Here is a 104207-nt window from a genome sequence, read left to right on the forward strand (position 1 = left end):
AACACGAAAAATAAAAAAATCGCTTAATTTCGCTTGTGCGGTCCCGAAATGCTATGAATGAGTCGTGGATCATATCAAGGCTACATGTACTAATCCCCCAGGTACTTACGGAGGGTCCATAAAGGTTTCGGAAGAAATTTCACCAAAATATTCATAGACTAACATACACGAAAAATTAGAAAATCACATAATTCTGCTTGTGCGGCCCCTAAATGTTATGAATGTGTTGTCGATCATGTCGAGACTATATGTACTGAACCCCCGGGTACTTACAGGGTCCCATAAAGGTTTTGAAAAAAAACTGACTGAAAGTCAGTTCACCAAAATATTTCATTGGCTATTTGGCTAACATACACGAAAAATAAGAAAATTGCATAATTTTGCTTTTGTGGTCAAACGTTATGAATGTGTTATGATTATGCTGAGACTACAAGTACCAGTCCCTACAGTACATACGGATGGTCCCATAAAATTTTCGAAAAAAATTGATCGGAAGTCAGTTCACCAAAATATTCATAGCTAACACGCATGAAAAATGAGAAAATCGCCTAATTCCGCTTGCGCGACCCCTAAATGCTATGAATGTGTCGTGGATTGTACCACAGATACACGTACTCATCCCCTGAGAACTTACGAAGGATTCCATAAAGGTTTTGAAAAAAATTGTCCTAAATCCAGTTCACAGAAGTATTCATGAATAACACACCCGAAAAAAGAGAAAATCGCATATTTTAGCTTTGCGGCCCTTGAATGCTATGAATATGCAATGGATAGTGCCGAAGCTACACGTACTGATCCCATGGTACTTATGGAGGGTCCCATAAAGATTTTAGAAAAAATTTGAACAAAAGCCAGTGCACCAAAATATTCATGGCCAACACACACGAAAAATTAGAAAATCATCTAATTCTGCATATGCAACCCCTAAAATCTATGAACATGCCGTGGATCGTGCAGAGGCAACACGTACTAATCCCCAGGATAACAAAGGGTCCCATAAAAGTTTCAAAAAAAATTGATCGAAAATCAATTCATCAAAATATTCATAGGCTAACATACACAAAAAATAAGAAAATCGCCTAATTCCGCTTGTGCGGCCCCTATATCTTGTAAATGTGTTGTGGATCATGTCGAAGCTACACGTACTGATCTCTTAGTTATGTACGGAGGGTCTAATAAAAGTTTTGAAAAAAATTGATCGAAAGGCAGTTCACCAAAATATTCATAAGGTAACATACATAAAATTAAAAAATCGTCTAATTTCGCTTTTGTGGCCCCTAAATACTATGAATGTGTCATGGATCATACCAAAGCTACACGTACTCATCCCCCGAATACTTATGGAGAGTTCCATAAAAGTTTTGAAAAAAATAGATCGGAAGCCAGCTCACCAAAATAATCATGAACTAACACACGCCGAAAAATTAGAAAATTGCTTAATTCCTCTTGTGAGCGGGCTAAATGTTAGGAATGTGTTGTGGATCGTGTTGAAACTACACGTACTGATCCACCGAGTAGTTACAAAGGGTCCCATTAAGGTTTAGAAAAAAAATTGAGCGGAAGCCAGTTCACAAAAATATTCATTGGATAAAACACACGAAAAAATTAGAAAATCGCCTAATTTTGCTTATGCGACCACTAAATGTTATGAATTGTCGTGAATCATGCCAAGCCTTCACGTTTCAATCTCTCGATTACTTACAGAGGGTATCATAAAGGTTTCGAAAAAAAATTAATCTAAAGCTAGTTCACCAAAATATTCGTGGGCTAACACAATAAAAAATGAGAAAATCACCTAATTTCGTTTGTGCGACCCCTAAATACTATGAATGTGTCATGAATCATATAGAGGCTACACGTACTCATTCCCGGGTACTTACGGAGGGTCCCATAAAAATTTTGAAACAAAATTAATTGAAAGCCAGTTCACCAAAATATTTATGGGCTAATACACACCAAAATGAGAAAATAGCTTAATTCTGCTTGTGCGACCTCTAAAGGCTATAAATGTGTCGTGAATCGTGTTGAGGCTACACGTACTGATCCCTCGGGTACTTACATAGGGTTCCTAAATGTTTCAAAAAAAAATAGACCAGAAGCATGTTCACTAAAATATTCATGGACTTATACACTAAAAATGAGAAAATCGACTTATTCCGCTTGTGCGGTTCTTCAAAGCTATGAATCGTGCCATGGATCATGCTGAGAGTACACGAGCTGATCCCCCGAGTACGGGTCCCATAAATATTTAGGAAAAAAATTGACCGAAAGTCAATTCACCAAAATATTTATGGGCTAAAGTCAAATCGCTTATTTTCACTTGTGTGACCCTTAAATGCTATGAATGTGCCGTGGATCGTACCGTGGCTACAATACTGATACCCTGGATACTTAAGGATATTCCCATAAAGGTTTCTAATAAAATTGAAACGAAATCCTGTTCACCAAAATATTCAAAGGTAATATACCCTAAAATGAGAAAATCGCCTAGTTCCACTTTGCGACCCTTAAATGTTATGAATGTGCCGAATCTACACGTATTGATCCTCCGAGTACTTACATTGGGTCTCATAAATATTTCAAAAGAAATTAACCGAAAGTCAATTCAGCAAAATATTCATGGGCTAACACATACGAAAAATGAGAAAATCACCTAATTTTGCTTGTGCATCCCCTAAATGCTATAAATGTGCCGTGAATTGTGATGAGGTTACACGTATTGATCTCCTGGGTATTTACGGAGCGTCCCATAGAGGTTTCAGCAAAATTAATCGAAAGTCAGCTCACAAAATATTCATAGGCTAATACATATGAAAATAATGAGAAAATTGCATAATTCCACTTATGTAGTCCCTAAATGCTATGAATGTGTCGTGGATTGTACCAAGGCTACACATACGGATCATCCCAGTACTTACGGAGGGTCCCATAAAGGTTTTCAGAAAAAATTGACCGAAAGTCGTTCACCAAAATATTAATGAACTAACAAACACGAAAAATGAGAAAATCGCCTAATTTCACTTGTGCATTCCTTAAATACTATAAATATTTCGTAGATCGTGTTGAGGCTACACATACTAATCGCTGGATATTTACGGAGTATCCCATAAAAAATTCAAAAAAAAATTGATCGAAAGCTAGTTTACCAAAATATTATAGGCTAACACACACGAAAAATGAGAAAATCGCTAATTCTACTTGTGCGGCCCTTAAATGCTATGAATGTGCCGTATATCATGCCAAAGCTACACGCACAGATCGCCAATTATTTACGAAGGGTCCGTTTCAAAAAAAATTGAATAAAAGCTAGTTCATCAAAATGTTCATGGGCTAACACACGAAAAATAAAAAAATCCTAACATCGCTTGTATGGACACTAAATGCTATAAATACGCGCTTGAATTATACCGAGGCGACATGTACTACTCCCCTCGATACATACTGAGGATCTTATAAAGGTTTTGGGAGAAAAATTGACTGACAGCTATATCACTAAAATATTCATGAGCATTAATACACCAAAAATAAAATAAATTGCCTAATTCCACTTTTTCGGCCAAATATGTCGTGGATCGTATTGAGACTACACGTACTGCTACCCGAGTACTTACAGAGGATCCCATAAAAGTTTCGAATAAAAATTAACCGAAAGACATATCATCAAAATATGCATAGGACACACACGAAAAAGAGAACATCGTCTAATTTCGCTTGTGCAGACCCTAAATGTTATGAATACGTCATAAATCATGCCGAACCTACACATACTGCTCCCCCGGATATTTATGACAGTTCCCATAAAAGTTTCGAAAACAGTTGACAGAAAGCTATTTCATCAAAATATTCAAGGGCTAATACACACGAAAATTAAGAAGATCACCTAATTTTGTTTGTTTGGCTCCTAAATACTATGTATACGTCGTGGATCGTATCAGACCTACACGTACTGCTCATTCGGATACTTACAGAGGGTCTCATAAAAATTTTGAAAAAAATTGACCAAAATATTCATGAGCTAAAGCACACACAAAAAATGAAAAAATCATCCAATTTCACTTACGCAGCCCCTAAATGATAACACACAGATTTTTGAGGGAATTTTTTTTATGAACGGATTGGTCACAAAATTAGCGCATTGATTAGCATTACTTACTCACAGATTTCATTGACAACTACAACTACGTCTCAATTTCAAACAAATTAGGATAGCTTTCATCAACAATCTTACGATTAAAAAAGTAAAAAAATAAGATTATCAACCTACGATCTAATGATATATATGCTAAGAGGTACTCGAACGTGACAATTGACAAACAAAAAGATCATCATATATTGGCTTATTTTACGCTGACAACAGAAGTAATTTAGCAGCATATGTATCTGAAGTTATATGGCAGATGCAAAGAGAAGAAAAAAACCTAACATATTAAGGAAGACACAAGAACTACTTGAATTGCTACCAAGTACCTAATACCATACTATCTTTCCATAATGTGGCACATCGACCTCACAACTATATAGCTCGGACTCTTCAAAAGACGTTGTCATTATGTCAGATCTTCCAAATACAGTGCATTTTTGAGGATCGGACATGAGTATCACAACAATTTTAAAAAGTTCGAACAACATAGCCTCACAACAGTAAGAATGCCACCACTATATTTCAATCACCTTATTCCCAGTGTAACACCAGCAGATGACTAATCTTCTAAGACATATATAAACAACATATCCTATGCAATTCCACAAGTTGAGTATGGAAAGGGTAGAATGTACGCAAACTTTACCCCTACTTTGTGGGGTAAAGAGGTTGTTTCCTATAAACTGATACTCGAAAAAAGGTGCCACGAATTGTTAACCAACACCAAGAAGACACGCCAGTAAGTCAATAACTTTTGTTTTAGCACCAAGACAGATCAGAAAGAAAACATAAACAGGAATCAGAGATACTGAACTGCCCAGAAAAACCAAAAAAATTGAACAAGCAAGGGACAGAATTATACCTAAATAGTCTATTATTACTAAATAAAGTCGAGTAAAAAAGTAATATACATGACATGGGGAAGCTACATGAAACCACCATAGTAGCTCTATCAAAATATGCTAGAATGTTAGTATAAATAACACACCAACAAATTCAGGGCAGTAAAAAATAGCCTGCTCTCTCTACTATAAAGCGAAAATGAGGAGCATTATGGTGCCATCTTAATATTATACTCGTTTTTTCTTTCAGTCGTTTCATCACTGCATAGGCATTGTTGCTCATCAGCTCATCTGTTACCGATCTTTTATTTGTAACTTCCCTCAAACTTTTGTTTCATTACTATTTTTCCACTCCTTTCCGATCAATAATTCAGTCAGTGCCTAAAGGCTGGTTTTCCATCTACTGTTCCTTTTTTTTTCTTTTTTTTTCTTTTTTTAAAATTTTTTGTTTTGCCTCATAGTACAGATAACAGCATTGTAACTTACGGTTAGAGCGAATCCTCAAATCTTAACCCATTAATCAACAGCTGTATCAAGCACGGAGTGGTTCTCTCACCACAGACCGAGGAGAATATCTAGTTTTCACCTCTGGCAGAAGAAACTGAAATCTGGATGATTGACCTGAAGCAGCGTTAGCCAGTTATCAGCAGCCTGTAAGAGCGAGCTCATTAACTGTTTTCCAGATCCGCCATTTGGAGTCCAAAGTGACGCTTTAAACTTGTATGAAGCAAGACCAAAAGCAGGTAATGGAATCTTAGGGGCCACATCCGTATCAGTTGGACATGCTACAACCGCAGCATGACCACTTTGACTTCCTGCAGAAAGTCCATGTAAAATTTCAACAACGCATTAGCAACAAAACAATTTAGTTAAATACTATAAGTAACCCAAGTTAGGCGATTGTAATATACACTCTTAATATATACCTCACCAGATTTGTTCACCGGGACATACATAACAAAACCAAAACTCAAGAAGAGATTGACTTCCAACCTATGTTGCTCGGACTCTTCAAAAATGTCAACGGGTGCGTGTCAGATTCTCCAAAAGTAGTGCATTTTTTAAGGATCCGACACAATTGTGGCAATATTTTTGGAGAGTCCGAGCAACATAGCTTCCAACATGCTAGCAAAGAGTTAATGAACGAAGAGTGAACATTTTTTTCACAACTAACTTTTTCTACCAGACTAATGCCCCAGTTATATCTGGGACAACATGCGAAAATCAACAGAACGCATAGTTGAAAATTTGGAGGAAAACAGATTTAAGGCTGCACAAGTCATTCAAGCCAAACAACACTGCCTCTGCCACATACGAAGCCTTGTGCTAACTTCACTTTTGATGATACCAAACTCCAATTTTTTGACATTCTATTCCTTCCAGATTATGAGCCCGTTTGGATGGGCTTAAAAAGAGCAACTTTTATGTATGAAATGCTTTTAGAACTTTGAAGTGCTGAAAGTTATTTTTATAAATAAGCAGTTGAGTGTTTGGATAAAAGTGCTTAAATGAGGAAAATGATGTGAATTTTAGGGTTAAAAGAATAAAAAGGGTAGTTTAGGAATTTAGTTAAAATATAAGGGATATAAAAGTAATTTCTATGGTCAAAGAAAATGACTTTAAGCATTTAGAAAAAAAAAGTTAGGAATCCTAACTTTTCATTTTTGACTGACTTTAAGAACTTTATGGCTTAAAATTAGCATTAGGCAAACACGTTCAAAAACTAAAAGGGGGCTTTAAGTTGGTTTTGACCAACTTAAAGCCCATCCAAACGAGCTCTATATCTTTCATGATAAACAACAAAGTGTTTAAAAGAACAAATTAGCTTCTTATTCCCACTGAGACAAGCCCCGAAGCTTAGTTCAAGTGGCAAAGGTTAGAGGGGCTTGTCATTTAGTCAGAAGTTCGAACCCTGCAACATGCAAACTAAGCTTGGTATTTAAGTGGAGAAGGCTAGAGGAGCAGGCCCATTATCCCCAATTTTTGAGGGCTGTGATTGGTCCTAAGAGTTACCCAGACGGATTTTTCTGTCAAAAAAAAATGGGGGGAAACTTCACTACACAACTTCCACATGGGTTATGTTTATGTTTCTGAGGCTTCTTAAATCCTTGTGGTCATGTCAAATGAGTTAAACATATTGATTTCAATGAATCTAAGAACTTGATGCTTAATCATTCTTTTTCTTCTTTTCTTTCTTTTTTTTCTCAAATAGATTTAGGAGAGTTGAGCAGGACCAAAATTGAATACTTGGAGTGCAAGCTCCACGACGTGTCTTATGAAGTGGACGTGGACATGAGGCTTGGCACATGGGTCATCCCTGAGAGGAAATTTCAAGTACCTAGGATCAGGGATCCAGGATAATAAAGAGATTGACAAGGATGTCACTCATCGTATTGGGGCGGGGTGAACGAAATGAAGGCTAGCATCCGGTGTTTTTGTAAGACAAGGTGGTCTACAAAGTGGTTGTTAGACCAACTATTCTATATGGGGGGCAAAGTGTTAGCCAATCAAGAACTTTCACGTCCAGAAGATGCGAGTAGCGGAGATGAGGATGCCGAGGTGGATATGTGGACATAATACAAGGAGAGATAAGATTAGGAATGGGGATACTCGAGAAAAGGTAGGAGTGGCTCATGTGGAAGATAAGATGTGGGAACTAAGGCTGAGATGGTTCGGACATGTGACGAGAAGAGGTGCAAATGTCATGGTTAGGAGGTGTGAGAGGTTGGTCGTAGAAGACTTGAGAAGGGGTAGAGGAAGGCCTAAGAAATATTGGGGTAAAAAGATTAGGAAGGATATAGCGCATTTTCAGCTCACTGAGGACATGGTCAAGGATTATGGTAGAAGGATAGTAGTTCTATATTCCGTTCCCTTTCCCACATTTTAGTATTATTCTTTTCTTTCCCTTATTTTTAGATTTCTATCACTACTTGTTGTTTCAATATGTTATTATCTTCTTGTTGTTTCTATTTGTTGCTATTGCCTCTTTTTCACTGTTTTCTCAGCCGAGGGTCTTTTGGAAATAGCTTCCATACCTTCTCAAAGGTAGGGGTAAGATCTCACTTGTGGGAATACACTGGGTTTTTTTGTTGTAGTAGATTTAGGAAATATATGACTACCAACATACTAATACAGATGAACATACATAAGAAAATATCAGAAAACACCACATCACATTATGAAAAGAATAAACATGGAAAATTGCAAACGGAAACAGAAGAAACAGTTTTAATTTTCACCAAAAAAACAAAAGCAATTTAGGGTAGAAAATGCCAGATACCTGGCATGGGTGTATGAAGAGAATGAAAGGTCAGAAAACAAGCGTCCAAAGCTTTTAAAGTAGGTCCCGTAGGTATCCGGTAAATTGGGTACCTGCAAGACAGAGATCAGAGCATTAAATTCAGGAAAAAGAAAGTATACATCCTGATATGAAATGTGCCAGAAAAGCAAAATACCAGGCTACAGAAATCCAACTGGAAGGAAGGAGATCACAACTTCTCATGGTTTTTAGTTCTGGGAAACGTTGAGCAAGATCAAATATCTACAGAACAAGAAACATAATGAGAATATGAGATAAACAGCAACTTATCCATTCTCCCTATCAATGAAAAAAACAAAAGATGACTACTTTGAGGGAGAGGGAGGAAAGAACCAACCTTATCTGCCAAAGGTTCACGACCATAAGGCTGATCGTGCGCAAAATACTCAAACAACAAGGCACCTTGAGAAGACCCAGATTCACCCTCATCGCTTGAAAATCCTTCTTGGAATGTAGCATTACTGTCTCTTAAAGATAACCCGTCGATACTAAGAGAGCTTTCACTTGTTTGGTTATGATACATCCGTTGCTCCCTTGAATAATTCAAGCAACGTCTCTCGTGTTCAGAGTCACTGCTTCCATCACTACTAGAATCCCGAAAATAGTCACTATCACTTTCCTCACCTGATCGCCTACTATGTATGACAAAATGCCAAGTCAGTATCATATGTTTCTTAAAACTACTCAATCAAAATCTAAACAGCATCAATTCAAGATTTCAGATTCTTTCAGAAAAGAGGAGGTGAAGGGTAGTATAGGACAATCTTTGAGACACAATCACGTGCATTTACAACATAAACACACTCATAAAGCATGAGATCTAGCTATACGACACATGTCCATCCATGTACTAGCTAAAGAAGTGCATTGAGATCAACAATATTTCAGGAAAGCCAGAATGATATAATTGATACATCAGAAAGAAAGATGGATGCACATGAGAGGATGGAAGAAGTTCCTTTCACTGTTTCACATTTCAATGAGATGGAATAGCTTTCAGTTCCGTTAATATAAACTAAGGTGACATTGGACATGTTTTGAACTCCTCAGTTAGTGAGGTGCAATGGGTTTTGCACCTATCCACAAAGACTAAGTGAGAAAGTAACCATTAGGTTTAAGAGATGCCCAAGCAAAGGCTAAGAAAGCTCTTACAGAAGCAGGCTGTAAGCAGCAGCCTCCTGGTCGACAAAGAAATGCACAATCATGATAAGAGGCCATCTAAAAAGAAGACTGAAGTACTTGGTTAAAGAGCAACGTCTCAGAATCAGGTACCAATTTGGATTCTAGCAATCACCCACACATCCACCCAAAAGCTCATTCCAGATTCAGTAAGTTTATGACATTATAAAAGCAGAATGAGGCAGGTAGACAATTTCTGGCCTCTATCCGTATGTCATGAGAAATCTTTGCTTTCCACTACTTAAATGAAAAGATGATGATAGATCTATCTTCTCTTATCAATATTATGTATAATTTTTCCACCAAGAACAAATGTTGCTCGGACTCTCCAAAAATAATGCCGCACCCGTATTGGATCCTTCAAAAATGCACTACTTTTGAAGGAACCGACACACACCATGTCAACATTTTTGAAGAGTCCGGGCAACATAGCCAAAAACATCATGAAGTAACAACAAAGAGGAAAAGGAAATACGCACAAATAGAATATCATGCAAAAACTTTCTCCTTGCTGAGTCTCTGATAATGTAACCGAGAGTATTATATAAAAATTTGAATTAATGCCACAACTATTCGTATCCGCACATCACGTCAAAGCAGATGATCATTACTTACAAAACCTAAATATACCCAATAACAATTATGGATCTGACATAAGCATCAAGGAGTATACAGAAAACCAAAGATAATACAAAAACAAGCACCTTAAGTGTGATATTGAGACTATCAATTCATAAGGCCAGAAAAATTGGCTGCACCATGAGTAACAAAAACTAAATTTAAACATGGAAGGAAAAAACATGCAAATATATACCTTGTTTTGACTGAAGCCTTTGAAGAATCACCATACAACTGAATACCTGACAAATAGGGCACATAGTACTGAACTGCACAATCACCTTCATTCAACACCAACGGAACTCCAGCTCCGTATGCACTCCATTCTTTAAAAGACTCCCATAAGTCGCCAAGCACATAGTAAGGCAGAAACTCCACATCACACGTCCTCCAACCCCTAATAGTTGTCTGTTACAAACACAACCATTATTCACTCAAAACCAATAATATTTACAACAAACAACAGCTAATTTTTCTTTAACAGTTAAATTTTCAACCACAGCCAATAGACTACAGTAAAATTATCAATCATTCCCAGTGAAAGATTAAATATTTATATCAATAAAACCATTTTTCAATCAAAACCTATAATCTTAACAATGAACTGCAGTTAAACTTCCATTCTAGCCAAACTCCAACAAAAGATTATTAATTTAAACCAACACAACCATTTTCAATCAAACCTATAATCTTAACAACAACAACAACATACCAAGCGTAATCCCACAAGTGGAGTCTTGGGAGGGTAGAGCGTATAGAGATAGAGAGGTGGTTTCCAATAGACCCTGAGTTTAAATATAGCATACCAAACAATTTGAAAAAAGGGGATACAGATATGACAGCATTAACAACATCGAAATAATGCAAAATGGAGAGCATCACACAACACAAACATGAGAAAGAACAGTAACGACAACGAAATAAAGTATTATACTCTTTGTACTAATCCAATCAATTGAACTCTTGAATAATTAACCACTAATACAAGCTCAAGTATTTTCAATCAAAACCCATAAAAAGAGTTTAAGAATCTAATTAAACAGCAAATAAAATAAAGTCATAATATTTTTTAAAACCTTAGATAGATATTGAGCAGGAACTGAAGGAGTAACAGATTTCAAAAACCGCTGAAGATTACAAAGCGGCAAAACTTCCGATGCCGGCACGGCGTCAGCGACCGGTAACTCCTTCGTCGATTCATCCGCGGCAGCAACCTTCATTTTCGTCTTCGTCGGAAAATTACTAACAGCAACATCACTCTTAGCTCTCCGTAAATTATCCTCACCATTAAAACTCCGATTAACATTCCGGCGAGCCTTCGCAGCACTATAAAACCGATCTTCACCATTAAAAGTCCGATTAAACTGTAACCCACTACCCATCATCTCTTTATATGAAAAGCCCCCAAAATCTCTATCAATTTTTCTCCTTTTTTCTCTCTATATATATCGATATATTGCAATTTTTATATCGATTTTCTCAGAAATTGTTCAAGAAAACGAAAAGGGGTTGATTAGGCTAATTGATTCTCGCAGAGATGAATCAAACGAGGACAAATTAGCCACAGCAACAAAAAAAAAGTTTTTTTTGTGGGAATTCGACGAATTTGAATAAACCCTAGCAAATATTGACTCCGATCAAAAAAATTCTAAACATATATATTAATGAAGACCATGTGGGTTTGTATAAAAAGAGAATTTTTTATTTTTTTTGCTTCAGAGAGAAATTGCAGTTGAAAATGGAAGAGAGAGAAAGAGGAGAGAGAGAAGCAGGTGACAGAATAATAAAATTGTATGGGCAGGGGGAAGTGGGAAGAAGAAAACAATGTTTATTTGAAAAAAGAAATAGTTTTATCCTTTATTTTGTTGTTTCTATTTATCACCCGGTGTCCGTTATCCATATTTTTTCTATTTAATATTTAATATATATATATATATATATATAATGATGATTCGTATATATTTAAATTCACGTCACAAAATTTATATCTATACATAAAATAAAATGCTTCATACATTATGAATCATATAAATTTGAGTTTGCGTCAAAAAATTATACTCTTCTCTTATCCTGTAAGATATATGTATGGCAGATAGTATAAATTTAAATTAAAATTAAAAAGTCACACACTGAAGATAAACTATTATCGAACAAAAATGAATGTTTCATATTTAAAATTCAAACTCAAAGGTTTCACTTAATTTCAATACTTGTTGATGCTCTTTTTGTTTTGTTCATTATTTGCTTCCTATATTACGAATAGTATAAATTTGAATTCACACTAAAAATATACATTGATGATAAAACACTCTTCTCGTATTTTGTATGCGAAATTTATATTGCGGATTATGTAAATTTAAATTTATGTTTAAACAATTACATGTTAAAAATAAAATATTCTTTAATAAAAATAAATGTTATATTTTAAGATTTGAATTCGAGATTTCACCATACCACAATACTTGATGATACTTTTTTATTTTGTTTATTATTTGCTTGTTTGTTATTTTTACAATTTATTTGAAGTAGTACTATGATTTGAGAAAAAAAATGAACTTATTAAATTGTGGTCCATATAATATTTCCTTTTGAATTTTTTTTTCTCATTTTATGTTTGGAGATTGGAATATACCTAGTTGTGATGGAAAGATATTCTAATATGTTCATCTCATTAAAGTTTAACTATTTGTCATAAACATTAAATAAAGCACAGTAATTAGTTTACTTGGTAAGAAATTAGAATTAATAATATTAATCTTATTTTTGTTGCAACTATTATCATGTAAAAATTGATATAGTTAATATAGAGATTAATGTTTTAAAGCTATTTCTACTGTCTCATTTTCAATTTTTAGTTTTTGGTAAATCCTTAAAAGTGTTAATGACTTTTCAAATACTTAACAACAAAATCATGGACCAGATTGGAAATATAGAAACTCTACCAAATCTAGTGAAAAAATTATGGCAAGTGAGTTAATAATTCAATTAACTTTTAAAGCCATCATGTTCTTTATAATAATTAATATATATTTGCAAACCACCGACGTTTATATCATATCAAGTACTTAATATAATTATATATTTGAGAATTGAGATAGTAGCACTTTTGGTCTATTATTTATTAGTGAACTTTAGTTTTAGTCTTTGTAATATTTGATTATATGCATTTTGATTCTTTCACTTATGAATATTCTTATTAATTTTTTTTGTTATTAACTATTTTATTATTTAACTATGTATGTGTTATATTAAAACTGCATTATTATTCAATATTTAAGATAATCTATTTTTAAAAATAGTCTAAATATATTATAGGAATCAAAAAAACATATAATTAATTAAAAGTTAAATATTATGAGTAACATATCATAAAAATTAAAATTCAATAATAATCGAGAAGAACATCATACGTCAGTCGAAACCTATTTTTAAAAAGACAATAGAGAATTACTATTGTTATTCAAAGGTCTTGTATTGAATATTGAATATCGTATATCAAATATCAAATATTGAATATCGAATATCGAATGCAAAATATTCGCTCGGTTGATCGATCAACAATTCACTTCTTTAGAATATAGAAATTATGTGAAAATATGAAGGGTTTTATAGGAATAAAATTTGGACAAGTGGAATATGAAACATTATCTATTCGGGTTAGGACAGGACAGCAAAAATGGCTAAGCCATAAAGTGATTGGCTAAAAGGGAAAATAATTGGATTTGTGAATGAGAATTGTAGTGCCACGTGTACGTAAGATGTCAAAATTGTGTCGTTTTCTGACCTTAATTATCATCTCAATTCCCAAGATCGTAAGTGTGAGGTGGCGATAACATCGTCATTGTGTGAATATGTTTTGATTGCTATCGTAAAATTATGTTATAGAAATATATAATATAATATGAGAATAAAAAAAAAATTGGCTATACAAATCTCAGTATTTGAACATAAAGTAAGTTCGACTTCTGTTATTATTTCTCTATTATTACTTTCTGTACTTTGATTATTTTATTTTATCTGTGTCGTTTTTATTATTTGTGTTATTCATTATTTACTTTCCCATATTGCTTTGAACTTTTTAGCTTTATCTGACTTCTTTTTATGCTTCTTTCGAGCCGAGAGTCTCTCGGAAACAGGCGTCCTACCTTGGTAGGAGTAAGGTTTGCGTATACTTTATCCTCTCCAGATCTCACATTGTGGAATTTCACTGAGTTGTTATTGAACATAAAGTAAGTATTACTATTGAAGTTTAATATTAATTTATAGTGAATAACGATGGAACGAATAGAATCTCTAATTCGATTTAAATTTATGCCATGTTAAAACACTAGCACCTTTGGTCCCCTTTACTATGTCTCAGAAAGTATGAATTCAGATTAGCCTGTACCTCAATATGACTATTGCTTAGGATGAGAAATAAAGTATGGCCAGACGGTTATGGAATATGTAAGCATATACTTATTTTCAATAGAGTGATTAATCATCATTGATGAATAACATGTACTTAATTTCAATATAACATTTGATGACGAGCGCACGAAAAATTCGATTAATGAATAGTATGTAGTCGTTTTTAAGATGATATTTGATGACGATTACATAAAAATCCTAATTAATTTGCGTGTACGTCTCAAAAAGTTCATTACAAAAAAAAACACTTCTTGTATAAAAAAGATAGATTTCAAGATTTGAATCCAATACAATTTATTATTAAAGATGAACAAATAATATTTTTCCACCTCAATGATGGTAATTAATTTGGATAAAAACATTACTATAATTTTCAACACATTGGATCTTCCAAAATATGTGTTGGACATCGGATTATTTTTTATAAAGAGCTCAACAACAACAACAACAAACCCAGTATAATCTCACTATGTGGAGTTTGGGAAGGATAGAGTGTACGCAGATCTAACCCCCACTTTAATTTTTATAAAGAGCTCGAACTCGATAATTTAATTAAGAGTAAAATGATCATTTTCATTCATTACAATATAATCCTCGGGTGACGAATAATGTGTACTATTTTCAACATAACATTTGAAAACTACTGCACGAAAAGCTTGATTAATTTGTGTGCATGCCTCGAAAAGTTTCATTACAAAGAAAAATACTTCTTCTAAATTTTTTTAGATTTCAAGATTTGAGTCTAAAATTTATTATTAAAGGTGAATGAATTATATTTATTTACCATAATAATGATAGGTAATTTGTACCCATTTAAAGAGTTTCCTACAAGTTGTTATTATAAAAATATTACTATAATTTTCAGCACACTGGATTTTCCAAATATTGCGTTGGACAGATGATTATTTATAATAAAAAGATTATTATATAATAAAAATATCAGTACTTTATTAGTTTATTTAATCACAAAAAGGTAGTGATGATTCTGCATGTGCATCATATTGGAACCCCACTTAGATATAAAAATGAAATAAAACAATCTTTAGGGATTCTATTCACATTTTGTAAAAGGATTTCATTAGTTACCGATAATTATTTAATGAAGAGGTAAGTTTATGTCACTATTATTATGTGCGTCGATACAATATATTTAACCCTTAGAAATATCATTATACACGCACAAATACACTTATAATCTGTACGAATATAATATATTTCGTTGCACACAAATATAATATTGTTACATGTTTCATAAATATACAAACCATCGTTATACTTCGTAATCAAAGACTAAACGATCGCTATATACACAATTTTCTCCTCCAAACAAGCTAAGGGACAAGATAAATGAGAAAATTAAAGATAAGATTTGACACTTATTAAAAGGTCATTATAATTAGATAATACTCCTATATTTTCTAATAACATGAAAAGGAAATATGTCATTATTAATGAAAACGTCCATCTTACCCATAGAATATTTGGTATCCACAATTTTCACCTAATTGTTAGGATTTGTAGACCCTATGGTCCATTAGATTTATACTTCCTCATTTAATTGGAAAATTGATGGCTAACAAAAATTAATTAATTTTATGGAGTAGATGGACAAAGTCAATATCTAGTGGCTAAGGTAGCTAAGAAAATAAGTTAAATGAAAGAAGTTCGATGTAATCTAAAGTTCATCTTGGCTAGTTAGCACTTTAGTTGTTTTTTTACCGCCGAGAATTGTGATGTGATGAATAAAATATTTACACGTTTAATTAGAAGTTTCGAATTCAAACAGAATGAAAAGAAGTTGCATATGCAACACTTTCATCTTCAAATAGATCTTATACAATGCAAATTTAAATTAATCGGGGCTCAAAAAGGGTTACCGAATTCCACAGGAGAATTCTTTTTTAAAAAAAAATAATCTGTTTTCTATGTTATCATTTTCTGGAAAAAATATTTTTATTTTGTTTTAGGTGATAATATTATCATGGGATCTCTTCATGACCCTTATTTAGAGGTCCCAAGGCCAAATCTTGATAATAAAAAGTGTTTCTTTTCTAGTGAATTTTACGCGACGAATATTAGGAATAATTGTGCTTGTGAAGTGTTAACTTCGAACATGGGCAAAATTAGAGGAACAAGGAGATTCGTTTGATCTCTTTTTATTTAGAAAATCACACACTATATATATATAAGATATTATTTAATATTTATATAGTAGATGATAAATCTTCTTGTTAGAGTTATGCTATCTTAATGCCTTTTCGTTATAAAATTACATTATAAATAAGAATATTTTTTTTTAAAAAAAAGTATGTATTAAATGAAGAACTACGGGGAAAAATTCAATCTTTGCCACTTTGACTGCAAGATAATTAAATAAATAAGAACTTAGAAATATTCTATTTAATATTCTTTTCTAAGTTAAAAGTTGGAGTACCTTTCAAAACCTTGAAACAAATAATAATTTTAAAATAGATGTTATATTCATGACCAAACATTTGGAGAAAAAACAAGACTTATAATAACCAACCAAAAGAAAACAAGAAAATTACTTTTAACACCTCGTGTTGTGACATGTTGACACTTCTTGTATTATTTTTTTTTGGAGTCGAGTGTCACGGACTTAGACTTCACGCTAAGACTTCCGTGTGGCACTTGACAACTTACTCACGAATCTTTCACGATCTTGCAAGCTCAAGTAAGCCTTTATGACTAGATCGCTAAGGGAACGCTAGATTATAGGAAGACAAGAGAGTTTTTATGAAGAAGGCTTTTATATTGCTTTGGAAGAATGTTTGTTTGCTTGATAGTTTTCTACAAATGAATGCCCCCTCTATTTATACTACTCCTAAGGGGCTCAAGTATAAATAAAAATTGTTATACAAGTCCCTCCATATTTACAAAGAAGTCCCTACTCTAGAACTCTCCACACACTCTAGAGAATTCCAAGTCTTTCAAGACTTCTCTACAAGATTCTACAAGAATCTAGAGTCTTCCACTAACCTCTCCAAGACTCTAGGTTCTTCTACCTTCTTCAAGAATTCTCTTGGACATTCTAGAGCCTTTTATTAACCTCTCCAAGACTCTAGATCTTTCCCTCGTCTTCATGATCAAGTGGCGGGTCATGACACGAGGCCCAAACCTTTCGATTGCCACACATATATATATTTGACCAAATACTAAAAATAAAGAATACCAACAAAGGGACTCACATGTATAAAAATATATATGAAGAAGTAAGAAAAAAAAAAGAGGAAAAGAATTAATAATAACTCAGGTAGATTGAGTTGGACGGAAAGAAAATTGGCTAATCGAGAAACGACTATATGATTGAGATAGAGAGGCTGATTCTAAAAGACCCCCGGCTCAAAAGTCAAAGTTTCAAGTAAGAGAGAAAAAAAAAATATATAGCATAATGGCAATAAAATGAAAAGTTGTGCAAATTTTACAAGACAAGAACAATAACGATATCAAAGTAAAATGATAAACAAAGGCGATAACAACACATCTATAAAGGCATGCTTAGACCTACGACTACCCTAGACCGACAGATAGCAAAACACCATTCTATTCCTACTAGTTTTCTACCCTAATCCGCGACCTCCACTCCTTTCTATCTAAGGTCATGTACTCTGAAGTATAGAGTAGCGTCATATCTTGTCTAATAACCTCTTTTCAATACTTTTTCGGTCTACTCTTACCCCTCTGCATAACCCCAAAATCTAACCGTGAATACCTCCTAAATGGGGCGTCGACACCCCTCCTCTACACATGTTCAAACCATCTCAGTCTCGCTTCTCTCATCTTATCTGCCACAGAGGACACTCCCACCTTCTCCCGAATAACTTCATTCCTAATCTTATCATTCCTAGTGTGTCCACACATCTGTCTCAGCATCCTCATCTCCGCAACATGTATTTTCTAAACATGAGAGTTCTTTACTGGCCAGCACTCCACTTCATACAACACCGCCGGTCTAACCATCATTATATAGAACTTACCTCTAAGTTTAGGTGGTACTTTCTTATCACACAAGACTCTAGAGGGAAACCTCCATTTCAACCACGCTGCCTCAATGCGATGTGTGACATCATCATCAATGTCCTCACTACTCTAGATGATGGAACCAAGATATTTAAAGCTTTCTATCTTGAGGATAGGTATTAGTGCCAACCTCACTTACATGTCCTCTTCATCTATCGCAACATTAAATTTGCATTCCAAGTATTCTGTTTTGGTCCTGCACAATCTGAACCCTTTGGACTCCAGAGTTTGTCTCCAAACTCCAACCTATCATTAACTCTGTCCCGAGTCTCATCAATCAAAACTATGTCGTCCACAAATATCATATACCATGGAACCTCCTCCTGAATAGATCGTGACAGCTCGTCCATCACCAAGGCAAAAAGAAAAGGGCTCAGCACAGATCCCTGCTATAGTCTTTCTCAATAGAAAAATGCTCTGAGTCACCTCTTACTGTCCTAATCCGAGTCTTGGCTTCAGCATAATGTCATTTATCGTCCTAATATACACCATTTGGACACCTTTAGTCTCCAGGAACTTCCAGAGAACATCCCTCATAACTTTGTCATAAGCATTTTCAAGGTCAATGAACACCATATGGAGATCCCCTTTTCTTTCTCTAAGTTTCTCCACTAATATCCGCATAAGATGAATTTCTTCTTAGTCGACCGCCACGGCATGAATCCGAACCGATTCTCTCAGATTGACACTCATCTTCTCACCCTCATCTCCACCACTCTCTTCCAAATCTTCATGGCGTGGCTTAGCAATTTGATACCCCTATAATTATTACAGTTTTGGATATCATCCTGTACTCCACCTCTATTCATTTGGCATCTTAAAAGTCTTCAAAATAACATTAAAGAAATTTAAAAGATCTAGCGGTCATTAATTATGTTTTTTCATATGAATTATTTGAAATGATGGAGGCTTAATTTTTAGTTTATTATAAATATTATTTGTATTATATTACTCTTTTCATATGAAATTATCAATCTAAAATTACACATGTAACGAAAAAAATGTTTATTGAATAGGAGACGATTTTTTACACATATTTTAATTAAACTTTTTTCCCTATAAATAAGCATCGACTAATAGGTTTTAGTTCTTTACTATTTGACCAATTTCCTAAAATATTTGTAAGTGATTTAGGTATTGATTGACATCTTTGAATTCTCACACCCTTTAAGTTTTGGTGAACCTAAACATTTAATGTTGTTAAAAAGATACATTGCTTTTTTAAAAGAAAATAAATTAAAATTTGTGCGATTAATTTGACTTTGAAATTCAAATTACATCTTAGTCAAGTGATGTTTTATACTTATCTCAAAAAAAAAGGAAAATGTTTTTTGTACAAGTTTTATAAAATGTTTTAGAGCTTTCAACATCTCAAATACGTTATGTTACAGAATTGTTTTTTCCCAACTAGTTTTGTTTATAAAGTCAACTATTAGTTTTAAACATCAAAATGTGTATTAAAACAAAAGTTATGACGGGAGTGAATATAATCCATTCATTTTTAATTAGGAATTTAGGCTCAAATCTTATGTATGAAAAAAAATCTTGATAGATACACTTAATTGTCTCTTTAATTAATGTTACACGGTGCGAATTCGAATTAGTTAAAGTTTATGAACGAAGAAGAAATCGACAATATTTGTTTACCATTTCTATTTATTTTGGCGCTTATGGTAGTAATCGAATTAATTGGTTTACATCTCAATTATTTTACCAAACTTTTTTTTTAAAAAAAAATTCACCGATATAAATATCAAACAATGATTAAAAAAAAGAAGCTAATAATTAAATAAAAAATTTAAGGCTTCATATTTTTTTTTCAATTGTACCCTACATGAGGGGGTTGTTTGTAGTTGGAGTTTATTTTAGGGGAATTTTTGCATATATATACCCACTCAAAAATATCTTAATTATGCTCCATAGCTATAGTTTGTTAATTACAATTTGTAGCTCTAGTTATAGCAGTGTTTGTATAATTCACGCATCATTTGTATACGTTTGTATAATTTGCTATACAATTCGCAATTTTTGTATACCGTTTGTATATTTCTCTATACAATTCATGTACAACATTTTTTATAATTAGCTATACAATTTGTAGTATTTGTATATTTCACTATACAATTCGATTCGCGTACGTATACATTGCTTGAATTATACAAAACTTAATTGTATAATCGCGCGAATTATACAAAACTCAAACTGTAATTACAATTAGCTGTTTGCCGTGAGTCATAATTAATTTAAATTATAACTATATTAACTAATTAATTAATATATATTTGTTTATCCTTTTAATTTTCTCTTTATTTTATGTGGAGGACAATATAAGAATTTAAGAAAATTACAAGTTAATCAAATAATATTGTGGGGGTCACATCCTCTGATTCGACGCGGCGAAGGAGATAGGAAATGTATATATTTGATGCGATTTTTTTTTGGCATCACGCAAATCGAGACAATTAAATATCGACAAATCTTTAAACTTATCACGTTTAAACTTTTGTTATTTTTGATAATTAAATAAATTGTAATATTTGTTAGAGTATCTCACGTGCATTAACAAAAATTGTAAAAAAGGCAGCCCGGCTATGTGCGGGGTCTGAAGAAGGGCCTGACCACGAGGGTCTATTATGCGCAGTTTTATTTTGCATTTCTATCAGAGACTGTTTTCAAGGTTTGAACCCGTGACCTCCTGATCACATGATAGCAACTTTGCCAGTTATATTAAGGTTTGATTAAATTTGAATTCGTAAATTACTTTTTGTGATGGTGTTTTGAATTAAAAAAAATTCATTTCAAGTGTGTCGACCTGAAAAGCTCTAATTAAGAGTAGGTGAATCTAAATTATCGGACAATAAATTGATATTAGACTATTGATCCATTCACTTTATTTTAGATATACACTTTGAAATAAAAATGGAACAATCAATATTTTTTTTCATTTTTTTAAATGTACACTTGTTGAACAAGTTGATTGTAGGAAATAGGAATATGGCATGTGCCTTTTGTGTATTAATTCGTCACCACATATTTTTAAGTGCAATTTGGAGATCCAATTTTTTTTTATAAAATAATTGTCACATTCAAGTATGATAATTATAGACGGAAATTAATTTTCCTTATATCTATTTTAGCTTTAACATCTTATCCTAGCTTTAAACAATACTTGAACATTATTAGTGGTATTATTGTTATTGCTTTTTCCTTCTTTCTTCATCTTATTATTATATCAATCTTAAATATTTATTCCATTCGTTAATATTATGATTAATTTTATTTTTTTCGAGGAAATTATTTTTTCATACACCAACAAAACATTCAAAAATATTTTTAAAAAACTGACTTATTTTCAAACGGCATTTTTTGAAAGATGGCTTAACTATAGCAAATACACCCTATGTAATGTATTTGATTCACATTCCATCGAAAGGATCGAGTTATATGAAAACATTAGAGCGGGTGAATTGTGAACTCTAAGATCTATCTAACTCAAAACGCGAACAATCCTTAGATACAAATAAAACAAAAAAAGAAGAAGAGAGAACCAGAGAATGGGCCAAAGCAGAAATTGGGCTTTTTCTAAATTTTGCTAAATTCAGTCCAAACTATTGCTCTTAAGAAGGAACAAAATCTTAGCATTTTTAGCCAATCGGTTAAAAGAAAGTTTACTCGCATAACCAAAGTAGTGGCGGAACTAAATAGTGTCAGGGGTTCAATCAAATTCCCTTTGTCGAAAATATATGGTAAAGGAGGTCAAAATTGCTTCTAAGTGATCATTTGTCACGACCCAAATTCGGGTGTGATGGCACTCATCTCAACCCACCGAGACAAGTCAGCCTAAAACTCAACGAAAAGTAAATGCGGAAGTAATTGAGATAAAATAAGGTTTAAATTAGTCAAAAACAAATAAATAATCTCCAAAATCCCCCAAGACTGGTTGTCACGTATACAAGCCACTAATAAATTACCGAAGTACGAAAGAAAATACAGTCACAATGTCTTTGTCACTAGAGTAGGACTAAAACATAATAAAAGAGTAAGAGGTGTCCGCTAGATGGATGTAACAGCTACCTCAACACTCGAAATGATAGCCTCAGATGTGGTGGAAACACTAGGAGATCAAACAAGTCCGGCCTCACAACCTACACAAGTGTGGAAGCAAGGGGTGAGTACCAAACAACACGGTACTCAGCAAGTGGATAACTAAAACTAAGCAAAGCTTAATAGATACAAGTACTCCTGTCCTCCCAACCGAACCTCCTTAACTACAACCTGCATAAAATCAGCCTAACTCTACACTTGTGCGATAACAACAGTAATACAGTCCACAAATTCTCATCAATGAATCATACCAAGTCAAGTTCAACATACACAGAGCAATATAGGGGTAAACACAAATTCACAAATGTCAGAAAGGTGCAATGCAATGCAATGAAATGATGCATGTCTGTCCTATCGGTACACATCCGCTGAATCACAGTCCGGAACCCATGGGGGACATTTCTGTCCATGTAACCTACCACGGAGCGTGTGGCCCGACCCCTTTGTTTCATAATACCTGCCACGGAGCGTGTGGCCCGACCCCTTTATTTCATAATACCTGCCACGGAGCGTGTGGCCCGACCCCTTTATTTTATAATACTTGCCACGGAGCGTGTGGCCCGACCCCTTTGTTTCATAATACCTGCCACGGAGCGTGTAGCCCGACCCCTTTGTTTCATAATACCTGCCACGGAGCGTGTGGCCCGACCCCTTTGTTTCATATCATTTTCAATCTCAACACAATATGTCAGAACCAATGCAATCAATTCATGTTCATATAATTCACGATAATAATATGACAACAACCATAATTTTTCCTATCTCACATCAACATAGTTATTTCACATGTCCAAAATAAATCCACAATCATAACATATCAATTCCACCAATACATGTCATTAGATCACCATTTTCTACCCCTCATCTCCATTTTTTAAAGGTCAATCATATAGTCAATAATCCAGTCTAATTCTCATTACTTCCTAATACACATAACACAGAAATACAAGCATCTATAAGCTTAAACTGAGGTTTAGAAATTCACTTGCCTTAAATAATCACGCAATTACTCCGAGACCCGAGCCTTCCCTTTTCGCTGGGTTTCCAAATAAGTATGATCTAAACAAATAATTAACCACAATAAGATTTCAAAACTAACAACACCCATGTCTAGCCTAGACCCCAAACTTACACAAGTTTATAATCAAGTTCCTAAATCTTGATGCCAATTAATAAGTCAAATATTATATTTTTTTTTAAATTTCAAGTCTAGAGTTATGGCTTAATTCCTCCAATTAACAATTAATAATATTCGTATAATTTTTACTCCTAATTAGTCACTAATGTAGCCAAATATTTAGTCATCCAATAATTCCAAAGAATTACACCCATGTTGCAGCAGCAACCAAGAACCCCAATATTATAAATTTAAGGTAATTCATAATATGTAATATACCTAATATTTAATTATCTATTTTAATATATCAAAATTCAGGAACTAGCTCATTCTATGTCATTGAAGTCAAATCTGAAATTTTCTTTCCGATTATGTTCACTCATGATAAAATAAACTCACATGTCAAATTTCAGCTAAAACGGATCGTTATTCGACCCCCAAATCAAGATTTTATATGAAGAATCCTAGGGTCATATTTTTTTATTTCAACATTATTTCTCCACCAATATACCCTAAAAATATGTTCATAATTGCATAAAAATTTAATGGAAAGGATGAGAATAATTACCTTGACGCTTTGGAATTAAAAATTCCTATTTTTTCTCTTCTCCTTTATTTTTATTTTCTCCTTTCTTTTCTTTCTTCCTCCGTATTTTTTTTCTCCGATTTTTTTTTTGTGTGTTCGTCGGCGGCGTGCTTTTCTTCCTTCTCGATAGATCTGATGGCATTAGGCCATCAGATTATATGTATATATATAATTCTTTTTTTTTCCTTTTTCAAATTAATTATGTATTAAAATTTACAATTTCTACTAACCTATTTTAATAAATATAAGAAAAGTGGTATAGGGTATTAAATAAATTAACACTTTAGTCCATTAATTAAATTAATTCTCTAAAATTATCCCTCAACTAATTAACCAAAGTTACCGAATAGTCCAAATAACCAATTAAAATTTTACGGGAAGGGTCTCGTTTGAAAGGAGGAGGACTCATTCTCAAAATGACCTAACGGGTCATTACATCATTTATACAAATAACAACCACGACATTCTAAAATTCTTTTTGAATTTTCTTGTGTAAATTACTGATATCCATCATTAATCACAATAGATTATAGCCGTTGTTAGAGTATATTCAATATACACATTGATTATACAACAATTATACTGACTATATTTATTATTTTTTAAAAATATTTAAAGTAATTTATGTGTCATAACAAGATACAAGAAAATTGTAAATACTTACTCTCATAATGTGTTTATACTAAAATAATAAAATTAATTTTGATAGTTAAAAAATAATGTAAAAAATACATGTCATATAATCAAAGTCCAATAATAAACATGTATATAAAAGATATATATCTTAACTTTATTAGTTTGACGTAGACAAATATTTTTTACCAAAATAAAACAATCCATTTATTTGTAAGATGTCTCTAGATAAAACTATAATGGATGTCATAATAATTCCCTAAATGGAGCAAGAAACTTTGGGTGGATATAGATATTTTTGAACCACTTCTTTCAAAAGGGAAAATAATAAATGAAACTTTGACAATAGAATCCAATTGAGTGGCCATAAATGCAAGATCCAATGACATATCTATCAAGATATGAAGATGATGTTGGCACCCACTAAGGGTGGACAGATTCAAATTTTAAATTTTTAAGTTTTATCGAATTAATAATTTTAGTTATAAATTTAATTTTGGTAATTAATAAAATGAATATAATTTTTGAGATTAAAATTTTAATTTTAATAAAGATTTATTATTTTTTTCCATCAATCTAAGTCTTGGTGTAGAATTATATGATACTTCTCTCACATTACATCCCCTTTGGCTCATCAATGTCTTCTTTTCCTATTTTGCATCACTTACTAATAGTGCTTCATTTCATTATTATTTAGAAAGAGAAGAATTGTGTGTGAAATCATTTTTTTCTTTTTATAAAAGTCAATTTCTAACACTTGTACTCTTCTTGGGGCATGTCCTTTTTGGTTATGATGTCTTTGGCTTAAACAAAATGATCTTTTGATTAAACTATAAGACTTACTTTAATTTATTTCTTTTTGTACATAATATAAGTACTCTTCCTAGAAAATAAATAAATATCACTCCTTTGATGTGCACAAATAGACATCCTTAGAATTAATTGTTGTTCATTCTATTGGAGGAAGACATTGCAAAAAAAAAAGTATATAATAATAAAGCAAGCAAAGGCGATTCGATATAGCAATTTAGGTTTATTTGAATTGCGTATTAGCTGTTAGATGTATAATTTAAAAGTGACTTTGATACGTCAATTCAATATTTGTGAGGAATAAAATTATATGACACACAACTTGCATTCTGATATTCGAAAATTGATAAAGAAATATTTTTTCAAAAAAGGACTTCCAAACATAAGCATAATTGCTTTATTTATAAAAGTTGAAAAGAATGCAAAGCGGAATGATTCATCACGTGCTAAGCACGTGATTGTCAAAGACAAAAAAACAAAAAACAAAAAAAAAACAAAGAAGGGACATATTCTATCTTGAATATAAACTTAAAAAGATGTAACAATGTAATATTCGTATGTTACAACTTACAAGAAATATCATAGGAATATTAATATGTGTACTTGTTGAACAATCCAAGCTTTAACTTCAATATTTTAGAGAAAGTATGACAGGTCAACCAAAAAGAAGAGAGAAGTCAACGTCTGTATCTGACCAAAAAAAATTCAACTAACCTGTTTGGATTGACTTATTTTTAAGAAGTTTATAAGTTGAAAACTGCTTATAAGTTAAAAAACAAAAGTAGGTGCAGACAATTTTTTTTTGACTTATAAGCTGTTTTCAATTTATAAATTGTTTAAAATAAGTTCATCCAAATAAACCCAACTATTTATTGAAACTTATTTTAAGCACAAAATGACTTTAAGTTGGGCAGCCAAACACTCAAAAAAAACTGAAACAGCTTATAAGTCAATCCAAACAGTCTCTTAGTAAAATATAACTCAAACCTTAATCATCCCACTGATGTTGCTTAAAGAGAATTTAATATCTTTGTTAAGGAGATTATTAATAGGGCATGTTTCCTTGCTTAATGAATCCGCTCGTACGTAACATAATTCTAGATTAGTAGTGCAAATGAATTTCTGATACTAAATGGATAAAAAGAGAAAAAGTCCAATTTTGCTCTAATACTATGTGGAATTGCTTAAACTTGAAATTGAAAAATTTAAACTTACTTGATTTTTGCTTTTTTGAATTTTACGAGTAAAAATGAAATTTCTCTCGAAGAACTAATATGAGTGTTTTTGAAAACTTAAAATCACATTTTCAAAATTTAATCAAATTTCAGGATCAAACATATATATTTGAAGATAATTATTTTAAATTTGATCCAAATCTACTAAAAATCCAGTCTTTCTTCTATAGGGTAGCTGCAAATTGCTGCAGACATATGAGCAAGAAACTCGTGTCCCTATTTTATTAATATATCCTCTGTGAATATGACTAATGTCTCTAAAGCAGACATTTTTATTGCTATTTCAAGCTAATTAATCATTAGTCAAAAGGTTTATGGTCAATAAATGCAACTTTTTTTTTTTTTTCAAAAATAATCTTGAAATTCAATCTTTTCTGATATATGAGGTAGATACATAGTCAACCCTTCTGTCAGAGCCAGTTGCAGAGAATATGTATATACCAAAATAATTCATCTTTTTGCTTAAAATTTCAATCTTTCTTCTAAAGAAAAAAATTCAAGAAACCCCTTTTCTCTCTTTAGTATATTTTTCATTATTTACTTGTCTTAGTTTGTATATTTTCAGCTGTTTCAAGATTACAGATGAACCAAGAAAAAAGGTATTTCTTGATAGTATCATTAAACCTTTGTGTTTTCTGCTACATTCAGCAAATAGATAAATGTTCTGCTGTTGATCCACAGTTTGTAGCATGTAATAATCCAGTAAATTGTAGATATGGTCCAAAAATAAGCTTTCCATTTTATATTCAAGAAGAGCATGAATCTTATTGTGGGTACCCTGGATTTGGGCTAAATTGTAGTGAACAGGGGTTTCCTGTTGTACATATTGCTGGAAATGAGTATATAGTTGAAGATATTAGATATCAAGATCATACTTTTCAGCTTAAAAATTCAATCTTCAACAGTAGTATAAGCAATGGTTGTGTTTCTGATATCAAGAATGTGTCACTTGATAATCGCCCTTTTAAGTTTGTTAACGAATCAAGAATTTACGTGTTGTCAAAGTGTAATGGATCGATATCCGAGCCTCTTTTGAAGTACAGGATTGGTTTTGGTTGTGGTGAAGAAAATGGAAATGATTGGAGTTTTGCTATGTTTGCTGAGGATGAACGTTTTGAGTCTGCATTACAAGTGTGTAAACATCATGTAATTGCACCAGTAGAAATGCTTGGAGATGAGGGAAGTAATCAAGATCTTAACTATCTGGCGCTTTTAAGAAGGGGGTTTAGATTGAGTTGGACAGCTAGTAATTGCAGTGAATGTGCAGAAAGCGGAGGACATTGCGGATTTGATGTTATCAATTATCAATTCAAATGTTTCTGCACTGACAGGCCTCATTCTTCGAGTTGCAAACCTTCCAGTAAGCTCCTATGATCTTATCTACCAGTTAATTTTCCAGTATAATTATGCAGCACCTTATGCTATGACTAGGCACCTTGCTTTAGGTTCTTTTTGTGTGATCACCAAGCACACAAAAGAGTATTGCTTGATTATCTAAGCATCACTATACAGCTGAATTGATCGATTGGATTAAGCTGTGGATGATTAATAATGTGTTTACTACACAGTGCAGCCAAGGAAATATCCTTACAGCTTCTGCGGATATGTTAAATTTCCAGTATGATTATGCTCCTTGCTTTAGGTTCTTTTCATGTGATTCTACACGCCCAAAAAAATATAACGTGATGATTTAGGCATCATGATACAGCTGAATTAATCATATGGATTAAGCTGTGGATGATTAATAATGTGTTTACTACAAAATTTGTGCAGCCAAGGAAATAACCTTATAGCTACTAATAATTTCTCTGATGAATGGTGTCTTGTTCCGGTTAGTCTATGTATTTTGGGATTTGGTATTTTTTTCTGTTAATCTTTTGGTTAATCCAATAGTGTTTTTTCAAGTATATGATGAGGGTGCTAATTGAATACTTCTTTAATTCTCTTCTCACTCTAATAAGCCACTTAATCTCCTTTTTCTTAACCAATTCAACTTTACATTTCGAGTACAAAATTATTGAATCAAGGTCCTTAAAGGAATACCGTTTGTGATCATCGCTTGGTTGAGCTTTATCTGTGATAATTCATGTTCCAAGATGTGATCTTTAATGATACTTATGACGGACTAGGTTAATAGTTTGTCATGATTAATTGGAGTACGCTAACATGAAGCCAGGAATCTTTTGAGTTTGTGATACTTTCTATATCAACGGACCACAGGTTCTCGTTTTAGCATAAAGGACAAGGTGCATATCAATTTGTGCTGAATTTATTGGTACTACCATTACATATTTCCTTTTGATCTTCTATAAAACAAAACACAGTTGTAATTAATGTGTATAAATTGGCTGCTCATATTGTGCTGTTTTCTTGTTTGACAGGATCAGAACTTACATTATTAGCTTTAATATAGGTAGGAAACTGCAACATGTAAAACCAAGTCAAACTTAAAATAAGAATAAGTAGAACATTTCCGAATTATGTAATCAGGAGCTGACTTTTATCTTACTTTTAATTTCAATAACTCCTTTCCCGCAAAGTACCTCCAAAAATCCAATTGCTTGTGCTTCCAATGGTGTGTTTCATCCCTATGCTGTTTTAGACGATGTGAAACATCAAGTTGATCGTAGTGCAATGCCTTGAGAGTCATATGTTGCTGCACCAGTTGAAATAGGAAAAAGAAGATCAATAAAAGATGCCAATAGATAGAATATTTAAGGTTGTCGGAAAATGAGTTAAATACTACAATGGTCATTGGTCTGAAATAAATTAGTGGCTGTGAAAGAAGCAGCTACCATTGTCGCTCTGAATACGGTGAACCTGTTTGTTATGGCTCTGATTAGTCTCGCCAGAATCATTGCTGTGATGGTAACTACTACTACCAGCTGCAACTTTAAGATCCTAGACATAAGATATTATGTGCCGAGTTATAAAAGCTAACAACGATCAACGAGGCTTTCATGTGTAAAACATCCAAAACTCTTCTCTTTTCTATTGTTCCCTCCGTTTCAGTTTAAATGTCTTAGTTTGACTTGCCATGGGTTCAAGAAATAAAGGGAGACCTTTGAATCTCATGATCTTAAATCAAAGATGTGTGTAGTCCTTTAAATCTTGTGATCTTAAACTTGCCAGGTAGAATGTTGGAATTGAAAAATTGATTAAATATATATAGATACTCTTTTTGGGACAGACCAAAAAAGAAAGTAACACACTTAAATTGGAACGGGGAAAAACTATAAACTGCATAATCTAATTTGGAGAGGATTGTATAGTTTGGCGATAGTGAGATTATAGGCGACTGTTCACTTATTCCACTGCCATAATTCATGGTCATAGAGTGCTAACTTGTCTAAGATTGACCTATGAATTTTTCTCATATGGGGATTTTCGACGCTGTTCTAAATGTGGCATTAAAGAAAACCAATGTCTTACCAACAATCGTTGGACATTTCGTTTTTCTAAAGATCATATAGCACATCTAGAAGCAATTGCCTACTGGTCCAAAACCAATAATTTTATAATGCATGTCCCTATGCATCCATTTCCATCTACTGAAACATTTTATAAGTTCTATTTTCTTCCTTATCAGATGCAGATCATTATTTTTCAATACTACCTCCTCCACGATTTGTCTGACGTTACTTCATTTTCAGGAAAAAATAATTTGGGATTGATTCTTGGCTTAGGTAAATCAGTACTATATTATTATTATTATCCCTGAATTTCACATTTCAACATAGTTCCACATTTTGTTAACTTCATTTTTGTCTTTTTTCAGTTTTTGGTGGAGCTGTGTTAATAATCCTCGTGGCTGCTTTCATTGTTTGTCGTTACAAGAAAGAACACAAAAGTTGTTTATACTTCACCTCGAGAAAAAAATCTTCTGATCGTTCCTTAACACATGATTTTGATGGAGGTAGTAATTACCATGGAGTCTCGGTCTTCTCCTATGTTGAACTTGAAGAAGCTACAAGTAACTTTGATTCCTCCAATGAACTTGGAGATGGAGGGTTTGGTGCTGTTTACTATGGTAAGAATCTTGAAAGCAAATCAGATGTTCGAATGACACGACTAGATAACTAAATTTGTACTACATTTCTTACTAGGTAAACTTAGGGATGGGAGAGAAGTTGCAGTGAAGCGACTTTACGAGCACAATTGCAAGAGAATGGAACAGTTTAAAAATGAAATTGAAATTCTCACTCGCCTAAGGCATCGAAATCTTGTTTCCCTTTATGGCTGCACATCAAAGCACAGCCGTGAACTACTCCTTGTTTATGAATACATTCCCAATGGGACAGTGGCGGATCACCTGAATGGGGATAGAGCAAAGGACGGATTCCTCCCATGGCCTATCCGCATGAATATTGCTGTAGAAATTGCTAGTGCATTGGCTTACCTCCATGCTTCTGACATAATACATCGTGATGTGAAGACTACCAACATACTCCTCGACAGCAATTGTTGTGTCAAAGTTGCAGATTTTGGGCTTTCGAGACTTTTTCCTAATGATGCTACTCATGTGTCAACAGCTCCTCAAGGGACAGCTGGATATGTTGATCCAGACTATCATGAATGTTACCAGCTCACTGATAAAAGTGATGTTTATAGTTTTGGTGTCGTCCTTGTTGAACTTATCTCATCAATGCCTGCTGTTGATATTACTAGGCGTCGACATGAGATCAATTTGGCCAACTTAGCGATAAACAGGATTCAGAGATGTGCATTTGATGAGCTAATTGATCCATCTCTGGGATTTAAATCAGATGCACAAGTTATGAGAATGACTACTTCAGTAGCAGAGCTAGCATTTCAATGCTTGCAGCTAGAGACGGACTTGAGACCAAAAATGGATGAAGTACTGGAGACACTTAAGCATATTCAAGGCACATATACGGTTCAAATCAAAGATGAGAAGACGAATGACTCAATTGTCGATAACACAGAATGTAATGGTGAAAAAGCTCCTACTTCTCCTACATCAGATAGTATAGTTTTGTTAAAGAAAATGCATTTGCCACCTTCACCTATTTCTGTAACTGAGAGATGGGTTAGTAGCTGTGGCAGTAGTAATGTTAGCGGGTGAAATTCTTACACTCTTTGCTTTCATTTCAACGTAAATTTAACAAATATGTACTCATTGATAATCTCTGTAAAGGAATAAGTTGCTGAGACCTTTCTTCTTATCTTTGTTAGTGTTTACTTTTGTTCTTTGTTCGACATTTTCTAAACACAGTGGAGTGTAACTATTGAGTATGGACATGGTTTCTGCACTAATGAGCATGCATATTTTTCACGATATCCTGGATTTGAGGTTACTTAAATGAATATCAGCCACTTTACCAGGACATTTGACAGATAGTATGTGCAGTTCTTACGACGAAATAATGCTGTGTGCATAATATTTCCTTTACAGAATTGGTGATGGAGGTTTTGGAACAGTTTATCATGGTAAGAAGCATATCAACTTGAGCTAATCAATGCATCAGTTAAAAATCCAGGAAATCAGCAGGTATTTGGCAGATTTTTCTTTAAGCTTCTGTGGTTTAGTAACTCAATATATATACAGCAGCTAACAGGGCCTCTATGGAGGAGATGTAGCAGTGAAACGCCTCTATGTACATAAAATGCATCTCACAGGACCAGTACATCATATCTTTTTACTCTCTATGGTTGCACATAGAGGCGCAACACTGAACTCCTCCTGATTTATGTATACATTTCAGTGTTTAAGTTAGTTGCTCATCACTTTCAGGATGAGAGAGCGAAGAATTACTTTAGTTTAGAAATGCAAAATTTTATGGGATTAAGTCCATACAAAATTTGGGACTAAGTTTTACAATGCCTCAGCTCCGGGAACAGGAAGGAACTAAGTGCCCCGAAAATGCTATCCAGTTTATGAAATCTGAATCTCCACCTTCACCAAATTCCACGGATGATCGGTGGTTTAGTGGCTCTACCACAACCAACATTAGACGTCCAGCTTCACCAATTCCCCTTTTGACATTTCGATGCATTACAAGTTTGTATATTTTATAGTCTATTTCTTCTCATTGTTTTGGTCTCTGATTGTATGTTGAGTACTGTAAATGGATCTTCCTTCCATCAATCAGTGTGATACACTTTGTGATTATTCTCTAATAAGAAAGAAATGCAGAAAGGACCAGAGCCCATGTTATATCAAGAAAGCTTCACTAGCTTTGATCATTTAGCTATTGGACCAAGTTCTTCAAACGGTTTCTGATACTGAGACTGGAATCTTTTTGATTGAGAACACGGAGTTGATTTCTTAATTGGCCTGATCATTCAACTATTGGAAATAAGTGATCAAAGTTACTTTTCTTTCTTGTATCAGAAAAGTCACTTATCTTTTGTTATTTCACTCAGACGGTCATTTTTCTTTCTTTTCGTATTAGAAAAGTCATCTATCTTTTACTATTTCACTCAAAGTTTTTTTTTTTAAATCAGAAAAGTCAATTACCTTTTGCTATTTCACTCGAAAGGTCTTTTTTTTATATATATATATCAGAAAAGTCACCTATCTTTTGCTATTTCACCCAGAAGGTTATTTTTTCTTTTATATCAGATAAGTAGAAAAATCACTTATCTGTTGCTACTTCACTAAAAAAATCCGTTAAGCCGGTATGTGGTATATCCAGTTACTTTTTAACTTCACCTATTTCCTAGAGAAAATGCCCCCTAACCAAAATACTGTTTTACCAACTTCCCTTTATCTCATGGAAATATGATGTGATCCAAAATACTTGCCTTCTGCTTAGGAAAGAAGGTACATACTTATTTAGACTATGCATGAGATTTTCTTTAAAACAGATAAAAAAGAGCAGAAATATCTTATCTCAAGAGTCAATGATTCAAGTCTTTACATAGTACTTAGTCAATGAGGATGGAGAGTGGAAAAGTCTTCCATGTTGGCTCTCACTTGAATCTTGTTTCCTTTTTTCCAAAGTCTTTGTAACAAAATTCCAATCCACATATAGAAAAATTAAACCAGATAACAAGGTTATAATTCCAATTTTCTTGCTGTGTGAGACACAGAGTACACAACATGGCTTCTACTTTCTTGTTTTTGTGTTGTTTAGTGATCCTTAAACTACCTCAAGTACAAGGTAACTCCAAATACAACTGCATCGATGAATTCGAGTGTGGAAGCCTTGGAGTTATGAAGTTTCCTTTCACAAATTCCAGCAACCCTGAGTGTGGATTATGCAAGTTTGATTGTCATACTAAACCATATCCAAAGATTGAATTTGGTAAACACAAATATGATGTTTTAGTGAAGAAAGGTGATTTTTTCCTTATTTCAGATCCTAAACTTCAAGATTACTTGCTTAAAAATAGTTGCAAGTCTTTTTACCAAAATTTCTTATTTCCAAAATCCCCTTTGATTTCTTTCCAAATTGTTCCTAACTTAACCTTGTACAGATGCAAACATAGTCATGATAACACCACCCAGAAGACAATTGATTCCCTTTTCAAAGATTTTGATAGATATACTAAGTGTGGAGATTTTAATGTTTACTATCCCAAGAAAACAATACTGGGAAATACTAGTGCTAAGATAAGCAAACTTCCAAAGCACTGTTCACTTGTACAGTTGCCAATTCCATTGCCTACACCATCAAAACCATATTCAAGTGACTTGTTTAAACTGTTGACTTCTAATGTTTTTCTAAACTGGGAGTTGTCCAAAGATTGTCATCTGTGTCTTGACAAAGGAGGGAAATGCCAGATGATCAACGAACACGAGTTTCATTGTTCCAAAGGTATATATAGTATTTTAAAGAAATAACCTTTGTTCTGCTTGTTTTCTATTGAGGTTTATCTAAAAATATTATCTTTCTTCCTTTACTGCAGAAAAAAAAGGACAGAGTAATTCGAGAATGATTATTCTGGCCTCAGGTAAATTCTCTGTCATTAGCAATATTTGTTGTCAATAACTATATGTTTATAGTAGTACACTTTTGAAGTGGAGCAACGGTAAAGTTGTCTCGGGTTTTGAGCAGTGGAATCAGCCAGTGATACTTCCCGTAGGCTGCCTACATGACACCCCTTGGTGTGCGGCCAATCCCCGGCTAAGCTTTTTTTTTTTGTAGTACACTTTCAAAGGATCAGAGTTTGATTACTGTATCTTATGTTTTCTAGTTTTAAGTGGAGTTGGTTTGATCCTACTATCTTCCGTTGTCGTCTTTTCTATCTGGCGTCGCAAGAGAGTGAAGAATGATTCTACACAATTACATCGGGGTCTCGAGGTAGAGAGCAAATATTTTGGATTTCAGGTTCCAGTTTTCACCTATGCTGAACTTAAGGAAGCCACCAACAATTTTGATCCCTCTAATGAACTAGGAGATGGAGGTTTTGGAACTGTATATTATGGTAAGTTTTCTTTGAACCTAAGAATTATGTTGAAAAGACAGCAATTTCCAAAAGGTGAAAGTTAGCTAGTGTTCATGCTTAGTGGAGAAACTAAGAATCTCGTTGAGGGTGTATAGACACTTTAACTTGGCCTCAACTGGAAATTAAATGCTCCAACTTTGAGTATAAACATCTAGACACCTCAACTTATTTCCACTGTGTCAGTTGAACACTCCAACTTACAAAATGATTATTTAGACACCTTCAAAATTTATATGCAATGTTAGGGTTGGGTGTCCACGATACACAGTAGGAATGAATTGGAGGGTTAAGTTGCCAGTTGACACCAAGTTGAGGTATCTAGATATGCACGCTCAAAGTTGGAGTGCTTACTTGCTGGCTAATGCCAAATTTGAGTGTCTGGTTATACATTATGCCTTTAATATTTATGTATAAAATGTATTTTTTGACAAAAGGTGTTCAATTGATCACTTTTCACTATTTGTTGGAAAACTCAGTATCTCATTGTTCATGCACATTATGAATTAGGAAAACTATATGATGGAAGAGAAGTTGCAGTAAAATGCCTCTATGAGCACAACTGCAAGAGAATGCAGCAGTTCACAAACGAAATCGAGATTCTTACTCGTTTGAGGCACCAAAATCTTGTGTCTCTTTATGGATGCACATCAAGACGCAGCCGTGAACTTCTCCTTGTTTACGAATACATTCCATACGGAACAGTTGCTGATCATCTCCATGGAGAAAGAGCAGCAGAGGGATCTCTCACGTGGCCCATCCGTATGAACATTGCAGTTGAAACAGCCAGTGCATTGGCTTACCTCCATGCTTCTGACGTGATACATCGTGATGTCAAGACTAACAACATCCTTCTCGACGACAACTTTCGTGTCAAAGTAGCAGATTTTGGACTCTCGAGACTTTTCCCTAACAATGTTTCTCACATATCAACAGCTCCTCAAGGAACGCTTGGATATGTTGATCCTGAGTATCACGAATGTTATCAGCTGACTGACAAAAGTGATGTTTACAGTTTCGGGGTTGTCCTTATCGAGATTGTGTCATCAATGCCAGCTGTTGACTTAAACAGGCATAAGAACGAGATCAATTTGGCTAACTTCGCAATAAACAAGATACAAAGAAGTGCATTTGATGAACTGATTGATCCATCACTTGGGTTTGCACCAGATACGCTTGTTAAGAAAATGACTATCTATGTTGCGAAGCTAGCTTTTCGATGCTTGCAACTCGATAAGGATATCAGGCCAACAATGGATGAAGTATTGAACATTTTAAGAAAGATTCAAGGTGGAGAGTTTCATCAAAATGAGAAGACATTTGACACTCGTGCTAGTTTTAATTTATTCAAGTCTAAGAGTGTTAATATCCCTCCATTTTCCCCTGAGTCAGATGAAGTTTCACTGTTAAAGAAAGTTAAGTTCCTAAGTCCATCAGATACTAATAGTGAGGTATGGATTAGTGGCTCCACCACAACAAGCACTAGTGAGTGAGTGACTATCTATGTTGCTCGAACACTCAAAAAATGTTACCGCACTTACGTCAGATCCTTAAAAATTGCGTGACTTTTGGAGGATCTGGCACACCCCGACAATATTTTTGAAGAGTCAGAGCACCATAGGTAAATATCTTAGGAAATGTGCAGAATAATGTATTTTCAGACTTCATAATCTACTAACTACATTTGATGAGCTCAAGGGAATGTACATATGATAAATTATGTTCTTGATGTTATGCTTCTTTTTTGCTTTTGAATTGTCAATGTTTTATGAAATTATCTCCTTTTTCTAGTTTTTCTAGTCCTAAGCTATGTTGCTTGGACCCTCAAAAAATGTTGCTCTGCACCAGTCTCGAATCCTTAAAAAATGCATAGCTTTTGAGGATCGATATTTTTGAAAAGTCCGAGCACCACAGGTCCCAAGTACAATGATGGTAAATCAGGATTGAATATTTGAAGGGTGGATGATATAATATACGGGTCCATCAGTGCATAAATCAAGAACGAAGAGGAGCCTCACGCTAATACCATATTGAATAAAATGGACATTGGAGCTAACTCAATCCCAATAACTAACTCTCGAGATGAGGACTACCCAAGATCATAAGACAACAGTCGATTCCACTAATCAATATGTGACACTTAACACAATCCATTTGTGAATTTAGCAGTTCATAAGTTTTCTGGATAGAAGAACTGATGCCACAGGTTCCACTTATCATTCAAGTCACTAGGAACTTGAAAGTGATAGGACATTCTTTAGGTATATTATGGTTCTATAAAAATCCACAGAAATATTTTTCTTTCAATTTATATGGCGTAATTAGACTCAAAACGAAATTTAAGAAAGAAAAAAACACTTTTAAAACTTGCAATCTAAAACATACCATAACATTTGTTTGGACTCTTGTTATAAGGCTTTAAAACTTGTGATCTTAAGCATGTTAGAACATTTATGTGGCTATAAAACTTTTTACTAAAAGTAAAATGAAACGTTTTAAGTTTAATCATTTTCAATATAAAATAATTCATTCTCTATGAAAAGGACTAATAAGAAAATAATGTCACATAAACTAAAATAGAAGTAACAAATTAATCCCAGTTTCTATAGAAAAAACTATGAAGCCATATCAATGAAGAGTTATCAGTTGAACATCCTTCATCAAAAAATTATGCTGCATATATATAAAAATTATTTTCAATATACAAATAAAAATTACTTTTTTTTAATTATATGTGTATTAAATATTAAACTTTAACGAAATTTCTGACTTCATCATGAAAAGCAATTATTGTAAAATTGTATCACTGCATATAATTTCCAAATAAAAACATAGAATGAACCAAATGGAAACCTCAATTCAAAGATAAAAATAGACAGGTTTTGTTCACATGAGTAAAAACAATGAGAATTATTATGCACTTGTTAAAAATTAACTAACTTGACAATTTTATAAAGGAAGAAGAGCAAGAGAATATATATATATATAAGTATTAATATATAGAGAGTAGTAATATAGAGAGAGTAATAGTAATTCTCTTCTTTTATGTGTTTTGTGTATTTTTACATTGAAGTTTAAGGCTATATTTATAGCCATATTTACAAGTGGAGGAAAATATTAGTGGGCAATTTACCCACTTAAAAAGTAAATGGACTATTCACCATTGTAAAGTGGACAACCATTTTACTTGGTTGATAATACTCCCCCTTTGATGTCCACGAGAAATGTGTCTCGTTAAAACTCTACAAAAAATAAAATAATATACATTGTTATTTTGAACATCCATAGATGTTGTGCCTCGTTAAAACCTTATTAGAAAAAACCTAGTGGAAAAAAGTCTAATGAAGGAAAAAGAGTACACACATCTGATAATACGCCTTGAGTGATGCCTCATTAAAAACCTTATCAGGAAAATCCAGTGGGACAAAACCTTGACTAAGGGAAAAAGAGTACAACGCGTATTTTGCTCCCCCTGATGAAAATATCACTTAATATCTCGAAGACGACGCATTCCAATTTTGTATCTCATTTTCTCAAAGGTTGAAGTTGGCAGTGCTTTGGTGAACATATCTGCCAAATTGTCACTTGAACGAATTTGTTGGACATCTATATCACCCTTCTTTTGAAGATCATGAGTGAAAAAGAATTTTGGTGAAATATATTTTGTTCTGTCTCCTTTGATGTATCCTCCCTTCAGTTGAGCTATACATACAACATTGTCTTCATCCAAATTATGATCATCTTGATCATTTATTTCTTTCCTTTTTCGAGAATTTTTATCTTTGGAACCAAATGGTCTTCCACATTTTAAGCGTGGCCTAGACTCATTTGCCTGAACAAGTTGTCCTACCGGAACATCAAATCGAACTTGAGCATTAGCAGCTGGGATATGCGATTTAGTAACCCGTGGAAGGTTAGTAAATGCATCCGACAATTGATTTGCAATATTCTGCAAATAAATCATCTTTTGAACTTCTTGCTCACATTGATTTGTTCGAGGATCTAAATGAGATAGTGACAATGAATTCCAATCTATCTCATTTTTCAACTGCTTATGTTCTCCCTCTAATGTTGGGTATACTGATTCATCAAAATGATAATCAGCGAATCTTGCCGTAAATAAATCTCCAGTCATAGGTTCCAGATGTTTTATAATAGAAGGAGATTCATACCCAACATATATTCCCAACCTTCTTTGGGGACCCATCTTTGTGCGGTGCAGTGGAGCAATTGGGACATATACCGCACACCCAAATATTCTAAGATGATATATATTTGGCTTCCTTTCAAACGCCAATTGTAATGGGGAAAATTCATGATAATTTGTTGGCCTTATGCACACAAGTGCTGCTGCATGCAAAATAGCATGCCCCATACTGAAATAGGAAGTTTTTTCCTCATTAGCAATGGTCTAGCTATCAATTGGAGGTGTTTAATCAATGATTCTGCTAGACCATTTTGAGTATGTACATGAGCGACCGGATGCTCAACTTTTATTCCAACCGACATGCAATAATCATTAAATGATTGAGATGTGAATTCACCAGCATTATCAAGACGAATTGTCTTTATTGCATAATCTGGAAATTATGCTCTTAACCTTATAATTTAAGCTAACAATCTCGCAAAAGCCATGTTGTGAGTTAATAATAAGCACACATGTGACCATCTTGTAGATGCATCTATCAAGACCATATAATATTTAAATGGTCCACATGAAGGGTGAATTGGCCCACATATATCACCCTGTATACGTTCCATAAACGCAGGGGATTCAATCCCAACCTTAGTTGCTGATGGTTTGATAATCAGTTTTCCTTGGGAACAAGCAACACAAGAGAATTCCTTAGATTGAAGAATTTTTTGATTCTTCAAAGTGTGTCTATGTGAATTCTCAATAATTCTGCGCATCATATTATAACCGGAATGGCCCAACCGGTCAAGCCAAATGATAAAATCATTAGAATCAGTAAACCTTTTGTTTACAATGGCATGTGATTCAACAGTACCAATATTTGTATGGTACAACCTAGAAGAAAGTGCAGGTAATTTTTCGTGCACAATTTTCTTCTTCATATTTATTGTAGTAATATAAAGATATTCAACCTTTCTTTCATTTGTAGTCTCAATATGATAGCCATTTTGACGAATAACCTTGAAACATAACAAGTTTCTTTGAGACTTTCTACAATACAATGTATTATCAATTACCAATATCGTTCCTCCAAGTAGTAATAAGGTCGCTTTTCCAGAGCCTTCAATCAATTTTGTACTACCAGATATTGTATTGACATAGGCCTTTTTCATAATCAAATGATAGAAATATTTCTTTTCTTTTAATATTGTATGAGTTGTGGCACTATCCAAAAGACAGTATCTCCATTATTCATCTTGAATCCAATTGAAGACGGAAAAATTTATTTATCTTCATAAAATAAAGATGCATTGAAAGAAATAAAATAAGTAGCAATTTTGCTAGAAAAACATAAGTCCTTTTTTTTAAAAAATAATTAAATTATGGTAATTTAGAATTTTTAAAAAAATTATAGGATTCATAAGTCCCTAACGTACCAAATTATAAGAATTAACAAACTGAGGTGTAACACATTAATAATAAACATAATTTTATAAAAATTAATAATTAATAGTGAATTAGTTTAATGAACTTAGAATTCAAAAAGTTTATGACAGAATATACTTATTAACCTTAAATAAATATTATACATAAGTATTAAAACAAATAGAAAATAAATAAAATTATAAAACATTAATATAATATTATTCATCATGTATAGATAATTTGTTTATTGACAAAAATAATACAATCATTATATATTATCAACAAGAATAAAAAATTAGTATAATAACATTAAATAAAGTGAATATTATTTTTAGTAACAATATGATATTAAGATTAAATAATATACAATTATCATAAAAATGTGGCCCTGATTTTTTCCCCTTCAAATACATAAACGTAAAAACACAATAATTCGAAGTACATGACAACATATTGAAAAACATGAAATTAAACATCAATTAAGATCCTTAAAAAAATCTTCAATCTCCAAATGAGTAATATCATTGAGGTCATTAAAATCATCATCCTTAAAGCCAGATTTGCTTCAATATTATCATTATTCAAAGGCCTTGCCTCAACATTATTTTTGAACGCCAAGTGTGACTCTATCCGAGCATTAGAAGAATGCACCACCTCTATTTGCCTTTCTTTTGAAAGAATTTTGATAAAGTCTTACAAAATGCTCAGGCGTCCGACATTTATTTTTCCAGTGGCCTTTCATGCCACAACGATGACAGTTACTTCTTGAAGGGCCATTTTGATAACTGATATTGTTCTCCCTTTTATGTTGACCACCACCTCGATGATTATTAAATCGTCTTTTGTCATTGCCACGTCCACGCACATTATTGTGACCATAATTTTTATTTTGTCTTCTTTCAAACTGGTCATGTGCTTTTACCATATTTACCTCCGGTAACGGAGCAGTTTCAGTGGGACGAGCTTCGTGATTTTTCATTAAAAGGGCATTATGTTGCTCAGCCACCAGAAGGCATGAGATCAATTCAGAGTATTTTTTAAAACCCTTTTCACGGTATTGCTGCTGTAATATTACATTAGAGGCATGAAAAGTAGTTAGTGTCTTTTCTAACATGTCCTCATCATTTATAGTTTCTCCACATAATTTTAATTGAGAAGTTATTCTAAATACAACAGAATTATACTCAATTACGGTTTTAAAATCTTGAAACCGTAAATGCATCCACTCATAATGAGCCCTTGGCAATACCGTTGCCCTGAGGTGGTCATACCTCCCTTTTAAGTCTTTCCACAATTCAAGTGGATCTTTCACGGTCAAGTATTTCATTTTTAGGCTTTCATCTAGATGACGACGAAGGAAAATCATAGTCTTTGCTTTATCCTGACTTGATGCTGTATTTCCTTCAATTATAGCATCACCAAGACCCTTAGCGGTAAGGTGAATTTCAGCATCAAGTACCCATGACAAATAATTTTTACCAGAAATATCAAGTGCCACAAATTCCAATTTTGAAAAGTTTGACATGATGAAAATTAATTTGAAAGTAACAAAGATAACTTAAAAATTAAATTTCTTTAATAGATATACCTGATATAGAAGTTAATTTTCTGAAAAATTAAAGTTTCGTGCTGATAACGTGTTATAAATTAACTAACTTGACAATTTTATAAAAGAAGAAGAGCAAGAGAATATATATATATATATATAAGTATTAATATAGAGAGAGTAATAGTAATTCTCTTCTTTTATGTGTTTTGTGTATTTTTACATTGAAGTTTAAGACTATATTTATAGCCATATTTACAAGTGGAGGAAAATATTAGTGGACAATTTTACCCTAAATGAACTATCCACCGTGGTAAAGTGGACTAACTATTTTATTGGTTGATAATAGCACTGTCTTTTCTAAGACCAAGTCAATTATATAGTATGAGTGGCAAATTCGTCCAATTTCTTAGTCTAGATGGACCCCTTTTTTGTCTGTTTTTTCAAGACTTTGCTAATAAGTTCCAATCTAGCTGAGAGTGTTGGAAAATTTTGGAAGATCAATCATTTTCTTTGAATATAAGTTGGGGAGCTAAAAAATTTTAATTTGAAGAGTTGAAATATATATATAAAGAAGCCAAATTCAAGATATAATATATATCTATTTATTTGCATCGTGTGATTAATTTTTCAACGAAAGAGTTTCAATTAACATCTAGTATGTTCTCATAATTTAAATCCAGATTTGCCCTTTCTGAATTATGAGATATTTAAAAAACAACAGCATAGACATGATAGGATGGATTTTCTCGATTTTTAACTAAAGATGTTGAATTTAAGTCTTTCAAAAACCTCTCCTTTTGAGTCAAAAACCGGTAAAACAGAAAAGGAGTAAGAGAAGTTGATTTGTTTTTCTGATATGTTGTCCATATCATCACTAGTGAAGATATTAGCTAATCCCGAAATTATTTTATACCATCAATCTGATTAAAACAGTGGGATTACTATCCTGTATAGAAACTGAGGTTGTTTAGTACGCGGATTAAATTATTTTCGGACTAATTTATGTCACATAAGAGATGAGATAAAATAATTCTAAGTGGGATGGGATAAGGTGGGATATTCATGATTCTGTTTTTTTGATTGACGGTATAATCGTGAAATATCACATCTTGTCCCGCCTACCAAACAACCCCATATTGTCTTGTATTATGGGGTGAGTGTCTTATAAGCTAGAGATGAAAATGACAACTAAAGGCTGATTCTTTTTCAAATTTTGGAAGAAGATTACTTTGGAACATAGCAAATATTTCTAGGACGGATCCACCTTAGGTGAAGGGTGGTCTGGTGTGCACCCTTCGCCGTAAAATTATGTGATGTACAGAGATTTAAGTGTTAGCTATTATACCAATCTTTAGAAACTTTCTTGGTAGTTTCTGGTGAGAAAATGAGCAAATGCAAAATTGGATTTATTATGCAATGTTCTTTTTACATCATCATACTATCTTTTACGTGTCTTTTAGGGTGTGAGTTGCGACTAGAACTATTTCATTATTATGCAAGCTAGAGAAAACTGAAATGAGTATAGCTTCTATTTGTCATCCAATTATGGAGAAATGATGTGAATTGTTGTCGTTTGTATGCAGAGTCAAGAAGTCAAGTCTTTCTACTGGTGTCAATGTGAAAACTTCATTTTTTTCTTTTGCCACTTGCCTTTCTTTTGTTTAGTAAGTGTGACCCTTCTTATACGTTTGGTTTCATATTATGTTTCCTTTTGACAAATTTTACGAATAAGCTAAAGACTATTAATAGATCTAGGTAGATTTACTATATGATTCAAAAACCTTCAGCTAGTTTTCATCTTTCTTGCAATATGGATTTTTCTTCTTCTTTAATTTGCTTCCTTCTGTCTCTTTTTCTGATCTTAGTTCGGGCAAAGGGAAAAAATGATTCAACTTGTCCAAAGTCCTTTTCATGTGGAAATCTTACTGACCTGAGCTTTCCTTTCTCTCTTTCCACACAACCTGATTGTGGAATAATGTTCTTATCTGGCTGTGATGCTAAACCATATCCAAGAATCCAACTGCTTCCTGGAGGAGATTTGTACTATGCTTTAGGTATTTGGTTTAATTATACAGTTTTGCTTGGGGACCCCAAGCTTTATGCCAAGTTGAGAAAACACAAGTGCCAGGCTTTTAACAAAACTTTCTCCCTTCCAGACTCTCCTTCCATTTCTTTCAAAATTTTGAATAATCTCAACTTCTTCAAATGCAACATCACTAGTACTAACACCCCAAACATTACCCACAAGAATGACCATTTTGCTGGTTATAGAATGTACAATGAATGTAAAGGCTTTAGCATATCCTATAAGCTTCCTGGAAGTGATGATGGAGACGTTCAAGAAGGCAATCTTCCTGCCAACTGTTCACTTATCAGTTTGCCAATCAACTCGACCTCAGATGTTGGTGGTTTGTTCAATATGTTAAGCGCCGGTTTTCTAGTAGAATGGAAACTGTCTGAGGACTGTTACCAATGTCACTATGGCAGAGGTCAATGCCAGACTGATATAACCAACAAATTTCATTGCACATATCCAAATAATCAAGGTCTAGTGCATATTTCTTAGGGTCCTTTCTTGTCTTCATATCACATATCTATAATATCTCATAATATTCTTCCTATTTTTTCTTTAGATGCAAAAACGACTAGAAGAAAGTTCGGACTGACTCTGGGAGCAGGTAGTTAAATATTCATTAACAGCAGTGTCTTTTCTGTCTTTCCTATTACAAAATTTCCATGCATATCATTTGAATTTCTTATTCATTGTGGTAAAATCTCAAAACATTTCCTTAATGATAAAGGATGATAAGACAGGCAAGTACCTTACCTTACACAAAATGATTGGATAGTGAAGTTGAGAGGACACTTTCTTTTTGCTTGTGATGTTTTCTTTTTCTGAAAACCTCTGATTACTGATATTTTTTTTCCAGTTTTTGGTGGATTAGGATTGGTGATGATTTGTTTTGCTGTCTACTTTATCTGGTGTTACAAGAAGAGAAAGTTTAGTCCATCCCACTTCCTCTCAACAAAGAAGTTCTCTGACATTTTTAAACATGATATTGAGGGGGGTAGTATATACTTTGGTGTTCCAGTCTTCTCTTATTCAGAACTTGAAGACGCCACAAATGATTTCAATTCCTCTCGAGTACTTGGAGATGGAGGTTTTGGAACTGTTTACTATGGTGAGAGACTTCCTAATCCAACTGAGCTGTGTTTCATCTATATCTTCATGTGCCTAATTCTTTTTCATCAATGACCAGGAAAACTTAAGGATGGACGAGAGGTTGCTGTGAAGCGCCTTTACGAGCACAACTGCAAACGAATGCAGCAGTTTGTAAATGAAATAGAGATCCTTACTAGGCTAAGGCATAACAATCTTGTCACTCTCTATGGCTGCACTTCAAGGCGTAGCCGTGAACTACTCCTTGTCTATGAATACATTCCTAATGGAACTCTTGCTGATCACCTCCATGGTGACAGAGTGAAGGACGGATCACTTGCCTGGCCAGTCCGCATGAACATTGCCATAGAAACTGCTGGTGCATTGGCTTACCTGCATGCTTCTGACGTAATACACTGCGATGTGAAGACTAATAACATACTCCTTGATCACAACTTCAGTGTTAAAGTTGCAGATTTCGGGATATCACAGCTCTTCCCAAATGATGTCTCTCATATTTCAACTGCACCCCGGGGGACCCCTGGCTATATCGATCCAAAGTATCATGAATGTTACCAGCTGACTAGTAAAAGTGATGTTTATAGCTTCGGGGTGGTCCTTGTCGAGCTCATTTCATCAATGCCTGCTGTGGATATGAGTAGGCATAGCCAAGAGATCAATTTGGCTAACTTTGCAATAAACAAGATCGTAAAAGGTGCATTTAATGAGTTGATCAATCCATCCCTGGGGTTTGATTCAGATACCAAGATTTGGGAAATGACTACTTCAGTGGCAGAGCTGGCATTTCTGTGCTTGCAGACAGACAGGGACATAAGGCCCACAATGGTTGAAGTTTTGGATACTCTAAAGGAGATTCAGACTAGTGAATTTGGTAGTGAGAAGAGAACTCAGTCTAATCTCAATGAAAATGAAGCTAAAATAGTAGCCTCTTCTCCTTTCCCTGAATCAGAAGATATGTTATTTTTGAAGAAAGTTAAATCTTTACCTTCTCCAAATTCTGTGACTGATAAATGGATTACTTGCTCTGATATAACTACTACAAAGTAATTAAAAGTTCTATACCTTCTTTCTTTGTTATTGATGTGAATTTTGAGAGATTACGAATGTACAACTGTGAGAAGTTTCTTGAGCTATGTATCTATGAGTGAAAGTGATTTAATTTTTGATTTCATTATATAAGAGCTGTTATATATACTGGCAGGTCCAGCAAATCAGTGGCTCCGTCCAAAGATCCTCTCTGTTTGTTGTCTTTTGGGGTCAAAAACTGGTGTAGCAGAAAATGAATGGGACAAATTAGAAAAAAATTAGAAGTGCTTAAACTAACAAGGTACTACTGGAACTCCTGGAATGGAGGGGCCATGTTAGAAATCTATGCAACTACTAGTGTCACTTTGAGCATTTAGTTATAGTGATATGCACTATTGTTTCAATTTTAGCGATAGACTCATAGTGTGTGTTGCATAAGCTAAGGATGATGATTAATGATTTGATTCTTTTTCAAAACTTTGGAGAAGATGACATGAAACATAGCCTATATTTTTAGCTTCTTCTGTGTATACTCTTCCAATCTTGATAATACTTTCTAGCTAGTTTCTAATGAGAAAGTGAGTAAATGGAAGGTTGTATTTTCATACTATCTTTACGTGCCGTTTAGGGTGTGACTAGAACCATTTCCTTTTTTAATTTCACCTTTGGATCTATCTGCATACCATTTAAATTTCAGTTAACTGAAATGAATATACCTTCTATTTCTACAGTTCAAGTCATCCATTTCCAAAGACTTAGGTCCTGAAATTAATGAGAAGTTGTTTGTTTGCAGACTTAAGAAGTCAAGTCTTTCCACTGGTGTCAAAGGCTAGAAAGGCCAATGTAAGAATTTCCTGTTCTCTTCAGTTTTCTTTTCCCCAGTAAGTCTGACCCTTCTTATACATTTGGTTCCACTTAATGTTTCTTTTTGACAAATGTTACCTGTGAGAAAGACTTGTAATAGTTACAGTGTTTAGAAGTTACTAGTTCTGAAAACGTGCGTTGCACGTTTATCCCAAAATATTTCATATAAATTTTGTATTGTAAATATCATATTTTATCCCCTTCAAATCTGTTGGTATTTACTAAAACAAATCCATTATTTTTATGATAGAAAGTACATTCTCAATAATAATAACAAAACAATAGAAAGTTGTACAATAACAACAAACAAGAAACGTAAACATTAAACAAAACAGATAAAAAGATACAAGAGAAGAGAGCATAGAGATATTCTCATATATTTTTTCAACTTTTTGAAGTGTGTACAATATTGTGTCAAATGTCACTATTTATAGGATAGGATTGAAGAATACAAAGAGTTGTCATGAATATGACATTAATCCATTTGAGATCATGGATGAGAGATGGGAGTAAAAATCATAATGAATATAATTAGTGGGAGTTACATATATTTACATAATGGAGAGTTAGTGAAAATAAAATTTATGTAATTTACTTCACATTAATACAAACAGTAAATCTATAACATTTTAATTTAATGTAGGGGTAAAATTGTAATCTAACTTTTGCCTAACATTCTTCCCACTTTTAGTATAATATAATATGATGATTAGTATGATATGATGGAACTTGATCTTACTGGTGAGCTAGCTAGAATTACAATTCACAAACCTTCTAGTCTTTCCGCTTCTCGCTGTAGAGCTTCAACATGGCTTTGGCTTCTTCTTTTATTTGCTTCCTTCTGTCTCTTCTACTGATCTTAGTTCAGGCAAAGGGAAAAATGAGTCAACTTGTCCGGAATCTTTTTCATGTGGGAGTCTTACTAACTTGAGCTTTCCTTTATCTCTTTCCACACAGTTTGATTGTGGATTAATGACCATGTCTGATTGTGATACTATACCAAATCCAATAATCCAACTGCTTCGAGGAGGGGATTGGTACAATCCTATGGAAAAACCGCATAATTTCACAGTTTGGCTCTCGGACCCCGAAGCTTCATACCATGTTGAGGCACACAAGTGCCAGGCTTGTAGCAAAAGTTTCTCCCTTCAAGATTCTCCTTCTGTTTCTTTCACTACGCCTACGCTTCACGACTTCTTCAAATGTAATAGCACCAGTTATAATGCCCCAAACACTACCCAGAAGAAGAATGATCATTTTGCTGGTTATAAAATGTACAATGGTTGTAAAGACTTAAGTATATACTACAAGCTTTCTGGCGATGATGATGAAGACATTCGAGCAGACAATTTTCCTGCCAACTGTTCACTTATCAGATTGCCAATTGACTCAGTATCATATGATGTTGATGTTCAAAATGTTAAGTCACGTTTTCCTTGTACAATGGGAACTGTCTTACGACTGTTACCAATGTCACCAAGGTGGAGGATAAAACGAACAAATTTCAATGTACATATCTAAATAATCCACATGCTCAAGGTCTAGTGCATATTTCTTATCCTTTCTTGTTTTCATCTCACCTATCAATAATATTTCATAATATTTTCTCTCTTATTTTAGATGCAAAAACAACAAAAAGCAAGTTGGGAGTGACTCTGGGAGCAGGTAATTTAATATCCATTAAATGCAGAGTTCTTTCCTATTTCATAATTTCCATGCATATCATTTAAATTTTCTTACATAATGACAAAAAATGATAGGAGAGACAAGTACCTTAGGTTATAGAAATGTATAAATACTGGAGTTGAGGGAGAATTGCTTTCGCCTGCTAATTCTTTTATCTTTTCCAAAGACCTGTATTATTGACTTCTCGTCCAGTTTTTGGTGGAGTAGAATTGGTGATGACAACTTTAGTTGTCTCCTTTATCTGGTGTTACAAGGAGAGGAAATTTAGTCTATCCCGTTTCCTCTCAACAAAGAAATTCTCGGACATTTTTAAACATGACGTTGAGAGAGGCAGTATATACTTTGGTGTCCCAGTCTTCTCTTATTCAGAACTTGAAGAAGCCACAAATGATTTCAATTCCTCTCGAGTCCTTGGAGATGGAGGTTTCGGAACTGTTTACTATGGTGAGAGACTCCCAAATCCAACTGAGCTATGCTTCAACTGTTTCTTCATGTACCTAATTCTTGTTCATCAATGACAAGGAAAACTTAAAGATGGAAGGGAGGTTTCTGTGAAGCGCCTTTACGAGCACAACTGCAAACAAATGCAGCAGGTTGTAAATAAAATTGAGTTCCTTACTAGGTTAAGGCACAGCAATCTTGTAACTCACGTGGCCGATTCACATGAGCATTGCCATAGAAACTGCTGGTGCATTGGCTTACCTGCATGCTTCTGATGTAATACACTGCGATGTGAAGACTAACAACATACTCCTTGATCACAACTTTAGTGTTAAAGTTGCAGATTTCGGAATTTCAAGGCTCTTCCCAAATAATGTGTCTCATATTTCAACTGCACCCAGGGGACCCCTGGCTATATCGATCCAAAGTATCAAGAATGTTACCAGTTGACTAGTAAAAGCGATGTTTATAGCTTCGGGGTGGTCCGTGTTGAACTCATTTCATCAATGCCAGCTGTGGATATGAACAGGCATAGCCAAGAGATTATTCTGGCTAACTTGGCAGTAAACAAGATCGTAAAATGTGCATTTCACGAGTTGATCGATCCATCCCTGGGGTTCGCTTCAGATACCAAGATTTGGGAAATGACTACTTCAGTGACAGAGCTGGCTTTTCTGTGCTTACAGACTGATAGGGACATGAGGCCTACTATGGTTGAAGTTTTGGATATTCTAAAGGAGATTCAGACTAGTGAATTTGACAACGAGAAGAGAACTTAGTTTAATCTCAATGACAATGAAGCGAAAATAGTAGCCTCTTCTCCTTTCCCAGGATCAGAAGAAATGTTATTGTTGGAACAAGTTAAATCACTACCTTCTCCAAATTCTGTGACTGAAAAATGAATTACTTGCTCTGATATAACTAGCACAAAGTAGTTAAAAGTTCTACACTCCCTTTCTTTGCTATTGATGTACATTTTGTGTGTACAAATGTACTACCGTGAGAAGTTTCTTGATCTATGTATCTATCAATTTTTAGTTTCATTATATAAGAGTTTACGATATACACCTTCTCAGTGTAATTTTTTTCACTCTATTTGTGTAATGCTGCAGTATCAGCTTTGTACTGCTGGACAGTCTATTTTTTCTAATAAAATTTACTTTTAGGTCTTTTTGGAAAGTCACTTGGGTAATTGGGATTGATATAATTTAGTGGCGGAGTCAGAAATTTTAGTAAGGGGGTTCAAAATCTAAAAAAATAGACTAATGAACTAGTCAAGGAGGTTCGACGTGTACTATATATACATAAAAAAATTATTTTAATCATATATAAATAGTATAATTTTTTCCCGAACGGATTCAGATGAAGATGAACCCCTGACTGTAAGGTGGCTCTGCCACTGGTATAATTACTAGGGTAGTAATTACCAGCCTAGTAATTACTAATTACACAACGTAGTCATAAAGTGCATTTTGGGGTGTCTTTCTACTAGTGTGAATTGCTTTTATATTGCTGAGTCAAGAAGTCAAGTCTTTCTACTGGTGTGAATTGCTAGAAAAGCTAATGTGAACATTTCCTTTTTATTCTTCACCTTTCTTGTCCCTAATAAATCTGACCCTTCTTATATGTTTGTGTTGCACTTTTTTCTTTTTAACAAACATTACCAATAAACTTAAGACTAGTAATGGTGAAAGTGTTCAGTTCTTATAAGATATAGACTTCTAGAGTCGCAATTCATAAAACTTCAGTTATATTCAATATGGATTTGGCTTCTTCTTTTATTTGTTTCCTTCTATCTCTACTTCTGATCTTAGTTCAGGCAAAGGGATCAAGAAATGATTCAACTTGTCCAAAGTCCTTTTCATGTGGAAATTTTACTGACCTGAGATTTCCTTACTCTCTTTCCACACAACCTCACTGTGGAATAATGACCATGTATGGTTGTGATGCTAAACCATTTCCGAAAATCCGACTGATTCCTGAAGGAGATTGGTACTATGCTTTAGAGAAGCATAGTTCATCAGTTTGGATTGGGGACATGAATCTTAAAACAACGTTGACGCAACATAAGTGCCAGGCTTTTAACAAAAATTTCTCCCTTCCAAACTCTCCTTCTATTTCTTTCAATATGATTAATATTAACAACTTCTTCAAATGCATCAGTACCAGTAATAATGCCCTTAACATTACTCACAAGATAAACGGTTATTTTGCTGGTTATAAAATGTACAGTGGCTGTGAAGGCTTTAGCATATACTACAACCTTTCCCGAAATAGTGATGAATACATAGAAGCACACAATCTTCCTACCAATTGCTCACTTATCAGATTGCCAATTTATTCCAGGGATGGGGATGATGATTTGTTTAACATGTTAGGTCCCGAAATTCTAGTAGAATGGAAACTGTCCGATGACTGTAACAAATGTAACTATGGTGGAGGTCAATGCCAGACTGATAAAACCAACAAATTTCATTGTCACAAAGGTAGACATCTCATAAATAATCTTTACTTTGAAGGTCAAGTTCATGCTACTTAAGTCCCTTTCTTGTTTCATGCCGCATATGTGATGTATTTCATATTATTGCCCCATTCTGTAGATGCAAAAACACCTACAAGTAGAACCGATCAAAGAAAAGAAACAACTGGAAGAAATATGGTGAAGCTGATTCTGAGCACAGGTAGGAAAATATATTTTAATTGCTGCCATTTATTATTATTACAGAATATTCATGCATATCATTTAAAATTTCAATCATTTTGTATAAGCTCAAAACCTTTGTTCTAGCGATAAAGAAAACAGAAAGAAGAGACTTAAAATAATTTAGGTTAGAACAAAATGTATGGATGTGGAGTTAAGGGAGAATTCCTTCTCATTGCTATTTCTTTTTGCTTTTCCAAAGACATGGATTACTAACTTCTCTTCCAGTCTTTGGTGGAGTAGGATCGGTGATCATAACTTCTATAGTTATATACTTTATTTGGCGTTACAAGAAGAGGAAATTTAGTTCATCCCACTTCTTCTCGACAAGGAAATTGTCAGATATCTTTAATCATGATGTTGAGGGAGGCAGTATATACTTTGGTGTCCCAGTCTTCTCTTATTCAGAACTTGAAGAAGCCACAGATAATTTCAATTCCTCTAGAGTACTTGGAAATGGAGGTTACGGAACTGTTTACTATGGTGAGAAACCTGTTAATCTAGATATGCATCAACTATTTTTCTTCTTGTGGCTAATTCTTTTCCATGGATGAACAGGAAAACTTAAAGATAGACGGGAGATTGCTGTAAAGCGCCTCTACGAGCACAACTTCAAGCGAATGGAGCAGTTTGTAAATGAAATTGATATCCTTACTAGACTAAGGCACAACAATCTTGTCACCCTCTATGGCTGCACTTCAAGGCGAAGCCGTGAACTACTACTTGTCTATGAATATATTCCTAATGGTACTCTTGCTGATCACCTTCATGGTGACATAGCGAAGGATGGATCACTTACCTGGCCAATCCGCATGAACATTGCCGTAGAAACTGCTGGTGCATTGGCTTACCTGCATTCTTCTGATGTAATACACTGCGATGTGAAGACTAATAACATACTCCTTGATCACAACTTTAGTGTTAAAGTTGCAGATTTCGGGATTTCAAGACTCTTCCCAAATGACGTCTCTCATATTTCAACTACACCCCGGGGTACCCCTGGCTATATCGATCCAAAGTATCACGAATGTTACCAGCTGACTTGTAAAAGCGATGTCTATAGCTTCGGGGTGGTACTTGTTGAGCTCATTTCATCAATGCCAGCTGTGGATATGAACAGGCAGAGCCAAGAGATCAATTTGGCCAACTTTGCAATAAACAAGATCATAAAATCTGCAGTTAACGAGTTGATTGATCCATCCCTGGGGTTCGATTCAGATACCAAGACTCGGGAAATGACTACTTCAGTGGCAGAGCTGGCTTTTCTTTGCTTGCAGACAGATAGGGATGTGAGGCCTACTATGGTTGAAGTTTTGGATACTCTAAAGGAGATTCAGACTAATTTCAATGCCAATGAATCAGAAGATATTTTCGTGTTGAAGAAAGTTAAATCACTACCTTCTCCTAATTCTGTGACTGATAAATGGATTACTTGCTCTGATATAACTATTACAATGTAGTTAAGATTTCTATACTCCTTTCTTTGTTAATTTTATGTAAATTTTGGAAGACTGCAAATGTCCTACTGTGAGAAGTTTCTTGAGCTATGTATCTACTAGTGGAAGTGATTCAGTTTTTAATTTCATTATATAAGAGCTTGTGTTTTATACACTGGCAGTTTAAGAACTTTTTAATTGAGAACCATGGAGTTATTGAGGAACAGCATTAGTTATATGCACTCTTGTTTCAATCTTTGTCATACACTCAGAGTCTCTTGGATTTATGGGGTGAGTGTTCCATAAGTTAGGGATGAAAATTAATGATTGATTCTTTTTCAGATTGCATGGAACATAGCAAATATTTTCTAGTGATGAAGGTTGGAAACATTTTCTTGATAATCAGTTTGCTAACCTACAAGACGAGGACATCTTTGAGGAAGGTGATGAAGAGGATTCGTTGGATCACTGTTTTGCGAATGCAGCTAGGGATGCAGATATTTCTCCTAGGCAACAACGCAATAACAAAAAGAAGCATGGAAGAAAGAATAGTTGGGATGGCAAGGTGACTGGGGAGTTTGTTCCAAGGCACCTACCAATGCGACTGGTAAAGCAAAATCATATGACAGTATTAACAAATTCAACAAGATCCAATAATTCTAAGAAGTGATGAACTATCAAGCATTGTTGGAGAGATTTGAAGAACACAAGAGGAAAATACTTCAGGTTACTTTAGATAGGCAATCAATCTTTTTTAATTCATGAATCTTTAAAAGGAAGTTTGAGGTCGATAACTCAACCTTCTTCTTGGTTGTTATAATTTTTCACTATTTAAGCATCCTCATTTGTAATATCATAATAGTTTATAGAACATACTCTGTGGTGATCACAAAATACCTAGTTCTTTCTAACTCTTATTTTCTTCATGCTTGTTAGTTAGTAGAGGTTTGTTACCTCATTATAATTGGTAAGGTACGGCCTAGAAACCCCCCCCCCCTCCCGCTTGTACTATCCCTGTTGAGATTTTCTTATTTCAAATAAAAGGTTACTAAACAACCTGTCTAGTGGTAAATTTGCGGGAAAAAAAATGTTGCTAGCAAGACTCGAACTCCTAACCTTCAAGCCAAAAGACTTTGTACCCACTAAACCATCTAGCAAAAGAATTTTCTTAACCTATAGAAAATATGATGAGAAGTCTCCGTTAATATGCCGAGTCAACAAGTCAAGTCTTTCTACTGGTGTTGATGGGCTAGAAAAGGTAATGTGGAAATTTCCTTTTTACTTAGTCTTTCTTTTGCTCAATAAGTCTGACCCCTCTTATACGTTTGGTTGTACATAGTGTTTCTTTTTTTACAAATATTTATGAATAAGCTAACAACTAGTTATGGAACTTGATCCTATAAAATAGTCTATTTTGCTAGAATTGCAATTCACAAATCTTCAATATGGCTTTTCTTTCTTCTTTTGTTTCCTTTCTTCTATCTCTACTTCTGATCTTAATTCAAGCAAAGGGAAGAAATGATTCAACTTGTCCAAAGTCCTTTTCATGTGGAAATTTTACTAACATGAGCTTTCCTTTCACTCTTCTAACACAAGGGGACTGTGGAATAATGTCCATTTCTGATTGTGATACTAAACCATACCCAAGAATCCAATTGCTTCCTGGAGGAGATTGGTATGATGCTATAGACGATCCGTTGAATTATACATTATTGTTAGTGGATCCGAAGCTTCAAACTATATTGAGGAATAACAAGTGCCAGGCCTTTGAAAAAAATATCTCCCTTCCAGATTCTCCTTCTGTTTCTTTCGAAATTATCCGAGTATATTTGCGTGATTATTACAAATGCAACAACACTAGTAGTAACAACCAGCATTTTTCTGGTTATAAAATGTACAATGGTTGTAAAGGATTTAGCATATACTACAAGCTTCCTGGAAGTGATGATGAAGACGTTCGAGCAGGCAATCTTACTGCCAACTGTTCACTTCTCCAATTGCCAATTCGTGCAACATTAGATGACAACTTTGATACTACCGGATTTCTAGTAGAATGGAAACTATCTGATGACTGTAACAAATGTCACTATGATGGAGGTCAATGCCGGACTGATCAAACCAACAAATTTTATTGTCAAAAAGGTAGACATTTCCAGATAATTAACATGCTCAAAGTCTAGTGCATATTTCTTAGGCTTCTTTTTTGTTTTCATATCACATATCAATAATATGTAATAACATTTTCCCTTTTGTAGATGCAACAATATCTACAAGAAGTATGGTGGGGCTGGTTCTTGCCACAGGTAGTTTTAATATATATTAAGCTGCAATGCTATTTTCTAGTTTTGTACTATTTTTTATACCTTCTTGGCACTCCTTAGTGAAATCTATTACCTTTTCTCATCAAAAAAGGGAAAAGTCCTTCTCCTTTCTATTTCTTTATTTTAATTGTTTTATTTGAGTGACCTGGAGTCCTGACTTCTCTTCCAGGTTTTGGTGGAATAGGGTTGGTGATCATAGCTTGTTTAGTTGTCTACTTTATCTGGCGTTACAAGACGAGGAAACTTAGCCCATCCCGCTTCCTCTCAACAAAGAAGTTCTTGGACATTTTTAAACATGATGTTGAGGGATATAGTATATACCTTGGTGTCCCAGTCTTCTCTTATTCAGAACTTGAAGAAGCCACAAATGATTTCAATCCCTCTAGAGTCCTTGGAGATGGAGGTTTCGGAACTGTTTACTATGGTGAGAAACCTGTTAATCTAGATATGCATCAACTATTTCTTCTTGTGGCTAATTCTTTTCCATGGATGAACAGGAAAACTTAAAGATAGACGGGAGATTGCTGTAAAGCGCCTCTACGAGCACAACTTCAAGCGAATGGAGCAGTTTGTAAATGAAATTGATATCCTTACTAGACTAAGGCACAACAATCTTGTCACCCTCTATGGCTGCACTTCAAGGCGAAGCCGTGAACTACTACTTGTCTATGAATATATTCCTAATGGTACTCTTGCTGATCACCTTCATGGTGACATAGCGAAGGATGGATCACTTACCTGGCCAATCCGCATGAACATTGCCGTAGAAACTGCTGGTGCATTGGCTTACCTGCATTCTTCTGATGTAATACACTGCGATGTGAAGACTAACAACATACTCCTTGATCACAACTTTAGTGTTAAAGTTGCAGATTTCGGGATTTCAAGGCTCTTCCCAAATAACGTCTCTCATATTTCAACTACACCCCGGGGTACCCCTGGCTATATTGATCCAAAGTATCACGAATGTTACCAGCTGACTTGTAAAAGTGATGTCTATAGCTTCGGGGTGGTCCTTGTTGAGCTCATTTCATCAATGCCTGTTGTGGATATGAACAGGCAGAGCCAAGAGATCAATTTGGCCAACTTTGCAATAAACAAGATCATAAAATCTGCAGTTAACGAGTTGATTGATCCATCCCTGGGGTTCGATTCAGATTCCAAGACTCGGGAAATGACTACTTCAGTGGCAGAGCTGGCTTTTCTGTGCTTGCAGACCGATAGGGACATGAGGCCTACCATGGTTGAAGTTTTGGATATTCTAAAGGAGATTCAGACTAGTGAATTTGACAACGAGAAGAAAGAAGATTGTAGTCTCAATGAAGCTAAAATAGTTGCAGCACCTCCTTTTCCTGAATCAGAAGATGAGTTGTTGCTGAAGCAAATTAAATCACTACCTTCTCCAAATTCTGTGACTGGTAAATGGATTACTTGTTCTAGTATAACTAGTACAAAGTAGTTCTGTACTCCCTTCCTTTGTTATTGATGTAGATTTTGGGAGACTATGAATGTACTACTGTGAGAATTTTCTTGAGCAATGTATCTACGAGTGAAAGTGATTCAATTTTTTAATTTTATTATATAAGAGCTGTTATATACACTGGCAGGTCGTAAAATGTGAAGGGGATCACCGGAGTAACTTTCTGACAAAGCAGTGGCTCCGTCCAAACACACTGATGGGAGAAAATAGAGAAAAAAGAAAAGTCAATTTGAGTATTTAGTCATAGTGATATGCACTATTGTTACAATCTTAGAGATGGAATTGAGAGGCCAGTGTTCCATATGCTAGGATGTCGATTAATGATTTGTTTCTTATTCAAAATTTTGACGAATATGGCTTGAAACATTACAAATATTTCTACCTTACACCATATATACATGACCGCAAAACTTGAAAAACTTTCTTGGTAATTTCTAGCGAGAAAATGAGCAAATCGAAGACTGGTTTGTTAACCATAAGGAGGAGATATGAAGCTACCTGCTAAGGGCAGAAATGATTCAACTTGTCCAAAGTCCTTTTCATGTGGAAATCTTACTGACCTGAGCTTTCCTTTCTCCCATTCCACACGACCCGACTGTGGAATAATGCTTATGTCTGGTTGTGATGCTAAACTATTTCCAAGAATCCAGTTGGTTCCCGAAGGAGATTGGTACTATGCTCTAGGCAAGGAGTATAGTTATACTATTTTACTCATGGACCTGAAGCTTCAGACCACGTTGAGGCAACACAAGTGCCAGGCTTTTAACAAAAATATCTCCCTTTCAGACTCTCCTTCGATTTCTTTCACTACAAACCTTCAGAACTTCTTTAAATGCAACAGGACTAGTAGTAACAACCCATACATTCATCAGAAAATGAAATATCATTTTGATGGTTATAATTCGTCCGATGGCTGTGATGGATTCACCATATACTACAAGTTTGATGAAGTTGATGATGAAGACATTCTAGCAGGAAATCATACTTCCAACTGTTCACTTATCAGATTGCCAATTCAGTCAAGGGATGGTGATTTGCTTAAAATGTTAAGTCCCGAAATTTTTGTAGAATGGAAACTGTCTGATGACTGTAACAAATGTCACTATGGTGGAGGTCGATGCCAGACTGATAAGAACAACAATTTTCTTTGTTACAAAGGTAGACATCTCAAAATAATCTACATGTTCAAGGTCAATGCATATTTCTTAGGGTCCTTTCTTGTTTCATATCACATCTGATAATTTTCCCTCTTATTTGTATCTGCAAAAGCAAATAGAAGCAAGTTGGGACTGATTCTTGGAACAGGTAGTTAAATATCCATTAATCTCATCTTTCTTTTGTATTTCAGAATTCCATACATGTCATTTGAATTTTATTGTTCATTGTGGTAAATGCTCAAACTATATCCATATTGACAAAGTGGAGTTGAGAGATTGCGATGTTTAGACTTTGTTGTTTTGATAACCTTCGATTATTAATTCCTTTCCAGTTTTTGGAGGAATATTGGTGATGATAACTTGTTTAGCAGTCTACTTTATCTGGTGTTATAAGAAGAGGAAATTTAGTCCATCCCATTTCCTCTCAACAAAGAAATTCTCGGACATTTTTAAACATGATGTTGAGGGAGGCAGCATATACTTTGGTGTCCCAGTCTTCTCTTATTCAGAACTTGAAGAAGCCACTAATGATTTCAATTCCTCTCGAGTCCTTGGAGATGGAGGTTTCGGAACTGTTTACTATGGTGAGAGACTTCCTAATCCAACTGAGCTATGCTTCAATTCTTTCTTCATGTGCCTAATTCTTGTTCATTAATGACTAGGAAAACTTAAGGATGGAAGAGAGGTTGCTGTGAAGCGCCTCTATGAGCACAACTGCAAACGAATGCAGCAGTTTGTAAATGAAATTGAGATCCTTACTAGGCTAAGGCAGATTAATCTTGTCACCCTCTATGGCTGCACTTCATGGCGAAGCCGTGAACTACTCCTTGTCTATGAATACATTCCTAATGGAACTCTTGCTGATCACCTCCATGGTGACAGGGTGAAGGACGGATCACTCACCTGGCCAGTCCGCATGAACATTGCCATAGAAACTGCTGGTGCATTGGCTTACCTGCATGCTTCTGACGTCATACACTGTGATGTGAAGACTAATAACATACTCCTTGATCAGAATTTTAGTGTTAAAGTTGCAGATTTTGGGATATCAAGGCTCTTCCCAAATGATGTCTCTCATATTTCAACTGCACCACGGGGAACCCCTGGCTATATCGATCCAAAGTATCACGAATGTTACCAGCTGACTAGTAAAAGTGACGTTTATAGCTTTGGGGTGGTCCTAGTTGAACTCATTTCATCAATGACTGCTGTGGATATGAACAGGCATACCCAAGAGATTAATTTAGCTAATTTTGCAATAAACAAGATTGTAAAATGTGCATTTCACGAGTTGATCGATCCATCCCTGGGGTTCGATTCAGATACCAAGATTTGGGAAATGACTACTTCAGTGGCAGAGTTGGCTTTTCTGTGCTTACATACAGATAGGGACATGAGGCCTACTATGGTTGAAGTTTTGGATATTCTAAAAGAGATTCAGACTAGTGAATTTGGCAATGAGAAGAGAGCTAAGTTATTCCTGAATCAAGTTAAATCACTACCTTTACCAAATTCTGTGACTGATAAATGGATTACTTGTTCTAGTACTATAACTAATACATAGTAGTGAAACTTACATGTCCCCTTCCTTTGTTATTGGTGTAAATTTTGAGAGACCATGAATGTACTACCGTGAGAAGTTTCTTGTTATGTTGTTGTTCAGACTCTTCAAAAATGTTGACGGATGCATGCCGGATACTCTAAAAAATAGTGCATTTTGGAGAATTTGATACGGTAACAATTTTGAAGAGTCCGAGCAATATAGAACTTTCTTGAGCTATGTATCTTAATATTTATGAGTGTAAAAATGTGTTATCCTCTGTGTAACATGTTTATCTAACTTTAATTTACATGTTATCATATTACATTTGTTATAAACAGTTAATTCCTTTGTCTTAATTTATATGATATTTTTTTTAGTTTGTTCAAAAGAAAATAATATATTTTTATAATTAAAATAATTAAACTTTTAATATCCAGTTTTACCTGTTGTCCATTCATATAATTAACTTTTGGTCCATTCTATATCTTGCTGTTAGCAAATCGTCTAGTATAACGGAGCTCCAACATGAAATAAGTGGACTCCACGTGTCCAAATTTGCCCCTGTACTTTTGACTATAATTAAAAATTATTTTCAAGTTTGAGCTCTGTTAGGAATAAGGGTAAAAGAGACTTTTTCCTAACTCCAACTTTAAATGGATCGACCTCTATATTCCATGTTCTAGCTCTAGCCAATGGTTGACCTGCCAAAAATGAAGGCAAAAAACAAAAAGAATATTCCACCTATATATTGATATTTTTAGTTACCCAACCGATGTTCGAAGTTTGCATTGAAATTCCAACTAAATTTGGATCGTGTATTGTAGTATTCATTCGAAGGTTATATTCCAATAAAATTCTCTTCATACTCGAAATCTCTGATTAAGGATGAAATAGTTTCGTCACACCACAACTCATGATTTTATATTTATTTTTTTATCAAACAAAGATAATTTTTTTTGTCTTTGCCTTTTTATTTAATGGTTTAGCCTTAAAAGATCACATTCAAAGAAGTTTGCTCTCAAAGTACGATAATCCCTCCATCTCAATATATGACACAATTTTATTTTTAATCTATCTTAAAAAGAATTTCACATTTCTATAATTTGATATAACTTAGCTTTAAAATAGTCACATAAATATCTACATTTTATTTTAGACCACATATTTTAAAAATTTATATTTTTTTTCTTAAATTTTATATTAAATTAAATGATGCCACATAAATTGATACGGAACGAGTATAACTTAATATTCTTTAGCAAAATGCATTATAATAAAATTAGCTGTCACCACTTGTTGAGTCAGAAAAATACAATGGAGTAGAAACCTAGGCATAGGCTAATTCAAAAGTGCTTTTTTTTTTCTAGATTGATTAAATATATGATTATTTTCAATAGTCAAATTATTATTGAAGTCTTTTAATTCGGCTAAGTTACAGTCAATGAGAAAGTTGGTGAGCAAAATACTCAAATATTCATATTTATATTTCCACTTGCAAACTTAATGGTCCCCACCTTTTTTTGTTTTTTTATAATCTTTAATGTTTTTTTCTTGAATTGTTGGTACAAGATAAGATAAAAAAAGAAAATCTAGAAAATGACAAAAATAGTCCCTTATATTTGGAAGTATGTTCAAAATAGTCCCTTAGTTTTCGTTCTTTAAGTTTGCCAAAAAGGGGCACTTTTAATCTCCTTCAAATGTTTAACAAACTCTACCTCAACCAATTATGCACTTTTTGGGAGTGCAGCAGTTTTTGAGATTTAACGGGATTTTCCTGATGTTTCTAGTTAAATCCTCTTTTTCTGTTACATCTAATCGGTAGACTTTGTTAAATATTTGGTGGAGGACCAAAAGTGTTCTAATTTGGCAAATTTAAAAGACTAAAACTGCTTAGATGATACTTAAGGGACTAGTTTGAACTAATCCCAAACATAAGGGACCATTTTTGTCATTTTCTTTAAGAAAGTCCAAACTCAAGTACAAGATGGATTCAGAGTGAAAAAGAGAACATTTTTGGTAATACTCATATTTTATTCTTATAACAACTTGTTCTACTCATGTATGTGACAAAGTTGAAGTTTTTATAGTTAAAGACTTATGGCTTTAGCCTGTTTTTCTGCTATGTTCTTTATATTTCATGTTCTTATGTTCAACTTAGTTAAAGTTGAGAGTACATCATGTCCAAAAGAGTTCAATTGTGGAAGACTTGGTAGCATGAGTTATCCTTTTTCAGAATTCAAGAAACCTCATTGTGGATTATCCAAGATTGATTGTAACAACACTTTTCTATATCCAAAAGTTGAGATTGAGGGTGTGTCATACAATGCTTACAAAAAGTGGCAATGGGTTAATGGTATCGATCTTTCGGACTCGATTCTTGAAGGTTATTTGGCTAATAGAAGTTGCAAATCCTTTGAAAGGAACTTATCTTTTCCTAATACTCCTTCTGTTTCATTTGGTGTATTCAATAATATCACTTTGTTCAATTGTATGAATGGTAGTAGTAGTAGTAGTGAGGAGATAGGTGGTTATTTTCGACGTTATGAGAACTACTCGAATTGTGATGGATTTATCTTATACTATCATAAACCAAGAACAGGTATAAGCCATAGTATTCCAGCTGGTGATGATCTTCCTGCAAATTGCTCGATTATTCGATTGCCTTTGAAGTATATTTCACCTACAGAACCAGTTCCTTCTGATTTGTTTGACCTGTTAAGTTCTAATTTCACATTAGATTGGGAAGTGTCTAAAGATTGTTCCAAGTGTTTTTATAGAGAAGGGCAATGCCAAAGTGACAGCAAAAATGACTTCTTTTGCTCCAAAGGTATTGGCATACATGATGCTTGTCACTTGTCTGACATTTGTTGCCTCCCAAGATGTTTACTATGTTCATGAATGTGCATTGTTTTCAATCTTATTGTGACTGATTGAACTATCATTTTTGTGTTCTTGCAGCTGCAAAAAGAAACTTGGGACTGATTCTAGGTGCAGGTACTTGACTATAATCAATAATTTCTATCTATAACTCTTGTGTTGCTTGGACTCTTCAAACAATGACATCTAAGTGCATGTTGGATCCTCGGAAAGTAGTGAATTTTTGGAGGATTCGACATGGGTACAATAGCATTTTTGGGGAGTCTGAGTAACATAGCAGTGTAACTAGAATTGCACAGAAATCTCCTATGTTGAGGGGTAACTACTTGTATCCATTTCAATACTACAAACTTAAAATGTAACCTGTTTAATATCTCATGTGATCTGCAGTGATTGGTGGATTTTTTATAATAGCAATCATCATAGTGATCAATATAATCTGCTGCTGCAAGAAGGGTAATAGAAGTTTTTCTAATGTTCTTCCAAGAAGCACCCCTTCAGAGCCCTCAACACAAAGCTACGAGTTAGACAGCGGGCTCTTTGGGGTTCCCGTCTTCTCTTATGCTGAACTTCAACAAGCTACTATGAATTTTGATTCATCCAGAGAACTCGGGGATGGAGGATATGGAACAGTGTACTATGGTAAGAAACTTTTGACAATGCAGATGTCTAGTCTAGCCATCACTTTCTTCTTTTTCGTTGATTCTAATTGTTGGATGCTAAAAAACTAGGGAAACTTCAGGATGGAAGAGAAGTTGCAGTAAAACGCCTCTACGACCATAATGCTAGGAGAAAGGAGCAGTTTGTAACTGAGATTGAAATTCTAACAAGGTTAAGGCACAAAAATCTTGTCACTCTTTATGGTTGCACGTCTAAACTCAGCGACCAACTCCTACTTGTATACGAGTATGTACCAAATGGAACGATTGCTGATCACTTGCACGGTCATAAGGCAAAGGAAGGTTCACTCACGTGGCCTATCCGCATGAAAATTGCTGTTGAAGCTGCTAGTGCTCTGGCATATCTGCACGCTTCTGATATAATCCACCGTGATGTGAAGAGTAACAACATACTACTTGATCAAAACTTCTGTGTCAAAGTCGGAGATTTTGGACTTTCAAGACTTCATCCAACTGATATCTCTCACATATCCACTGCACCACAAGGTACCCCTGGCTACGTCGATCCAAAGTACCACGAATGTTATCAGCTTACTGATAAAAGTGATGTTTATAGCTTTGGGGTAGTCCTTGTTGAGCTTATATCATCCATGACTGCAGTCGACTTCAGTAGACGTAACGAAGAGATCAACTTGTCTAACTATGCAATAAACAGGATTTTAAGGTGTGCATTCCATGAGTTGATAGACCCGTCTCTCGGTTTTCAGTCTGATGCAGAAGTTAGGAGGATGACTACTTCAGTAGCCGAGATATCATTTCGATGCTTGCAACATGACAAGGACATGAGGCCTACTATGGTTGAAGTACTAGAAACATTGCAAGAGATTCAACATGGTGAGTTTAAACGTGATAAGAAAATGGATTGTGATGGAAATACTAAAGAGAGTGTACAAGTCCCTCTTTCACCTGAATCAGAAGTAGATGTACTATTGAAGAAACTCAACAAGTTTCCAACTTCACCAAATAGTGTAACTCAAGTGTGGATTAGTGAATCTAGCACAAGTACCACTAGTACATAATATTCATCCTTTTTTTTGTTTCATAGTTCATGTAGATAACAAAAAACACAGAGAATATTGAGCCAAGTTATAACATAAATGAATATTATTGGGTACTTGTTTCATGCTCGCTTCGTTCTGGTTGTCACCTGTCTCATGCTCTTATTAAGATCGGGCGTAGTAGAACTTGGTAGTGGCACTGCATGAACGGTCCATCCGCCCTTAAGTTGTATTACCAACCATTATAGAGGAGCAGTCGACTTAGCAATTTCGAGTCTTCATCAAACCAATGTTTCATCCATTTAAGGTTGGAGTAGGAAATTCAGAGGTGGAGTCAGGATTTTCGGATTATGGATTCTAGATGCTAGTCAACTTATAAGTGAATTTTTAACAAAAATACAGGTTTGAGCCAAATCTACTGAGTTTTGTCGAACTCGTAAGTCGAACTGTAGCTCCATCCCTGCCTGGAATGAATATGCATAGATCACCTCTATTTATATGGTCCATTCTAGTGACAACATTCAATATATTGCCTGTCAAAACATATCCTGTTCTGAAGTAGCTTATACAAAAAACACCATAGAGTCCATTTCTTTATGAATGGCATAGCACATGTAGGTCTTATACAGTTCTTGAAAATGAGGCACACCAAATGCAATTCTAGAGTATGGATTTGCACTAAATATATTAAGTAGCGGAATCAAGATTTTCACTAAACAGATTCAAACTATAAAGAAGTAAATACATGAAAAAGCCAAGGGAATTCAACATCTACTATAATCTATCCTTAAAAGGTGTTTTTGTTAACAGAGGAGAACAAAGGCTCATTAAAGAAGAAAGAGTGAAAAAGTTTATATTATTGATCTTCAGAGACTGAATATATACATCCACGTTAACTAAAGATGCAGCAAAGTACTCCTAAACAAATGTCAACTGAAATTACTGCTTGCTGAAAATAAGGAACTAATCTTAAAAATAGCTGATAGACTTTTAAACAAACTAGAAAAGGGAAACAACTAAAATATAGGTGCAGTAATCCAACTTCCAATAAACACTACAATAATTGAGGCACAACAACAAAAGAATAATTTTGAATAAATAGATATTGTGACATTTTCAAAGGCGATGAACCCCCTTGCGCCCCTAGCTCTGCTACACTACAAAGTGTGGAGGCTTCATTTTCTCCATCATTGATCTCACTACAAAAATTGCAATGACCAACAAAAATAATAAAGGGAGTTCGAAAGTTAACTATATAATTATGGTGTTCAAGAATTCCACTATTCTAGATTTAGACTGGAAGTTCGTCTCAACTCTTAAGAATTCCATTAATTGACTAAATTTCCACATTTTATGAGTAATTTTAATAAATTTATCGAGTTTGGTTTTTAAAATAATTAAAAGAAAATTTTAAACAAAAAAATGCAAGTTTAATATAACTAAAATAGCAGTAAACCATATTAGATTGAATTTTTAATGAGCAAAATTTTGTATCTAATGAATTTGGAGTACCTCAAAGTAAAAAATTAAACTGATGCCAAAACAAGTAAAACAATTTAAGAATGAAAAACATTAAATAGAATCTTTTGGTTAAAAAACAATTTTCTTAAAAAAAACTACAAGATCTTGTGGTCATATTAGTTGATCTTGAATAGATTGATTGATTTTCTTAAATTTTGTCCAATATGGCATGCTTCATCCAAAGAGACTGGAAAAATACAAAATTAAGTATTTAATTCTTGGCCCATTTCCTCCATAAAATATTCCAAGAAGAGCCAAAAGTGAAAAGACTCATTATGCAATGTCCTTTTCAACTTTTAAAAGAGGGTACTCATTTTTCCTAACTACTTTATGGGGTCATCTCATATGTGGAAGTAATGATTTGACATGTCTCTTTATAAGAAAGAGTCCTATTTTAAAATTAGGATGATTGAGAACCGCTTATCTTTAATTAGATATTTTGAGTTCAAGTCTTGAAAAAAAATATTCTTTGATAAGGAATAATTTACCTTCTTTAGTGGGCTTATGTGGCATGAATTTGAATTAGTCGGATAAGTGAGTTTTAGACATTGGATGCCTCTTTGAACCATTAATAAATGGAAGGAAGGTATATAGAAAATTCCCTATTTTGTAAAAAAAGCGGTAGGATAGTTGAGAACTAGTTATCCTTAATCATACATCTCAGGTTCGAGTATTGAGAAATGAAAAACTTCTTGACAAAGAACAATTACGTTCCTTATCAGGCTTACGTAGAACGAATCGAAATTAGTCGGATCAGTGAACTTTGGACATCAAATGCCTCCACTAATAAATGGAAGGAAGGTAAATAGAAAATTCCCTATTTTGTAAAAAGAGTGGGGTAGGATAGCTGAAAACCGTCTATCCTTAACCGGATGTATCAAGGTCGAATCTTGAGAAGAGAGAACTTCTTGATAAGGAACAATTTACCTTCCTTAGCGAGCTTACATGACATGAATTTGAATTAGTTGGATCAATAAGTTTCGGACAGCGGATGAATTTTTTTTATCTTTGAACCGTTAATAAATCGAAGGAAGGTGAATAGAAAATTCCCCATGTTGTAAAAGTCACAAGGTCCCACACCCCATTTGGCCAATCTTCCATCAAACTGTCTTACTTCAAAGTCTTGTTTCCACATGTTTGAGTCAACTTAACGTGTCCAAAAGAAAACAACATTAATGCAATCCAATTGCTAAGCAAACAATAAAAACAAACTCTGCAGAATTCAGTTTTTTTCTAACATTCTTGGTTATTCTTGTTAATGTTGGATGTTTTCTTTTTTAATTTATCCAAAAGGGTTCATCATGGATTTTTTTTCTTGGTTTTGTGTCTTAATTTTCTTTCATTTTTTGTGCTTTGATTCAGCTCAAGGACAGAACACATACTACTCAAACTGCACTAAGGAATTCCAGTGTGGAAAGTTAAGTGATTTGAGTTTTCCTTTCTACAAATCCACTGAACTTAATTGTGGATTGTCCAAAGTGTATTGTGAAGCTACTCCAACTCCCTTAATTGAATTGGATGGAGTGAATTATCAAGCTCTTGAAAAACATGATGTTTTTATCACACTTAAGGACTCTAGTTTTGAAGAACTTTTGAAGAAGAACAGTTGCAAAATTTTTGATAAAAATGTTTCTGTCCCTATTTCTCCTTCAATCACATATCGATTCGATCGCTTACTCACTTTGTTCAAATGCAACAGAAGCCAGAAGAGTACACATGAAGAAGTTTTCAAGCCTAACAGATATCAAAGTTACAATGTCTGTCATAGTTTCATATTATACTATAACACAACAGTCAATTATGATTACAATCCAGGAATGTTTCCTCTTCCTATTGGCTGTTCATTTATTCGATTGCCCGTGTCACGAAGTTTAGAAGCAAAATCAAACAATAGTTACTTATTTCATCTGTTAACTGATGAAGTTATACTAGGATGGACTGTATCTGATGAGTGTAATCAGTGTTATTATACAGGAAGAAGGTGTCAAACAGATAATACTACTAACAATTTTCTTTGTTCTCAAACCAATACCAGCAAAGGTAAAGAGAAAATATTTCACATTAAAGATTTTGGTTCTTTTCTTTCTTGGTTTATCTTACATTTGCATTTTTATAGAGGTTGCTGGTCATCGTAAAACTGTGCAAGTGATTGTTGCAGGTATCTATCTTTTAACATTTTGTCTGCAATTTTGTTGTTGTACATCACAAGATTTAGCCTTTATGTTTTTATTTCTACAATGACAATGATACAACAAGAAGTAGCTATTTCCACCGCTTGAACCTGTGATCTCTTGGTCACAAGGCGAAAACTCTTATTGTTGTATCAAGGCTCCCCTTTCTCAATAAAAAAGATATAAAGAATCTAAAATATTTAACTTTAGTCCACGTTTTATTTCCGTTGATCGTGTTTTTTTCTTTCTTTTCTTCAGCTTCAGCATTTATAGGTTCTATTGTTGGACTCTGCGCAATTGCCTGTGTTCTATGGTTTTACATGAGGAGAAAAAATGATTCTTCACCATTTATTTCAAGAAATACATCTGGTATGTCAATGATTCATCACGAGCTGGAGGAACGTTGTGAATACTTAGGGATCCCTGTATTCTCCTATGCAGAACTTGAAGAAGCCACCAATAAATTCAGCTCCTCTAGACAACTTGGTGATGGAGGTTATGGAGTTGTCTACTATGGTAAGAAGGCATTTTTCATAGAAGTTACTCGCTCAGTTTCAATTTGTTTGTCTGGTTTTGACTTGGTACGGAATTTAAGAAAGTAAAGAAGATTTGAATCTTTTGGTCTTTTAAACTAAATATGTAGAGTGTACCAAAATGCCCTTTGATCTCGTGGCCTTAAACATTTCATGTGGAAAGTAAGAATTAAAGAGTTCTTAAAAAGAGAAAGAGGCATTCTTTGAAACTAAAAAGGAAAGTAAGACAAACAAATTGAAACGGAGGGAGTAATATTCCAAAGGCAATCCACAAAAGTCTGTTTTGTTTGTTTTGCTTTTCTAGAGGAAATGTACGTAGTAAGCATCTTGATCTAATAGCTATTTCTGTATGTTTTAAAATCAGGAAAACTTACAAATGGAAAAGAACTTGCAGTTAAGAGCCTATATGAGAACAATAACAGGCAAATGCAGCAGTTTATCAATGAAATTGAAATTCTCACTCGCCTTAGGCATCCGAATCTTGTAACCCTTTATGGATGTACATCAAGACGTAGCCGTGAACTCTTCCTTGTTTATGAGTACATTCCAAATGGAACAATTGCTGATCACCTGCACGGACATAGAGCGAAGGATAAGTTACTAACATGGCCTATAAGGCTCAAAATCGCCATTGAAACTGCTAGTGCGTTGGCTTACCTTCATTCTTCTGACATCATACACCGTGATGTCAAAACAACTAACATTCTCCTGGACAATGAGTTTTGTGTCAAAGTAGCAGATTTCGGGCTGTCAAAACTCTTCCCTAATGATGTTACTCATATCTCAACTGCACCTCAGGGGACCCCGGGATATGTTGATCCTCAGTATCATGAATGTTACCAGCTTACTGATAAGAGTGATGTTTATAGCTTTGGGGTTGTCCTTATCGAGCTCATATCATCAAAACCTGCTGTAGATATGAACAGACATATGCACGAGATTAATTTGGCTAACTACGCGATGAACAGGATACTAAAATGCGCGTTTGATGAGGTGATTGATCCATCTCTTGGATTCAAGACAGATGCTAAAGTTAGAAGGATGACAACATCAGTGGCAGAACTAGCTTTTCAGTGCTTGCAAGTTGTCAAGGACATGAGGCCTACAATGGAAGAAGTACATGAGACGTTGAAGACTATTAAATACGGTGAATGGAAAAATTATCACAAAAAGGATATCAATAGCTGTAATACAAAGACAAGTACTGTAAAAGTTCGTCGTTATCCTTCTGAAATAGATGATGCTGTGTTATTGAAGAAAAATATTCCAGCTTCACCTGATACTGTGATTGATACATGGGCTAGTAGCTCCACTTCTGCTAGTACTGGAGGGTGATATTCATAAACTCATTTTTCCCCTTCATGTTAGATACATATCAAGATTAGCATGATATCATTTTTATAGAGTTTTTTTAGCTTGTTTCAGCCTGTTTAATTGGTTGATGCTTAAGGTATAGTTCATGAACATATTAAATGAAGCTTTCTTAAAGTGTTAGTTATAGTGATATATGTATGTGATTCCTCTTTAGACTATGTTGCTCAAGATTCTCCTAAAATGTTGTCGCACCTATGTCGGATCCTCCAAAAAATACACTACTTACTTGTCAGCATATTTGAAAATTCTCTCTTTGGGTTATCCTGGCTTTGAAAATGTCTTTGCTACTCTTGGTGAAAGACATACATTTATGCAAACTTTCTTTGAAGCCAAGATCAAATGTGTAGCCCAACGTTTAATGAAGTGGTGAAAATCATGAAAATCTGCATTTAAATTTCAGCATAGACAAAAACCGATTTCTTTCCATGAGCTTTGGTTAACATAATTACTAAATACCTATACTAGTGGATAGAGTTATCTTATACGTATTGCCCTTTTTACGGGACTTTTCGTGTTCGTTTTCTCATTAATGATTTGGAATATATTGGCTGTCAAGAAAGCTAATAAGATGGGATTTCAAACTATGACATTCTTTTTCCACCAAGAATTGACCTACAATTAATTGTCTGCAGACAAATTCCTTTGTTAGAAATTGCATCCAAGAATGGGTCAATAACCAAGAATTATCCAATTAGTTTACAAGGTGGGGAAAAAAAAGGACCCCAATTTTGGAGCCTTCACCAGTCACCATTTTTACAGAGAGAGAGATGCAACAACATATCCAACGTAATCTTACAAAGACAAAGATATAGTAGAACAAATAATCAATTATCAGGAAACTATTCGCGCGCTTCTTTATTAGATCGAAATATAAAACTTCCTTCACCCGAAATAGTAAGTTACAAAAGAAAAAATTGAGCAATAGCAAACACTTGTTGCAAATTGCCTCCGCGACGAAAAAGGAAAACATCTCTAATCAATGTCTAGCAGTTAGATTATCAGAGTTACTCAATGGAATTAAAGGAGTTCTCTTATTCGAAGTGCTTTCTGATTGTTGAAAATTTTCGTCATTGTCTCCATGTTCTTTGGCTACCTTATGGGATTTACGTCTAGGATTGGGTTCTGAAGCCTCTTTTGAAAGTATAGCTCGTTGAAATATTCTGTGGATCATTTCATAACTGGTAAATGTAATAACAGCAGAGGGAGTCGTCCGTAGAAGATTGGTTCCACAGCCTCGATAGAATCCGGTCAGACGTTCCTGTTTGAACATCTTTTTTACACAATCAACAACCCCATTATATGATTTCTCTTTGTTTCTTACTTGCCCTTGTTCTTGTAGTTTAGAACGCACGACCTGGTCAAGAACGATAGATTAATAAGTACGACAGTGATTCCATGAAAGAACAAAGATGATCTTGGTCCATTTCCCGCTTACCTCATGTGGATAAGTCATTACAGAGGCAACTACTTTCGCCATCGAAGAAGCAATTGCTAATTCACCAGGGTTCAGTTTATTGGTATGCTTATTGGCTGGCAGTTTGAGAAAGGTATCATATGTGATCAATCAGATAAGAGACAAATGGATAACAAACTTCCGCAACTGATAAAAGAAAACAGCTTCTCACCCCTTTTTGCTAAGTATGATTTCAGCTTTTCATATGCTGGAAATTGGATAGCAACATGACTTATCCCAGCCAAAGACGGCAAGAGGCCACTGCAACCCAAAGGAAACGGAGATATCAAACCCAAGATAACTAGGCAGAATCAACATCAGGTGATGAAAATGGATATTGTTTTTTCTTTTTTTGGACAAGAAAAAATGTTTATTATCCTAAGAAGATGTTTTCCAGCTTCGCATTGTTGGTTAAAAGGGTATGGGACTGAAGCATCTCTACAAAGGATGAAACACATTAGTAAAAAGTTTGTATATGACTATCTTCACTATATAACTAACCTGTACAATCCGCGGATCCCTTCTTCATGTGCTATTCGTATTAAAGCAGACAATATACCTTTATAAGGAACTACACCCTCCCTCATTCCCTGTGTCTAAAGAATGAGGAAAAGAAAATATCAGGAACACGCTATAGAAGCAAATGCAAGTTGTTATTCAAATACTAATAAGGACAACCTAACAAAAACTCAAGTGGTATTAGAAACTTGTGCTTTAGCCTATGTTACATGAACTCTTAGCACACTTATGTTGAACTAGGATGCCTACTGTATCTGCACCATGGGCAGATCCTTACAGCAATGGGCACTACTATGATTACGCCTCAATTCCAAGCAAGTTGGGATTGGCTATGAGAATCTTCACTATTCATGTGGGTACACTTAAGCACGTCACCAATTTTATAAAAAATCAATTTCTGTAGTAGCAGAAATTATTAACTTTTTTACTGGCATATAAATCTCTTACCATACAGAGCCTCTTAGCAAATATTGAATCTAAAGAAAACGTGAACATGACCAAATTAAACATATAATATATACATATATATATTTATTTATTTATTTTTCCTTCCCTATGTTCTATTTTTCACTAAATTTGCATGCGCTGACCAAGTTAGGAATTTAACAACGAGATCCAAAGGAATATAAATGTCACATCTAGTATTTTTGAACCACTTTTTCCTCTACACTTAAAGTACTTTGTTTTTTTTTCCAAAAATTTATATATACACATAAAGTTCATGTTTACCTATTGCAGTGTGAAATATGCACATTACACATATTGATGGTGGAATGGAGAAGTCCAAGGGAAAGTGGAAGGAAAGAAGGTGATGTATGCGAAGTTCGTGGAGAGTAAGGAAGAGGAGAAAAAGCGGACAAATAGGGAAAGGTATAAGATGGCAAAGAGGAGAAAAAGTGGGCGAATAGTGTTTTATCGTGGCTTCTCCACTTCTTTTATTTCTTTTCCCAGCCTGCTTTGTATGCTTCTTCTTGAGTTGAGGGTCTATTGGAAACAACCTCTCTACCTTCCAAGGTAGGGGTAAGGTCTGCGTATACACTACCCTCCCCAAACCCACTTGTGAGATTGCATTGGCTATGATGTTGTTGTATTGATCAAGAATATATATATATAATGTAGGTCTTTCGAGACTACTTCTTTCCATATGATTTTATGTCTACATGTTGTAGCTCTCCAGGTATGGACCTATGTCAAATGTCCACAAACTCAAATCAACTATCCACAAGAAGGGTATACCCTTTTTCAAAAGAAGGTAAGTATAATATATATAGCACGAAATGTGCTTGAAATAATTATAAAAGGAATCCAACAAGATGATATATCCTTTACTTCACCAAAGGTATATATGAAACACAAGGGAACTCTTGCCCCAACATTTTGATTCAACAACAAAAGAAGCACAACACAGGATGTGTAATTGGGTAACAAGTTTGAACCCTACCAACTATTAAAACCTAACATTTAAGTGAGAGGAGGGTAGAGGGGCAGGCCCGTACTCCCCTGAGTTTCAAACCTGTGCCCCAATTAGACAGGATCAACTAACTCACAAGAGACTTCTCCATAAGAAGAGAAAGAAGAACATGGGAACTCATAAATCTCCATGAAGGGTTTCCTACCCTCAAAACTTTTCATTTTCCAACACGGGAAATCGATCAGCTTTGCTCCTATGTTTGGTCATATATCAAGAAGGTTCCTATCTTCAAATTCTGTTCCTCGTCATAAATTTTCTAGTCCCTCTGAAATAGCAGCTGCAAAGAAAAAAGAACTTATGCTGCTTATTGGATGTAATTTCCAGTCAAATGTCCCAAGTCTAACTTTTCTACTACCCATGCATCGGTTGGACGGGTTAATGCATCTATCAGGTTTTCTAAACTATGTGAAATCTGAATTCTTCTCTCTATTAAGAATTCTTGAAGTCTAAAACTATCTTTCATTAAAGTTTGTCATCTGTTCAGGTATCACCCACATGATGAATACTATATCGAAATATCGAAGGTTATCAACCCCATGATAGAAAAGTGAACATGCTCCATGTGCACATGAGAAACTTCTTTTTGGTATGGGGGAGGATAGAAAAACCAGAGGAATTTATCTTTCACTCACTATAGAGCAGCATAATCCTAATTTTATTAACAGGCTTAGATCCAGACGGTAGAAACTCTAATACTCCATACCAACAAAGACAAAAAACACGAGGTGATCTCTTCCCATCTGCCTAAGCCTGGTTGGCAAAGTTATCTGATACATGTGCTAGTCAGGTACCCGGTAAAATAGTCAAGTTACGCACAAGCTAACTCGGATACCACCAACATAAAAGAAATTTCTGACACTCCACATTTAAGCCCCCACAAGGAAAAAAATTGTATTTTACCTATTCCTATCCTTCTCTCTGATTATAGTTGATGAAGGAAAGCATACATGAATGCAATAATAGCACAATGATAAAGACTGCAGAAACTAGAGCAGAACAAAGAAATATACTCGCCGCCAATGCGGAAGGATGCCGCCGAAAAGAATGGAACACTGTTTATAGAAATATGAAAGGGCATTAACCATGGCTCCCTACCTACAACATCGCTTTCCCAAATTGAAGGAAGCCAATTTAATCAAATTGGTATTCTATTCTATTATATTTCTGTGCACTTATGCACTTAAAGACACAACAAGTGTGAACAGATGAATAAATCAACGCCAACTATATGAGAACATGAAACCTACTTGGAGCCGGGTCTTAACAACCCACAATGGATTTGTCGTAATGGATGTTGCAGCCCCTGCTCCTGCAGCAGCAATCATGTTCGCACCAATTGTAAGCTGCCCGTTGCTATCCACTGCATTTACCGCACAAGAAAATTCTTTTGGTAAAGATAGTTGTTAAGTTTCCTATTGTCTTCATAACAACTTCCAAATACTGAAGGATTAAATAACATGATGGCATTCAAACAAACATACAAAAAAGAAGTGATGAAAGCTAGTAGTCCAAACAAGCAGTAGAGTAAAAGTTCACCATGTGTATGCAACGAATCCTTGAGATGTCCATAAACTGTGAAGTACACCTGTAGAAGATGAATGGTTTCTCTCAAAACGGTTACTTATGTGGAAATTTCAGAAAGAAGGTGAGTGGATTCAGCATTTCAGCATGCATAGAACATATATGCCAACATGGAGTAAGTTGTAAACAAAACCAGTAAGATTACAGAGAACGTGATAAATCAACTTTTTGATTCCATAAAAAGCTATCCAGGAGTCCAATATGGCAATACCTGCCCCCTCCCCCAAAAAAGCCTTCTTGATTTTGATTCTTCACTAGTAATAACAGCAGGTATGTGGTGGTGTGCAAGGAAGGCCTAATCATTGCATTATCATAATAACAAAGAATGCAGTTCCATAAGAGACCAAAGAGAATATCTGAATATTATTTCATTCAATTGTGATGATTCATTTCATGAAGGAACTCCATTCGATTGCAATCCACAGAAGTAGAAATTGAACAAGACAATGCCTACCGCCCAGTTTGGAAGAAGAGCTGTCAATGTTGGTGAAAGGCCTCGATAAAGTCCCCTGAAACCTTCCGTTCTTATTATATTCTGTAAGCTTGTGACAATGACACTACCTGTTTGTTGCCCAAAGAATTCAAGGAATAATAAGTGTGCCAGTAATATGAATTTGGATTTTTCTTTATTCTTTACTTATTTTTCTAAGGTAACCATTGATCTTAATAGGTTTATCAAGAAGACCAAAAAACAATATATCTATCCAAAGAAGGAACAATATGAAAGACCAATTATCAGCTCCCGAAATCAATACTTGTTTAAATTAAGAAGAAAGCAGAACAAGCCCTAGAAAACTTCAGGAAAAAGTTGACAGCACCTCTCATCTAAAACTCACCAAATTATACTCACTATCAAGATGTGATGAGCTTAGAGTGTACAACGTAAAGAATGTGAAAGTTCATTTAGGAAATGACTACATCACATGTGGAAAGCAGAAATCCAAGGAAAAGCACCGAAAGCAACACATTGGACATCCTATGTTGGAGAAAATCGAAATTGGAGGAAACAGTGGCTCAAATGGGCAGTCTATCTGAGCTGAAAGCTGAAGGAACATGAAGACAGAGAAAAAACACAACAAAAGAGCTCTTCATCCAGTAACGAGCAGTCTTGTGAAAAAATGAAATCACTAAGCATCCAAGAAAAAAGAAAATTCCAAAATCCACAATGAAAAGTTTTTTGTTGCTATTTGGAGCTCAAAGAGATCCCACCTGTGCATAATGGTCGGATATATGTTTTCGTAGTCACACCTTTGTTTCGAATGAGGTAATTGTATAATCCTACTGTACACTGCCCTTAGTTTTATGCTAACAAATACCTTCTTAAAGAATTTAGAAGAATACATTGTGAATAAGTTGAGGACAAGGTGGGAAATATGGATATATTGTGGCTCAGTAAAGCAGTCAATCGGAATAACTAATACTTAAAGGAACAGCCAGACTTCTTTTATCTGACATATACTAGAACTGGAAAATCTTTGAATCCATTGTACTGTGTAAAATCGGGGTAGAAGTTGCCTTTAGAGTTTGATAATTTGTGTTAAATCCAAGTCAACTAGGAGTAAGGAGCAGGACCTGAAACGGTATATCTTTGTAAACGAGGAAAGCTCAGGTCTGTCGTTTATGCTTCATTGGATCAAATTAGCATTAATAATTCGCAGTCCACTTTTCAGATATGTTGATCTGAGTGGTCTTTTGCTCACACAAAAGGCAAACAGGAATTCTCGTGGTTGTTAAGTTATGAATACGAAGTGTTCTTACCTGCTAGATATAGGACTCCATTGACGTGTCATAAGGGATCTATAGATCATTACTAGAGCTATGAAATAATTCAATTAGAAGATCACATTAATCTTAATATATCATTTTGCATTTGTTCAATTGGAAGCACTTCAATACAAGGTATCAGTTCTTATCATTTCTAATAAAAGAGACAACGACGAGCACAAACCTTGACGACCAGATTGAGAAACCTGAGGCAGACCATGTACTTGCAGTCTTGTCTTAATAACATCCAATGGACACATAAATGTAGCAGCAATAGCACCTAAAAAACACCCAATGATACAAAAACAAAGATTTTTACAACCCCCAATCAACTCAAATCCACATTCAAATAGCTCAAATAACTCAAAGATCCAATGGACACATAAATGTAGCAGCAATAGCACCTAAGAAACAACCAATGATATGAAAGCAAAGATTTTTACAACCCCAATTAACTAAAATTCACATTCAAACAACTCAAAGATCCAATGGACATATAAATATAGCAGCAATAGCACCAAAAAGAACACTCAAAGATACAAAAGCAAAGATTTTTACAACCCCCAATTAACTCAAATTCACATTCAAATAACTCAAAGATCCAATGGACACATAAATGTAGCAGCACTAGCACCTAAAAAAAATACCCAAAGATAAACTAAGATTTATGCAACCCCCAATTAACTCAAATTCACATTCAAATAGCTCAAAAAACTCAATGATCCACTGGACACATAAATGTAGCAGCACTAGCACCTAAAAAAATCCAAACATACAAAAGCAAAGATTTTTACAACCCCCAATTAACTCAAATTCAAATTCAACTAGCTCAAAAAACTCAAAGATCACAAGGCAACAATTGACACTAAAACCCCAAATGACAACAATTGATTAATTTAAAAATGAAAAAAAGAGGCAAGTACATACCTGCAGAAGCACCAGCACCAGCATCACAAATGATACCTCTAACAGTCCTCCGGTCTCCGTCGACGGCGGTGGCCATTTTTACAGATTCTTGCCGGAAAATTTATACCCCAATAACCCCAACAACAAAAAATTGAAAAAAAAAACTGAAAAATTTCACCTTTTTTTCAAGAATTGAATGAAAATGAAAGAACCCTTGAAGATTTATCAAAGACCCAGGTGGGGTTTCATCATATACAAATACCCTTTTGGGTTTTCAGAGGAATGGGGACCGGTCCACTGACGTCTTGGACGAGTTATAGGGGTTGTGACTTAGCTTGATGATTCCTTATTGCTTTTTGAATTCGAAGAAGAAGAAAACAAAGAATTAGAATTTTGATATGGTCAAAAATATTTTCTTGGTAATTATTCTAAATTCGGAACGTCTGAGTCTATTAATATTCGCGAGATTAGAAACTTCACTATAATACGATAATAAAATGACAAAGAATTAGTGAATCATAATATGACGATGGGTTATTATCATATATGATAAACTATTGATTCAGCAGTGATAAGTTCTTACGTCATATTTATTTATGATTGATGGATATTAATTATAAACAATGTTTTTTCAAGAAAAAATTATTTTACTGATGTTTTTTTTGTTTATTAGAATTTCAACTTATTTTTGAATGGTCAAAAATATAAATGTAGGGTAAGGTGATAAGGTGTTGAATAATTTATGATAACTTGTCGATGGCAACCTCCAAAGAAATTAATAATATTCGTTTTTCTTAAAATAAAAGAATCAAATAGAATTTAATTCATGATGTTAATAAAAGAGTGAATTTAATATTAATTCCACTAATTAAGAAGGAGTCAAAATGATCTGATTAAGCCAACATATTTTATTTTCTTCTGAATCAAAAATATATATTTCAGTTAATTAAAAATTAAATATACAAGATCAAATGTTACAAAGACTAATATATAAAAAAAATCAATTAATTTGAACCAAAAGTGTTTTTATCCTTAAAAAGTAAAGTCTACTAATATTAAAAACAACTCAAATGCCAACTGAAATTTGTATATGTTTGATCACATTTTGAATGAATTTGGACATAGTCATTGTTTTCTTTTCTTTCTTTTCCTTATTTCATTCAATTATCTTTAACTATATCCTATATAATTATATCTATCACTTCACTATCAAAAAAACAATAAAAGTATTATATGATCTTTATATAGTTGTGATTGAGATTATTCTATGTAAGTAAATATATTTTTTTATGTATACTTCTCTTTTTGAACTATGGAAGGAATCAATTCTCCAGTGTCTTCTCACCTATCAATAAGGGCAAAACTCTCTCCTGGCTTTTTTTTAGTTTTTCATCCGATGTTCAATATCAATATTGAAGTCCCGATTAAAAGAAAAATATTCCTTAACAAAAATTTTATATACTCAAAATTCAAATCTGAAATTTCTAATTAACAATAAAAAAATGTTATTTGGTGGTTCTCCTGGTCATTACCAAAAAGTACATATTATATCTTTTTATATGCACCTTTATCATTAATCATGAGTAATTAAAAGGAGTGTATATATCACCTTAATCTTCTCTTAGCTATTATAAGTTAAGTTTATGTGTCAACCTGGTATAATTAAAAAGTATTAATAATATGTTTTCCCTATAGGATAGCCTATGTTCTTTCTTTTTGTTTATGTTAGTTTTGTGGTGGAGTTTGTAACTAAAACTTTTTCATGTTCAATTCTGGCTACTATAACAATTGCCTTTTTTATATGTTGGGTATCTTGTTCCATGCTTTTTCTTTGTCAAATTTCAAAGATACTGAACTTATATGTTTGGTTGACAGGTTGAGATGTAAAGATAATGAAGGAAAAGGACTTGAAGTAAATCCTATCTATACTTTTCAAAAATATTATCGCATTCATGTCAGATCCTCTAAAAATGCACTATTTTTGAAAAATTCGACATGCACTCAAAAATATTTTAAAAAATCCGAACAACATAGAGTAAATGTATAAAGTGAGGGTGTAAGGGCTTTCTTTTTACTCATTCAATGTTCAACACTCACTTTAGTCTAAACAAATTCAGATTCACGTCAAGAAATTTCATCGTGGAATAAGATGTTCTTTATTGAAGATGATTCCACTGTCAATACATAAAGCCGAAAGTGATGCTGGAATTTACAAATATTTTAAATTAGTTGAGATAGAAGAGAATTTCTTATAAATATGCATACAAATTGCTTGAACTCATTGGATCACAAACAACATTTATAATATGAGGGGAACAAATACAAACATATTAAAATTACATAAGTATATAGTTTACATATAAATCTATTTCGTAACACACATAATAATAAAGAAAAATATGTAAACGTGTGAAATTGCAGAAATGATTTCTAGTAAATTTGGTCAAAGATGGAGAAAATATAGCAACGACAGCACTAATATTGGTCAACAGTTGTTCCATTCCAGTTTTTCAAAGTTAAAATTTTTATTTTCATTGCCTTCCATGTTAGAACACGATAAAAAGAACAATCTGTTGCACAAAACACCTCGAGTTCACACAGGGTCCAAGGGAATGCAATGTAGGCAGTCTATCCTAATGCAAGTATCACTGGCTAATTCCACGACTTGTACCCGTGACCTGTAGGTCGACAACTTTATTGTTGCTCCGAGGTTCAGTTCATGTTACAACATGATAATGTCTCAAAAACATAGAGAAAAGAATAGAGACGTTTATGCTACGATACAACACTCAGCAATTTTGAATCCTTCAAACAAATATATAAATGGCAAGATTCTACTGACTGCAAATGCATCTGCCAAAATGATCATTTGCTAAGGTCTCAAGGAAGTCTCCTCTTAATAAATTTAAACAGCAGCAGGAGTTTTGCTGTCAATAGACTTGAGTACTTCTTCACCCATTTCCTTGCACCCAACCAATTTCTGAAGACAAGCGATTCAACAAATTTTATATGAAAGCGTTAGTTACTAAATAGTTTCAGCGTACAAATTGGTCAAAACTATGCATAGAGGTCTACAATAATCTAATTTTTCTCGTTTGTTGTATAATTGCCGCATGGACAAATGTCTTTAAGTGCCAGAGAATTAGAGATCAGCTAAAACCAAAGGAGAAAAATGTTGTTGGCAATTTAGTAATGGAGCTATCTAAAATAGATAAAACTCACATGTCCTGCTGAGTGAATGTCACCAGTACGGAATCCTCGATTTAAGGTGTCTAAAACAGCTGCTTCAATTCTCTGAGCAGCCTTTTCCTCACCTAGGCCATACTTCAGAAGCATAGCAGCACTGAGCATTGTTGCCAAAGGGTTTGCTTTATCCTGCATGTTTGCAGATTGTGTTTAAACATGAACATATGCAAATTTTCAAATTGCACAAAAGTTTGTTAGTAATTAAGCAGCAGGAAAAGGGGGAAAGGAGAGAAAGAAATACTAGAGCCAACCTGCCCAGCAATATCAGGAGCAGAACCATGTATAGGTTCAAATAATCCAGGTCCCTAGAGGCAACATGTGCCCAAAAGTAAAAAGGAGATTAAAGAATGTGTACTGATACGGAAAAAGAATCACTATTTCCAAAGAAATGAGATTATCCGGAATACCGTTGCACCAAGACTGGCAGAAGGAAGCATCCCGATGCTTCCTGTAATCATTGATGCTTCATCTGACAGGATATCACCAAATATGTTGTTTGTCACAATTGTATCAAACTGCATTATGATTGTTTCAAGGATCAACTCCATGGACTAGTGTGTCATCGATGTGCTAAGACCAAACTTGAGAAACAAGAATTGTAAAACCAAAGGTAAATGAAACCTGTTTTGGGTTGCGGACAAGTTGCATGGCTGCATTATCAACATACATGTGAGAGAGCTCTACATCAGGATACTCTGAGGCTAATGCTGTAACTCTCTTCCTCCAAAGCATAGAGGCCTGGCCAATATCTCAAAATCATGAACTCCATCACTATAGAGCAAGGAATTACCCTTAATGAATCAAGTATAGCTCATGGAATACAATCATAATGAGTACGTAAAAGATTTCATAAGAGTTCATGTTGTTCAAAATGAATCTACATGAACAAAGCATTGTCTTCCTATTTACCCTAGTTATCACAAAGAGGACCCTACGATAACTCCACATCAGAAGTTAAGGGTCGAGATGGATGCACAGATGAACCAGCCAGCTCTGGCAAGTCTTGCCAGTCCCCAATCATCTGAGAGCCATTTTGGACTTTCTTTTTTATTTCATCTTCATCGTCTTTCTGCCTTAAAGAAGATTTAACTTGCCAACAAATGGATTTTAAAAAAAAACGTTCAACCTCAATGCTCTCTTTATGGTCTCCCAGTTGCAATAAGTAGTGGAAAATTAGAGTAAACAATGCAAACTTTAGTCTATAGTACAACACTTTTAAAGCATCAACTGCTGAAGGGATAAAGAAGAAACTTGCTTAAAGTAGAGTAAATTTTGTTGATCACTTGATTTTACCATTCATACGAGTTATGACTGTGGGTTTCTGTTTTACCTAATTTGGTGTTGTATTTCCCATAAACAAATTCAGCAGTAAACACCTTGGCTAGTGTGAGATTGGTGGAAGATTCATGATTGAAGAAGAGCAGCATGAGAATGACTCCACTTAGGATTTTGCTGGATGATTGCAGAGAAAGATAAAGAGACAAGTGTCAAAAACACACCTAAACTATTCCCAATTTTTGAGATTCATACCTAAACTATTGGGAGTGTGAGTTTCATACCTAAACTATTACTTATTCGTTTGAGAAACACATCTCTCTTTTATTCCACTCGCATCATGGTGCGTGTACAACACTCTCTTTTATTTTAAAAAAAAAGTCACATCACATTCCACATGGACAAAATATTTCACCTTAATAAAAATTAAATAAATTATTAGAATTAGTTAAAATTAAAGATTAAAGTATTACTATTTTCCGCCCAAAAAAATTATAAAATAAAATATAATATAATATATTTTTCTTACCTCACTCCACTTTCTCTCACCACTTATAAAGAAAATTTTAAAAATTTTAAAAAATAAAAGGACGGGATTGTGGGGGGAGGGGGGAGGTGGAGGAGTGCATGAGAAAAATATTTTAAATTTTATTTTTTAAAAAAATAATTTCTTTTTTAAAAAAGTAATTTCTTTTATAAAAAAATAATTTCTTTTTTGGGGATAAAAATATTTTAGTCTTTAACTTTTAACTAATATTAATAGTTTATTTAATTTTTGTCAAGGTGAAATATTTTATCCATGTGGAATGCCATGTGCCAAGGTTTTTTTTTCAAAAAATAGAGAGAGTAGAGAGAGTGTATTACACACACCACTAAGGTGTGTTTCTCAAACTAATAAGTGATAGTTTAGGTATGAAACTCACACTTCCAATAGTTTAGTTATGAAACTCAAAAAAATGGGATAATTTAGGTGTATTTTTGACACTTATCTCAAAGATAAATGAACCAGTTGAAAGGTATTCTTGGAGAATAATGAGCTGCTTTCTAATTCTAGAGCCCGTTTGGATGGACTTAAAAAAAGTAACTTTTATGTATAAAGTGCTTTTAGAACTTTGAAGTGCTGAAAGTTATTTTTATAAATAAGCAGTTGAGTGTTTGGATAAAAGTGCTTATGATGTGAATTTTAGGGTTAAAAGAATAAAAAAAGGTAGTTTGAGAATTTAGTTAAAATATAAAGGATATAAAAGTAATTTCCATGGTCAAAGAAAATGACTTTAAGCACTTTGGAAAAAAAAGTTAGGAATCCTAACTTTTCATTTCTGACTGACTTTAAGAACTTTATAGCTTAAAGTCAGCATTAGGCAAACACGTCCAAAAGCTAAAAAGGGGCTTTAAGTTGGTTTTGGCCAATCCAAACGGGCTCCTAGTCTACTTCTGGTATAGAGAATAGATACCTTTTTGTATAGATAGCTGGGTAGTTGACTAGATTGTTTTTTTTCTCCAGAAGAGAAAGATAAATCATATATGTAGTGAAGACTATTCTGGCACCATGTTGGTGCAATTATTAATAGACTTATTTGCTTTATAAAATAAACAGAATTAGACAAGAAAATTGAAGGCAGATATAGAGGAGGAGAAAAGAAGGGCTGAGGAACAAGGAGAGAAAGATTAGCTTTTACCTCCAAAACATTTGCTTTATCCACGCTACATAGTTTTCCTCGACGCTTCCTGGCAGTTTCAAATGCAATACGAGCAATTCTGTCGATCTGAAAGGAAATTAAGCCGAATACTACTAATATAGTTTTGATCTCAATCTATCCTACTTTTAGTAACATTAAGGCATTACTGGATGTAGTTTCCTTGTGAACGTCAACAGTAATTGAATGACAATGAAAGAGTTAAGTCCGATAAGCAAAGCTAATAACTTGAAATTTTTGCAAACAAAATGATGCTTGACAATAGTTACAAGATAATAAATTCTTATATGGTTGTCTGTCCAGAGATAAATTTCAGAAACTGCTCCACCTGTCATAACTAGCAGTTAATCGTACTAAATATATAAAAGAAAACAATATCAAATCCTCGAATGGAACAAAATCAACCTACATATCAGCTTCAAGCCAAGCAAACAGAAATAGCGCGACTGAACTACTCTTCCAATCAAAACTAGAAAGAAACAGAAAACCTCATCAAATTCTCCAATGCAATCTCAAGTGAAAATTCACTTGACGCTATCATGCAAAAGATTTTTTTTAAAAAGGTGTGGGTGGGATCCTTTTGCTGGAAATACTGAATAACATATTGGAAAGTTTGTCATATTTAGCAAGCACAGCAGGAGTAGTTTTTTAGGCAAATTACCTCATATGCTGCATACACTTCAGTGTTGAAACCTATTTCCTGACCATTTTCATTAGTGCTGAAACCTCTTGGTTTGCCAAAATAAATACCTAATTAACACAAGGAAAAACAAGTAAGTTGCAATCATGGAGAGAGCCAATCTTGAGAAAGAGAAGTCAAGAAACAACTTAAAGATGACGGAAGTTAATTTGAATATCATGCCCGTAACAATTCCATACTAACCTCCTGTAAGTTCCCTAACAACCATTAGGTCTACACCCTCAGCAACTTCTTTCTTCAAAGTTGAAGCATCTACTAACTGCATTAAGTGAGGAATATGAATATGTGGGAATCCGCAGAAACTCAGAATGTAATTAATGCATACAATGATTTGAAAGAAAAGTTCATGAAGAGTATGTTTCCGGTTTGGCAATAAATGATAGTGAATGATGGCTTTGCAAAAGAGAGACTAAATTTACCTAAGTTGTGCGGACTCTTCACTTTCGATGCCTCACCCGTGTCGGATTCTCCAAAAGTAGATTCTCCAAAAATATACCACTTTTGGAGAATCCAACACGCACCCGTAGACTTTTTTGAAGAGTCCGAGCAGCAGGTTGTAACAGTAAAAAAAAAGGTCATGTTTTCAAGAGAAAATGCAGGTCCAAAGAAAAGATGAATATTAGTAAACGATGAATAAAAGTTGAACTCATGAACAAGCAACTTACAAGTATCCAATGCGTGTTAATAGACAATCCACTTCTAGCATATTTTGCCACGTGTAACTCATAATGGTTTCAACTAAAACATTTAATCCGAATACTTTTAAAACAAACTAGCCAAAAGCAAAAAGTCTTGAGGTGAAGAAGGAATGGGGGAGGATAGCTGGGCAAAGAGAGAGAGACGGACAGTTGTACAGGACAAGACTTCTGGTTGCCATCATGAAATCCTCACATATGATGCATTTCCTCCTCTCTGGTTGATCATATTACAAAGTATATTTTCACTATTGACAAATCACCAACATTGAGTTCGCGTATTAGGGTAGAAGGCTAGCAGGGGTAGAATGTTGTCTTGCCCTGTGATGGTTTAGGGTTGGTCTTAGGTCTAGGCGTGCCATTATAGTTGTGTTGTTATTGCCCTTGATTATCCCATTATCTTGATATTGGTATTGTCCTTGTCTTGTAGAATTTGCATCGCTTTTCATTTCAGCTGCTATGATATATATATTGTGATTCTCCCTTTCTTGGGAATGTTACTTTGAGCCGAGGGTCTTTCGGAAATAGCCTCTCTATCTCCATGAGGTAGTGGTAAAGTCTGCGTACACTCTACCCTCCCCAGACCCACTTGTGGGATTTCACTAGGTATGTTGTTGTTTATGCGACAAAGCACCTTAGAACGTTTGGAAACATACCACTGATCTTTCTCATTTTTCTTTCTTTCTTTTTTTCTTTGAATAGGAACATAACTGATCCTTGTAACACAATTTAAAAGTAGGCGTAAAAAGAAGAAAGAGGTAGAGGAAATCTAATATTGGACCAACTATAACAATCAAAGAGAAGTGCACTAGGGACAATAGACAACATACTACGGAAAATACCCATTTGGCCCTTTTTATCAGTCCCATACTAAGTACTTAAGAACGCCCACTTCCCCAAAATTAAAAAAAATGAAGAAAAAAAAGAAGAAAAACTCTCTACTACATTGCTCTCTCTCTCTCTCTCTCTCTCTCTGTACCACTCAATGACAAACCAATCCTGCCAGCTCTATTATGCTCCAAATGGTACTAGTCTTGTTTCGGAAATCATGTTAGCTTGCTGAAGGAGTACCAGTGGTTAATTTGTGCTGTAGGAGGTTGCTCGTGTCAAAAAGTGTAGGGAGATGTACATGCTCTCCATGTGAACCTTTCTACTCATTTTCTGATTACATGAGTCCATATCTCATTAGTTCATGCAAAAACTTTATTTTTTAAATCCAAATAGGTGTGTCAAAAGAATTCTAAACCCAGAATTAAATTAGACAATTTCCCTTTTTATGCTAAGTTTGAGATTATCAGTTGCAATTTTCATATGACAAAACTTGCAACTTGTAAGTCAAAAACATTTAGCCGGTTAGCAGTTTAAAAATTCTCTCAAATTGATATGACAGTCTTTTTTTGGTGATATGTACAATCTTAAGAAACTGAAAACAAAAATTACCTGTGGTAAAACAGTGGCTGGTCTCAAGTTAGCAAAGACCTGCAAACCTTCTCGAAGTTGAAGCAATCCAGTCTCAGGCTTCAAACGCTTCTCATTGTTGTCCCATTTATATCTTTATATTTAGATGCAAGAAAAATCCAGCGCAAGAAACAAGATATATGAGATACAATCAAAAACAACCATATGAAATATAACAAAATGTTCAGAAGAAGACTTACCCTCCAATTGCTCCAAGAAGAGTAGCATCAGATTGCTTTGCAGAATTAAGTGTCTCATCAGGCAATGGCACTCCTACAGCATCCAATGCAGCCCCTCCCATAGGCATCTCTTCGAATGCAACTTCAAATCCTGTAACGTTTCCAAGAGTTATATCCTTTTAACCCTTTGGACATACTTTTGCTTTTGTTTGCAAATATTTTTGTTGCACCTTCTCGGTGCTTTTATCAATATGATTACCAATTCTCAAAAGGAGTTATATCCCTAACCCAAAAAAAATCAAATGAAGAGTGAAAATCACCACATAAAAGTTACTCCTTTTGTCCCAAGAAAATAAAATGGAGCTGTATACCAGGGTCAACAAATCTAACTTCCAGTATGAACGACACCAGTAGTGTCTGGGCCAGCTTGGGTGCTAAAAGGTGGCAGAGCCACAGCCAGGGATATTAAATTAAAAATCCCCTTCTTTGGAAAATCATTCCGCACAAATAGGACAAAAACAGTTTCATTCCCATATATACTAACTCTGAATCCCAGGAAGTTTTCATTGTAATGCCAAAGGTAGTTCAAAAATTGCTTTAGGACACACTTTCAAATCTTTTGAATTCCCTAGTTAAAATTCTTGGCTTCGCCACCGGAGCTAAATAGTATGAACTTGGACATCAAGTTACAATTTTTTTACTCATTAATATTCTTAAAATCCTACTCAAAATCAATAAACTATTTAACTTCAAAAGAATAATAGTGCCACAACAAATTCAAATCAAGTGTGAAAATAACCACATATAAGTTAGTCCCCTGTCCAAAAAACAGTTTGAGACATCCACTTCTTAATATTTTCCAATACGATTTAAGTTATATACACTAACACTCGGTAAATTATACTCCCGCCGTTTCAATTTCATTTTAGTCCATTTCAAAAAAAAAAACGTCTTTTTCCTTTCCTGGTAACTCTTTACTTCTAGCTTTCCACATGGCACATTTAAAACCACAAGATTAAATGATATTTTGGTACATTCTACATATCTTCAGTGTAAGACTACAACATTCAAAAGTTTCTTTACTTTCTTCAAAATCAGACAAACAAATTGAAATGGAAGGAGAAACCTATAATAATAGCAGGTTACTTGTTATTCTTACCAGATTACCAATTAATTATTGTCAATAGATTTACCATAACTCCTGATTGTATAAACATTGTTTACCTGTCATCATAGAAGTTAAAACTCATTTCAAGATAAGAGGGAGTTGATTTCTCAAATGATGACTCAACTATTTCTTATTATCTCATATAAGAGGGAGTTGATTTCTCAAATGATGAGCAACTATTTCTTATTATCTCATAAAGTTACTTTCTTTGTCAAGAAATTTATCATAACTCCTGATTGTGTAAACATTGTTCAAGTAGTCATCATAAAAATTAAACTCATTTCAAGATAAATGGAGTTGATTTCTCAAAAAGTCACTTTCTTTTCCAATAGATTTACCATAACTCCTGATTCTGTAAACACTGTTTACGTCAATCACCATAAAGTTAAACTCGTTTCAATATAATATGGAGTTGACTTATCATACATCGCTCAACCAATAGTTATTATCTCAAAAATCATTTTCATAAAGACTTAGTTTGACTTCTTGAGATAAATAACTATTGAGTGACGATTTTGACAAATCAAACCAATAAAATGCATATATTCAAAATCATACTAAAATCAAATTAAGTACCTTTTCGAGATAAAATGGAGTTAAACCTTTCGTATGGTAACTCAATTAATAGTAAGCTTGACTTATGACTATTTGAGAAATCAACCCGATAAAATGCATATATTGATATACCTTCAATGGATGCGACTAGTTGGATGGCATTTTTGGCAACAGAAATAACTTCAGGGCCAATACCATCGCCGGGAAGAAGAGTGATGTTGTAGCTTTTGGTGGGTGAGGCAGCGGAACAGCGAATAGTACCCCATTTAGTGCCATGTTTGGGTATTTGTTTTGAATGGAATTGCTTGAAAGATGTTGCAGTAAATTGTAAAGAAGAAGAAGAAGAAGCCGCCATTGATGAGGAATGTGGTGTGTGCGCTGAAGAAGACAGAATTTGGTGGAATATCAAATCAAATCGGTTCATACATACGGGTTTAGGCCCAATAAGCCCCTATTTGTTTAGACTTTAGACTATTGAACTTGTATACACCAATTAATAGTTGGACCAAGGAAAACTACCTAATTACATAAATATTCCTACTATAAATATTAACTTATTCTACAATTTAAAATAATTAAGTATTTTATTATTGATTAAAAATTTCGTATCAAATTTCAAATCAGATACACTATTTCTTTAGATATCAAGTTAGATATACGTATTCTGAAATACATATAATATAGGGAGAGAGGCGAGAGTGAGGCAACAAGTATCTTTTGATATAAATACATGTATCATTGATACCAGATACATTTTAAAATATATATACATAGGGAGAGAGGCAAATAAGAGAGGGAGAGAGGCGAGCGAGAGAGTCAACATACATTTTTAGATGCTAACTACATGTATATTTGATACCAAATACAATTTGAAATACAAATACATAAGGAAAGAGGTGAGTGATAGAGCGAAAGAGGCGAGCGAGAGAGTCAGTATATTTCAAATACATGTGAATCACGCTTGGATACAATGTATTTAGAACAAACTACACTTAATTTAACCCGTATGTATTCGAGATACATATATTTGAGTGCGTTAGATACATGTATCTGGAAAAAAAAAATGTGGTACGAAAGGTAATTTCAAAAACTAAAGGAAAGGAACATAATTAGACAATAAACTAGTGAAATTTGTGTTGTTTGTTCTTCCCTTCTTTTTTTTTAATCAAGATAATTACTCATTTTATCTCAATTTTTGTGGTACTTTTTAGAATCAAACTTTTAATTTTAATCGTGCATTTGAACATATAGAAGAAGTAATATTTCGGAACTCTTAAAATACAATAATAACTTGGATATGTCGTACATTAGTGAACATTTGGGCCAATATCATGTTAATTTTGTCTTCGTTTAAAGTAATTTATGTCAAACTAGCTACGATGCACTTCACAAATTATATCGGGGGGCCATAATTTTGGTACAATTTTCATTATGTTTACCTTGTTAAAATATTCACAATTCTTGCCGAATTGGCTAATAAATTTACCTTCTTCACAAGTTATGCACGACGGACATAACTTTAGCATAATTTTCATTCTATCTTATTAAATTGTTCATAAAATTAGGTAGGGTGGTTAATGGTTTTGATACTATATTCGTTCTATCTATTTGTTAAATTATTCACAAGTCTTGTTTGAATTAACAAATTTTCTGTGTTGTTTATTTATTTCCAAATTTAGCCATACTGACAATATTTAATTATTTTTTTTCTGCCTATCTTATTAAAATATTCACGATTTTTTTTGAATTAGCAAAACCTAATATTGTCTTTCATTCTATCTATAAGTCTTGTTACATTCTTCACAAGTTTTGCATGTGTTGTTCCAATTTATTTTATTTTATTTTCATAATCAAATGTTCAAAATTTCAATTACTTCTAACCTCTCATCAATACCTTAGTAGAAAAAAATGATTTTTTTCGGTATTTTAAAAAAAATGTATCTACATAAAAGTGTAACACAAATCAATAAGTTCATGACCTCCATGCCAAGTGATATATATTTCATAAAGATGTAAACATTACAAAAGATCACCAACATAAATTACATATCAAAAGAATCTTGTTGGTTATAAATTGATATGACATGGAATTAAAAGAAAAAATTTGTGCCCGCGTAAAAGCGCGGTCGATGAAGAACGTCCTTGACTCCCCAAATAAGCTCAAATAAAATTGAAATAATAGATTGTTGAGCGAGTGCTTGTTTTCAATACGTTGAATCGAAATTAAACTTGTGGTTGAGGAGGAGGACTAAAGTTTGGGATTACAAATTTACCATGGTTATGGCACATGTCATGACATTCTTGTTCAGCATATAATGGACTTCCTTCACCACCACCAAAAATACCTTTATAACATTTTTCATAACATTCTTCATGCCCTGGTTCAATTTTAAATTTTCTTCCTGAAAATTCATACACTGGCCCCTTAGGACCTTGGGGGTGGGGGTGGGGTTCAGGGTGAGGTGGGCAAGGTTGGGGGTGGGGGAGGGGTTGGGGGTGAGGGTGGAGGTGGGCGTGGGGGTGGGGATGGGGGTGAGGGTGAGGGTGGGGTATGTCTTCATGTGCCAATGCAAATTTGCTTGAAACAAAGATAGTAACAATGGCAATTAAAAGGATAGGTCCCATATTTTTGTTAATGGCCATTATTTCTTTTTATTCCCTCTACTCTTTTCTAATTTTTCTATGAGAAAAGTTAAAAAGAGGGAACAAAAAGATAATATGAGAATGATAGGGACAAGGGTGGTTTATATAGGTGAAAGAATTAATAATAACATTTTGCTAAAAATTAGGTTTTGGCATAGAGTATTTAGTGGATGTCCATTAAAAATCCTAAGGCATGAGAAGGAATGTTCATCAAAAGTCTAATGTGGTAAAGAGAGAAATAAGGAAGAAAAAAAAAAGAAGGGAAATTGTGAATTTTTTGACGAATTTAAATGTTATTATATACTGATCGTTTAAAAATAATATATATAAAATTAGGTCATTTATGAGTTAATTACATGTAAATTTGGAAAGAGGAAAGTACAAATCTTTATAAGGATTAACACAAATTTCCATGGTAGTCACACTTTTGCACTCAATGATGATGTAGCCCAAGAAACAAATTTGTGGGGCATGTTGGGCCAAAGCGGACAATACATGCTATCGGCTTGGACCATGTCAAGGTTGCTGACAATAAACCCAATGTGCTTCAACCTTTTCCCAGCATTGGACTACCCCATATATCTTCTACATAGGAGAAAGTTAGAGACAAAAATAACTATTTCACTAAAATTTCTTGACAAAGTGAGACTACACAAATGATAGCTTACATATCAGCCAATAAAGGCTAGGCAAGTTCTACTACTGATGAATCTACCTCAGTACTTGAGGGAGAATATAGGTAAGGCTTGGGAGGCATTTGCAAAGAGTCTAGTTTCCCTTCTAACATTTCCACAACCTTGCTCATGGAGGGTCGATTTGAAGGATCAGTCTGTATGCACCACAAACTCACTATCACCAACTTTCTTGCACACTCGTTGTCCTCTTCATTCATTATCCCAATTAATTGAAGCTCTTCGTCTAGTTCAATTCGTCGATAGAGCCAATGTGGAAAGTAGATTTCACTCGTACGATCAACTCCAACATCAACATTTTTTCTTCCTCCAACCATCTCTAGGACCATCATTCCATAGCTGTAGACATCAGACTTGTGAGAGACACCTCCCAAGTTTCTACAAACGATTTCTGGAGCAATGTAACCGATAGTCCCTCGTGGACCTAACATTGACACAATACTCTCTTGTTTCATGCACAATTTGGCAAGACCAAAATCAGAGATTTTAGGACAAAAATTGTCATCGAGTAGGATATTATGAGGCTTTATATCAAAATGCAAAATCCGAGTGTTACAGCCACGATGCAAGTACTCCAATCCTCGAGCAATGCCTAACGCGATTTTGTACAGTATTGGCCAACTCAATTGGCGAACACTGTCGGATCTTTCCTCATAAATAAAATTTTCAAGAGATCCATTTGGCATGAACTCATATACAAGAGCTCTTTTGTGACCCTCAAAACAAAATCCCACAAGGCTCACAATGTTAACATGCGATGTCCTGCTAATACTTGCCACTTCGTTAATGAAATCTTCAGCACTGCCTTTTCGTTCATTCAGGACCTTCACTGCCACTTCACTCCCGTTACGCAGACTTCCTCTGTATACATTACCAAATCCTCCTTGGCCTAGTTTGTTTTTGAAGTGACTGGTGATTCTTTTGATGTCTGTATAATTGTATCTGTTTGGAGCGTATGATCCATAGTTCTTTAAGAATTCTTCAACTTTTTGGTGATCCTCAGCATTAGATAACCAAAACCTGATGTATTTGTACCACAAAATCTTTTCTCTGAAGCAGAATAGTAAAACCAACAGTCCAACAGTAAACAAACTTGCACCTGTGGGAAAAAAATGAAGTCAATACAACAATAACAACATATCAGAGTATGGGGAGGGCAGGTATACGCAGATCTTACCCATACCTAAGAGGTAGAGAGACTGAACAAAAGAAAAGGCAGTTCGGAAAAGGAAATATTAAAAAATGAAGAAATCACTGCAAAATACGTTAGAAAGCATGACCAAACATTCTCAACAGTAGCTATAACAAAAATACGACAATAGACTACAAGAAGCGACAAATAGTAACAGAAATCTAGAAACAAGAAACTACAGGACTAATGCTACTACTAATAGGAAAGGATAAGCGAGACCATCTGCAACACAAATACCTGTGGCCACCATGAACCAGATTATCCGAAGGTAACCCCTTTTCGATTTTCCTTGTGTTAGATTGCTAACATCTGTAACACCAATGTTTTTCCTAACATCTGCAACACCAACAGTTAAGAGTTTCAGACTATAAAACTTATCTCCGATTAAGCGAAAAAGTCTATTAATGATAGAAGGACAATAAGTATTTAATTTGGAATGAAGATAAGTTTGCTCCCACATGGCTCCTTCCCTGCGCCTACCCCAATTTTTGGAAGAAAAAGAAATTTGACCTTGGAAATGAAGTACATATATGGAGATGTCTACCTTTGTGACAAGAAAATCTGTTGGTTTTATCAGTCTGGCATTGACCTCCACCATAATGACAACTGATACAGTCATCAGACAGTTTCCATTCTACTAGAATTTCGGGACCTAATACATCGAACAAATCACCATCACTTGACTGAATTGGCAATCTGATAATTGAACAATTGGTAGGAAGATTGTATGCTTCTATGTATTCATCACTATTTCGGAAAAGGTTGTAGTATATGCTAAAGCCTTCACAGCCACTGTACATTTTATAACCAGCAAAATAACCGTTTGTCTTGTGAGTAATGTTAAGGGCATTATTACTGGTACTGATGCATTTGAAGAAGTTGTTAATATTAATCATATTGAAAGAAATAGAAGGAGAGTTTGGAAGGGAGAAGTTTTTGTTAAAAGCCTGGCACTTATGTTGTGTCAACGTTGTTTCAAGCTTCGTGTCCCCAAGCCAAACTGATGAATTATGCTTCTCTAAAGCATAGTACCAATCTCCTTCAGGAATCAGTCGGATTTTCGGAAATGGTTTAGCATCACAACCATTCATGGTCATTATTCCACAGTGAGGTTGTGTGGAAAGAGAGTAAGGAAATCTCAGGTCAGTAAAATTTCCACATGAAAAGGACTTTGGACAAGTTGAATCATTTCTTGATCCCTTTGCCTGAACTAAGATTAGAAGTAGAAATAGAAGAAAGCTTACAAATGAAGTGATAGCCATATTAAATATCTCAAGAAGAGGAATAAGACTAGATTATGAACTCATTTGTTCACTACACTTACATTTAAAAGCATAGTGAATTTGGAAAAGTTGTTGAGAAACGTGTATTAGGTGCTGTGGGGGAAGACTCAAACTACTTACATCTTGGTGTAAAGACTAGAAGTCTTGCATCAATATTTAGACTTTGTGAAGAGACAACTATCACTTTATTTTTGCATGTTTCACACCTCAACTATGCATTGTTCCTTTTTCCTACCTAAAACGGAGAGAGTGATAAAGATAAAGAGCACATAGAGAGTGATAATTTAGGTAGATAAAGAGAACAATGGATAGTTGAGGTATGAAGCTCAAAGAAAGATAATAAGAGTTCATGGTAAAAAACACACCTAAATTATTCATTTTCATACCTCAACTATCTATTATTCGTTTTACCTATCTATACCATCATTACCTTTGTATTAAAATACACCTGGATGCAGAGTTAGCTGACCAACTTAGCATCGAGGTGCGTTTAAATACAAAGAGAGTGTAGTTTAAGTAGGTAAAATGAACAATAAGTTGAGGTATGATTGGAAAAGTCTCTGAATTATACATAGATATCCAATGATTTTTCAGCCTTGCTAATTGAAATGAGTGACCGGCAACTGAGGACTTTTCACCTTCGGTTAAAGGATCATTTTGTCGTCAATTCTCCAATGACCAAAATGATTGTTACGTTTCACTAACTTGTGATAGTTATTGAGTTCTCAAATATTTAAATTTGAACTTTAAAATAATTATTTTATATTAGTTCTGGAAATTATTGAGAAGAAACAAACTAATTAGGACTACTTGATTCTTAAGACAAATTTTGGGACTAGCACAAAAAATTGTAAATCTATTCACTTTGGGATGTCTGAAGAACAGGTACCTGAACTCAGGAAGTTATTCATGAACTTTAGTCAAGTGTAACATCAGACACCGCAGATTCAAAATTATTCCGGAATGGTTAAATTTGCAAAAGAATTTAAAAAAAAAAAATCAGTACAAATTAAATAGTGATATTCAAATAGAGTATCGTGTAAAAAATTTCTGAAAAACAATTTTCTTGAGTTGGGGGTCCATCAGAAATAACCTCCCTACCCCCACAAAGGTAGAGGTAAGGTCGGCCTACTCCTTACCCTTCTCGGTCCCCACTTGTGGTACTATACTGGGTATGTTTTTGTCAGTTCTATTATTGATGAATCTACCTCTGATCCTGAGGGAGAATATAGGTAAGGCTTGGGAGGCATTTGCAAAGAATCTAGTTTCCCTTCTAACATTTCCACAACCTTGCTCATCGATGGTCGATTTGAGGGATCAGTCTGTATGCACCATAAACTCACCATCACCATCTTTCTTGCACATTCTTTCTCCTCTTCATTCATTATCCCGATGAGTTGAAGCTCTTCGTCTAGTTCAATTCGTTGATAAAGCCAATGTGGAAAGTAGATTTCACTCGTACGATCAACTCCAACATCAACATTTTTTCTTCCTCCAACCATCTCTAGGACCATCATTCCGTAGCTATATACGTCAGACTTGTGAGAGACACCTCCCAAGTTTCTGCAAACAATTTCTGGAGCAATATAGCCAATAGTACCACGTGGACCTAACATTGACACGACACTCTCCTTTTTTATGCATAGTTTGGCAAGACCAAAGTCTGAGATCTTAGGACAAAAATCCTCATCAAGTAGGATATTATGAGGCTTTATATCAAAATGCAAAATCCGAGTGTTACAACCACAGTGCAAGTACTCCGATCCTCGAGCAATGCCTAGTGCAATTTTGTACAGTATCGGCCAACCCAATTGGCGAACTCCGTCAGATCTTTCCTCATAGATAAACTTTTCAAGAGATCCGTTTGGCATGAATTCATAAACGAGAGCTCTTTTGCGACCCTCAAAACAAAATCCCACAAGGCTCACTATGTTAACATGTGATGTTCTGCTAATACTTGCCACCTCATTAATGAAATCTTCACCATTGCCTTTTAGTTCATTCAGGACCTTCACTGCCACTTGACTCCCGTTACGCAAACTTCCTCTGTATACATTACCAAATCCTCCTTGGCCTAGTTTGTTTTTGAAGTGACTGGTGATTCGTTTGATGTCTGTATAGTTGTATCTGTTTGGAGCATATGACCCATAGTTCTTCAGAAATGCTTCAATATTTCGATGATCCTCAGCTTTAGATTCCCAAAACCTGAGATTTTTGTGCCAGAAAATCTTTTTTCTCAAGCAGAAGAGCAAAATCACGACTCCAATGCAAGGGAAAACTGCAAATGTGGGGGGAAAATGAAAGTCATGCACTGGAAAGAGACTGGTGTTTAAGTAACACAACAATTACAGCATTTTCAGAACATGTTAAATAATTCTAATTTTGCGCGAGGCAATAAGAGATTTTTGTGTAAGTCTAATTACAGACAAAACTTAGTGATTATAGATATTTACCTATGCCTAGAATCAGTCCCAAGTTTCTTTTTGCTTCTGCAAAAATACAGAAATGAAAGATTAATTAGTCAGAATAAGAGTGAAAGCAATTCACTTCTATTCATATTGATATATTTAACATCTTGGAAGGAACCAATCAACACATCGAAATCCTTTTCAAAAATGAAACCAGATATACACAAGCAACTGACAAGCTTCTTATATGCAATACCTTCTGGAGCAAAAGAAGTTGTTTTCGATGTCATTTTGGCATTGCCCCGTGAAGACAGATGGAAAAATTTAACGACACTTCCCACTTTAACGTGAAACTAGGAGTCAATAGATCAAACAAATCAGTAGAATTTGGTTCTGAAGGTGAACGATACTTGAAAGGAAATCGAATAATCGAGGAATTTGAAGGAAGATCACTAGCTGAAATACTATGTCTTTGATCTGGTTATAAGCTAAAGGCATCACAACTCGACTAGTTCTTATAACTTTGAAAATAACCATCAATCTGCACACTGTTATTTGTGCATTTGAATGTACAAAGTTATATTGTTGCAGACTCAAAATAGAACATGAGGTGGGAGAAGATAACTAATGGTTCCAATTCTTCCAGAATGCAACTCTTTTGGACAAGATTTACTATCTAATTGAACTAAGTTGACGATAAGAAGATGAAACATAAAGAACATAGCAGAAAAGGAGGCTGTAGTCATTAGTCTAAACCTAAACTTAAACAAGTAACATACCGAAATATATAATACAAATATGAGTACCCAAAATTAATGTTCTCTTGATTACCTCTGAATCCCTCCTATACTTGAGTTTGTTAATCTGGCCTTCTACTATAATTCAAGAAACAGATATTAAGATCTATAAAAATAACAATAATGCAACAGCCAAAGTGTCTTCATAAAGCTCAAACTTATCTTCATAAGGATTCTAGTCATAATTCTTGACATTAAGATTGGTGATCTACATAGATGTGTGAATCTTGACTTAGATTTTTTTGTTGTCATTTCCAAATAGTTAGTAACTTCCGTAACTATGAGACTCAAAACTGGATTTTTGCTTTGTCCTATTTGTACCATAATCACAATGCTATAGTGAGAAACTGTCTTAGTTGCTAAAGCTCGACAGACAAGATTATAATCGTTATGCTTTTAAAGGACTTTGAGTCAAGAAGGAGGAGATTAAGCAGCCTATTAGATTGAGAAAAGAGATAACAAGTCTTCAATTAGTATCCTGTTATACTAACAAAATACTGCTGTGACAACCACAGGGTTAAAAGGACAAGAGGTCAAACCCTGAAATGCATTTTATTAATCAGAACACGACACCATTCATCAGAGGTAATTAGCTGCTATAAGAATATTCACTTGGCTGCACAGGGAAATCATCGTAGCTCATGTGGACTTTACCTTAGTGGTGTTTGATTCCCATCGTGTAATCCTCTCCCCCCATTTTTTTATCTTAATAAAACTTGGCTGCGCAAAATTTTGTGGTTCCCACATAATCCAAATGCTTATTGCAGCTGTATCTTGATGCCTAGATCATCAAGCGATACTTCTTTGTGCGCCTGGTAATCACAAGAAGAGAACCTAAAGCACGATGCCCAATCATAGCATAAGGTTCTGCATAATTATACTGGAAAATTAACTGCTAAATAGGGGCTTACTGGTAGGTGGGCAACTCCAAGAATGAGGCCTGTCAGTGCAGAAACATTTGAATTGATAATTGATAATATCAAATCCGCAGTGTCCTCCACTTTCTGCACACTCACTGCAGTTACTTGATGTCCAGCTCAATCTAAACCCCCTTCTCAGTAGCACTTGATAGTCAAGATCTCGATTACTTCCCTCATCTCCAAGCATTTCTACTGGTGCAATTACATGATGTTTACACACTTGTAATGCAGACTCAAAACTTTCATCCTCAGCAAACATTGCAAGAGCCCAATCATTTCCATTTTCTTCACCACAACCAAAACCAATCTTGTGCTTCAAAAGATTTTCGGATATCGATCCATTACACTTTGACAACAAGTAAATTCTTGATTCGTTGACAAACTTAAAAGTGCCATGATCAAGTGACACGTTCTTGATATAAGAAACACAACCATTGCTTGTAGTACTGTTAAAGACTGAATTTTTAATCTGAAAAATATGATCTTGGTATGAGATATCTTCAACTATATACTCATTTCCAGCAATATGTACAACAGGAAACCCTTGTTCACTACAATTTAGCCCAAAGCCAGGGTACCCACAATAAGATTCTTGCTCTTCTTGAATATAAAATGGAAAGCTTATTCTTGGACCATTTCTGCAATTTATAGGATTATTGCATGCTACAAACTGTGGATCAACAGCAAAACATTTATCTATTTGCAGAATGAAGCAGAAAACATAAAGGTTTAATAATGCTATCAAGATACACCTTTTTTCTTGGTTCATCTTTAATCTTAAACAGCTGGAAAATATACTTACTAGACAAGTAGATAATGAAAAATATACTAAAGAGAGGAGAGGGGTTTCTTGGATTTTTTTCTTTTTTACCTTCTTGTTAGCAAAGAGTTGACTTCATTTGGTCTAACATATTCTCTACAACTATGTTTCTACCTCATTTATTAGAAAGTTGAATTTTCAAGATTAAGCTCAACTGGGGTCAAGCTGCTTCTTTTTTATTTTGACAAGAATGGTGGTAACTAATTCAACGGAATATCTATCACCTATCAATTTTCATTTGGGGTCAAGTTTTTTAACAAAGAAGTTGCAATTATTGAACAATAAACTCTTTGACTAAGCTTGAAATTGTAATAAAAATATCTTCTTTTGAGACAAAGCCCATATTCACAGAGGATAAAGAAAATGAAGAGATCACTGAGGGAAGAGGGTGTTGTTCTTTTATTTTTATTTTTTTTATCTCTTTTCCATCCTTGTGGGATAAAAAGAAATTGAATGAAATTTTACTTGAATTAAAGAGAGAAACAATTATAAGAAAGTCAACATTGAGGGGAGGAAACACCAATACATTGCTTGCTGAAGACTTGGACTACTAAATATATACAAAAAAAATTAATTCAGAATTGTGTTAATAACGCCCACTGTCCTAAAATTCATAATTCATAAAGTTCAAATCTTGATTCCAATTTTACCCACAACTATACTGAGTAACCAGACAGCAACTACAACATTCTCATTTACAAAGCACCACCCCACAACTAAAATTAGACTTGACAAAAACAAAAATGTGTGAAGTTCAGGCACATGACTAACTCTCGTGATAAACCTTCGCTATGTATTTTGACACTTTTACTGAGTTGACACATTCTTAGGAAGACCAACTTACACAAACATAAATACATTTTGGTGCTATGAATCCAACAACTTTATATCTTTGCTAGTGGACTGGGCCATTTATTTGGATAAGGGGTGAATCCTTATCTTGGTCTGTGTAACAAATAGGCCCATACATGTAGGGCCCAAATGTACATCTTTTACAGCCTGTTAAGAGTTATTGGAATTAACAGGAGAAAGAAGTGGAAATATGTCAGATAGTGTTATTAGTTATTGAAAAAGAAATAAAAATTGTTTGATAGATCCAAGAGAAATTGATTTCCTCCCTAGAATCTTTTTTGTTTCTGTTTTTCTTTTATAGTATACAAAATACATGAGCTCTTAGTAGAATCATTTTCTTCTACTTAAATTATAAATAATCATTAATTTCTCGACAAAGAATTATATTCAGAATCACAATTGTTAGATCTTCGAGTTCATAGCTTCAAAATTGGATCTAAAACTATGAGTCTTATTGATTGTAAATTGACGAACTCAAATTTGTTATGTGAAAAGCTCCATACTACTATATATTTCTTAGTGATATTACCATAGAAGTCGTTATCGCTATAGCATATATATTAGTCTTTTATGAATATATTGCAACAAATGCAATGATAGTGGTACCTTGCTCCAATTGCTCGATTCGTATCCAAAAGACAGGTAAAATATAACACAAAAAATTAGTAACTAAAACACATAAAGTCTTCAATTTGCAAAATTATTTTTTATATTTAAGTTGTAAATAATTACTAAAGATCGTTTCTTTGATAGTAAATCATACAAACATCATACATCACAAATAATGGACCATAATTTAAGGGTATATAAACTAGGTAGATGTCAATTTGTTATATTAATGTTTGTATATATTGAAGCACTTGAAATCACACAATCACCAAGTTGAGTGACAACATCGATTGTCTAGGCCAACGTCATCTCAAGTCACTTTCAATAAAAAAAAAACTTATTATATTTTTCCAACTAAAATCCACTCACCTGTTTTTCTTTTCTCTTTCATTAATGCATTAAAATAAAAGTAAATGCTTGTTACATCAAATCATATTTTTGATTTGACATCTTATAATTCTTGTTCAATTTCAAAGTATTTACATAATTTTGGAAAAAATATTTGCAATAATTGAACATGAGTAACTTTGGATTGAGGTTTACCCTTCCTTTTTTTTTTTTTGGGGGGGGGGGGGGGGGGAGCATAGGTTTCTAGTTTCCATTTGTTTGCTTTTCTTTGGCTCTTTCACCCACGATTCGGTACTCATTGAGATTCGATTAATTTGAATTCATGCTAAAAAATTTAAGATGGTAAATAAAACACTCTATCAAAGATGATTATATTCTCATGACTTGAATATGAGGCTTCTAATTAAGCAATACACCTAGTTTTGTTTTTTGCATTTGTTATTTTTGATGAGTATTCATTTTTAAGGCCTGATTAATTTAAATTTATATTGCATAACACCCATTAAAGAGGGAAGTGCCCCTTAACATGACAATTTTTTATTCCATTATTAAATTTTTAAAATGTAATTTGCTTCTTTTCTAAGCATAAAAGGGCAATAGCTCGAAAATCATTGAAGGGGAAAAAAAGGAAGAAAAACTACTAGCACTTACTTTAATCTTGAAAAAGTTTTAGGCAAAGTCCTTCCACTTGAAGAAAATAGAGTATACTTTAAAAAGTGTATACATGTATTATTGTTCAATGATAACTTATAGTTCCTACAATGAGTAGCAAATTATAGGTTTCAACTTTCAATTGGATAACCAATTGGAAGCCATAATTATCGCATTATTAGTTTTGCAAAGTAAACTTCCTTTTAAGTATTGAAGTATACTCTATAGTTGCCACCATCAAGAATTACAATGAGATGAATATATACGACTTCTTCATCTTAAATTAAAAACTTCAAAATTTTGTAGTTTTTATTGATCAAGAAGAAAATTCAAAAGGAATTCAAATTTTTGATGAAATCGCTCGATTTGAATCCTAGAAAGCATTTCTTTATACCACACGAATTGAAGTAATCAAACTATAAAATTCTTTATATGGTTACAAAATAAAAAAAAATTCCAATTCGACGTCTGGTATCCGCATTGAAGCTCGATTAAACTTGAATTTACCTCAAAAAGTCTCACGTTCAAAATAAAACTCTCTAATAAAAGCAAATTTTCATATTATAACTCGAACTCGAGACAGACGGATTGGATGCCCACTTGCTTTAACCTAAGAATTTTCTAACATTCCTTTGGTCCAATGCCATTCACTTTTTAATATCCAACTTGCTTCTTAAGACTTCAAACTACAACCACAATTATGAAGATTTTTCCATACCACTTTCTTTTTCTCAACATATTCAATAAAATTTTACTTTTTCTATTTCAAAGAAAGCGTCGATTTAACTCATTTCATACTTAATAAAATAAATAAATATAATATATAGTTTACTAAGTTGAAGTTGTCGCTTGGTCTAATTACAATGAAGGAACTTGCTTACGCTTTATTAGATGATCCTTCTCAATGGGGGGTTCAATTCCCCATAGATACGTATCAAGAAGTTTACACTGTGTATGTTGCTGTTATTTGTTTGTTTGTATAATTTACTAAATTATTCCTGTCTGTTAGATGTTCTTTGAGAATTGAGCACTATCAAGAAGAAGTCATTCTTTAATATAAGGGTATAGATGGAAACAATTACTATTTCTTGTCTTGAAATTTCTAAAACGATAACTATTTTAAGATAGTTTTTTTTGCTAAAGCGACATTTATTTTGAGACAGATAGAGTAACTCAAAAAATTAAAATGAGCTAATAAATAAGTTTTGTATAGTATTTATTTAAATCTATTATGCTAGATTAGTAAATGAATTAATATTTCTTAGTTCTTATATACGACATAACATTATTATTAATCTTCAATGAAATGCTTCTTCTTCTTTCTTTCTTTTTTCCAAAAATAAATTCACTCACAAATTAAATGCCGAAAAATCTTTTCAAGAAATTTATTTTTTAAAAATAGTTTTTTTTTTTTAAAAAAAAAAATTCAATCGTCCAAATAACCACAATTATATTTTCATTTTGTTCTAAACTTCTTTTTTTTATAAATAAAATAAAATGAAATCTGATCGTACACTAGTAGTAAGCACATGGCAAAAGGTGTCAAATCCTTCTGCTCGTGTCTGATGTTTTCATATCACATGCCTTTGCTAATAGTTTACCCTTTTTTTTTTTTAAATTTTAAATTCAACATTTCGTATTTAAATTCGACTAATTTAAAAATATATAAACAACTATTTTTCAGCTTATGAAATTGAAAAATAATCATTATCACGTAATTTTAAATCTCTCGGACATATTTTCAAGACAATACGTAATTTTTCCACAAGTGAAATGTGG

General features: G+C 34.1%; 12 protein-coding genes and 1 pseudogene across 17 annotated transcripts; 9 read left to right on the top strand and 4 right to left on the bottom strand.

Annotated features, from left to right (window-relative positions):
- Positions 1-4990: 4990 nt before the first annotated feature.
- On the bottom strand, positions 4991-11958 carry LOC129879926 (uncharacterized). Of its 2 annotated transcripts, none has more exons than XM_055953675.1 (6): positions 11176-11958; positions 10296-10507; positions 8640-8934; positions 8439-8524; positions 8264-8355; positions 4991-5798 (listed from the first exon to the last, which is right to left on the bottom strand). In XM_055953675.1, the coding sequence occupies exons 1-6, from the start codon at positions 11482-11484 to the stop codon at positions 5566-5568; spliced, it is 1227 nt and encodes a 408-aa protein (XP_055809650.1). In that variant the 5' UTR covers positions 11485-11958; the 3' UTR covers positions 4991-5565. The 2 variants fall into 2 exon arrangements, with proteins under 2 accessions (XP_055809650.1, XP_055809649.1); XM_055953674.1 differs by having other exon boundaries at positions 8640-8937; positions 11176-11894.
- A 15307-nt stretch (positions 11959-27265) lies between these two features.
- Positions 27266-32226, top strand: LOC129879927 (LEAF RUST 10 DISEASE-RESISTANCE LOCUS RECEPTOR-LIKE PROTEIN KINASE-like 1.2). Its single transcript, XM_055953677.1, has 4 exons — positions 27266-28395; positions 30689-30721; positions 30814-31065; positions 31142-32226. Exons 1-4 carry the CDS (start codon positions 27618-27620, stop codon positions 32119-32121), a joined length of 2043 nt encoding a protein of 680 aa, XP_055809652.1. The 5' UTR covers positions 27266-27617; the 3' UTR covers positions 32122-32226.
- Positions 32227-33814: 1588 nt separating this feature from the next.
- Positions 33815-37209, top strand: LOC129879928 (LEAF RUST 10 DISEASE-RESISTANCE LOCUS RECEPTOR-LIKE PROTEIN KINASE-like 1.1). The gene is made up of 4 exons (XM_055953678.1): positions 33815-34819; positions 34911-34955; positions 35199-35429; positions 35958-37209. Exons 1-4 carry the CDS (start codon positions 34102-34104, stop codon positions 36938-36940), a joined length of 1977 nt encoding a protein of 658 aa, XP_055809653.1. The 5' UTR covers positions 33815-34101; the 3' UTR covers positions 36941-37209.
- Positions 37210-43824: 6615 nt separating this feature from the next.
- On the top strand, positions 43825-48672 carry LOC129879929 (LEAF RUST 10 DISEASE-RESISTANCE LOCUS RECEPTOR-LIKE PROTEIN KINASE-like 1.1). 3 transcript variants are annotated; one of them, XM_055953680.1, is made up of 6 exons: positions 43826-45102; positions 45190-45234; positions 45487-45738; positions 45817-46780; positions 47557-47606; positions 48585-48672. In XM_055953680.1, exons 1-5 carry the CDS (start codon positions 44325-44327, stop codon positions 47594-47596), a joined length of 2079 nt encoding a protein of 692 aa, XP_055809655.1. In that variant the 5' UTR covers positions 43826-44324; the 3' UTR covers positions 47597-47606; positions 48585-48672. The 3 variants fall into 3 exon arrangements, with proteins under 3 accessions (XP_055809654.1, XP_055809655.1, XP_055809656.1); XM_055953681.1 differs by having other exon boundaries at positions 47557-47644; positions 48585-48659; XM_055953679.1 differs by lacking the exons at positions 47557-47606; positions 48585-48672 and adding an exon at positions 46939-47227 and having other exon boundaries at positions 43825-45102.
- On the top strand, positions 48345-50811 carry LOC129879930 (LEAF RUST 10 DISEASE-RESISTANCE LOCUS RECEPTOR-LIKE PROTEIN KINASE-like 1.1; annotated as a pseudogene).
- A 616-nt stretch (positions 50812-51427) lies between these two features.
- On the top strand, positions 51428-54096 carry LOC129879931 (LEAF RUST 10 DISEASE-RESISTANCE LOCUS RECEPTOR-LIKE PROTEIN KINASE-like 1.1). Of its 2 annotated transcripts, none has more exons than XM_055953682.1 (4): positions 51428-52240; positions 52355-52435; positions 52684-52938; positions 53014-54096. In XM_055953682.1, the coding sequence occupies exons 1-4, from the start codon at positions 51514-51516 to the stop codon at positions 53913-53915; spliced, it is 1965 nt and encodes a 654-aa protein (XP_055809657.1). In that variant the 5' UTR covers positions 51428-51513; the 3' UTR covers positions 53916-54096. The 2 variants fall into 2 exon arrangements, with proteins under 2 accessions (XP_055809657.1, XP_055809660.1); XM_055953685.1 differs by having other exon boundaries at positions 52699-52938.
- A 1185-nt stretch (positions 54097-55281) lies between these two features.
- On the top strand, positions 55282-57920 carry LOC129879932 (LEAF RUST 10 DISEASE-RESISTANCE LOCUS RECEPTOR-LIKE PROTEIN KINASE-like 1.1). 2 transcript variants are annotated; one of them, XM_055953687.1, is made up of 5 exons: positions 55282-56033; positions 56147-56194; positions 56382-56636; positions 56710-57630; positions 57820-57920. In XM_055953687.1, the coding sequence occupies exons 1-5, from the start codon at positions 55337-55339 to the stop codon at positions 57831-57833; spliced, it is 1935 nt and encodes a 644-aa protein (XP_055809662.1). In that variant the 5' UTR covers positions 55282-55336; the 3' UTR covers positions 57834-57920. The 2 variants fall into 2 exon arrangements, with proteins under 2 accessions (XP_055809662.1, XP_055809661.1); XM_055953686.1 differs by lacking the exon at positions 57820-57920 and having other exon boundaries at positions 56710-57797.
- A 236-nt stretch (positions 57921-58156) lies between these two features.
- On the top strand, positions 58157-60699 carry LOC129879933 (LEAF RUST 10 DISEASE-RESISTANCE LOCUS RECEPTOR-LIKE PROTEIN KINASE-like 1.1). The gene is made up of 4 exons (XM_055953688.1): positions 58157-58850; positions 58962-58997; positions 59182-59433; positions 59512-60699. The coding sequence occupies exons 1-4, from the start codon at positions 58181-58183 to the stop codon at positions 60411-60413; spliced, it is 1860 nt and encodes a 619-aa protein (XP_055809663.1). The 5' UTR covers positions 58157-58180; the 3' UTR covers positions 60414-60699.
- A 1739-nt stretch (positions 60700-62438) lies between these two features.
- Positions 62439-65047, top strand: LOC129879934 (LEAF RUST 10 DISEASE-RESISTANCE LOCUS RECEPTOR-LIKE PROTEIN KINASE-like 1.1). Its single transcript, XM_055953689.1, has 4 exons — positions 62439-63219; positions 63351-63386; positions 63660-63911; positions 64001-65047. The coding sequence occupies exons 1-4, from the start codon at positions 62490-62492 to the stop codon at positions 64966-64968; spliced, it is 1986 nt and encodes a 661-aa protein (XP_055809664.1). The 5' UTR covers positions 62439-62489; the 3' UTR covers positions 64969-65047.
- Positions 65048-67629: 2582 nt separating this feature from the next.
- LOC129879935 (LEAF RUST 10 DISEASE-RESISTANCE LOCUS RECEPTOR-LIKE PROTEIN KINASE-like 1.1) lies at positions 67630-70704 on the top strand. Its single transcript, XM_055953690.1, has 4 exons — positions 67630-68508; positions 68585-68626; positions 68898-69155; positions 69537-70704. Exons 1-4 carry the CDS (start codon positions 67734-67736, stop codon positions 70505-70507), a joined length of 2046 nt encoding a protein of 681 aa, XP_055809665.1. The 5' UTR covers positions 67630-67733; the 3' UTR covers positions 70508-70704.
- A 670-nt stretch (positions 70705-71374) lies between these two features.
- Positions 71375-78730, bottom strand: LOC129879936 (nicotinamide adenine dinucleotide transporter 2, mitochondrial). The gene is made up of 9 exons (XM_055953691.1): positions 78262-78730; positions 77519-77614; positions 76025-76131; positions 75526-75574; positions 75237-75349; positions 72501-72595; positions 72172-72260; positions 71982-72076; positions 71375-71900 (listed from the first exon to the last, which is right to left on the bottom strand). Exons 1-9 carry the CDS (start codon positions 78335-78337, stop codon positions 71523-71525), a joined length of 1098 nt encoding a protein of 365 aa, XP_055809666.1. The 5' UTR covers positions 78338-78730; the 3' UTR covers positions 71375-71522.
- A 1817-nt stretch (positions 78731-80547) lies between these two features.
- LOC129879941 (3-isopropylmalate dehydrogenase 2, chloroplastic-like) lies at positions 80548-89660 on the bottom strand. Its single transcript, XM_055953698.1, has 11 exons — positions 89346-89660; positions 87512-87641; positions 87294-87405; positions 85342-85417; positions 85120-85208; positions 84441-84527; positions 82108-82224; positions 81894-82001; positions 81738-81791; positions 81463-81615; positions 80548-81220 (listed from the first exon to the last, which is right to left on the bottom strand). The coding sequence occupies exons 1-11, from the start codon at positions 89635-89637 to the stop codon at positions 81146-81148; spliced, it is 1293 nt and encodes a 430-aa protein (XP_055809673.1). The 5' UTR covers positions 89638-89660; the 3' UTR covers positions 80548-81145.
- A 2528-nt stretch (positions 89661-92188) lies between these two features.
- On the bottom strand, positions 92189-100013 carry LOC129879391 (uncharacterized). Its single transcript, XM_055953522.1, has 6 exons — positions 99140-100013; positions 97477-97512; positions 96188-97301; positions 94285-95030; positions 93978-94076; positions 92189-93647 (listed from the first exon to the last, which is right to left on the bottom strand). Exons 1-6 carry the CDS (start codon positions 99915-99917, stop codon positions 92542-92544), a joined length of 3879 nt encoding a protein of 1292 aa, XP_055809497.1. The 5' UTR covers positions 99918-100013; the 3' UTR covers positions 92189-92541.
- Between the last annotated feature and the right edge of the window lie 4194 nt (positions 100014-104207).

This window comes from Solanum dulcamara, chromosome 2 (assembly GCF_947179165.1).
Source record: "Solanum dulcamara chromosome 2, daSolDulc1.2, whole genome shotgun sequence".
Lineage (NCBI taxonomy): Eukaryota > Viridiplantae > Streptophyta > Magnoliopsida > Solanales > Solanaceae > Solanum > Solanum dulcamara.

Excerpts from the sequence above, each read along its gene's own strand:
- LOC129879926 (XM_055953674.1), bottom strand. The coding sequence starts at position 11,484 with ATGATGGGTAGTGGGTTACAGTTTAATCGGACTTTTAATGGTGAAGAT. Across the intron at positions 8,525-8,639 it reads GTGAACCTTTGGCAGATAAG|ATATTTGATCTTGCTCAACG; the intron begins GTTGGTTCTTTC and ends CTTGTTCTGTAG. Across the intron at positions 5,799-8,263 it reads TCTTCATACACCCATGCCAG|GAAGTCAAAGTGGTCATGCT; the intron begins GTATCTGGCATT and ends GACTTTCTGCAG.
- LOC129879927 (XM_055953677.1), top strand. The coding sequence starts at position 27,618 with ATGAACCAAGAAAAAAGGTATTTCTTGATAGTATCATTAAACCTTTGT. Across the intron at positions 30,722-30,813 it reads GGGATTGATTCTTGGCTTAG|TTTTTGGTGGAGCTGTGTTA; the intron begins GTAAATCAGTAC and ends GTCTTTTTTCAG. Across the intron at positions 31,066-31,141 it reads GTTTGGTGCTGTTTACTATG|GTAAACTTAGGGATGGGAGA; the intron begins GTAAGAATCTTG and ends ATTTCTTACTAG.
- LOC129879928 (XM_055953678.1), top strand. The coding sequence starts at position 34,102 with ATGGCTTCTACTTTCTTGTTTTTGTGTTGTTTAGTGATCCTTAAACTA. Across the intron at positions 34,956-35,198 it reads AATGATTATTCTGGCCTCAG|TTTTAAGTGGAGTTGGTTTG; the intron begins GTAAATTCTCTG and ends TATGTTTTCTAG. Across the intron at positions 35,430-35,957 it reads TTTTGGAACTGTATATTATG|GAAAACTATATGATGGAAGA; the intron begins GTAAGTTTTCTT and ends ATTATGAATTAG.
- LOC129879929 (XM_055953679.1), top strand. The coding sequence starts at position 44,325 with ATGATTCAAAAACCTTCAGCTAGTTTTCATCTTTCTTGCAATATGGAT. Across the intron at positions 45,103-45,189 it reads CACATATCCAAATAATCAAG|ATGCAAAAACGACTAGAAGA; the intron begins GTCTAGTGCATA and ends TTTTTTCTTTAG. Across the intron at positions 45,739-45,816 it reads TTTTGGAACTGTTTACTATG|GAAAACTTAAGGATGGACGA; the intron begins GTGAGAGACTTC and ends ATCAATGACCAG.
- LOC129879931 (XM_055953682.1), top strand. The coding sequence starts at position 51,514 with ATGGATTTGGCTTCTTCTTTTATTTGTTTCCTTCTATCTCTACTTCTG. Across the intron at positions 52,241-52,354 it reads CAAATTTCATTGTCACAAAG|ATGCAAAAACACCTACAAGT; the intron begins GTAGACATCTCA and ends CCCATTCTGTAG. Across the intron at positions 52,939-53,013 it reads TTACGGAACTGTTTACTATG|GAAAACTTAAAGATAGACGG; the intron begins GTGAGAAACCTG and ends ATGGATGAACAG.
- LOC129879932 (XM_055953686.1), top strand. The coding sequence starts at position 55,337 with ATGGCTTTTCTTTCTTCTTTTGTTTCCTTTCTTCTATCTCTACTTCTG. Across the intron at positions 56,034-56,146 it reads CAAATTTTATTGTCAAAAAG|ATGCAACAATATCTACAAGA; the intron begins GTAGACATTTCC and ends TCCCTTTTGTAG. Across the intron at positions 56,195-56,381 it reads GGGGCTGGTTCTTGCCACAG|GTTTTGGTGGAATAGGGTTG; the intron begins GTAGTTTTAATA and ends CTTCTCTTCCAG.
- LOC129879933 (XM_055953688.1), top strand. The coding sequence starts at position 58,181 with ATGAAGCTACCTGCTAAGGGCAGAAATGATTCAACTTGTCCAAAGTCC. Across the intron at positions 58,851-58,961 it reads CAATTTTCTTTGTTACAAAG|CAAATAGAAGCAAGTTGGGA; the intron begins GTAGACATCTCA and ends TATCTGCAAAAG. Across the intron at positions 58,998-59,181 it reads GGGACTGATTCTTGGAACAG|TTTTTGGAGGAATATTGGTG; the intron begins GTAGTTAAATAT and ends ATTCCTTTCCAG.
- LOC129879934 (XM_055953689.1), top strand. The coding sequence starts at position 62,490 with ATGGCTTTAGCCTGTTTTTCTGCTATGTTCTTTATATTTCATGTTCTT. Across the intron at positions 63,387-63,659 it reads GGGACTGATTCTAGGTGCAG|TGATTGGTGGATTTTTTATA; the intron begins GTACTTGACTAT and ends TGTGATCTGCAG. Across the intron at positions 63,912-64,000 it reads ATATGGAACAGTGTACTATG|GGAAACTTCAGGATGGAAGA; the intron begins GTAAGAAACTTT and ends CTAAAAAACTAG.
- LOC129879935 (XM_055953690.1), top strand. The coding sequence starts at position 67,734 with ATGTTTTCTTTTTTAATTTATCCAAAAGGGTTCATCATGGATTTTTTT. Across the intron at positions 68,627-68,897 it reads TGTGCAAGTGATTGTTGCAG|CTTCAGCATTTATAGGTTCT; the intron begins GTATCTATCTTT and ends TCTTTTCTTCAG. Across the intron at positions 69,156-69,536 it reads TTATGGAGTTGTCTACTATG|GAAAACTTACAAATGGAAAA; the intron begins GTAAGAAGGCAT and ends TTTTAAAATCAG.
- LOC129879936 (XM_055953691.1), bottom strand. The coding sequence starts at position 78,337 with ATGGCCACCGCCGTCGACGGAGACCGGAGGACTGTTAGAGGTATCATT. Across the intron at positions 75,350-75,525 it reads GGATTCGTTGCATACACATG|TGGATAGCAACGGGCAGCTT; the intron begins GTGAACTTTTAC and ends CGGTAAATGCAG. Across the intron at positions 71,901-71,981 it reads TAATGACTTATCCACATGAG|GTCGTGCGTTCTAAACTACA; the intron begins GTAAGCGGGAAA and ends GTTCTTGACCAG.
- LOC129879941 (XM_055953698.1), bottom strand. The coding sequence starts at position 89,637 with ATGAACCGATTTGATTTGATATTCCACCAAATTCTGTCTTCTTCAGCG. Across the intron at positions 82,225-84,440 it reads ATAAAGCAAATGTTTTGGAG|GCCTCTATGCTTTGGAGGAA; the intron begins GTAAAAGCTAAT and ends GATATTGGCCAG. Across the intron at positions 82,002-82,107 it reads TTGTCCGCAACCCAAAACAG|TTTGATACAATTGTGACAAA; the intron begins GTTTCATTTACC and ends ATCATAATGCAG.
- LOC129879391 (XM_055953522.1), bottom strand. The coding sequence starts at position 99,917 with ATGAACCAAGAAAAAAGGTGTATCTTGATAGCATTATTAAACCTTTAT. Across the intron at positions 97,302-97,476 it reads GGGACTGATTCTAGGCATAG|TTTTCCCTTGCATTGGAGTC; the intron begins GTAAATATCTAT and ends CCACATTTGCAG. Across the intron at positions 94,077-94,284 it reads CAGATTTTCTTGTCACAAAG|ATGTTAGGAAAAACATTGGT; the intron begins GTAGACATCTCC and ends TTGGTGTTGCAG.